Below are 118235 nucleotides of genomic sequence, written 5' to 3'. Positions count from 1 at the left end.
TAAGAGATCATGTTGGGTTCTCTGCTGTTAGCACAGAGCCCATTTCAGATCCTCTGTCCCCCTCTCTCTCTTCTTCTTCCCCACTTATGCTCTCACTCTCTCAAAAATAAATAAACTTAAAAAAAAAAAAAACAACAAAGTGGCTGTACCATTTTTCATTCCCACCAGCGATAGATGAGAGTTCCTGTTGTTCTACATCCTTGTTGGCATTTGGTATTGCCAGGGTTTTGTTTTTGTTTTTGTTTTTTGTCAGTTCTTTTATTTTAGCCAAGCTAATAGATGTGTACTAGTTATTTCATTGTTTTTTTGAATTTTTAATTCCCTAATTGAAGCATCTTTTCACATACTTACAGCTATCTGTATATCTTCTCTGGTGAAGTGTCTGTCATCATTTGTGCATTTTTAAATTGTGTTGCTTGTTTTCCTATTGTTGAATTTTGAGAGTTCTATGAAGAGTTTATATACATTGCATACAAGTCCTTACTATCAGATAACTTATTTGCAAATATTTTCTCTGAGTATGAGGCTTGTATTTTTAATCTTTTAACATTGACTTCTGGGGCGCCTGGGTGGCTCAGTTGGTTAAGCACCTGACTCTTAGTTTTGGCTCAGGTCATGACCTCACAATTCATGATGTTTAAGCCTCATATTGGGCTCTGTGCTGACAGCAGCACCTGCTTGAGATTCTCCGTCTCCCTCTCTCTCTGCCCATTCCCTGCTTGTGCTCTTTCTCCTAAAATAAGTAAATATTTAAAAAATGATAAAATTGTATTAAAAAACATTGACTTAGAGCAGCATTTTGAAAGTCTAGATTCTTTTTTTTTTTTTTGCATGTGGATATCTAGTGCTTACAACACCATTTGCTGAAAGGACTATTCTTTCTTTCTTCATTGAATTGTCTTTATCAGTTTATTGAAAAAATGACACAGGCATCTATCATAAAACCCAGCAATTGTCCTCCTAGGCATTATTTTAAGAAAAACAAAGATGGGGCGCCTGGGTGGCTCAGTCCGTTAAGTGTACAACTTTGGCTCAGTTCATGATTTTGTGGTTCATGGGTTTGAGCCCCATGTTGGGCTCTGTACTTACAGCTCAGAGTCTGGAGCCTGCCTCAGTTCTGTGTCTTCCTCTCTCTCTGGCTCTCCCCTATTTGTGCTCTCTCTCTTTATTAAAAATAAATAAACATTTAAAAAAAGAAAAAAGAAAAGCAAAGATATAGGTTTATACAAAAAATTTAGTAGTTTTAACATATAGTAATCAAAAATTGGAATCAGCTCTGATGTCCTTCAATAGGTGAATGATTATAAAAACTATGTAGCAAAACCACAAACTAGTATTTAGCAACAGAAATGAAATATTGATATATAAAACAACTTGAATTAGTCTCCAATTATCCTGAGTGAAGAAAGCCAATTCCAATAGGTTACATACTATATGATTCCATTTATTTTACATTCTTGCAATGACAAAATTGCAGAAAGGGAGAACAGATTAAAGAGATGATGGGGTGAATGGGAATTGTTGTGGCTATAAAAGAGCAACATGAGTCCACTTAATAACAGTAATATATACATTATTCTCAAGTGTATATGGAACATTCTCTGGGATAAACTATAACACAAGTTTCAATACATTTAAAGATAGAAATAATACAAAGTACTTTTTTGACCACAGTAGAATGAAATCACACCAATAACAGAAATAAAATTGGGAAATTCATAAATATGTGGAAATTAAGTCACACACTCTAAATGACTGATGAGTCAAAGAAGAAATCAAAAGAGAAAGAAAATAATTTGAGATAAATGAAAACAAGGACACAACATACTAAAACTCATAGGATGCAGCTAGGGCAGTACTTACAGGGAAATTTCATAGCTTTAATTTAATTACATAAACTGGAAAAGAATACACCAAACCTAAAACAAGCAGAAGGAAGGAAGTAATAAAGATCAGAGCACTAATTTATGAAAGAGAGAATATGAAAACCATAGAGAATGTAAAGGTAATCAAGAGCTGTTTCTTTGCAAAAGTTAAAAAATTTGATGAGCTCTAGCTATGTTGATCAAGGAAATAAGAGAGAAAATTAGATTATTAGAATCAGAAAAAAAGAGGGAAATTACCATCTTACAAAAATAAAAAAAATTATAAAGCAATACTATGAACAACTGTATGCCAATAAATGAGATAGCTTAGATAAAATGAACACATTTCTAGAAAGACAAACTATTGTAATCAACTCAGGTAGAAATAGACAATCCAAATAGACCTCTAACAAGTAAAAGATTGAATTAGTAATACAAAAAACCTATTTTCAAAAAAAGCACAGGCCCAGGTGGCTTTACTGCTTAAGTCTATGAAACACTAAAAAAATTAATATAAATTCTTCACAAATTCTCCAAAGAAATAGAACAGTAGGGAATACTTCACAACTTATTCACTCATTCTGTGATACCCTGTCTCTAAAACCATAAAGGACCTCACAAATAAACTTCAAACCAATATATCTTTTGAATATGGACACAAATACAGTGACATGTAAATAGAATTATATACCATCACCATGTGGGATTTATCTTAGGAATGCAAGGATGGTTCAATATACAAAAAAATCAATTATAATTAGATGAGAACTTCTTCAATCGGATCTTAAATCATCTTAAAAACCTACAATTAGTATATAATACTTAATGGTGAGAGACTTGGACACATTCACTCTAAGATCAGTAACAAGCAATGGTATCCACTCTTGCCACTTCTTTTTTAAAAAAATTTTTTTTTTCAACGTTTATTTATTTTTGGGACAGAGAGAGACAGAGCATGAATGGGGGAAGGGCAGAGAGAGAGGGAGACACAGAATGGGAAACAGGCTCCAGGCTCCGAGCCATCAGCCCAGAGCCTGACGCGGGGCTCGAACTCACGGACCGCGAGATCATGACCTGGCTGAAGTCAGTCGCTTAACCGACTGCGCCACCCAGGCGCCCCTACTCTTGCCACTTCTATTCAACCTTGTACCAGAGGTTCTGGTCAGAGCAACTAGGCAGGAAAAAGAAATAAAAGGCATTTAGATAGAAAAAGAAGTAAAACTATTTCTAATCACAGATGACATAATCTGGTACGTAGAAAATCTCCAGGAGTTCAGTAAAAAGTATTAAAACTAATAAAAGAGTTCAGCAAGGTTCCAGGATAAAAGATTAACAGGCAAAAATCAATTGTATTTCTATATGCTTGCAATGAACAATCTGGAAGAAAAATTTTAAAAATGTTTCCATTTATAGAGGTGCCTCAATTGGTTAAACGTTGGACTTCAGCTCGGATCATGATTTGCTGGTTCGTGGGTTCAAACCCCTCGTGGTGCTCTCTGCTGTCAGCACAGAGCCCGCTTCAGATCCTCTGTCCCTGCCACCCCCCGACTCTGTCCTTCCCCTGTTAACATGCTCTCTCTCTCTCAAAAACAAAAATAAAACCACTTCCATTTATAATAGCATCAAAAAGAATAACATAATTGGGAATAAATTTTATAAAAGAACTGAAAAGTTTATATACTGGAAGCAAAAAAATATTATTGAAAGAAATTAAGGGATACTTTCTCAACAAAGGGGGTTTAGAGGGAAAATACATCAACATTATAAAGGCCACTTATGAAAAGCCCACAGCTAACATCATCCTAAATAGTGAAAAAAATGAGAACTTTTCCTTTAAGATCAGTGACAAGGATGTCCACTTTCACACTTTTATTCAATATAGTATTAGATGTCCCAGCCACACCAATCAGACAAGAAAAAGAAATAAAAGGCATACATATCAGTAAGGAAGAAGTGAAACTGTCACTATGTTTGCAGATGACATGATACTATACATGTAAAACTCTAAAGACCCCACCAAAAAACTATTAGAATAAATGAGTTCAGTAAAGTTGTAGGATATAAAATTAATACACAGAAGTTGGTTATGTTTCTATACACTAATAATAAAGTAGCAGAGAGAGAAATTAAGAAAACAATTCCATTTACAATTGCACCAGAATAATAAAATACCTAGGGGGCACCTGGGTGGCTCAGTCAGTTAAACGTCTGACTTCGGCTCAGGTCATGATCTTGTGATTGGTGAGTTCAAGCCCTGCATCAGGCTCTCTCCTGTCAGCATGGAGCCCACTTTGGATCCTCTGTCTGCTCCCCTCTCTGCCCCTCTCCTGCTTGTGCACTCTCTCTCTCAAAAATAATTAACCATTAAAAAAAACCCTAAAAACAATCTTAAAAAAAAAAAAAGAATAAGATACCTAGGAATAAACTTAACCAAGGAGGTGAAAGACCTGTACTCTGAAAACTATAAAACACTGATGAAAGAAATTGAAGATGACACTAATGAAAAGATATTCTATGTTCATGGATTGGAAGAATTAATATTGGTAAAGTGTCCATAGTATCCAAAGAAATCTACAGATTCAACATAATCTGTATCTAAATACCCCAATGGCACTTCCCCCCAACCCCAAAACAGAACTAGAACCAATAATACTAAAATTTGAATGGAACTGCAAAAGACCCTGAATAGTCAGAGAAGTCTTGAGAAAGAACGAAGCTGGAGTTAGCACAATTCCAGACTTCAAGATATACTACAAAGCTGTAATAACCTAAACAGTATGGTATTGGCACAAAAATAGACACATAGATCAATAGAACAGAATAAAAAGCCCAGAAATAAACCCATGCTTTTATGGTCAATTAGTCTATGATAAAGGATATACAATGGGGAAAAGAATCTCTTCAATGAGTGGTGCTGGAAAAACTGGATAGCTACACGCAAAAGAATGAAACCAGACCACGTCTTAAATGTACACAAAGATAGGGGCTCCTGGCTGGCTCAGTCAGTGCAACATGCAACTCTTGATCTTGGGTTTGTGAGTTTGAGTCCCAAATTGGGTGTAGAGATTACTTAAAAACAGTATCTTAAAACATACACAAAAATAAACTCAAAAGGATTTAAAGATCCAAATGTGAGAACTGAAACCATAAAACTCCTGGAAGAAAACATAGGCAGTGTTTTCTGACATTGGCTATAGCAACATTTTTCTATCTATGTCTCCTCAGGCAAAGGAAACAAAAGCAAAAATCAACTATTGGGACTATACCAAAATAAAAAGTTTTGCACAGTTAAGAACACCATCAACAAAATGAGAAGGCAACCTACTGAATGGGAGAATATATTTGCAAATGATGCATCTGATAAGGGGTTAATATATAAAATATATAAAGAACTTGTATAACTCAACACCCGAAAAACAAATAATCCAATTAACAAATGGGCAGAGGACCTGAATAGACATTTTTCCAAATAAGGCATACTGATGGCCAACAGACACATGAAAAGATGTTCAACATAACTAATCACCAGGAAAATGCGAATCAAAATTGCAGTGAGGTATCACTTTACATCTGTCAGAATGGCTAAAATTTAAAAGCAAGAAATAACAAGTGTTGGTGAGGATGTGGAGAAAAAGGAACCTTTGTGCATTGTTGGTAGAGATGCAAATAGGTGCACCCACTGTGGAAAACAGTATGCAGGTTCCCACCCCCCCCCCCCAATTAAAAAACAGAACTACCATATGAAATAGTATTCCACTACTAGGTATTTACCCAAAGAAAATGAAAACACTAATTCAAAAAGATATATGTACCCCTATGTTTATGTTTATTGCAGCATTATTTATAATAGCCAAAATTTGTGAGCAAACTAGGTGCCCGCTGATATATGGATAAAGATGTGGCATGTGTGTGTGTGTGTGTGTGTGTAATAGAATATTACTCAGCTATAAAAAAAGGATGAGGTCTTGTGATCTGTGACAACAGAGATGGACCTACGAGTATCATGCTAAGAGAGAAAGACAAATACCGTATGATTTCATTTAATATGGAATCTAAAAAACAAAACAAATAAAAAGCAGGAACAGACCCATAAATACAGAGAACAAACTGATGTCTGGATTTCAAAACTTACTGTAAAGCAACATTAATCAAGACAGTGTAATATTGGTATAAAGAAATATAGATCAATGGAATGGAACTGAGAGTCTAGAAACAACTCATGTGTCTATGGCCAACTGATTTTCAACAAAAGGGCCAAGACCATTCAATGGGGGAGATAGTCTTTTCAATAAATGGTGCTGGGACATTGGAATGCCACATGCAAAACAGTGAAGCTGGATTCTTAACTCACACCATATATAAAAATTTACACCAAATGGATCAAAGTCCTAAATATAAGAGCCCAAACTATAAAATTCTTGGTAGAAAACACAGGGGTAAATTCGCATAACCTCAGATGTTAGCAATGGTTGCTTATATATGAGACTAGAAGCACAAATAACAAATGAAAAAACAATTAGATTTCATCGAAACTGAAAACTTCTATGTTTCAACACACTATCAAGAAAGTAAATGTACAACCTACAGAAGGGGAAGAAATATTTTTAAACCTTATATCTGATAAGGAACTTGTATTAGAATATATAAAAAACTCTTACAACTCAAAAATAAAGAAAAATAATTCAATTTAAAAATTGGCAAAATATCTGAATAGACATTTCTCCAAGTAAGATATTTAAATAACCAATAAGTACATTAAAAGATGCTCAATGTTTTTAGTCACTAGGGAAATGCAAATGAAAACCACAGTGAGATATCTTCACATTCACTTGGATGGTCAGGTAACAAGAATCGTTGGTGAGAATGTGGAGAAATCAGAACTCTCATATACTGATGGTATAAATGTAAAATGGTGCAGCCATTTGGAAGGCAGTCTTGTTCTTCAGTTAACTAGTCACCATATGACCTAGTAATTCTATTCCTATGTATATATTAATGAGAAATGAAAACATGTCCATACAGAAACTTGTAAACAATGTTGATAGCAGCATTACACATAATCGTCAGAAGGTGAAATCAACTCAAGTGTCCATCAGTGGATGGATAAGCCAAATATGGTACATCCAAACAACGGAATATTATTCGGCCATAAGGAGTGACGCACTAATACAGGCTACAACATGGTTGAATCTTGAAAACATGCTAAGTGAAAGAAGCCAGTTACAAAATACCACATATTCTGTGATTCCATTTATTATGAAATATCCAGAATAGGCAAATGATAGAGACAAAGAGTAGATTGATGGCTGCTTAGGGATTATGGGAATGGGGCATAATAAAGGGTATGGAGTTTCTTTTTGAGGTGATGAAAATGTTCTAATAGTGACTGCCGTGATGATTGCACTTATGTGTGATCACAGTGATGATTGCACATACGTGTGACTCTACTAAAAACCACTGAATTGTACACTTTAAATAGATGAACTGCATATTATGTGAATTATTTATCTCGGTAAAAATTTTTAAGGGGCAACATGAGGCATTCTGAGTTGATTAAAATGTTCTGTATCTTTAAAAACAAAACAAAAACCTAGTAATGGAATACGTGAGTTCTATGGTTAGTGTATGTTTTTAACTTTATAAGGAACTGTCAAACTTCAAAGTGACTACTTTGTCTTCCTGCTAGCAATGTACAAAAGTTCCAGTTGCTGCACGTTCTCATGAATACTCAGTATTGTAATTTTTAACAATTTAAGCCATTCTAATAGGTATATGTTGTTATATCATTGTGGTTTTATCATCTATCACTTACATTTTCTGAATGACTAATGATGTTGAGCATCTTTTCATGTACTTGTTTTAGTTGCCATCCATGTATCTTTAGTAAAGTGTCCTAAGTTTAAAATAATTAATTAAAGGGGCATCTGGGTGGCTCAGTTGGTTAAGCGTCCGACTCTCGATTTCGGCTCAGGTCATGATCTCACAGTTCATGAGTTTGAGCCCCACATGGGCTCCACACTGACAGAGCAGAGCCTGCTTGGGATTCTCTCTCCCTTTCTCTGTGTCCCTCCCCTGCTCATGTGCACGCTGTCTCAAAAACAAACTTTAAAAAATTACAGAAGTAATTAAGTTAAATTTAAGTTACAAAAGAATAGTAATTTTCACAAAAATTAGAAACTTAAAACCAAAACAGAAATAACATTTAAAGATGAAGAACGATGTGGAGAATAATATTTGCCATGTATGTGAAAGGACAGGGAGAGTAGATACCATATGTGAAGAGATGATGGACTTTGCTCTTTCTTTTGAGTGTATCTGCTGTGTGTATATATAACCTCTTACTGCACCAACCTAATTTGTAAAATGCTCTGACTCCTCCCATGTGATCTGGAGGCTAAAGTTGGGAGGTGCCCAATATGATCAGGTCAGAATTTTGAGAGGCAAGGAGTCCTAGGCTTGGACAATACAGGCCCACAGTGTTCTGCTTACAAACAAGGTCTGTGGGCAGAGGTAGTGGGAAGGTGTGGGGCATCAGTAGATGGAGTAGGGAGGTCATCAGGCATTAGGGGTAGGTGTGAGGAGAAAAGGGACAGTGGCACAGGGGTCACCAGGAAGAGTACAAAGGATAAGGATAGGGCAAATTTTTGGCCATTATTTCTCCAAATATTTTTTTCTGTCACTCACTTTTCTATCATGTACTTTGAGGACTTCAATTACTTGTATACTGAGCCACTTGATGCTGTCCCATGGCTTATTAATACTATTTTTTTCTTTCCTCTTACGGACTTTTTCTGTCTTGGAACATTTTTATTGCTATGGCTTTACATTCACAAATCTTTTGCGATGTCTAATCTATTTCATCTTTAGAAGCTTGTGACTTTCTTGTTATGTTTGCACTTAATTTTTTGATCATAATGGATAATGCTATAATTCATTTTGGATCGTGTCCCTGCTTCTTTGTGTGCCTGGTAGTCTTTGTTTGGATGCCAGACATTGTAAACTCTACTTTGTTGGATGTTGCATACTTTAGTATTGTTATAAATCCTCTTGAACTTTGCTTTGCAATGTAATTAATTAGCTGGACAATTTGATCCTTTTGGGTCTTGCTTTTTTCTTAGATGAATCCGGAGCACTGTTCTAATTATTCTTCAATATTGAGGCAATACTTCCTAAGTACTCTACCTCAACCAAGCCTGTGAGTTATGTTTTTCTAGTCTGGTTCGTAGGAACAAGTGCTGTTCTTAACCCTGAGTAAAACCTAGGCAATTTTCACTCTAATCTGTTCAGGTGGTTTTTTGCCTAGCCTTGGCTATTTCCTCATTTGCACACACTGATCAGTGCTCAGTTCAATATGCACGGATAGGGTAGGGCTTCCTCTGCTGAGTTCCAGGGTTCTCTCTCTACGGAGTTTTCTCCTTTCTGGTGTTATGTCCTGTGAACTCTAGCTGCCTTGGTCTCCCTGGGCTCTAGGCTTTATTTCTTCAACTCAGGTAGGTCTGCTGGTTTCCTCAGGTTACCCTACCTTTGCTGCAGACTGGAAACTCTCTCTCTGGGTAGTAAACTGGAGCAGTCATAGGGCTCAATTTGTTTGTTTTTCCTATTTCCCAGGATTACTGTCCCTTGCTTTCTGACATTCAGTGTCTTGAGATCATCGTTTCATGTATGTTGACTGGCTTTTTTGGTTGGTTCAGGCAGGACGGTCGATTTGGTTTCTGTTACTCCATCTTGGCTGGAAGTAGAAGTCTCTGACATCTTTCTGCTTAACTTCTCCTCTCCAAATAAGAGTGTTAAAACACTGATTGTCAAAATTTTCTTCAAGGAGGTATTTGTTAAGTGTCAGGACTTTAACTACGTGATCCCAGTTAGTCCTTACAACCATGCAGGTTTTCTTAACCTCATCACCATTTGACAGCTGAAAAGCAAGGCCCAGAGTTTTGCTGGTTTGGACTTCAGCAAGCCTGTCAGTCCTGAGGCCATGTGCATTCTGTGGCTCCAAAAATTTCTTAATGCTTTGCTGCAGAGTTGTCTGGGGAGTTGACTGACCCACATAGCATCTCTGGTTCCTCATTCCTTAAAGAAGGGCTCATACTTGTAGCCTGGCTTTTGGGGTATTCATACCCACATGCACTCTGTACGCTGGCTTGGTCAGGCATGCATGTATGCTGGTGTCTCATCCAGCCACTTGACATGAATGAGAAGGCAGTAAGATGGACACTAAGTAAGGAAGCATCCAGAGAGGGTTATCAGTGGCCAAAGTCACCCAGGCCTTCTAATTCCGAATCCAGGTCTCTGTTTCCAGACTTGAGATCCCACACAGCTGGCAGGGAGGCAACAGTGAGGTGCATAACACAGAGGTAAAGGTGCTCAGTCCTTACCACACTTGAGGTTTCCGTGATTCTAGCTATTTCCTCTCCTGTGGGTCAGCCTCTGGACCACTTTCTAAGAAAATCCCAGCTTTCAGGTAATTCTTCAGAAAACTCAAGCCTGTACTTACTGATTTCCTTCCATGAAATTGGCAAGTCAGCTGTAGCTCTTGGTTGCCAGTATGATCAGAGACCAAGGGGCCCCACCACCAGAAGAACTTTGAGGCATGGCTTGGGAAGAGACTTATGTGAGGTGGCCTATCGGTTACCCCCAGCTCAGCCTCAGATCCTTCAAAGAAGTGACCTCCACAGTGGGAAAGAATTTCTGCACAGAGAGGCTGGGGCCAATAGATGACATCAAAAATCCTTTCTGGTTCTGATGTTCCATTATTGCCCATTTCAGGGGAAGGTGGAAGTTAGAAGGAAAAGGCAGGGGAAGCCAGGATGATTTGGTATCCAATGCGTGTTCATTTATTTTACACTTACAAAAGAAATCGCCCACCCCTCTGCCCCGTTCCCCCAAAAAACAGTCTCTTTTTACAAACATTTAAAAATTAAAACCAAATGAAGATAGACAAGTTAATTTCAGTACAATTATTTTTCAATGTAGCTGTCATAATTAGAGTTTAAATTTCCTACAAGTGACCAATGTCCAAGTGACTTATAGGGAAATCCTGATTATTGGCCAAAAGGAAAATTCCATATTACAAGTTAGCAAATTCTAGTACAAAAATAGTCCGTGTTGGAATAGGCTTTCCTTTTACATAGGTCTCAGGGTCAGTCTACTGACCGCATAATACACTAACATTTCGGGGTTCTCTCTCTTTCACAAATGGCTCATTCGTCATAGCTGAAGCAGCACGGTGCCTGCAGTGGCAGGGACTAGCGTCCACCTTGGGACCGTGCTGGAGACGGCAGGCCTGGGAGTGCCTCACTGACCCCAGGGCAGCAGGGCAGGGCCCCAGCCCCAGCTCTGCACAGGGGTCCTGGAGGGAGGGATGAATGGCTGGCAGAGGTTCCCCCTTCTGAGGGAGCAACAGGCCCAGGAAATAGGGGAAGTCTGCCCAGGAAGCTGGGCTGGTGCTGGCACGGGACAGCCCACCTCTTGCCAGTGTCTCCTCGTCCTTCTGTAGCCTGACGAGGTGAGAGGTGGTCCTCTGTGTTGTCAGCGGCGAGAGTGTGGCCCTGCCCTTGCTGTAGCCAGGGGAGGCCTAGGCAGGCTACTTGTCCCTCAGGATATCGAGCTGCTCCTGACACTCGGTGAAGAGGCGCTGAAAGCGGAGATTCTGCCCAATGACTGGCAGTAGCTCCTTCAACAGCTCCCTCTTCCGGAGACCCTGTGGACACAAAGAGTGACAGTTAAATTCAAGTGTCAGTGAGGAGACCTGAAAGATGGGGGGGCTTCCCTGGCCTGGCAGAGAAATTTTGTCTGCCCATCTGACCCCCAGAGACCCCCTGGAGCAACTACAGATGGATGAGAGCAATTTCTCTACATGCTGGCAAGTCCTAGGCAAGCCAAAAGCGTGAGCTGGGGCATGTGGGATGGAGTGGCAGGGAGTAGGGAAAGGACATAGTGCAAGGATACAGCAAAGAAAACCAGGGTAGGTTCTGCTCCTCTGTGTCCCCTAAGTTTGCTGGCATAATCACCACTGGCCTTGAACTGTACTGATTAGTGGCCATGGTAGCTTGGCCTTCCAGACCAGGACAGAAGTAGGATATTAGGGTAGAGGGACAGGTGGATAGCCATCCAGGAATGGCTGTTCCCTCATGTGGATTTTCTCTAGGGGACTGAGGTCAAATTCAAGGGAGAAGAGGCACCTGGGAGGCAGTGGCTGGCCTTGGTTTTATAATCCTGGGGCCTCTGCCCTTGGGCTTTGCCAGGAATCTTTCATGCCTGGGTGCACTGGCACCATGGTCTGCCTGGGTTCTCCTGCAACATGTACTGTGAGGAGGGGTCTCCACTGCACAGAACCCTGAGGAGCACATCTGCTGCAAAGAAAAAAACCACCAACCAACAACACTGACCATTGGAAGTGAAGGAAGGCCCAAGATGTTAAGATAAGCATGGTAACAAGACAAGGAATTATAGAAAAGAACCAAGTGTAGATATTAAGTATGAGCAACATAGTCATTGAAGGAGATGGGATTTGCGGGAGAACAGACACTGCTGAAGACCAAGTCAGAGTAGAGTCAGATGGAAGACCACAGATCATGCTTGAGGAGAGAGGCAAGAGAGGGGAGGAGGAGAAATTGTATGGGAAAAGTAAAGGCAGAAGGAGGCAGCAAATGGGCGCAATATCTACATAATGGGTCCCAGAAGAGAGAAAGAAGAGAGTAGGAAATATTTAAGGAAATAATACAGGTGCATTTCATATAATAAAATCAAATGGCCTTAGGTTGAAAGCCTCCATGAATGCTGATCATGTAAGATATGGAAACATAATAAAGGTCATATATGAAAACCACACAACTAACATATTTCAGTGGTGAAAAACAGAGCTTTTCCTCTAAGATCAGTAATAAGACAAAGGTGTCCACTCTCTCTACTTTTATTCAACATAGTACTGTAAGTCCTAGCCACAGCAGTCAGATAAGAAAAAGAAATAGGCATCTAAATTGGTAAGAAGTAAAACTTTCACCATTTGCAGATTGCATGACACTATTATACTATACCATTATAATATATTACACTATTGTAATATATTATATTATATGTAGAAAACCCTAAAGACTCCACCAAAAAACTAAAACTGATAAATGAGTTTAGTAAAATCACAGCAAAAAGTTAATATATAGAAATCTTACATTTCTTCACACTAATAACGAAGTAGCAGAATAGAAAATAAGGAAACAATCCCCTTTACAACTGCACCAAGAACAATAAAATACCTAGGAAGACTTGTACTCCACAAAAACTGTAAAACATTGATAAAAGAAACTGAAGACACAAATAAATGGAAAGATATTTCATGTTCATAGATTGGAAGGACCAATATTGTAAAAATGTCCAGATCACCCAAAGCAATCTACAGATTTAATGCAATCCCTATTAAAATACCAACAACATTTTTCACAAAACTGGGGGAAAAAAAGATATGGAAAAGCTGGTATCTAGACATGTTAGGATAAAATATACAGAATTTGAGGATATCAAAGACAGAAACATTCTGAAAGTTTCTAAAAAACAAGAGCATATTACCTACAAAAGGAGAGATACCAAGATACACAATAAAGTAGTATTTATAATATACTGGGGAAAAACCTCATAACCTAAACTTTTTTACCCAAATAAGTATTCATATTAAAGGGTATAATGAAAAGTATTCTTAGGCTTATAAGACCTCAAAAGGTTTGCCACAAAAAAGACCCACTGTGAAAATGTTTTGGAGGAAATACTTGAAGTAAGAGAAGATAAATCCAGACAATGCTAAGAGACATGAAAAGAAATGTGATCAACTATGGCTAAAGTTTATATTAGCCTTAAGAAAACCAAGAAAACAAAAAATGTAAATGGTTTGAGCTTAGCAATGAGGGGAAAAAAAAAAAAAAAGCTTGTCAGATTAGATAAAATAAAAGCCAGCCATCCAATGTTAGTAAGAAACATATAAACATGGATGCAGAAGGGTTAAAAGTTGGAGAGAGATACGTTAGTAAAGAGTAAAAAGAGAGCCAGTATTTTACAATTACCAAAGAGGACTTCATGACAAAAAGTTGCTGAGGAAAGAGAAAGTCAAAGAGAGGGACAAAACCACTCTCAGGGAGATTTTAATACAAAACCAACTAGTGATGGGTCAGAAAGGGAAAAAGCTGCAGATTCAGGTAATCTGAACTGAACATTTAGTAAATAAGACTTAACGGACATATACAAAATGAAAATACATGTTCTTTGGCACACATAGAAATACAAAAAATTGCTCTAAAAGTAAACCTCAAAAAATAGGCATCATGTAGACTGCAGATTGGCATGGTCGAATACAGCCTACTATATGTTTTTGTAAATAATTTTATCAAAATGCAGCCACACCGTCCTTTTGTTTATATACCATGTTACAACAGCAGAGTCAAGCAGTTGTACAGAGACCGCATGAATTTGCAAACCCTGACATGTTTACTCTCTGGTCCCTGACAGAAGAAATTTGCCAACCCCTGATATAGCTCATGTTCTCTAACTAAGACACAAATAGAACTCATGAATCTAATTAATCAATTAAGTTAATTAATGAAATTGTTAATTGAAACTAAAAATGACTTACAAGTGAATGGCAATAAAAACACTATATACTGCGAAAATGGTGAAATGCAACAGAAGAGGGGCTCTTATAAGGATACTTAAAAACATAAAACATCTATCAGAGTACATACAAAAATGACAACCAATTACCCGAGTCCAACTTAGGTATCAGAAAAACAAAAACAACAAAAAAACAACACACACACACACACACACACTAAAATAAAATAAAATAAAATAAAATAAAATAAAATAAAATAAAATAAGAAAAGAAAGAAAAAAAGACATCAAAAAAACTTATTTATTTTATTTTGGAGAGAGACAGATAAGCAGAGAGAGAGGGGGATAGATGATCTGAAGTGGGTTCTGTGCTGACAGCACATAGCCTGATGTGGTGCTCAAATTTGCGAACTGTGAGATCATGACCTGATCCAAAGTTGGATGTTTAACCGACAGAGCGACCCAGGAACCCCAAGAAAAAACATTTTTAAAAATAAAATGAGATAATAAAGAATTGAAATCAATGAAATTAAAAACTTTTGATAGAAAAGATGAATAAAGACAAGTCATTTGTCTGATCATTTATTGATCAACAACTTTATGCCAACAAAACTGAACATTTAGAGAAAATGGACTAATTCCTAGGAAAATATAATTTATCTAAATCAATTCAAAAATAAATAGAAAATAGGAGTTAAATCTTACCACAAGGAAAATAACAGGTATACTAGTTTTGTAAACTGATGTTTAAGAAATTTCCAAGGAACCGATTTTTCCAAATTTATATAAACTCAAAGAACAAAAAAAGAGGAACTACCTCCAATACATTCTATGAGACAAAATAACCTTGATTCTAAAACCAGACAAAAATAAAATGAGAATGAAAGATCCCAGGCCAATTTCACCCATGAAATCAGGTGTACAAATCTCTAATAAATTATTAGCAATTAGTTCTAACAGTGAATGAAAAGATACTATGACCAAGTTATTGTTTATCCAAGAAATTGAGGATAATTTAATCTTAGAAAGCTTATTAATTTAATAGGTTTTAATATTACAGAAAAAAGGCACAAGAATTGGAAAACAGGAAATAAAACAACTATTTAAGATGATTTGGCTGCTTACTCTACACAGAAAACACAAAACTACTGATAAATTAATAATAATAATAATAATAATAATAAACATAACAAAAACGTGTAGAAAGATGTTTGGTGACTAAAATACCAAAACCAAATGCATTTATATATATATACAGCAGCAATGAATAATTAGAAAACATAAATAGGACAATATACTGTTTAGAATAGCCACAATTATAAAACATCTAAGAATAAATCTAACAAAAGACATGGATGGCCTATGTGCTGAAAGTTATAAAACTGTATTGAAAGCCATTAAAGAAAACCTAAATGAACAGAGAGTGCTGATGGGAACAACGGCATAGTTTAGATATCATGATGGAGGCTGCAAAAGGGCAGTGGTGGGCAAAGTGGTGACTGAGAGCTGTAGGGGAACTGTGGACCTGTGGATGCCTATGGGAAGGATACGATGAGTAGAATACAACAGAACATCTAAGGTTATGAAAAGAAGCAGGAGTGAGATTTCTAGGGAAAGTGAAACACTTAAAAGCAGCTACGTAAATGGGGAAATGGAAGAAAAGCACAAGCAAAGACCTGGGAAAAAGGCATCCCCAGAAAAGGCTGGAGGACCAAGAGCCTTCATGACCAGCTGAGTAGGGGAGCCAGTCTGCAAAGACTGGAAAGGTGGCCTTTTTTTTTCAAATGCCCAATATTCAGCAAATGATGACAGGGCATTCAAAGAAACAAAGAGGGGCGCCTGGGTGGCGCAGTCGGTTAAGCGTCCGACTTCAGCCAGGTCACGATCTCGTGGTCCGTGAGTTCGAGCCCCGCGTCAGGCTCTGGGCTGATGGCTCGGAGCCTGGAGCCTGTTTCCGATTCTGTGTCTCCCTCTCTCTCTGCCCCTCCCCCGTTCATGCTCTGTCTCTCTCTGTCCCAAAAATAAATAAATGTTGGAAAAAAAAAAAAAAAAAAATCAAAGAAACAAAGAAACATGGCCCATTCAAAATAACAAAATAAACCTCCAGAAACTGACCCTAAGGAAACACAGGCTTGGAACTTATGTGACAAAGACTTTAAAACTATTGTCTTAAATATTCTCAAAGAGAACATGAACAGACATATTAGGAAAATGATATGTGAACAGAATGAGAATATTAACAAAGAGACAGAAATTATAAAAAAGAACCAAACCAAATTCTGGAGCTTAAAAACATAGTAGCTAAATAGAAAAATTCACTAGAGGGGTTCAACAGTAGACTTGAATAGACAGAAGAAAGAATAAATAAACTTGAATTCAAGTTATTTAAAATTATTGAATCTGAACAGCAAAAAGAAAATAGAATGAAGAAAAGAGAAAACAGCATAAGAGACTTATAGGACACCATCAAGCAGACCAATACATGCATTATGTAAGTCCCAGAAGAATAACAGAGAGAGAAAGGGGAAGACAACTTATTTGGAGAAATAATGGCTGAAACGTTCCCAGGTTTGAAGAAAGACACGGATTTGCAAATCCAAGCTCAACAAATACTCCGTGTAGGAAAATCCCAAATGAACTCATACTGTGACACATTTTAATCAAATTATGTGAAGTCAAAGACAAAGAGATAATCTTGAAAGAAGAAAAGTGGCTCATTATGTAAAAAGCATCCTCAATAAGACAATCAGTGATTTCTCAGCAGGAACACTAAAGGCCAGAGAAAAACTGATATCTGAGAATACCATATCCAGCAAAACTATCCTTCAAAAACAAGAAAGAAATGAACACATTCCCAGATAAATAAACTGATGGATTCATTATGATTAGAACTACCCTATAAGAAATGCTAAAGGGAGTCCTTCAAGTTGAAATAAAAGGATGCTAGACAATAAAATATAAAGTTCTCTGGTAAAGGTGAAAACAAGGACAAATATAAAAACCCATATTGTGTACATTTGTTTGGTAATTCCATTTTTTATTCTTTTATAAGATTTAAAAGACAAAAGCATAAGAAATTATAAATCTATGTTAAAGGTTATAGAATATAAAAAGATATAATTTGTGCCTTCAATAACAAAGTGGATGGAGTGGAACTGTAAAGGAGTAGGCAATGTTTTTGTATACAAGTGAAATTAAACTGTTATTAGTTTAAAATAGACTGTTAGAACTTTAGAATGTTTTTGTTTTCCCTATGGTTATCAAAAAGAAAATATCTATAGAATATATACAAAATGAAAAGAGGAGAGAATCAAAACATGTCACTAAAAAAATTAACTAAATGCAAAGTAAAATAGTAAAGGAGGGAATGAGGGATAAAAAGCTATAAAACATACAGAAAATAAGTAACAAAATGACAATATTAAGTCTTTATCTGTCAGGAATTACTTTAAGTGTAAATGGATTAAACTCCCCAATTAAAAAAATGGGTAAGAAACCAGGATCCAACCATATGCTACCTACAAGGAACTCACTTTAGATCTAAGGGCACACATAGGTTGAATATGAAAGGACAGAGAAAGACAGTTCATGGAAATAGTAACCAAAATACAGAAGAGATGGCTATACTAGTTTCATGCAAAATAGATATTATTTCAAAAACTATTACAAGAGACAAAAGTATAATGTATGTATACGTGTCTCTCTGTCTCTCATAAAGTATACAAGAGCCATTGTATAATGATAAAAGGGTCAATTTCCCAAAGCAGATGTAACAATTATAAACATATGCACCAAACATCAGAGCTCCTAAATATATGAAGAAAACATCGAGTTGAAAGGAAAAATATATAGTTCTACAATAACTGTAGGACACTTGAATATCCCATTCTCAATAATGGACAGAACAACCAGAGAGAGGATCAATAAGGAATACAAAGACCTAAAAAACAATATAGACCAATTGTACCTTACATACATATATAGAACATCACACCCAACAACAGGATACATTTTTCTCAGGTGCACACTGAACATTCTCCAGGAAAGACCACATGTTAGGTCACAAACAAATATCAATAGGTTTAAAAAGACTGAAATCATAGAAGTATCTTTTCCAATTAATGGAATGAAACCAGAAATCAAAAGCTAATGGAAAACTGGACAATCTGCAAATATGAGACAACATATTGTTAACCAATGACTCAAAGAAGAAATCACAAGGGAAATTAGAGAATATCTGAGACAAATGAAAATGAAAACAATATACCAAGAATGACAGGATGCAGCAAAAGCAGTCATTAGCAGAAATTCATAGCTTTAAGAATATACAAAGACCTCAAATCAGTAACATAACCTTCCATCTTTGAAACTAGAAAAATAAAAGCAACCTAACCCAAATCAAGCAGAAGCAAGAAAATCACACAAGTGAAAATAAAATGGAGAATAGAAAAATAGAGAAAATGATGAAATCGAAACATATTATTTGAAAAGATCATCAAAATTGATAAACTTTTGCCTAGATGGATTAAGAAAAAAAAAAAGAGAGAAGACTTGAATCACAATCAGAAATGAAACAGGGGCATTACAACTGATGCAATAAAAGTAAACATTATAAATAAACAATTTTACACAAACAATTGTACACCAACAAACTGGACAACCTAGACAATATGGACAAATTCCTAGAAACACATAGCCTACCAAGACTGAATCATGAAGAAATAGAAAATCTGAACAGATCTATAACTAGCAAGGATATTGAATCAGTAATCACAAATCTCTCAACAAAAAAAGACCCAATGACTGCCCAAATGGCTTCGTTGGTGAATTTCACCAAACATTTAAAGAATTATTAACAATCTTCAATTGATGCAAAAATTTTTTTGACAAAGTTCAACACTCTCTCTTTGCAAAAACACTCCAAAGACTAGTAACAGAAGTAGTCCACCTCAGTATAATAAAGGCCATATAAGAAAACATCACACTCAATGTTAAAAGACTGAAAGCTTTTGCTCCAAAGTCAGGAACAAGGCAAGAATCCTAGCTTTTACCAGAGTACTGGAAGTTCTAACTAGAGCAATGAGGAGAGAAAATGAAATAAAAGGCATCCAAATTGGAAAGGAAGAAACGAATCTTTCTTGTTTGTAGACAACATCATCTTATATGTAGAAAACCCCAAGGCTCTATAAAAAAAACCTGTTAGAATAAGTGAATTCAGCAAATTTGCACAATAAGAAATTACACAAAAATCAGTTACATTTTTGTACACCAACAACAAACATTCTGAAAATGAAACTAAGAAAACAATTCCATTTACAATAGTCTCTGAGGAATAAAATACTTAGAAATAAACTTGACCAAAGAGGTAAAAGACTAGTACACTGAAAACTATAAAATATTGCTGAAAGAAATTAAAGGTAAACGGAAAGACATCCTCTGTTCATGGATTGGAAGATTTAATATTAAGATGTCAGTAACACCAAAAACAATCTATAGATTTAATGCACTCCGTATCAAAATCTTAATGGTGTTTTTCACAGAAATAGAATAATTCATCTTAAAATTCATATGGAATCTCAAGGGACCCTGAATAGCCGTAAGAATTTTGAAAAAGAAGACAAAAGGTAGAGAAGCCTTTAGTTTCTGACTTCAAGACTTATTTTTGCTCTTCCTAGAAGTGGTCTGGGGTGATCTCTGCAAATGGTCACTATTCACTTGACCCAGAAAGTCCTACAAAATCATGCAAATCAAGAGGTTCAAAGCTTTGTGTTCACTTTATGAATGCATGTGAACCTGCACAAGCATCAAGGGTATGCATATCTGAAAAGTCACCAAGTATCTGAAGACTGTCACTTTATAGAAGCAATGTGTGCCATTCTGTTACTACAATGGTGGAGTTGGTAGGTATGCCCAGGCCAAAGAGTGGGGCTGGACACAGAATCAGAGGCTCAAACAGAGCGCTCAATTTTTACTACACATGCTTAAAAATGCTAAGAGTAATGCTGAACTTAAGGGTTTGGATGTAGATTCTCTGGTCATTGAGCAGCACATTCAGGTGAACAAAACCCCAAGATACAGCACAGAACTTACAGAGGTCATGTTTGGACTGACCCATATATGAGCTCTTCCTGCCACACTGAGCCGATCTTTATTGAAAAGGAGATTGTTCCTAAACCAGAAGAGGAGGCTGCACGGAAGAAAAAGATACCCCAGAAGAAACTGAACAAAAATTTATGGCCTGGGAGTAAATTCCACATAAAATAAATGCAAGTACAAGTAGAACAAAAACCAAAAAACAACCCCACCAAAACAACAAAGCTTATTTCAAAACTATTGTACCTTTTAATTTTTGAACTATGTGACTATATTACCAGCCAAAATAAAATTTTAAACTAAAAACCTGAAAATTTTAATTAAAAAAAGATAAAAGGGGATGAAGTAAACTGCATAAACAAAGCAGAACGTACGGCCTGCCTGCGGCACCAGGGGCAAGCTGCAAGAGGATCTCCCCTCTGGCCTGAAGGCTTATGTCAATACCAACTGCCACCAAGTACCACCTCCCACTCTGGGCTCTCAGTATGTCTCTCTACTGTTAAAGGCAGCAGCGTGGGACACAGCTCATTACTACCTCTCTGGCCATTGTCACAGGTCCCACCACGAAGACTGGTCCAACCCTTCGACACTGAACAATGATCTTTGAGGGAAAGAGCCTGGACCTTTGGGGTCTCCGGAAGCAAACTGGTAGCTCATATCACAAAGAGTAATTTCCCAGTATATAAAGAGCTCCTACAAACCCAGTAAGAACACATGGCAACAAAGTATTTCAACAGATAGTTCAAAGAAAGGGAGTATAAGTGGCTCTTAAATATATTAAATGATGCTTTCTAATGAGCCTCTTGGGAGGGCTGGCTGCTGAGTCAGCACTGCTGGTTTTCAGTCCACCTTCCATCCACCGCTCCATTTTCCCAGCTACCTTGAGAACCAGTTCCATTTTAAGGATCAATTCTTACCATAAAAGTGCTCACAAAGAAACTCAACAAGAGTACAGTGTTCATATTCAAACCTGCCCTCAGTATCTCGATAAAGAGACTACAAAGCAGTTTTGTTTTTTTAAAAAGAATAAATTCAGCATAGTGCTGAGGTCAGGAGTTGGCTATTTCTATGCCTGCTTTAAGACCTCTTCTACATACTCGTTAATTGCTCACTTCCCTAGACTCCCTTGAAACGAGTGTGCTCAAGTGATTTGCTGGTTGCCTGTGAAGCATGGACTAACTTCTGGGTAGCTTTTCCTTTTCTTTCTTTCTTTCTTTCTTTCTTTCTTTCTTTCTTTCTTTCTTTCTTTCTTTCTTTTTCTTTCTTCCTTCCTTCCTTCCTTCCTTTTTCTTTCTTTCTTCCTTCCTTCCTTCCTTCCTTTCTTTCTTTCTTCCTTTCTTTCTTCCTTCCTTCCTTCTTTCCTTCTTTCTTTCTTTTTCTTTCTTCCTTCCTTCCTTCCTTCCTCCCTCCCTCCCTTTCTTTCTTTCTTTTTCTTTCTTTCTTTCCTTTCTTTTTCTTTCTTTCTTTCTTTCTTTCTTCCTTCCTTTCTTCCTTCTTTCTTTCCTTCTTTCTTTCTCTTTCTTTCTTTCTTTTCTTTCTTTCTTCCTTCCTTCCTTCCTCCCTCCCTCCCTCTTTCTTTTTCTTTCTTTCTTTCTTTTTCTTTCAATATATGAAATTTATTGTCAAATTGGTTTCCATACAACACCCAGTGCTCATCCCAAAAGGTGCCGTCCTCAATACCCACCCCCCCACCCTCCCCTCCCTCCCACCCCACATCAACCCTCAGTTTGTTCTCAGTTTTTAAGAGTCTCTTATGCTTTGGCTCTCTCCCACTCTAACCTCTTTTTTTTTTTTTCCTTCCCCTCCCCCATGGGTTTCTGTCAAGTTTCTCAGGATCCACTAAGAGTGAACACATATGGTATCTGTCTTTCTCTGTATGGCTTATTTCACTTAGCATCACACTCTCCAGTTCCATCCACGTTGCTACAAAGGGCCATATTTTGTTCTTTCTCATTGCCCTGTAGTACTCCATTGTGTATATAAACCACAATTTCTTTATCCATTCATCAGTTGATGGACATTTAGGCTCTTTCCACAATTTGGCTATTGTTGAGTGCTGCTATAAACATTGGGGTACAAGTGCCCCTGTGCATCAGTACTCCCGTATTCCTTGGGTAAATTCCTAGCAGTGCTATTGCTGGGTCATAGGGTAGGTCTATTTTTAATTTTCTGAGGAACCTCCACACTGTTTTCCAGAGTGGCTGCACCAGTTTGCATTCCCACCAACAGTGCAAGAGGGTTCCCGTTTCTCCACATCCTCGCCAGCATCTATAGTCTCCTGATTTGTTCATTTTGGCCACTCTGACTGGCGTGAGGTGATATCTGAGTGTGGTTTTGATTTGTATTTCCCTGATAAGGAGCGACGTTGAACATCTTTTCATGTGCCTGTTGGCCATCCGGATGTCTTCTTGAGAGAAGTGTCTATTCATGTTTTCTGCCCATTTCTTCACTGGGTTATTTGTTTTTCGGGTGTGGAGTTTGGTGAGCTCTTTATAGATTTTGGATACTAGCCCTTTGTCCGACATGTCATTTGCAAATATCTTTTCCCATTCCGTTGGTTGCCTTTTCGTTTTGTTGGTTGTTTCCTTTGCTGTGCAGAAGCTTTTTATCTTCATAAGGTCCCAGTAGTTCATTTTTGCTTTTAATTCCCTTGCCTTTGGGGATGTGTCGAGTAAGAGATTGCTACGGCTGAAGTCAGAGAGGTCTTTTCCTGCTTTCTCCTCTAGGGTTTGGATGGTTTCCTCTCTCACATTCAGGTCCTTTATCCATTTTGAGTTTATTTTTGTGAATGGTGTGAGAAAGTGGTCTAGTTTCAACCTTCTGCATGTTGCTGTCCAGTTCTCCCAGCACCATTTGTTAAAGAGGCTGTCTTTTTTCCATTGGATGTTCTTTCCTGCTTTGTCAAAGATTAGTTGGCCATACGTTTGTGGGTCTAGTTCTGGGGTTTCTATTCTATCCCATTGGTCTATGTGTCTGTTTTTGTGCCAGGTAGCTTTTCCTTTTCTGATGTTGCTAGTACTGGCTTCCTACTATCCTCTTTCCTTGAACTTGGGTATGAAAGCTACCTGTGACCATGAGGTAAAGGCCAGGAGAATCACAGAGATATAGGGGTACCACCTACCTCCAGATGACTTAGAGAGAGAGGAAAAAAAAAAAAGATTTCAGCACCATTAGAAGGAGTATCATTTACCTGCAGCTGAAAGCATTTGTTATGGATACCAGGGACCATGAGCAGACCAGCTATATTAGGTAATTTACAGAAGGTAAAAAGCAGGTAAGACTACACCTTCCCTCCTGTGAAGAGAGCTCAGGCTCTCCTAGACAAAGCTCCAATGAGGTATCCTGCTTGGAGCTGGCACGAACAAGCAGCAGGAAGGAGTGGGAGAAAAGAGCACATGGCTAATAATTGGTGGCCTGCTTGTGCCCCCTTCCATCTGCACCATATTGGCCTAGCATGCTCACCCTGAGGCTGAGACAGAAAACTGCTACATAGTAGAGCTCCAGCTGACATCCTAGGCTAAGGCTCCCAGAGTGGCTGCTGGATCACAGAGTGAACCTCTACAACTTGGCCCAGAGAAGGGTTGGTCAGACATGTGCCAGCCTATCTCTCACCTAAGAAGATGTCCTGTCAGGGTGCTCCGGAGGTGGTGAGTGGTAAAGAAACAGCTTTACTCTTACTGATAATTCAGAACCCGTCCCGTTGGGGACCTAGCTACACAAACAGAAACAGAATTCAGACAGCTAATGTGCTAGTGACAAAGGATTAAGCTGGCATGTGGAGAAGGTAGAAGGCCAGAGAATGACACCTTTGCCTTAGGAACATTTATTGATGAGAAAGAGGCTGAGCAAGCTTCTGCCAGACTTGAGGGCATAGGGGGATCAAAGCAGGGGCCAAAATGAAAAGTGGGAGTTCCTGGTAAGTCATCCCCCACCTTCTGCTGCCACCCCAAGGGGATGTACCCTAGAATAAGGGTAAACTGGAAGTAAACCAGACCCTGCACAAATGAGTATCTGGCTTTGAATTCCAAGACAGCCCAGAAACCCTAAATCCCTGAACTGGGTTGAGGGGACCCTGCAGTACTGATGCCTCAAGAACTGGCAGCAGCAAATAAAAGTACTCCATGAAATAAAGAAACATTACCTAAGTCCTCATATCATTCCTACAAATAATTTTTCAAATAACATGTCCAGCAGACAGTTAAAAATAATCAAATGTGTAAGGAAACAGGAATATAAATGAGAAAGCACAGACACATCTATAGACAAGAGAAACAGATCCACAAGGGTTCCTGATACCAGAATTATCAGACATACAACTTTAAAACAACTAAACTTACTATGCTCAAGCAGATAAAAGACTAAATTGAAAATCTGGGGAGAAAACTGAAACTACAAAAAAATTATACAGAAGATTTTAAAAAGAGAGGACATTACATCTCTCTGATGATGGGGAAAATGGAAAGGAAGATATAACTGAAGAAGAGAACCAAGAAAAATCCACAGTATGAATGAAAGAAACAGACTATGGGCTTTGTAAAACTTCAGAACAATAAGAGAGGATCCCAAAAGAACTTACAAAGCAATGGAAATCAGATTTTCAGCAGTGATTTTTAGCAACAACAGTGGATGTTAAAACTGTGGCACCATACCTTCAAAGGTGTAAGGGGAATTGGGACTTTGAAGGTAGGATTCTATTAACTGACCAAATTAAGATCTATTACAACAAAATAAAAATCAAATAAAACACACAGGCCAAGCACACACCATGGCCTATAGAACCTATGAGGTTTGACCCTCCAACCTTTCTGACTACAGCCCTTTTCACCCTCCCATTGCTATTCTGCTCAGCTATTCCTTCCACATTGCAAGCCCTGCCACCTCAGGGCCTCTGAACTTGCTGTTCCCTCTGCCTGGATGTTCTTCCTCCAGTTATCTGTGGGGCTCTGCCCCTCACCTTTTCTGGTCTCTCTGCTCAGTTAGTTAAGGCTTCCTTGATTACCCAATATAAAATAGCATCCTGAAAGTATCCCCTTGTCCTTTTTATGTTTGTCCATAGCACCACCCCCACCCATCACAATACATGTACTTGCTCAGTTGTTTAGAATCTGCTTCTCTGCACAAGAATGTAGACCTATGAAGGTGGGGCCTGTCAGCTTTGTTCACTGCTCACTGTCCCATGCCTGGCCACAGCGGGTGCTCCATCAGTATTTGCTCAGTGACTAAAGAAGAAGCTGGGGAGCTAACTTATATCTACAACTCCCATCCCTCACCAACCTGTTCCTTTCAATGAATTAGCAGCCGTGTGTGCAAGCCAAAAATTCTGGAGGCAACTGTATGCATACTCATTATTCTCTCTTAATCTATTCCATATCCACCCATCCACCCACCAAGTCTGGTTGGATCTGCCTCCAAAATACAACTTGAATCTTTCTCCTTTCCTCTCTCCATGGCCATTGTGCCAATCCAAGTCACCTTCACCTATTGCAAGACTGCTGCAAAAAACAAGCTCTTACTGCTTTGCTACATCAGTTCATATCACTCCTGCTGACTGATCTGGGTCACTTCATGTCACCGCTGCACAAACTCCTCCAACAGCTCCAGCTCCTCACAAGGTCTCAATGATCTCCTTCCTGTTCATCTGTCTCACCTAATCTCACACCACCCTCTCCTTTGGCTACTATACTCCAGTCACAGTGGCCCCCATGTACCACGCCCTCTTTGCATTCACTATCACTTTTACCAGGAGACTCCCAGGTCTCAGCAGAGCTGGCTCATTTTTATCCCTGGGTTTCATCCTAAAAGTCCCCTTCTGGGTCCTCCCTGGCTGCTCATTCCCAGGCACCTTCGGCTTATTGCTCTGCTTATTTCCTTCTTAGCATAATCCATGGTCTAAAACTATCTTGTTGATGGAATTGCTTACTTGCTTCTGTCTGCCTCGCTACCAGACTGGGAGCTCCAGGAAAGCAGGGAAAGATCTTTCATCTTCTCTACTGAACAAACCCACAGCCCCTGGCAGGCAGCTTTCCTCAGCACACGTGCACGCGTGGCCGAGCACTCTCTAGGCCCCTGATGCCAAAGACCCAGCTCCTGCCCACAAGTGCAGTACTGACATCTCAGCCTCTCACTGATGCTGGGGTCCAAGGCGGTGTGCTGAAGAAGTCTAATGGGGAAGAATTTCAAAGCACTTTGACTTATTTTTCATCTCTACCTTCACTTTTTAAGACAGAATTCTTGTGGCAAGAATGAAAGCAGCACCTACCACTACCGTTGACTCCCACTGGCTTCCAGTGGAGTAGTGAACCGGACCCAGTAAGTCCTTGCATATTTCTCGGAGTCGGTATTCAAACCCTAATTACGGGAAAAAACAAAACAAAAAAAAAACAACAAAACAAAACAGAAATAGGAACACATTACAAAAAGAAATAAAAAATCAAGAATATGCTAAGTTGTTGTGTATATCAAAATAGATTGAACAAATGTTTATTTTATTGGCTGCTTTGGGCAAAAAGCCTCCTGAACGACTCTCAGTTTGGGGCACTGACACCCATAATGACAGACTCACTCATGAACCCACTCCCTTGATAGCATATACAGCAGCCCCTCTATGTGCTGGGCCCATGGGAAAAATGAGATGTGGCCAGCTCTGGGACAAACTCCCCAGGGTGATGGGAAAATGTGGGAATTGTGGAAGGAGGGGAGTGGGCTGGTCAGATTTGTTTCAGACAAGACATGTTGACAGTGAGAGGAGATCAGCAGGGTCAGGAGGCACCTTAGGGAAGTAAGAGATAGCAAGGGTATGAATTTAGAGTGAGGTGGTGATGGAACAGAGGAGATAGGAGAAGCAGTCACCGGCCCATCAACTCACAGGTTATGGCACAGCCATGTGGAGTGCCACAAATGCTGGTGGCAGAATCTGGGGGCCTGTTAGCACTGGTGGCAGCTGAAGCCATAGGGTATGATGAAATTGCCCAAAGATAAGGGTGGAGAATAAGAGGGTGATGCTGGAATCTGAGGAATTTTAGAAGTGAAAGGGGTCTCCCTTTAAAATTTTAGTCCTTTTATAGTCAAGGAAGCAAGAAATAGAACAGAGGTGACTTGTGTTATTGGACGCAGGAACAGATGTGTGAAAGATGGAGAAAGAGAAGCAAGCAGAAGTGATCCCACAAGTAGGTGCAGGACCCAGAGGAGGCAGTGACTTTGTTCAGGGTGTCAGGATGAGTCCTGATCAACACCCAGGATGAAGTAAATTAGAGGAGCCAGAGGACAGGTCTCCCCAGGGGATTGGGGTATGAGGCTCAGATGTGACAGGAGCACCCCAGCAAAGGTGTGGGCTTGGGAAGATTCAGTATTTAGAAGACTCAGTGACCACACAGGCTGGGCAACCATGCAGACTGGGCGGGAAGAGGCAAATTAAACTCATCATTGGAGTCTGCTGGGAAGGACTTTGAGTTGGTCAGCCATATTTGTTGTCATCAGAGGTTTATATATACACACAATTATGTCATCAGAGGCAATGTGACATGTGAGCTCTGGAAGTGACACCTGTAGGGGTTCGGCACGTTTTTTTTTTTTTTCTCTTTTCTGTACTTTAAATTATAAACAAAATAGGGAGGGTGAGGTCAAAAGCAAACCAAAACCAAGAAGGCCAGGAGAGGTGTGGGGAAGGCAGTTCTGTGACCAGGCCTGGAGCTGTGTGGTCACGCAGGGAGTTTTGGGAGTGCTAGTTCCCAAGCCACAACCCTGGAGGACAAGCTCAAGTGGGAGGAAGGTGGTAAGAAACAACCCCACACTTGCCTAGCAGAGAGATGAAAGTCTATTTATTGCAGGGCGCCCTGACAACAGGATGTCCACCTCTTCCAACACACCGAGCTTTCTGCTGACCGAAAAGGGAAGAGGGGGTGGTGGGAGAGATCAGAAGTGCTGGCAGGGAAAGCTGGGCTAGAAGGCATGGAGAGGTGCTGGACATCAGGCAGGCCCTTCCAGGGTAGGAGGGGCTTGGAGGAAGAGAGATGCAGGCTCAATGGATACTGCCAGAAGAAGCCCCCCTCTGGGGTGACCAGCTACCACTGAAGCTCCAGGGTATGAGGGAAGGCAAGAGTCTGAGCCTTCTGCTCCTCTGGAGCATGTCTGTTCAAGCATACTGTGCCCCCACCCCCTCCTACTGCCAGTCCTCCTGGTCCTCAGGGCCTACCCAATTCAGGGTCTCAGAGTCTATAATAGGGTTGGATGCCTGCTGAGCTGCTTTGACTACAGCTCAGGCTAAGAGATGGGGGCTGAGGGCCATCTTGCTGATGGGGCAGTTGGAGTCCAGGGCCTCTGGGGGTAACCATAGGAGACTGGGAGGAAGGAGAGTGCAGACAGTCCTAGGCCACTGCATCTCTGCCTTGATTCATGGGCTTTCTGGAAGATCATGTTGGGATAGAAATTGAGCCAGACCCAGGAAGATGGAGGGACCACCAGAAACCTCACCTTCATTCACAAGGTACCGAGCGTAGAGGAGTAGCCAATGGCGGTACTCATGGCTGGACTGCAGGGTGAGTGCTGCTGCAACCTGATTCTCCAGGTAGGCCAGGGTGGTCTCCTGCTGCACTACATGAGGCACGGAGAAGAGTCGGGCTGCCTGTCTTCCTGAACTGTAGAGATTGGCAGAGCAAGCATCATGAGGCAGTGGGCACTGCATGGGGCAGGAGGCTGCCACCTTGTGTCCTTGGACACCAGTGAGGAGCCAGTAAAGAGGCAGGTGTCAGACTCCACACTGGCCAAAGCATCCCCAGGTTCCAGTCACAGGCCTCCCGGTCTGTCTAGCATCCTGGGTGTATCCCACCCTGTAACTCCTATCAAGGCCCCTGAGGTGACAGGCCAGCAGCCCATTCCCCCACTGCCCTTCAAAATACTGCCCATCATCATGTCCGTGACACATAGCAACTCAGACCACCATCTGTGCTCTGAAGTGACAGGGCTTGTGACCCAGCACTGTGTGTTATTACCTAATATGGGCCCACGATCCTTGGCACCTTCGAGCCTGCCTGTTTTAAGCAGTAGCCAGGCAAAGGAGATGGGCAGTCAGAGCGCAGGCCTGGGTGGGACTGTGCTTGTGTGACCCAGCCACCTCCCCCAGCAAATTGGGTCACCTACGTGGAGGCACGGCCCTGGACTATGGCTAAAGGTCCGGAGCACAACATGGCGTCCTGGGGAGGCAGGCTGCTCCTGAAGTCTGCACACTGGGCCAGGGAGTCCTGCTTGTCAGAAACCAGGTTCCTGGGGAGGCAACAGTAGGAGCAGAGGTCAGGAAAACCAAGAGGTCCACCAGAAAGGCTGGCAGTGAGGCCACCAAGGAGCAAGCACCACATGACCTGTGGTCAGAGCACCAGCAGAGGCTGAGTGTCACTGCATTCTCTCCATAGAGTACTCATGGACAGGTTTCATTATGAGGCAAAACTGATGATGGTGAAGGTCACCAACAGGGCTCTTGCTGGGACCACTTGAGCTCCATGGTCTCAGCACTTGAGGACAGAGGCCTGTGTGTGAAGTGTGCATCGGATGCCTGTCTGCCTGGGGCCCACCTGGCCTAGTCCTTGGAAGCTTCCAGGAATGCCAGGCCATAGCCTTCCTGAGCTTCTACAGCATCACAAGCAATCAGCTTCTCAGGACCTTTCACATTTTTGTTAAGAAAACATTCTACCCACACTTTTAAAATAGTTGGGTGCTGGGGCGCCTGGGTGGCTCAGTCAGTTAAGTGTCTGACTTCGGCTCAAATCATGATCTCAGAGTTCACGGGTTCGAGCCCCACATTGGGCTCTGTGGTGACAGCTCAGAGCCTGGAGCCTGCTTCGGATTCTGTGTCTCCCTCGCTCTCTGCCCCTCCCCCGCTCATACTCTGTCTCTGTTTCAAAAATAAACATTAAAAAAAAATTAAAAAAAGTTGGGTGCCTTTGTAAAAATGTTTCCAAAATACAGAGCCAACATTTCTCTTCTTAAAGAAACAGCCTATTTCCATAATTACAGTAATCACATATAATATACAAGGGTTTGTAACTTGGAAGAGCTATGAATGGGGAGGTTTTTTTTTTTAATATTTTATTTTTATTTATTTATCAAAAAATTTTTTTAAAATGTTTGTTTATTTTTGAGAGAGAGAGAGTGCGAGCCAAGGAGGGGCAGAGAGAGAGGGAAACACAAAATCTGAAGCAGGCTCCAGGCTCTGAGCTGTCAGCACAGAGCCCAAGAGGGCTCGAACCCACGAACTGTGAGATCATGACCTGAGCCGAAGTCGGATGCTCAACTGACTGAGCCACCCAGGTGCCCCCAAAAATATTTTATTAAGTAATCTCTATACCTAATGTGGGGCTCGAACTTACAACCTCAAGATCACATGCTCTACCAACTGAGCTAGCCAGGGACCTGGTTTTTTTTTTGTTTTTGTTTTTAACTCAAGAAAGAAATCTCAGTGGCAGGATAAACTTGTGCCTGGCAACTCTTGACAGACAAGGGCTGGAGGACAGATAGCTGGCTTGGGTATGAAGGACCAAAGGTGCAGGCAGAAGAAAAGAGTGGCTGGTACACAATGTATAGGCTTCACATGTCTCGATTAAGATCTTGGAGGAATACAGATTTGACAAATACAGAAAAGAGCTCTAAACTCCAAAATGGGCTGAGGAAAGACAGACCATGACACATGGCGAGTGATGGTGCAAACTTACTAATTCACAAAGTCAGCGGAAGCGCTACTTGGCTCTTGCTAAGCTACAAAAATTGATGAGTGGTGGCAATGTTGTTGTGAAGCCCACTCACCTATGCTGACAATGCTAAGGATGCCAGGCTGGACATGTGTATTGACAACCAATTTTCTTAATTTACAAAAATTTTTAATTTTCAAATGCCCATTCCAAAGTGACCTCAGAGAATAATGCAGAAGGAAAGCACCCCTGCCCAGGGACAGTGGGGCATTATTGGTGGGTTCAAGCTCTCTCTTTCCTTGTATAAAGCAGATAGAGCCCAGCAGGGCTGCCACTGTTGCCCGAACCACAGGGCTTTACTGTGAAGAGAAGCCAGGCCAGGAAGGCCTGACTGCCAGGACCAGAAGTCTGTTCCAGCTCAGACGGACACTCTCCCAGAAGGGCAGGGCTAGGGGCTGGCTTACTTACCATGTAGAAAGTGATGGATTAAAGCAGTATGCCTTCCCATCGGACAGGTTCATCACTGGGATTCCATGCTGTGTCAGCAAGATCTGTGACACTGTCATGTCACTTCCTAGGGAGACAGTACAAGAATGGGTTCTGGGTGTGCTCTGATCAGCAGGTGCCTGCATATGACCTAAGGAGAAACGTAAACCACGGCTCCCATTGTCCCAGCAACACGTGCCTTCACACTGACTCAGCAACTAGGCAGCTGCTGCTCTTCTGTGCATGTTGGTCTCACTGCCACCCACTAGGCTATTTGTCACCTCTCAGAGACCCATTCAAATGTGCCCTGGGAGAGAATGCATCTTCTCCAACACTGAATGCCTCAGGCTGGGCCCAGAGCCTGGTTCATGTCAGGAACTGAAGCTGCCTAACCCTGGCATCCCTCCCCACCCCCTCCCCACCCCCTGGGAACAAGGGGTGGTCCACCGCTGAAGTTACCTGCCAAGATGGAGTGTAGCGATTCTTCTTTCACCACAACTACCTGTCTGTGAACATCCCTAGGAGACAGACAGGGAACAGCTTACTCTCCAGTTGGAGTAAATACATCAGAGTGTGCCTTGGTGGTAAGACCCCACTCTACGGTTCCTGGTATAGAGCCAGCCCTTGCTTCCCCAGACAGGGGCTCTGTGCCACAAGTGGCTTCCACTCCCCATGTGTCACTACATTACCTCTGTACAAGTCTACAGATGAGGGCTTAGGCAACAGAGCTGTGGGGTCTGCCACCAACACCATGCCAACTCTGGGAGAAGCGTGGCCAGGCTCTGGCAGCTGAGATCCCATTTCTGGACCCTGGCACATGCAATCAGGCATATGATTTGTCATGAGGTTTGCTCCTTTAAGGATGGTGGCAGGGGTAGGCAGCCTGCCCCACGTCCTTGCACATCCTCCCTCCCCCAACAAGGGATGGCTATCACAAGCAGTGTATGACTGCTTAGGGCCCCTCAGGCGTTAAGACCCCCAGACCTACAGTGTCCAAGGACTGTTCTGAGTGGCCTCCTTTGCTTCCTTCTTTGTCCCTGCAGTGAGAGGGGATCTGCACAGCCCTATCCTGCTTGGAGCCCATCCCACCCTGGGCCTGCCTCTCACCAGACAGATAATGTGGCTGCAGCCGTGAGTGCCATGACGTAGGAACCCGTGCAGTGCAAAGTGGAGATTGGGGACGGCAGGAGGATGGGAGGGAGGAGACGGCGACCACAGGCGGAGAACACTGACAGCATCCTCTTTTCACAGGCGACACATACCACGTCACTGAAAAGGTAGAGAAGGGACAGGTGTCATGATGACAGGGAGCTGTGGCAGAGGCAGCAGCCTTGAAATGCAGAACGTTTCCTCTTTCTGTGCCCACCTATACTTGCTGTGACCTTCCTTTGAGCAGAAGCAGCAGAGGGAGAGGTGGAGCAAGGGCTTGCCACAAGGATCAGGGTAGCAGGGCTCATGGGAGCTTAGCCTAAATGAGACCTGATTAAAGAGAATGTGTTCTCTTTCCCTTCAGCGGCTACTTGAGCTTTTCTGAGCTCAGACTAATATTGATCCAGGGGGAGCCCACAGCAATATCTACCACACAGGCCTCTTAGTCATTCATGGGTGCCTGGGATTGAGAAGCTCAGTCTACTCATCTTGGCAGAGAATGAAAAGGAGGTACAGAATGATGGTTCCTTCTAGGTGCAACATTATGCACCCGCTCAGAGCCCATGGGAACCGTGACCTAAGATGGAAGGCCGAGTACTTGTAGGCACTATGAAAGCATTTTACATGCAGTCTCATGATAACTAATTAAGGATCTAGTTAAAATGACTGTATCTAAGCCAATTATCTTTGTAAAATCCTTATAATAGTACCAAATACATGGTCCTGACGGCAGATCCTATACTTCAACAGACACCTGAGGAAAACACTGGTCCTCTTTTCAGATCAAGCACATGTAAAAACAGCTCCAGGGGATTGTGTCCTGGAAGCCCACGGGAAGACACTGGATGACTAACCACTGAATTAAGCTCTCCCCTCATACAGAATATGGACAGGGCTGGGCTGGGGACTCACAGGACAATCAAAAATCCATCCTGTTCTCCCTGGATGAAAATCTGGGGTCCAGAGAAGGAACCATTCCACGTCAGAGACAGCCAGGCAGAGCTCAGCCTGGAACCTGACCAGATAAGGGAATCATAACATTTGGGTTGAAATCCTGCCTTGGGTGACCCTCTAAGACAGTTTCCCCACCTGTAACATGGTGATAATGATGCCGGCTTTATTAGGTCTTGTGGGGACTGAGATGACAGATACACGTCCTAAGCCCAGGGCAAGGCATGGTACAGGCCTCTGTGAGAGCTAGCACGTAGCGCAATGCACCATGCCTCAGACAGTAACCGTGCCACACAGCATAGCACGTGGTGCTTGGTTGACATTAAAGGCTGGGCTGGGCGAAGACCCTCACCCTTACCAACTGCCAGCAGCAGTGAGGATCCGGCTGGTGAGCACCGTCTCCCACTCCTTCCCTTCCCGGTTACACTTCAAACGACTTAGCTTCACGCCCCCCACAGCAGTCACTTCATTCTCCACTTCAATGTACATGGAGGGATCGGAGCTCACCTGGATGGAAGAAAACAAACAAAATGTCTTTTCAGGTGATGGTGGGCCCACTGAGACTTGGGTCATGTGACAGATGAGATGTTCAGAGACCCCGCAGCAGGAAAAAGACACAGAGAAGTAGACAGAGCTGGCTAGCCAACAGGACGGTGGTGGCATATGTAGTAATGGGGTGGGACAAGTAGGACGGAGGTCCAGATGTGTGGCCCCCAGAGAAGGGAGAGGGCTGGGAGCTGGCTCAGCCTCATCTCTCATGCCTAGGGAGCTGATGGACGGATAGCCCATATGGAAAACCAAGGGAGAACAGCTGAACAGTCTGCACTCATATGGCCAAACAAGTGGGTGAGGTGGGGCAGAGGGCTGGATGCTGCTGGGAGACGGGTCCCTTCATAGATCCCCAGAAACCAAGAACAGCCCTAAGCGGCACTCAGTGTTAAAGCCCCTGGGTTATGGGGTGGGGCAGCTAGAGTTTGGAAAAGGGTTTGTGTGCCCTGTCTCCGAGTACATCAACAACAAGAACAAACCACGTAGGTCCCTACCTTTAGGCCCAGAAAGCCTTGTGGTGGGAAGGGCTGACACCTCTGGTATCCCATGAGGACCAGCTTGGGTGGGGCAGTGTATGCTCAGTAGAAAGTGACCTGTATGCGGGGCCCTAGAAGGTTTCCCAAGGATGTGCATCTGAGCTGAGGAACAAGAGGCATAAACCTATGGCACATCCAAGGTCAGGTGCTAGACTGAGTGAATGGAAGAGCTCTGGGTATAAAGGATTCTTTGCTCTAGAGCTGTGCTTTGAACAAGCACATGGTCATAAGCTTCTACTCCAAGAGCTCAAACAGCTCGGATGATGACTCTGCTGGGTCCTGGGAAGAGGACAGGGCCAGTGAGCTGGTTGGGAGACAGGCCATTATGATGCAGTCCAACTATATCAAGTCTGAGGCTACCAAAAGGAACAACTGAGACAAGTCTTGAAGGAGCTGGCCATCCAGAAGATGGCAGCAGGACTGGAAGAGCGAAGCACAGAGAAGAGAAATGTGCATGTGTGTGGGCAGGCAGCAAGGGGGCCCTTGGGGAAGAGGCTAGTAATGGGCCCTGATCAGCTACAACTTCCCCCAGAAAGAGATGGAGAGCCCCTGGAACGCAGCGCTAAGTCAGTGACAATTGAGGGTTTACACAGGGGGAGAGTGGAGAGAATGTGCACACTTGTTGGGGGAGACAGGAAACCTACTCACCTGGAGGGTAAATGCTCTCTGGGGGCCTGGCATGGGCAGCTTCAGTGCAGGTGCTGGTACAGACAAACACACGGTGTCCTTCTCTGCGGTCAGGGCAGCTGGGGACTGCAAGAGCAGAAATGTCCCTGAGCCCTACCCCAGCACTGTAGGGCAATGTCAGGTAAAGGTGAGTCACCCACAGGTGACACTGGGCTGGTTCCCCAGGCATTTCCACCCACTCTGTGAGGGTGAAAGCACAGATGAATGCTCTAAAGACCCTCACTTTCCAGATGAATAGCTGACCTCAGGGCACTGCTCAAGGACTCTGAGTGGGTTGAGCGCCAGGTGTGGGGCAGCATGGCCTCCATACTACCTCTGGGGTTACGCATGTCTCGCCAACTATTCCCAACTGATAAGGCACACTGTGGCATGCACAGCCTCTCTTATCCCACTTGGGCACATGGGGACTCCAGCACTGAGGTTATGAGATAGGCTGGGGGAGGCAGCATGGGCCCGATGGCCTCACCTGGACAGACAGAGACACAGGCATGAGCCGAGACTCCTTCCGAGGTCGCCCTTTCTTCTTCTTCTCCACTGTTTCCACCTCAAGCTCCAGTTTTCGCTTGGACAGCGAGGAGGGCTTGGCCACAGGGACTTTTTCGTCGCTGTCACTGCTGCTCTCCAGGAGGTCCCGGGGCCTCAGGTCTTTCACAAGGTTCTGCTCTTTCAACCTGCGCAAACAGACATCCATGGCTTTCTCCATGTGTCTATTACATTTATAATGCTGAATAAAATCCATACTCATCGCCAAAAGTTAATAAATAAAAATTGTAAGAAAGGACTTCTGGTTTCTGCTCCAACATGCAAAGGGGTTGGAAGTTGTCTCTCTCATCTTCAAAGTAAGAGGAAAGCTGAAAAACTGAAAATCAACAACTCTTCTTAGATTCATCAGAGAAGTAAGGTCACAAGGCAAACTGCCACCCTGAAAACTGGAGACACCAGGTGAAGACATAAAGCTATAGCTCACCTGCAGCCAAAGCCCCTGGAGCCCTAACTGGTAGGAAGACTTAAAATAACTGGTACACTGCTAGAGGTTGAGTGTGGGCTGGCTTGTGAGTTAAAAGTCTTGGGGGGTCCAGTGGCAGAAGGGTACCCACACTTATGTTAACTTTACTTCCAGGAGCTCCAACAGGCTCTCATGGGTGAAGATCAGCGATGGAAAAATCCCCTGTGTGCTTTGGGCTGGCAGAGGGGGAAGAAAACCAGTTGAAACACACCCAGAGTTCCCTTCTCCTTAACAAAAGCCTACCTTTAAGAGGAACTACTTTACTAGAGTCCTATATAACTTGTGGGCAGGGCAATTAACCAACTACAGAGTAGCCTTACACACACACACACACACACACACACACACACACACACACACACAGGCTAAGGAACTCATCTGAAGGTCATAGCCCAGGGTCTCTGGTGCAAAAAACAAAAGATTTAATCACAAGATAAGAGAATGTGTCTCCTCCCCCAAATCTCACCACCAATTAGACAGGGCTCAGGTATAATAAGGGTAGAATAACTAATTTGAAACTAACAGAGGTTAGTTCATGAATTTAAGGAAAGGAGCTAGTTCCATAACTAAAAAGGCAAGGCAGAGCTTCAAGTGCTAATGTAGAATCTGCAGATAGTTATCCAGAAGATCTAGCTAAGATAATTAGCAAAGGCGGCTGCATCAAACAACAGATTTTCAATATACATGAAACAGCCTCGTATTGAAAGTAGATGCTATCTAGGACTTTTATACTTTTTTAAAGCTTATTTATTTTGAGAGAGGGAGAGAGAGAGCACGAGCAGGGGAGGGGCAGAGAGAGAGGGAGAGAGAGAGAACCCCAAGAAGGCTCTACACTATCAGCACACAGCTGGACATGGGACTTGAACTCACAAACTGTGAGATAACAATCTGAGCTGAAATCAAGAGTTGGATGCTTAACTGAGCCACCCAACCACCTCTAGGACTTAAAAAAATTTTTTTTTTATTTATCTTGAGAGAGAGGGTGAGACAGAGATGGATACAGAGAGAGAGAGAGAGAGAGAGAGAGAGAGAGAGAGAGAGAGAAGAGAAGAGAAGAGAAGAGAAGAGAAGAGAAGGGAGAGACTCCCAAGCTGGCTCTGTGCTTTCAGCCTGATGCAGGGCTCAATCCTCCCACAAACCATGAGATCATGACCTGAGCCAAAATCAAGAGACGAACATCCAACCCACTGAGCCACTCAGGCATCCCTATCTAGGACTTCCATAGCTAGACAGGAGAAGCCAATGCCTGGCTTCAAAGGACAGGCTGACTCTATTGTTAGGGGCCAATGCAGCTGGTGACTTTAAGTAGAAGTCAATCTTCACTTACCATTCAAAAAATCCTAGGGCCTTAAGAATTATGCTACATCTACTCTGCCTATATCCTATAAACAGAACAAAGTCTAGAGAGAGCATATCTGTTTACAACATGGCTTACTACATATTTTAAGCTTACTGTTGTGACCTACTGCTCAGATAGAAAGATTCCTTTAAAAATATTACTGGCTCACTGACAATACACCTAGTCACCCAGGAACTCTGATAGAGATATATGAAATTAATGTTGTTTTCATGCTTGCTAGCACATCTGTTCTGCAGGCCATAGATCAAAAGGTAGTTTTGACTTTCAAGTCTTAATTATTAAGGAAATACATTTTCTAAGGCTATAACTGCCACAGACAGTGATTCCTGTGATGGATATGGACAAGGTAAATGGAAAACCTTCATCATCTAGATGCCATTAAGAACATTCAAGATTCATGGGAAGAGGTCAAAATAGCAACATAAACAGGAGTTTGGAATAAGTAAATTCCAACTCTCATGGATAACTTTCAGGGGTTCAAGACTTTATTGGAAGAAGTAACTGCAGATGTGGTTGAAATGGCAAGATATCTAGAATGAGAAGTGGAGCCTGAAGATGTGACTGAGTTGCAACTATCTCAGGATCAAGCCTGAATGAATGAGCAGTTACTTCTCATGGTTTAGCAGAGAAAGTGATTTTTTTTATGTTTGTTTATTTTTGAGAGAGACAAAGAGAGCCCAAGTGGGGGAAGGACAGATAGAAGGGGAGAGAGGATCTGAAGTGAGTTCTGTGCTGACAGCAGCAAGCCTGATGTGGGGCTCAAACTCATGAGGCACGAGATCATGACCTGGGCCGATGTCAAATGCTCAACTGACTGAGCCACCCAGGCGCCCTGAGAAAGTGGTTTCTTGAGATGGAATCTAGAACTGAAGATGCTGTGAAGACTGTTGAAATGACAACAAAGGATTTAGAATATGACATAAACTCAGTTGATCAAACAGTAGCAGGCTTTGAGAAGATGGACTCCAATTTTGATAGAAGTTCTGCTGCGTGTAAAATGCTATCAAATAGCATCATATGCTAGAGAGATTGTTCATAAGAGGTAGAGATTGTTCATAAGAGTCAATCGATGTAGCAAATTTCATTGTCTTATTTAAAGAAATTTCCACAGCCACCTCAGCCTTCAGCAATCACCACCTTGATCAGTCAGTAGCCATTAACACTGAGGCAGACCCTCCCCCAGCAAAAAGATTATGACTTGCTGAAAGCCGAGATGATGGTTAGCATTTTTTAGCAATGAAGTATTTTTTCCCTTAAGGTATGTACATTGCTTTCTTAGATATAATGCTATTATTGAACACTTACTAGACTACCATAGAGTATAAACAACTTTTACATGTACTAGGAAACCAAAATATTCATTTAGCTTGCTTCACTACAATATTTGCTTTATTGTGGTGGTCTGGAACCTGCAACATCTCCAACATATACCTGTATGCCATTCTAACTCTACTTAAAATAAAACTGGAGTAGCTATATTAATTTCAGACAAAGTAGACACCAGACTAAGGAAAATTATTAAGGATAAAGAGGAGCATTACATAATGATAAAAGGGACCTAAATGTATACATGCCTAACAAGAGAGTGTCAAAATACATGTGGCAAAAACTGATAGAACTGCAAGAAGTAGACAAATCTACAATTACAAGTGGAGATTTCACTCTACCTCTATTAGTAATTCAAAGATCCAGGAGACAGAAAATCAATAAGGAAATAATTAAATGAAAAGTACTATCATTTGAATTTAGCTGATATTTATAAAATACTTCATTCAACAATAATATACACATTCTTCTCCAGATGACAAAGAATATTCAGTAAGGTAGACCACATTCTGGTTCATAAAACATACTTAGAAAATAATTTTTTTTAACACGTATTTATTTTTGAGAGACAGAGAGAGAGCGTGAGCAGAGGAGGGGCAGAGAGAGAGGGAGACACAGAATCTGAAAGCAGGCTCCAGGCTCTGAGCTGCCAGCACACAGCCTGATGGGGGGCTTGAACTCACAAACTGTGAGATCATGACCTGAGCCGAAGTCAGTTGCTCAACTGACTAAGCCACCCAAGGGCCTCAACAAATTTAAAAGAATAAAAATCATACGAAGTATGCTTCAGGTCCACAACAGAATTAACCTAGACAATAATAACAGAAAGCTACCAGAAAATCCCCAGAGATTAAACCACAGACTTCTAAACAATATATGGGTCAAAGTCTTGAGAGAAATGTAAAAACATTTAATTAAATGAAAAAGTGCAATTTATCAAAATTTGTGGAACACAGTCAAAGCAGTGCTTAGAAGGAAATTTGTAGCAGAGAATGCATATTTTAGAAAAGAAGAAAGACCTGATATAAAAAATCTAAACTTTACCTTTAGGAACTAGAAAAAGATGAACAAGCAGAAGCAAATAAATAATAAGTAGCAATATAATAATATATTAAGGCAATAATAAGCAAGATAATATAAAGCAAATAGAAAAAATAAATAATAAAAACTAGAAGAGAAACCCATGAAATTAAAGACAGGAAAACAACAGGAAAATCAATGAAATAAATAACTGATTCTTTGAAAAGAGCAATAAAATTAATAAACTTGTAGCTAGGCTAAGAAAAAAAGGGAAAAGACACAAATCACTAATGTCAGAAATGCAAAGGGGCCTTCACTACTGATCCCCTGGACAATAAAAGGAACATAAAGGAATATTATGAATATACCCACAGATTGGATAACTTGGATGAAATGGGCCAGTTTCTTGAAAAAAAAAAAAAAATCCACTAAAACTCACACAAGGAAAAAGAACTCATCTGAATAGGCCTATTAAAGAAATTGAATCAACAATTAGTAACTTTCCAAGAAAAAAAAGTACCAGGTCCACACAGTCTTATTGGTGAATTCTACCAAATATTTAAGGAAAAAATTATACCAATTCTCTACAATATATTCTAGAGAAGAGAAGAAGAGGAGGTAGATCCTAACACTCATGAGGCAAATATTACCCAAATAAAAAATCAGATACTGATATTACAAGAAAAAAACAACACTATAGGCCAGTATCGCTCATGAACATAGATGTAAAAATCTTCAACAAAATATTGGCATATTGAATCCAACAATGTATAAGAATTACATACAACGACCAAATGGAATTTACTGTAGAAATGCATACTAGCTTAACATTCAAAGTGATTAATGTAGCATTGGTGGTATAGTGGTGAGCATAGCTGACTTCCAAAGTGATTAATGTAATCCATCATGCCCAACAAAGCTGAAGAAAAATCTTATGATCATATCAATAGATGCAGAAAAGGCATTTGACAAAACCTAACATCCAGTCATGACAAAAAAAACCTCTTAGGGGCGCCTGGGTGGCTCAGTTGGTTACTTTGGCTTAGATCATGATCTTACAGTTCATGGGTTTGAGCCCTATGTTGGGCTCTGTGCTGACAGCTCAGAGCCTGGAGCCTACTTTGGATTCTGTGTCTCTGTTTCTCTCTGTCTCTCCCCAACTCGTGCTCTCTCTTTCTCTCTCAAAAATAAACATTAAAAAAAAAAACAAAAAAAACCCAACAACAACAAAAAAACAAACCCAACCAAATTCTTAGCAAACCAGGATTAGAGGACTTCCTCAATCTGATAAAGAATATCCACAAAAAAACTTACAGCTAACATCATACTTGATGGTGAGACACTAGATACTTTCTCATAAGACTGAGAAGGCAGTAAGGATGTCCCCTCTCATTAGTTCTAATATTGTAGTAAAAGTCCTAGCTAATGCAGTAAGGTAAGACAGAGAAATAAAAGGCATACAGATTGGGAAGGAGAAATAAAGCTGTCTTTATTTGCAGATGACATAATTGTCTTTGTAGAAAATCTCCAAGAATCAAAAACAACAAAAACAGAATAAGCAATTATAGCAAGGCTTCAGGATACAAAGTTAACATACAAAAGTCCATGGCAGTAATGAACAACTGGTATTTGAAATTGTAATTACAATACTATTTACATTAGCATCAAAAATGAAGTAATTAGATATAAATCTAACAAAATATATCTAAATTCTAAATGAGGAAAACTATAAAACTGATGAAAGAAATCAAAGAACTAAAAAATGGAGATATTCTATGTTCATGGACAAAGGACTCAATATTGTTAAGATGTCAATTGTTCATAACTTGATCTGGAGATTAAATGGAATCCTAATAAAAATCCCAGGAGGGGCGCCTGGGTGGCGCAGTCGGTTGAGCGTCCGACTTCAGCCAGGTCACGATCTCGCGGTCCGGGAGTTCGAGCCCCACGTCAGGCTCTGGGCTGATGGCTCAGAGCCTGGAGCCTGTTTCCGATTCTGTGTCTCCCTCTCTCTCTGCCCCTCCCCCGTTCGTGCTCGGTCTCTCTCTGTCCCAAAAATAAACGTTGAAAAAAAAAATTAAAAAAAAAAAAAAAAAAAAAAATCCCAGGAAATTATTTTGTATGTATTGACAAACTGGTTCTTTTAAAAAAAAAATTTTTTTTTCAACATTTATTTATTTTTGGGACAGAGAGAGACAGAGCATGAACGGGGGAGGGGCAGAGAGAGAGGGAGACACAGAATCGGAAACAGGCTCCAGGCTCTGAGCCATCAGCCCAGAGCCTGACGCGGGGCTCGAACTCACGGACCGCGAGATCGTGACCTGGCTGAAGTTGGACGCTTAACCGACTGCGCCACCCAGGCGCCCCGACAAACTGGTTCTAAAGTTTATATGGAAAGGCAAAAGACCTAGAAATAGATCCATACAAATATAGTCAACTCATCTTTGATTAAGGCAAAGGCATAGAAAAGATAGTCTTTTCAACAAATAATGCTGGAACAACTGGACAATCACATGCAAAAACTGAATCTAGACACACACCTTACATCTTCCACAAACATTAATTCAAAATGGATCATAGATCTATGTGGAAAATGCAAAACTATAAAATGAGAACTTAGAAAAAAACACAGTAGGAAGTCTAGATGAGCTTGGTTTTACATTACAAAGAGCTCACCAGGGTAAGTGTAGTTACCATCTGTCACCACACAAATTACTACAACACTATTGACTACAGTGGCAATGAGTTTTTGATACGATACTGAAAGCATGATCCATGACAGAAAAAATTTGGTTAGGTTGGACTTCTTTTTTTTTTTTTTTTTTTTTTTTTAAATTTTTTTTTCAACGTTTATTTATTTTTGGGACAGAGAGAGACAGAGCATGAACGGGGGAGGGGCAGAGAGAGAGGGAGACACAGAATCGGAAACAGGCTCCAGGCTCTGAGCCATCAGCCCAGAGCCTGACGCGGGGCTCGAACTCACGGACCGCGAGATCGTGACCTGGCTGAAGTCGGACGCCTAACCGACTGCGCCACCCAGGCGCCCCAGGTTGGACTTCTTTAACATTAGAAAATTATGCTCTGAGAAAGACATTGTTAAAAGAATGAAAGGATAAGCCACAGACTGGGAAAAAATATTTACAAATCACATTATCTGAGTAAGGACTTGTATCTAAAATATACAAAGAATTTGTAGAACAGTAAGAAAACAAGCAACCCAATTTAAAAAATAAACAAAAGATCTAAAGGGGCACCTCACCAAAGAAGATCCAGATGGCTAATAAGCATATGAAAAGATGGTCAACATTAGAAGTGAAAATCAGGGAATTGAAAATGAAAAAAATAAGAGATCACTCAATGATTATTAAAATGGTTAAAACCTAAAAAACTAATAACAAATGCTGAGCAAGGATGTGATCAAAAGAACTCAATCACTGTTGGTGGGAATGCAGTCATTGTGAAATATAGCCTGGGAGTTTCTTTAAAGCTAAACCTAGTTAGTCTTATGGCATGGCCCAGCAATGGCACTCCTAGGTATTTGCCCGAGTTGAAAACATTTATTCACACAAAAACCTCTACATGAATGTTCATAGCAGCCTTATATATTGTTTATACATAACTCCCCAAAATGGAAACTACCAAGATGTCCTTCAATGGGGGAATGGATAAACTGTGATATATACAAACTGTGGTACATCCATAAAATGGAATATTATTTGGTAAAAAAAAAAGAAATGAGCTATCAAACCATGAAAATGCATGTAAGAACATTAAATAGATATCGCTAAGTGAAAGATGCCCATTAGAAAAGGCTACATACAGTATGATTCCAATTATATGACGTTCTAGAAAAGGCAAAACTATGGAGACAGTAAAAAGGCCAGTGATTGTCAGGTGTTCAGGGAGGAGGAAGGGATCAATGAATAGCTACAGTACAAGGGATATTTAGGGAGAGGAAATTAGTGTGCATGATTATAATGCTGGATACATGACATTATGCATTTGTCAAAACACATACAACTATACAACACAAAGAGTGAACTCTAAACAATGGACAGTACTTCACAAAAAATTGTTAAAAAGCTTTAAAGTATAGGACTAAATACCCAGTGGAGTGTGATAATGGAATGTGATTATGTAGGACAGCATCCTTGTTTAGGAAGTGCCTCTCATAGGAAGAAGTGTCATGTGTTTATCATATGTGTTGTAGAGTAAAAGTAAAATCAAAACTGACAAACATGACAAAACCTGGTGAATCTAGGTGAAGGGTACAAAGATGTTCAATGGACTATTTTTCCATGTTGCTCAAGGTTTTAAAGTTTCAAAACAAAAGCCTATGAAAAAAAAGCCACTTCCAAGTCCTAGGTGCTGCTGACATAGAAAGTGTCTCATGCATTTTCTTGCACTTCTCCATTTTAATCTGTGTATATGTATGTGTGTAATGTGTTTATTTTGGGTGAATAGCTTTACTGAGATGTAACCCACATACCACACAATTGATGAACTTAAAATATACCATTCAACAGTTCTTGGTATCTTCACAAAGTTGTGCAACAGTCGCAATAGCAATTTCAGAGTATTTTCATCATCTCAAAAATAAACTCTGTATCTGTTACCACCCCCCAATTCTCCCATTCTAGTCCATTTTCTGTTTTCATAGATCTCCCCTGATGGGATGATCTAATCTATTTCCATTTCCAGAGATGTCCCCATTCTGGACATTTCCTATAAATGGAATCACAGAATATGTGACATCCAGCATTGGTTTCTTTCACTTCACATGTTTTCAAGGTTCATCCATGCTGTATAATGTATTGGTACTTGACTCCTTTTTTATGACTGAATAGTACTTCATTATATGGATAACCACACCTTGCTTCCGTTAATGAACATTTGGTTGGTTTAAAGTTTTTGGCTACTGTGTATAATGCTGATAGGAACATGCATAAAGACATTCAATAAACGTTATTTGCATAGGCATGTTTTCATTTTTCTTGGATATTTACTGAAGACTGAAATTCTTGTGTCGGGGCCCCTGGGTGGCTTGGTTGGTTAAACATCTGACTTCAGCTCAGCTCATGATCTCATGGTTCATGAGTACGAGTCCCGCATCAGGCTCTGTGCTGACAGCTAGGAGCCTGGAGCTTGCTTCAGATTCTGTCTCCTGCTCTCTCTGTCCCTCTTCCACTCATGCTCTCTCTCTCTCTCAAAACATTTAAAAAAAGTTCCTTTGTCAAATGGCTATTTGAACATTCATATTAACGTTCAAATAAATGTTATTTGCGTAGGCAGGTTTTCATTTTTCTTGGGTATTTACTGAGGACTGTCAAGTGTTATGCCTATGTTTAATTTTTTAAGGAACTGCCACACTGTTTTCCAAAGTGTCTACCATTCTATATACCCGACAGCAGTGTACAGAAGTCCCAATTTCTTCACATTGATGCCAATACTTATTATCTATCTTTTGATTTCCTAGTAGTGTGGAGTGGAATCTTGTGGTTCTACTTGTATTTCCCCAATGGCTAATAATGTTGAGTATTTTTTCACTTGCTTAATGGGTATTTGTATATCATATTTAAAAACAGCTATTTAAATCCTTGGCCCATTTAAAAATTGTGTCATTAATCTATTACTGAGTTGCATGAGTTGTAAGAATACTTGTATTCTAGAAATAAGTCCTTTATTAGAAATATGATTAGCAAATATTTTTCCCAGTTCTAGTTTTTTCCCCACCATCTTGATAGTGTCCTTTGAAGCACAAGTGGTAAATTTTAGTGAACTACAATTTACCTATTTCTTCTTTGCTTGTGATTTTGCTTTCATCTCCAAAAGTCCATTAGCAAATCCAAAGTCACAAGAGTTCTGTAGTTAGGCTATTACATTTATTTCTTTCATCTATTTTGAGTTAATTTTTGTATGCAATGTGAAGTAAGGACCCGACTTTATGTTTTTGCATGTGGATATCCTGCTGTCCCAGTAACATTTGTTGATAAGACTGTTCTTTCAGGAGCATCTGGGTGCCTCAGTTGGTTACGCATCTGACTCTTAAATTGGGTTCGGGTCCTAATCTCACAATTTGTGAATTTGAGCTCCACATCAGGCTCTGCACTGACAGTGCAGAGCCTGCTTGGGATTCTCTCTCTCTCCTTCTCTCCCCCACTTTTTCTCAAAATAAACAAACTTAAAAAAAAAAAAAAAAAGACTCCTCTTTCTCCATCCATTGAATGGTCTTGGTGCCCTTGTTAAAAATCAACTGATCACAGAAATGTGAGTTATTTCCAGGATCTCAGTTCTACTCTTTTGACCTATAAGGTTTGTCCTTGTGCTAGTACCACACTATCACGATTACTATTGCTCTGCATTAAGGTTTGAACTCAGGAAGTGTGAGTCCTCCAATTTTGCTTTTTTCCCCTCAGGACTGTTTGGGCTATTCTGGGGCCTTTGAGTTTCCACATGAACTTTGGGATCAGAGTGTTAATTTCTAAGCCAGCTAGAATTCTGAAAGGGATTGCATTGAATCTGTAGATCAATTTCGGTACTACTACCATGTTAACAATATTAAGACATCCAATGGAATGTCTTTCCATTTGTTTAGGTCTTTGGTACAACAATGAGTTGTAGCATCCAAAATATAAGATTTATACTGTATTTTTGTTAAATTTACTCATAAACATTTAATTCTTTTCTGTGCTATTGTAATTATTGTCTTAACTTCGTTTTTTGATTGTTCTTTACAAGTGTAGAGAAATACAACTGATTTTTATAGATTGATCCTGTACCTTCCAATCTTGAAGTCATTTAGCCTAGAAACTCTAGTACAATGTCTTGTTCCTGTTCATTTTCCTTAGGAAGAAAGCCTCCAGTCTTTTCCATTAAGTATGATGTTAGTTGAATGGGGTTTTCAAAGATGTCCTTTTATTATGTTGATGGAGTTAGTCTATTCCTAGCTTGCTGTTATTTGTTTAGGTCATGAATGGGTGTTAGATTTAATCATGTGGTGTCTGTTTTTATTCTATTGATATAGTATACTGTATCAATTGATTTTTATATGTTGAGCCAAATATATATATACATACATGCATACATACATATATATATATATATGTATGTATGCATGTATATACATATGGCTGTATTTTTGAGGATTTGTGTCCACAGTCGTAAGAAATATTGGTTTGTATTTTTCTTTTCTGTGATATCTTTGTCTGCTTTTGGTATCCTGATGATTGGCCTCCTAGCATAAGTTGGAAAATGTTCTCTCCTATTTTTTTAAAAAAGATTTTATTTTTAAGTAATCTCTATACTCAGTTTGGGCTCGAACCTACAATCCTAAGTCAAATGCTCCATTGGCTGAGCCAGCCAGGTATCCCTCTCCTATTTTTTGAGAGAGTTTATGAAGAATTTGGTATTAATTCTTTAATTGATTGGTAGAATAAAGAAGTAAAGCCATCGGGGTCTAGGCTTTTCTTTGTGGGTTGTTTACTAATTCAAACTCTTGTTATAGGTCTATTCAAATTGTCTATTTCTTCTTGTGTCAGCTTTGGTAGTTCATGTCTTTCTAGGAATTTTTCCATTTCATTTAAGTTATCTAATTTATTGGTATACAATTAAATTTAATACCTTCTTATTTATTTATTTTTGCAACAGCCTTCATTTCTTTTTTTTTTTTTTTTTAATATTTTTTTTTTTCAACGTTTATTTATCTTTGGGACAGAGAGAGACAGAGCATGAACGGGGGAGGGGCAGAGAGAGAGGGAGACACAGAATCGGAAACAGGCTCCAGGCTCTGAGCCATCAGCCCAGAGCCCGACGCAGGGCTCGAACTCACGGACCACGAGATCGTGACCTGGTTGAAGTCGGACGCTTAACCGACTGCACCACCCAGGCGCCCCCAGCCTTCATTTCTTTAAGTTTACCTATTTTGAGAGAGAGAGACAGACAGACTATCCCAAGCAGGATCCACACTATCAGCAGGGAGCCTGATGCAGGGCCCAAACCCATGAAATGTGAGATCATGATCTGAGTGAAGTCAGATGCTTAATGACTGAGCCACCCAGGTGTTCCAACAGCCTTCTAATTGTCTTTATACTTTAATACAACTTCATATCCTGCTTTTTCCAAATAATACTCCATGTGAACTATTTTTCTATAGTACTTCAGTCTTCATAGATATTAATTAGGGGCTACAAAATCAATAGCTTATTTCCTCAATACTTCTTTTTTGAGGCAGTTGGGTAAATGTGCTCTATTATAATGTTGCAATAGATATCTTTGGACATGACAGAATACCTGGGTCAGACACCATCACTGAACACCTTTCCTCAAGGAGTTCATGGTGAATTATATTCCAACCTAGTCTGAGAGCCCTCATACCTGCTTGCATTCATTCTGCTAACCAGAAAGTGTGACCATAGGCCCCAGGACTGTTAGCGCTTCCTTTGGGCACTACCTTCTGCTGTTCTTCCTCCTGGTAACCCCAGGTCATAGAAAGGCAGACAGGCACACCAGTGTGTACAAATCCTAAACTTTTTCCATCTGTACCCATGTATCAAACTAGGAAAACCCAGAACCTCCTAACTCTGCTCCATGAAAGCCTTTGCTTTCCTGCTCCCCATTCTAATGCTCTACAGCAGGACAAAACATCCACTTCTGGGTGTAGCTTGATGTTCTAGAAACCTTAAATCAGTGTTTCCCAAAATCCTTTCAAAATTTTTTAGACTTTGTGTAATTATAGCTTTATAAAATACAATAAGAATGTCACAGCAATGTCAAACTGCCACACAAGTTTCTAAATTGATCACTTTCTGAGCTCAATACCAGTACATGAACCTCACTTTGCTTAGCCTTATACCAGCTCAGGTGGTCCCACTCTCTATGGCTGAAACTTCTATGAGAGTCCTCGGTAGTCTCCCCACCTCCTGCCTCTGACACCCCATTCAGGGCCCCTGACCTCAGGGGCCTCCCAGCCTGTATGGGCCACTACCACTGGTCACCCAGTACCCCTAGGGATACCAGGTTATATAGATCTACAGCAGCTGTCCCCTAGATTAAGATACTTACTGAAGAAGAGCTGAAGAGCACAGTTGGCCAGAGTTGCCCCACTTACACATGGGCTCCATCATAGGTTCTACCTGCACACAGGCCAACTTGTACCCCTCTCTGTACCTTTGACTGATGAACAGACTTAAGGCAGGGTGAAGTAGAGGGCCCGCAGGTTCAACTAGGACTGCCACCCTGAACCTGGGAGGATAGCATTAGGCCCCAGGACTCACCTAACACTTTTGGCAAAGAAGTGCCAGGCAGGTTGCAGTGACCAACTGCCAAGCCACCATGAAGTATAATGAAGGAGTAACAGCAGGAGCTGATATGTGCTGCTCACTATGAGACCAAGATCAAGGCATGGTTTTACAGGCACTCCATCCCTCTTCAATTTTCAAGTTATATTTCCTATAGGTAGTGCTCCTCGGAGAGCCACTCTGCTTAGGAGGAGATAGGCTGAGAAAGCTTGTGTGTCTTGCTTAAGATCACCCCACCACAAGGTAGAGAGTTGGGACTTAACCTCACGGTATATAGCTCTGAGTGCTGCTCCTTACCATGCATGACACTGTGCCCCCAAGGAAGACCTATGCTGATGGGTAATTGAAAGGGTTCCCCTTGGCTTTTACTGAGAATCAATACAAGAAACAGCCGTATCAAGAAAGCTACATTTTCTGTAAAGCCTTTATTAAAGATAGTGTATTTTATTCTGTTTTCCTTATATAAGTATCCAATCATAACTCCTTAGGATTTAGCACCGAGCTCTTGGAGTCTCACCAGACATTCCCGTTGCCTTGGAGGCAGGAAACTCAGCCCTGAGTAAATGCTCACTCGCTGCCATTTTCAAGTGAGAAGCTGCGAATGACAAATTTGATGCTCCCTTACTCTATTCCATAGTTTTTCTTGGAGCTGGACGTATGGCTGCAAGGTCTTGTGAAACCTCAGGTACACAGCTGCTGAGGGACCAATCGTGGTGGCATCAGGGCCCAGATCATGCAGTCAAGACTTTGCTTTCTAGTAGCCTGTTTCAAGGGGTATTCTATATGCTTCCCCAATCAGGGTTTGTACTCTCTAAGAGATGGAAAAGAGTATGACAAAGATCATGGAAACCTGCAAGACAAATGTGGGGTGCCTTCCTCAATGAAAAGAAGAAATTCCTGTCTATGGTGCTCTTAGTTTCTCTAAGGCAGGGATTTAGTTTTACTTATTCTGTTCAGAACTCACTCTGTTTCCAAACTGAGGTTTCAACATTTGAGTTCAGCCTGTGAAATACCAGATACTCCCTCTTGACAAAACTGCCCCACAGCATGCCCCCTTTGGGGGAACTCTTGCTAGGGCACACTGTTCCTTCTGTCTGCCCTCCTATCTCTAGCCTCTCCTTCTTACATTCCACTTTCTCACCTCCACACCAGTCAGTTCCTAAGATGTAATGCTCTGTTCAGCTGGGTTTCATCTCCTGTTGGACATGCTTACCGTGGCTTTTCAATTGCAATGATTTTTATTTTTCTTTGCTAAAAGTAATTTCTGGCTTATTTCCAAGTCTATCTGGTCTTTTTTACGGTACATTATTTCTTTTGAGCCATAATTCACATACCACAAAATTCATCATTTTAAGATATAGATTCAGTAGTTTTTTTTTTTTTTTCCTTATCTAACACCAGAGTAATTTCATAATACAGAAACTCTGTACCCACCAGTGACATCCTAACCTCCTCTCTCCTCAGCCCCTGGCAACTACTAATACTTTCTGTCTCTGTAGATTTGCCTATTCTGGACATTTCATAGCAATGGAATTGGACAATATGTGGTCCTTTGTGACTGACTCCTTTTATTTAGCATGTTTTCAAGGTCTGTCTGTGTGGCATAACATTTAAGTACTCTATTCATTTTTACTGCCAAATTATTATTTGTATTACTATGCAAATAGCTATTTGTATTATTGTACAGATATACCACATTTTGTTTATTCATCAGTTTATAGACATTTGAGTTGTTTCCACTTTGTGGCTATTATGAGTAGCACTGATATGAACATTTGTGTACAAGATTTAAAATAAATATAGGTTTTCAGTTCTTTAGGTATATATGTAGGTGTGGAATTGCTGGGTTACATGGGGACTCTATGTTTAACCATTTCAGAAACCATCAGATTGTGTTCCAAAGGAGCTTTTATAATCCCACCCAGCAGCATTTTATAATCCCACCAGCAATTCATGAGAGTTCTGATTTCTTCCCATCCTCACCAACACTTTTCACTATGTGACTTTTTGATTATTGTCATCCTGGTGGTTATGAAGTGGTATCTCATTGTGGTTTTGATTTGCATTTCCCTGATGACTAATGATGTTGAGAGTCTTTTTATGTGTTTATGGGTCATTTATGTATCTTTGGAGAAATTTCTATTCAAATCCTTTATTTTTAAATTGGGTTATTAGTCTTTTTATTGTTGAGTTATAAGTTCTTCATACATTTTGGTCCTAGATCTTTATCAGATGTGACTTACAAATATTTCCTCCCATTCTGTAGACTGTCTTTTCACTACGCTGATTATGATCTTTGAATCACAAAAGTTTTAAATTTTGATGAAATCCAATCTATTTTTTCTTTAGTTGCTTGTGCTTTAAGTGTTACATCTAAGAAACAGTTGCCTAATCTAGTGTCATAAAGATTTACATCTGTATTCTAAGAGTTTTAAAGTTTTAGCTCTTACATTTAGTTCTTTGACCCATTTTAAGTTAATTTTTGTATGTGGGATGTTTACTAACCTTTCCTCACATTTTGTTTTATCTTTCATGTCTTTAAGTATACTTACTTTACAGTCTTTACCTGGCAATTCTCTCTTCTATGATCAAATTTATAAAAAAGTCTAAACCTGTTCATTATGTCTCCTGACATTTGTATGTAATACACTGTTTCTTCATGTGTTTTGTTACTTTGGATTTTGAGTCCTTCTTTGGCAGTGCTTTGTCAGTGGGAATGCTGTACTTGCTGGGGTGAGGGAAATGGCAGTGGGGATTTGCACTGGTTTTGCCAAGGGCCTCTGGGTGTTAATTAGTCAAAAATCTCCTTTTGTGTTCATTTCTTTGCTTGATGGTTTCGAGATGACGTGGTTATTGTTAAACATCCCCAATCCACAGGAGGGCAGGCCTGTGGCTATACAGTCTGTTTTCCTAACCCTGAGGACTGGCTGAGATATTTCAACTTCTTGGCCATGTTCTCATGCTGCCCTTCAGGCTTTTTCTGTCCTCTCTCTCACTAGAGGTATACTTTGTCAAGAAGTTTGACTTAATGTTAGTGTCTTAGTTCCAACCCACTACATGGCTCAGGCCCAAGGCCCTGTCTTGAATCTTTGTGGCCATTAAAACTCAAGGTTACCATGTAGGTAACCCCTCCCAGCCCAACACCCTGGTCATTTTGTTTACTCTTAGATTTTGGCTCCAGGGGATTTCCCTTACTTTATCATCAACTGGTTACATGTTTTAAGGATATGTATTGCAGTTCATCCACCATTTCAAAGTACTGAGCAGCAGGAAGGTTTTCAGATCCTCCATAGTACTAGACAGAGAAACTGCTAGATAAAGAGATCGTGTGGAATACCTGTATACTAAAACAGGCATGATCACACTATAGAGTAGAATACAAGGTCCTGCACCAAGGTCAAAGATGCAGTAGCTGACCTGAGAGTCCTCCCATGCTGGTCTCCAGAGGCTGTTCTCCAAGGAGAACAAATTCTGTTTAGACAAGCAGTTTTGAGATCATGAGTCAAGTCCTGGGGACAGCATATTACAGCTTTAGCTCCAAGACATAGTCTACTGCAAGGTCAGGTCTCATCACAAATGCTCCCTTTATTGAGTGCCTGTTGGTTGTATGGTAACTGCAAGAGTCTGTGACAAATGTCCTGCATTTAGCTGATAGTGGCAAAGGCTAGGTAGGGTGCTGCTGAGCCTGTCGTGTCAAGCTGGGGTGCAACCTCAAGAGGACATCACTTAAGGCCTTGGCACCTCTGTAGGAAGCTAGCCCAGCCCACCTCTAACTCCCCCAAACCCCTACCTCACTGGGCTATGCAGTGAACTCTGTGTCGTGGTGGACTCATGGTCATGGAGCTGGGGACACACTCCCCAGGAATCAGAAAAGCTCTGTGCCAACAAACCCACTTGCTCTAGCCACCTCAGGAGGACTGTAATTCCAAGAAATAGGCTACATCCCATGTGGCTTGGTTGCAGTGTGCTAAGGGAGATGCAGAGAATGGGGTGAGTAGCATAGAGCTTGTAAGAGCTCAGGAGCTTATATACTTGCATGAAGACCTCTTCTCTATCATTTTTATCTCTGCTCCCAAACACCTGGTCAGTGTCTGAGCAGGCCATTACTTCCATGATGCGGCAGTATCACAGCCTTCTATTTCCCCACCCAATCTCCCATTCCTCTTCTAGGCAAACTCGGCTCCATTCAAACAATGACCTTGAACTCCACAGAGCCTCTGCACTGACCAGCCCTTGTGGTGTTGTTGCCCTCGATGTTCTTTGTGTCTGTTCTGTACCCGCCATGGCTTCTTCCAATCATTTTCCCACTTGGAAAACCTGCTCCTTTCTCCTTGGACTCAGGGGCTCCTGAGTCCACAGGGACCAGAGTGTGCTCCTGCATGGGAAAGCAGGCTGCTTGGTGGGAAAGTGGCTGCTGCACTGCTAGCTGAGATTGTGTCCTACTTGGTCTCTTGGGGGCCCACACAGCCACCACCTACCTTTCCACAGTTGTTGGAGTCACACTGGTCAAGGCAGGAGCACCTGGCGTGGCTTTAGACCGCTCCGTGAATCGGGAGTCAAATGCTTTCATGGGTTCGATCTTGGACGGGGTTGTTAACACGGAGGGTGACGATGCAGCAGGAGTAGAGGTAGCATTCACACTGGGGGTGGGGAGTAAGAAGATGGGAGAGTACGTTAAGCACAATCCATCAAGCATTTGGGAGTCCTACATTTGTGTTATCGGGAGCCAAATAAAAGGGCCACAGATATCAAACTTCTATAAATACAATTTCAAGATGTAATCTACTATTCTTATTTCTTCAATATTTTCATCTGTAAAAATCAGGAAGTTTGGCTAGTGAGAAGGTCATGAGCAAATGCACTCACATTTGCCCCACTGTATTGTTGTGAGAGATTCTAGAGGTAGCATGAGGCCTAGAAAGTGGCTCTTACAACCTTTCTCACTATACAGCCCTACCTCCACAACTTGAATACAGCATTTCCATCCCAAATCACTCCAAACCAAAGCAGCTTTTCCTACTTTGACTAATGGTCTAACAAGAAAAGTCCTCACCCAGGGTCCTGAAGTCACTGTCTATTCCCAGCCTTCATGCTCAGCCAAACACACTGTGGCCTGGGAAGCCCCTCTCTCATCCCACCTTGGCAATATGCGATCTTCATACTCTCCTCCAAGTGTTCATCTCATAGCCCTTGTCTTCTCCACAGAGAATAGGCCTAGGCATGAGCCTGTAAGTTTCCCCCATGCCCAAGCACATCACACACGCTGAGTCCCAAAGCCACTGGGCCTCCTACTGACCACATCCACCCACCTGGACCCCACAACAGACACCTGGCAGGCATCCTGGAGTTCCTTCCTCCTCTCCCAGGACCTGCAAGGCCAACTGTTAAAATGTCTCACAGATCTGGAGCTGTCTATCCTTCCCCAGACACCCTTCCTGAGATGACTGGTGTGGCAATGATCTCCACCGTGCAGTGGGGGCCTAAGCCACTTCAAATGTAGAACTGCTGGAAAGTGGGGCTGACCCTGGGGCAGGCAATGCATCCCTGGGTGGTTTGCACCCTTAGGAGTGAGGAGTGCATCTTGGGACTGCATCTTGCCCCAGGAGGTGAAGTCCTCATGGCCCTGTGCATCAGAGACTCACCTGAACAAGGTCTCCCTCCCAAGCAGGACCTCATCAAAAATCAAGCACCTTTCTTTTTTTTATCGAAGGAGCCATGAAGTGTCAGCGGAACTGTGTCCAAATTTGAACTTTCCCCAGGGACAGGAGCAAGCCTTGGCATGCCCACTCACCTGTCCTTACTGACAGTATCACCAGCCGGCCTGGCACCAGCTGTCGCCACAGGCTCTGTGGAGGGCTTCGAGGCGCCAAAGGAGTTGGGGGTACTGGAGTCGAGTGGCAGTAGCTGTGGACTGCTATGAGAGGAGAGCATGGTGCCCGCCAGGGAGCCCGAGAGTGGGATGCTGTTAAAGAATGCCGTGGAGAAGTCCCTGTTGTCAAGAACAAAAATCAGCCTGGGAAATCAGACACATCAAGTACTTTCTATGTTTGAAGTGATTTTTTTCTGGGTCCAAAGGTGAAGTATTTTCATGGAAGAAAATGTGTCAAGTCACAGAAAAGTAAAAAGAAAACTAAAATTAATCGAACCTAAGATGAACTGATACTTCATGTGCCACTAAGAAAGAAGAGGTTATTACCAAATGTAACTGTCAGAAGCTCCTGATTATAAGATGTACCCTAATCTCAGAAATGTTAAAATATGCAGGCGTGTGTCTCAGAACTCATGAAATGCAGCACACAGAGCAGGACTCTCTTTCATTATGGGCTGTGTGGATATACGATAATTTACCTAACCAGCCTCTACTGCGGAATGCCAGCGCTGTCTCCCAGCTTTTTCTGTAACAGACACTGCTGTCACAGGTGGCAAGATACTGCAGTGTTAAGGCTAAGGGCCCCGGGCCAACCTGGCCAGGTTTTACTCCTTTGCCATGAACAAGCTCTGGGACCTTGGGCACTTCAACCACTCTGTGCTTCAGGTTTCTATCTGCAAAACAGAAATTCACAGAACCCTCCTGAGACTGGGACTAACGTGGTTAGTGTAGCACACACTTAGAACGCATAGTAGCTGCTCAAAGATGCACCCTGTCATAATCATCAGTACAACAGTTGTTTCACAGATTACATGACATAAATTCCTAGAAGTGGAATTTCAGCAGCAGATGGAACGTTCATTGATGAGTTTTGATAAATAGTTCTAAAGTGCCTTCCTTGGAGGTTTAAATTCCAGCTGTGTATCAGAGTGCTTGCTTCCCCAAACCGTCACCAACAGTTTTACCAAATTTTTTGATACTTGACAATTTGATGAAAAATGGTACCTTACTATAGTTTTAATAATTTGCAATTACTTTGATGCGAGGTTGAGATTTTTTCATGCGGAAGCATATGATTTCCTTTATCTGGTGAACTGTTTATATTCCTTATTTATTGTTCTATCTGGTTGTCTTTACTATTGATTCCAAGACCTATTTACATATCTAATAAATTCCTTACACGAGCAGGAAGTATTTTCCCCAGGATGCTGTTTTGTTTTTGTTTTTGTAAAGACTTTATTTTTAACTAATTTCTATACCCAACAGGAGGCTTGAACTTACAACCCCGAGATTAACAGTTGCATGTTCTTCCAACTGAGCCAGCCAGGTGTCCCCATGATGCTGTTTTGACTCTTTATAGTACAATTTTCCTTGCACCCAAAATGTTCTTTGTGTGGACTAAATTTTGTGCCATAGATCATAAAAATATTCTTTTAAAGAATCTTCTAAAATTTTAAACCAAAAAGTTAAAAAAAATCTGAGTTGCTTGGAATGTATCTAATTTTAAGTTGTGATGTAGGGATCTAACTTTGTTTCTATAGGTAAGTAGTCCTGACCCTCTCTCTCTCTCTTTCTTCCTCTCTCTCTCTCTCTCTCTCTCTGATGTAATGTAATTTATTACATTAGCTGATGTTTCATCACTGATGCAAAATGCCACATAAATTCCCATAAATATTTGGGCTTACTTTTGCATTTTCTACTGTATTCCACCACTCTATATATTCATGTCAGTACCCATTTTATTACAGTTTATAAGTTTTAATTTCTGGTGGGGCTAGTCTTCCCTGATTTTCTTTTTCAGAAATATTTCAGTTATTCCTGCTTATTTTTCCACACAAGTTTAGAATGAGCCTGTCTGATTCTGAAAACTCCTGTTGGTTATTTGTATGGGCTCATGTTGAGAGAGATTTATCATTTTTATAATGTCAAATCATCCTAGGGAAGAAATGGATGTACATTTCTAGTTATTTCTTTGAATTTTCTTTTAGGTCACTCAGTACGATTTTATAATTTTTCTTCATAAAGACCTTCTACATTTCTTGTTACGTTGTAGGCACTGCATTTGTGAAAGTGATCTTCTAAAGGTAGTTGCTGCCACTCGGATCTCATTGTGTTGATTGTATCCACTTTATTATCTTCTTTTATTATCTATGGCAGTTTTCCCAGTTGATTCTCTTGCAGATCACACCATCTTTTAAATAATGATACATCTTACCACCTCCTTTCCAATATATTCTTTCTCTTGACTAATTGTATGACCTAGGACTTCCAGAACAATGTTAAATTATAGTTACCAGACTAGATGCATGCTTAGTTTTTGAATTTACTTTAAAATAAGGTAGTTTTTATCAAGTTAAGGAAGTGCCCATCTGTTTAAATAAATTTTAAATCAGAACAATGTTGAATTTAATAAAAATGTCTCTTAGGCATCTATGGAGATGACCATATATTTCTTTTGATCTTTTGATATGCAGAAGCAAATTAAATTTCCCCGAATTTGAACCACCTTGCTTTCATGAAATAAACCTTACCTGGTCATAGCGTATTAACATTTTAACACACTGTAAGTTTCTGTTATTTTATTTAGCATTTTTGCATTGGCGTTCAGAAATGAGATCGATCAGGAATTTATTATGTTCTACCTTTGTCATGTTTTTGATGTAAATCTGTGTTCATTTCAAAAACGGTTTTGTAATGCACTAGAGTATTTTCAAGTATTTTGAATGGTATTAGAATGATCTGTTCCTCTAATTATTAGAATGAAACTTTCTTATAATTTCTCTGTGAAACCTTCTTAGTCTGGTGGCTTTTGGTAGGTTAGTTCTGGGACAGCGTCCTCTATTTCTTCTATAATAATTCATTTGTATAGATTTTCTTCAGTTTTCATATTTTCCTCAAAATCACCTACTTTCAAATTTATTTACACAGAATTCAGTAAAGAAGTCTTTTGTCCTTTTCATTTCTTCTTTATCTGTGATTACTTCTACTTAAAATATTTATGCTTTTTCTTTTCTTGCTTGATTAGTTAAACTAATCATTACCTATTCTGTTGCTACTTGTTTTAACACGGGAGTCAAGAGGGCAAAAAAGCCTTTAAGACCAAAAGAATCAAGTTCTGGTGCCAGAAATAGGTGTCCTGTGGCAGAAAGCTGGCTTAAGGCCAGGTGGAAAGCCACCTAACACCTCTATCTCCTCATCAGGTAGGGCCTGAAAGGATGCTTGGAAGAAAAATGTCACCATCACCACCACCTCCATTACCCTCACTTCCACAGCTTTTCAGTGTTCAAAGCACAGTCACATGTACCTGTCTCATTTGGTCCTAATAAAAAGTAAGCATGTAGCATTACCCCTGGTAGGTGAACAACGGAAAAAGGCTTGATCAAAGGAAAACCACTCTCTGGGAGGAGTCAGGAGACTTGGCTCCATCTGGTCAGGTCTCTGCCCTCCAGGGCCTCACAGCCCACACCCCCAACATGAGGAGGTCAGATCAGCACATCATATGACAGAAGGTCTCTTCAGACTTCAAAACAACTGCAAAGTGCAGAGGACTAGTGTGGGTAGCACCCTGAGAACATTGGTTGAATAAGTATAAAACCTGAAATCACTTTGACAGCGGGGGGACTATTTCTTTCACACAGGGCCTTACCATCCTTTGAATCAACATGCATTGTTTTGAGGAGAATGACTAATACAAAAGCAAGCCTGACTACAGACTCTGAGACAACAGCAAATGGTGACTGAGTCCACTTTTCCCCTACTTTTCCCCCTCAGGGAAATGTGCCTCAGAGCCCTACTCTCTGTCCAGTAATTCCACTTCTGGGAAGTATCCTGTGGTAACAGTCATGGGTGTGCTCAAAGATTAATTTACAATCACAAAACACTGGACACAAACTACAAGTCTACACTTAAGGGGCTGGTCAAGTAAATCATGGTGCATTCACAACCTGGGAACCTGGACAATCAGCAAGTCTTTGCTTCAGAGGACTATTTATTAAAATGGATGCAAGGTCAAGATACAGGAACAGGTGGGGAAAAAGACCGGAGATACAGATACCAAAATGTTAACAGCAATTATATCTGAGAGACTAGATTAAGGGTAATGTTTATATCCTTCTTTGGGTTTTTACTATTCAAAAATGTGTATAAAATGGCAAAATGAAACAAAAAAAAAATCAGTCCGACTTCTCTCCCTGGTTTCTTCAATGCCCCACCAACAATGAGGCAGAACTGGCCGTGTGGACACACAGGCCCTGTGAAGATGCCCTTGCCTTCCAGCCTGTCACAGGCTCCTCCCAGCCCACCTTCTGCATGAGTCAAATGTGCATAAGGGCTCTGCAGGAAGCACAGGGCTTTGAGGCTGGTGGGAAGCTGGGCTCTACTCCCCCATTTCCAGATTCTAGGGGTCGGATTGACCCAAGAGCCTGTGAAGACCCTGATTATGAAAGTGCTAACTGGTGAAAGGAGAGAGGAAGAACTCCCCAGATAAAGCCACAGAAAGCTCGGTGAGTGAATAAGTACCCGGTGTCCAGCTGTGCTATGCAGAGAGGTGTGATTCTTCTGCGACCATCTGCAGTCCGAGTCTCAACTTGTTTCTTCAAAAGATTCTGGCAAAATAGAGTGACATATATGAATGGAAAACTTTCTGCCAAGCACCTCCACATATAAAAAAATAAGGCTTCTAAGGAAATGAATTCTAACTTCCTTTTCTATGGCCTTCTGGGCCAACTAAACTCAGCCACTGAGCAAGCATTTTTGTCAGGGTGAGCATTCAACTTCCTGCACGGTAAAGCAGCAATGACAGAAAGCTCCCAGTTGAACTGGCTTCAGTACCTTGCTCTTATCACCTGCACTGCAGGCCTGGCCAGGTTTCCTAGGCAGTGAGCATATGCCAGTCTGGCCACTCTCAACCAGCAGCCAGGGGGCTCAATGAGGGAACAAACAAATGAAACCTGTATCCGTGAGCCACTCTTGTCTCTAAGTTGTGATTTGCAAATCTTCTTTCATCAGAGTCATTTCTTCTACTGAAGGCTCATAAAACCAAAGGTTCCCAGGCACACATTGTGTCCAAATTACAGATTTGTTGCCCTGTATAGGTCCTGGAGATCATTTAAGTTCCCCAGGTGATCCTGACGTTTCCTGCTCTGTTCCTGCCCCATCTCCACCCCCTCTCCCAGTGAGACATGGGCTTCCAGAGGAAGAAGGGGGAACCCATTGATATATCCTAAGGATAGAACCTGACACCCACTGTTCTCAGTATCTAAAATTTCCTAGAAAGGCTAGAAGTGAGGTTTGGAAGCTCCTATAAGAAATGATATCCTCTACAGAGGCCTTTGATAAAGTGCCTTAGGCCCCATTACTACCTCATGCAGCTGATGGCAATGGGGCCAAGTGGCCCCAAACTGGCTTACCCCTGGGTCCTGTTCTAGGCACAGCATACACCTGCTTACCGAATTGTGTCTGTGCTATGTTCAGACCGCTTGTTCCCCCTGCTCTGTCCCTGGGTGTGTACCCATGTCCTCAGGGCTATGGGAATGAGCCCTCACCTTCCTAATGTCTTCTAGACTCTCCCCATTGACAACGCCAGCAACTGAGGTAGCTGAACTTGTCTCTCTGGCCGAGGCACTCTTGTGGTCCAGCTGCTGTTGTTGCTGCCTGCGCTGGTATTTGAGCATCTCTGGGTTCTCGATGACAGCTGTGGACAGCTGGGCCTCAGTCATGATGGCCAAGCTCTTGCCATAGGTAGACTGGTGAATGCGGCTCTAGGGGAAGCAGAGAGAAGTGCAACAGAGCAGCTGTGAGCAGCAACGTGGTGGCTAGTGCCCACCAGTGGGTGAGTTGCGTGTTGACTCTCCTGGTTCTGAGAATGGAAAGGGTCTTGGGCAGTGGTCCCAGGTTCTTAAATCACCCCAAGTACCCCAAACACTTTTTGGGAATCAGACACTGAAGTTCAGAGCCTTCTCACACCATTCTTGTTTGCTGTCATCAGTTCCATGTGAATGGAAGTTACCATGGGGCTGCTAACAGTATCTAAGAGTAAGGGAATGTTGGCATAGCAAACCTGGGGAAATCTTTCTCTTCCTCTCCTGTCCCCCAACATGTCCTGACCCTTCTGAGCAGGGTCCCTCCCTTCACCTTCCTAGGTCTCATTAATTCAATGCCACAACAAGCTGGACAGGACCCCATGTTGGCAGGGATAGCATCCCCAGCACGTTAGAGTGACTGGTGTGATGAAGAGTAGACTCACAAGGAAGGCCTAATGACCAACACGGAGGCCAGCAGGACATATGCCTCACAGCAGAGGATGCTGGGCAGGGGGAGGTCACGCCTTGGGATTCGTTTCTGCAGGGCCTGGTGTGTTGTGTGTGGCTGGGAACTTCCCTCCTTTGCTACCTGTCCCTTCTGACCTCAATCCCTCCCCTGGAATCTGGAGGAGAATTCAGAATCTGGCAGATGTTTACCTGTGTGTCTCAAATATGGGGTCCCTGCCTGCCATTTGGGAAAAGGTAAACTAGATGGCATTATTTTGTAGCCCTCCCTGCCACTGCCCTCCACCAGACTCTCCAATGGGGAGGAGAATGCATAAGGGTCCCAGGTTACCTGATGACAGTGACAAGGCAGAAAGACCTGAAGCCACTGAGACACTCATCCCTTCATTGACAAGTGACTCTTGGGGTGCCAGGCCATTTTAGGTGCTGTCATCAAGGCAGACCCCTATGCCCAAGGGGTTTACTTCATAGCATGAAGTCCACACAGTAGCTTATGAGGGAGCCTCTACCAGTAATTGCAGCTCGAAGGGGAGAGCTGCCCACCTGCTCTGGGCTTTCACAAGGCTCCTTTCAGACAAATGAATACATCCCACTGAGTGGTGGCAAAGGCCCATCTGTAGAAATGTCTGCCTTCTAAGTCTATGGTCCATAAAGCAGGGCCTTTCCTAAAGTCCTTGAAGAAGGGCACATGGGTCACCCTGTCCTGGGCAGAGAGCACAGAGGGGAGGAAGCCTATGGGCCTGGCCCATGGTTCTGTTCTCATAATTAAGCGTTGTGTATGGTCTTGGCGAAGAGTCACACTATTTTCTGAGGCTTAGTTACCTTGTTGATAAAATGAATGAGACTTGCCTTGAAGGGTTTTATAGAATTCAAATGAAATAATACATGCAAAATACATGGCCCAGAGTCTGGCGTGCAGCAAGTGCTAAGAAACCATCAATGTTACTGCTCTATGGCAACTATGTTTGTATGACACAATGGGGAAAGGGACGTGAACAGGAACCCTTAGGAGTCACTCTTGCTATCTCCCACATGTGAAAACATCCCAGTGTGTGGCTAATTATCACCTCAAGAACAGATGCCCAAAGTTGTTTTATTCTTAGTTCCAGAACTGATTTCTGACATGAATGAGAGCCTCATCTTTATTTAATCTATTTTGTAAAAAAAAAAAAAAAAAAATTACCATCTGTACGAGACAAATACCCAAGAATACTTTAAGAAACAATGTGTCTGTGTATGTCCTAAGGAGAGGGTCCAATCGAAGGGGCTGTGGTGGCCATTTCTGTGGCCCAAGAGCAAGCACAGCACTCAGGCTACCAGCTGGAGGTGTACTGTTCTCCTACCTTCTCCTCCTCGCTCAGGGGGTCTCCAAGCTCATCCTGGGAGAAATCTAGAAACGCCACAGAGCCATCCATGGAGCACACCAAGATGCCCAGCCCATTCAGAGTCCTGAAAAAGATGGCTATCAGCAGTCTGGGAGCAAGTCCCTATGGGGCTTAACCACACCTCCAAGGCTGGACTGAGAGGGTAGCATGCAGGGTTCTTCTCAGATGCCAGAAACCCCTTGTTCCCTTCTATGGCATTCCTTGGTAGGGTGGGGGCAGGGGAGACAATCACACTGCAGAAGGTTCTGGTGCCCTTTAGTTCTTTGCACATGTACAAAGTATCTCTCACCATGTATTCTGTAAGAATTTCACTTTTATTTATTTTGAAACCATGTTTTAAAAAAACATGAGGGAATATACATCTAAATGAGGTCATTGAGAAGCAACAAGTGTGTCTTCATACCTATGCTAATCTGGTTCATGCAATGACAGAGTGAAGTAAAACCAGGATCACAGCACTTTTTCCCCAAATGTCAGTTTGCCTGAGGAAGTATTTTCCAGGGGCAAATGCCAACAAAGCAGGAAGCACAGCAGCTGACACTCTCCCAATGTCAGGCCCAAGCTGCCCTTTCTTGAATCATTTGCTCTGGCTACCACACCTGGGGAGGGGGGTGGCCCTGACTGCCTGACCCCAGACACATCTGGAAGGCCTCATGTTCCTGTGTGTAGCTTCTCTTTTCCTAGCCTGTGCACTGTAATAAGAATCCATCTTACCAGGAAATATCCATGATGGATTTGTCGAATAGTTCATGGATGACAACCAAAGGCCGTTTCAGACACGTGAGCTGGAAGGAAAGAAGCAGCAAAGGTTAATGTAATGAACAAAAACTGTTTTTCGTGCACTCAGTTCTCTTAATACCAACAGTCCTAGAAGCTTGGTCTGAGTTTTTGTTGACATACAAGGCATATTCAAATCTATTCAAATAGCAACCAGCAAGATCCAAACCTGTGCAAACCAAAACCTGACATTTTAGTGTGGTCTCTGTCTGAAGGGCTCGCTGTAGTCTGGCTGGGGAGATGGCTTCATAATGGACAATCTAGAAGGGAGAATGGGGTTCCAGAAAGGCCATGACCTGAGCAGAAGTTTACAAGCAAGGGATGGGATGCCAAGGCCTGGGCAGAAGATGAGGCAGCAAAAGTAGTGCCCAGGACAGGAAAACAGCCTCAGAGAAGCCAGCACATCTCCTCTTGGCCCAAGGAGTTCTGGTACATACATATGCAAAGCTGGGTATAACCGGTTACATACATCCCACGGGCTCATTCTACAAAGTATGTGCAGATAGTTCAGAAACACCAAAAACAGTTTAAGTTGCCCTGAATCCAGATCTAAAGTTAACCACTATTAACACTTGGATGAGTTATTTTCTTTCGGTCTTTCTTGTGCAAATATTTTATTCTTTGGCACATGATAACTTTTTTATTTAATACATTATGTCATTAAACACCCTGTAAAAACCTGTCTTTGATGACTGCACAAGATTCACCACATGCACACTTATATCTAGTCACTCAAAGTTTGGGCTATGTGCTGTTTCCCTGTTCCCACAGCTCATATACTAGTGTCTGGCCACCCTGCTGACAAGGTCCTGGGGCCACAGTGCGGTGGGTGGGAGGGAACACCTTTTGCATGGCTCCCATCAAGTGCTGCTTCTATAGGGGAAGAGTTGCTGTGGCCACCCTAGTCCCGAGGAAAGGGAGTCTGAACTACCTGGAATCCACAGAAGACTCTTGTCCTTACTCTAATTCCGCTTCCAGAAAAAAAATAGCACTGTCTCTCCTCCCAAAAATGTGCCTACAGACCACTCAGAAATCTGGAACCTTTATGAACATCTGACCTCAGCATTCTAAGAAAATGAATATATGATCAGTGATGTTTTGGGTAAAGCACCACAAATGAAACTCCAGGCCAGAAGGAGCCCAGGAAGAACACACCTGGAACTACCTATGGTAGGGTTCAGGTTCTGAAATGTCACATGAATACGGGCCTAAAAAAAAAAAAAAATCAGTGTACACACAGCAATCAATTTCTCTGTGACAAAGAACTGTAATAAATGCTGCCAGAGGATAACCTTCAAGTCTACAACTGTAAGTCCACTCTGCTTACAGGGAACTTGTAATTAGTTAGCAATAAACTAATGCCAAATTAGCTAAATGCTAATGCTAAATGCGACAACACACATGAATCTCAACAATATTATGCCAAGTGAAAGCAATGCAGGACATAAAAAGTAAACACTGCACAACTCATCAATGTGACAGACATTGTTGGAGTGGCTGCCTTGGCCAAGGGGTGTTGGGAAGTAGGTTCTTGACTGGGCAGGGATGAGGCGTTCTGGGGTGGTGGTTACACTGGTGTAAACATGTATGACAATGCATTGACCTGTATACTTCAGGTGAATACATTTGCTGTAGGTTATATAAGGACACAAAGTTTTTCTAAAAGGAAGCAAACATAGCATGCCAACTGAAGGTATTCCCTGAATCTGGACATAAGAGTTGCTCTGACTGGGGCTCAGGGTGGCCTCTCCTAGCTCGCCCCAAGCCTAGTCTTCAGCACTTCCTTCCTCCTGGGGTAATGAGAGGGCCTGACCCCAGATCTGGGGCAGAAACACACACTGAGCACCACTGAAAGTGGAGGGTAGGGGAGTCACTCCAAGCCTCTGGGCTCTGCCTCCTTCACTAGTTCCTTCTCCTTTGCCCTGCAGGAGCCACAAAAGGTCTTGGTGGGGGAGGTGGGGAGGGAAGGAGTGGGGGCTCACCCAGACAGAGAGAGAACGGTCCTTGCTGCCAACAGCACAGCAGCAATATGGGCAGCTGGGCTTTGCAGAACTCCCATTCTTCTGCTTCTTTTTGAAGATTTTTGGGTTGAATTTCTAAACCAAATAACAAATGTTAAAATAATTAATCAAGCATCAAGCACAAACCCTATGCCCAGTATCAGAAATACAGCACAATACCAGTCTGTTGGTGGGAAACCCACACTGACATTCTCCCAGCCCCAGGCACTCAGCATACTTTATTTCATCTTCAGAACTACCCAGGAGGCATTTTGCTGAGGATGAAATGGAGTCTCAGAGAGGCCAGGAAACATGGGCCAAGTCACCCAATGAGTAAGTGGTGAGACAAGGATTTGAGGCTGGCTCTACCAACTCTCCATTTCTGGGCTTGCAGCCAGGTTGATGGCATGGGAGCTACTGAAGCTTGCTCTCTGAATTCCTCCTGGCCTGGGCAAGGCCAGTTCCAGGATGTGGCTTTAGGGATAAGGTCCTGACAGAGGTCAATGGGACTGTCAGATGTCTACTCCATTAATCCCTTCCCCTTCACTGTAGTTGTTGCTCGGAGTCAAAACTAGCAGATGCTGATCAGCCCCGCATGACCTCACTTGGCCAGGACAATGGCTAAGTCACGCTAAAGTGCACTCTGGGGTTTATCCTCAGTGTAACCTGGGTGCTGCTTTTGGCAAGGCTGGAAGCACACAGAGAGCTCCCTGCCACATTCCTGAATTGAAAGGGGTGGGAACTCTAGAATCAGAGCTGGAATCCCCACGCCAGGACAACTGAGGAGGAAAGGTGGCTCCGGGGAGCCTGATGTCAGCTGGCCTGGCCCAGAGGGGTTCTAATCCCAGAGGCTAGGCAAGAATAGCCAGGTGCACAGAGACTAGAAACATAGAACCTGGAGGTGTGCATCCTGGGCTTGAGTCTTGGCTACCCTGGGTTGGCTGAGAGGCCTCAGTACCATGATCTCACAAAACTACTCTTAAACAGTGCCTGTGAGGACCACTTGACAGAGTCATGTGGAAGCACCATGCTAACCCGAAGCAGTGATTTTTCAAATATTTTAGTAACAAGGGCCTGGCTTTGAACAAAGTCCTACATGGGCTCTAATACAAAAAAAAATTAAGGAAGTAATATTTTATTTGTATAAAAGTTATAAATATTTTAAACTACAATATACAATATTTATCATGAATTTAAACAACGGTAAGGATGAGCCCATTTTAAGGAATACAAAAAAACTGAGATCAGAGTCCTGGATGATCCTTCACTTTTACCAACCTTTAGCCCACCAACTTATTTTCTTCGTTTTGGTTGCCCAGTGCTGAGAAAATCCTCGTTAATAGTAGCCCGCATCTGCTGGCTCCCATGTCGACTGGGCGGGGCAACTCCAGACTCAGGTGATCCACAGCACGGCCTCATAGCTATGACTGTCCAGTGCTGGGGTGCAGGAACATGTGCTCAACAGGCACATGGACTGCACCTGTGCTCCCGAGTCTGGCTCCTGGGGCACTTGTCAGGACCAGCATGCTTGAGCACCGTGACCTGACCCAAATGTGTAAAAAGGCTAGTGTGGAGCTACAGTGTTCCCAATCACAGATTGATTTTGGTGATACTCATTAAAACATGTGAATATATATTGTTCTGTAAAATCACTTCAAAAACTGTGAAACGTAAGTATTTAAAATGAAACAAGGATGTGGCATGTGCTGACTCTCAGAGCCCACCACCACAGTCCCACATTTGACCCAGCCTTGAGGCAAGGCACCTCCCAGGCTGAGGCTAAGCACACTCACAACAACAGTCACAGCTTTCCGGTGCCCGACAAAGTCCATGTTGGTCTTCCAGCCCTCCCGTTCAATGATCTGGGCAGTGGGGCCAGAGTTGTTCATGGCGTGGGCAGACACCAGGTAGTGCCCGTCAGGTGACCAGCTGAGCCGCAACACATGGGTTGTCCCTCCACACTGAAAGAAACATCTGCAATTGGAAGGAGCTCAAAGCCAATTGTGTGACCAACACTGTGGCCTCAAGAATAGAGGTGAATTCTGATTTATAAATGTAGGATAGCGGAGCATGTACCCAAGCTTCTGGCTACATGAATAGCTGTAACTCCAGTCTCTCCAGATGATGTAACAAAAAAGGTGCTGTTAGATGAGACTGGGAGCTGCAGCATCCTACACTCCCCTACGGGAGCTGAACACCACACAGTGGCATAGGCCTCAGGGGATCTGCAGGACAGCCACCTCTTTTAACTCTCAATTCTGCATGGGTCAAATCTATCTGGTCACCGACCTCTTTCTTCTGCCCAGCATGTTAACCCTACCACATGAGGTCTGCAGAACATTCACTTCTGTGGAAGAAGAGTCCTATGGACCCTCAGGAGCCAGTCTCTGTGAGGCAGCCAGTAACCATGAGCCACTATGTGCTCTCTCGAGCCTGCCTCCTCAACTGAAGCCTGGTGGTGTTACTAGCAAAGGAGAAGAGCTTCATAAAGTCCATATCAACTGTAAAACACATAGCAGAAAGGCACTGTTTACCTGACCTGGTCTAGGGCTGAAACAAGACATCTTTCCACATTATTATTACTGCAAAGTAAGATGATATGGGCCATAAAACCAGCCCCCTAAAGCTCAAGGTTGGCTTAGGGCAGTTTTAAAGACTTAAGAGTCAAGATCTTGGCCTCATAGCCCCAAAAGAGGGCAGGACAAGGTGGGGCCTGAATGCAGTGACACATCTGCCTCAACTTCCAGCTGGGTCACAGACCCAGGCAGGACAGGCTGACCCCAGAGGCTGAGGAGTCCTGTCTGCTCCCACTGGGACTCCAAACACCCCTGCCCATCTTCCATAACTGCCCACAGGAGCCTCGCTAGTGGGACCCCACTGACTAGTCACTGGAACCTTGAGGAGGAGCCCCAAAAGGCATGAAGGCCCATGTCCCCAGTTCCAGACTATAGCCAAGAAGGGCAAGATTAAGTAGGGTGAATAACAGTGCTAATGTGGTGCTGTTGGTTTGGGGAAAACGGAATACATGATTTCCACCTTCCTTCTACAGCCAGCCCTGAACCGTGGGGGAATGTCTATTCCTCCTGCAAAACTTTGCTCACAGCCCTACCTCTGAGAAGCCTTCCCTGATGCGATCACTGCTCCTGGGCTATTTCTGCACATTCTGAACAACTCCACCACCATGCTCACAACTGATGTGAAAGTCTATCTTTCCCACCAGGGTCTAAGCTTCAAGGGAGAGACTCCATCTTAGTCCACTTTCATTTCATTTGCCTAATACTGCCCTTCTCACAGTAGGCACTTAAGATCTGATTCCATATGAAATGAGAACCCAAATAAAGGAAGAGACAGTAAAATACTTTACAAGTCACTGCAGTTCAACCTCTAGACATTGTGCACACTGTACTCATAACGCTAGCCTAGAAAGATGTTGGATGGCCTGCAGAGTACAAGTCAGTGAGCAAAGCCACAGCACAGTTAGGAAAAATAAAAGAGAGGGTCTCCTCCACCTGTGTGGCACAATGGTGAGGGAGCATTGCTAAGGGGTTTTCTTCAGCTTTTTCTCACTTCAAAGTTGGACATTTAATACCATCTGAGAAATGAAAGATTTTCATCATCTGACTCTTTGGGGCAGAGGGCCTGCTCCAGAGAACGCTGACCAGTCTGCTCAGGCCCTGGAACTCCGCATTCACCCATGAGGTCTGGACCCCAGCCAGTTCCTCCTCTGTGCACTGAGGCCAGTGGGGGCTGATGGACCAAGCTCGCTGGGCTGGATCCTTACCTCATCAAAAGGCTTGGTGATGCTGGTCTCCAACTGCCAGTCCAGCGTTCTCCACACCTTCAGGCTGCGGTCGTCAGCTTGAGAGGCAATGTATTTACCAACAGGGTCCCAGGTCAACCCCTTTACCAACCCAGAATGGCCTCTCAGAGTAGCGAGAATTTCTGTGGAGAAAAAGAAGAGATTGGAAAGGTATTAGCTAGGGGAAAATGATGAGTCTGTCTAAACATGAGCTGCAATCCATGGGCTATGGAATGGTTAGCCAAGAGAAGGGACCTCAGGAGTCTACCTTCGTCAGCTCCCACCCCTGGGCACAAGCAGAAGAGCCCCCTAATCTGATCTCTATCAAGGCAAAGCAACTTGAAGGAAGGACTGCACCCAGGAGGCAGGCACGATGCATGAGCCCCCTAAAGGGCAGGCAAGCAGGGACACAGGCTTGGGCCAGAGGCAAATTCTGCCTCTTGGACTTGTCTGTAGTTGGTAGCTCTGCCAGTGGTTTCCCTTTCTGAACAGAAGGTCATGCCCACCTGAGCTCTGACATCAGCATTTCTGATGTGAACCTCCCTGGCAGCTCCCCCATAAGGAGCTGGCCTGACAGCTCAGGGGAAAGGGCACCGTGCTAAAAGTCCTTTGTAAGTCATCACTGAGACAAAGGTGTGTGGGACGGCACATCCTAGGGATCTATAATCTAAATACTACTCCAGCACTCCATGACCAGGATGAAAATGGACCTACACATCTTGGTGGCTTATAAAGAGAGAAAATGACTTGGATCAAGGTCACGGGGGATGCTTCTTAGCCCATGAAGAAAACATATTTCAGATACTAGCAGAAAGAGGATATGTATCTTACCAGTTTTAATCTGCAGTGATATGCCAGGTTATGCCATCTGTTGTGACTTTAAACACATTAATAAGAAAAACAATCTTTTGCAAAACTGGATTTGTTAGCCTGTATGTGCTCAAAGGCTTCAGAGAGTAGATGGCAACTGAGCGAAGGCCGGACCCCAGTGGCGGGAAGCCATACCCTCAAGGGCATATGTGTATGTGCGGGTGCCAGGTGCCCAAGTACATGCGATGCCATCCTATCAGCCTCATGATCTGCAGCACATCCATGCTAACACTCATTTATAATTTTCTTTAACATAAACCTCTTTTAAAACCTTAAACAAATGTCAATGATGCAGAACAAAAGAATGGAGTCTCTGACAAGACAATGTGAATCCTCATCCACTATGAGACACTTGTTGCCACCAGCCTAAGGAGACCAAGAGCCCATGCTGCTCCAGATGAGCGGCCCATTTCTGCCACCACCCAGTCAGAGGCCCAGACCTGGGAACTTCACAGCGTTCCAGATGACGACAGTGTTATCCACGCTGCACGAGGCCAGCCAGGCATCATGGGGAGACCATGCTACATCCATTACATCTGGAAGACAGAGGGCTGGTAGTGAGTCTCTTACCTGGTGCACAGACTTGGCTAGGGGGGTACTCAGCAACGCCTGTCTGCCAAGTGGGCCCGTACCCCTAGCATTCCATGTCTGAGGAAACTTGAGATCATAACTAGACTATTTCTTAAAAACCAATCTGCAAAACTTCCCCACTAATGTTTTTGAATTGGTCATGACATTTGAAGCATCCAAGTGACCTCAATCACCCCTTTGACAGATGAGGCAACTGAGGATCATAGCTGAGAGGTTGGGGCTACGTAGAACCCTGGCTCTGACACCTGCTGGGTCTGTGGCCTCAGGCTCACTAAGCTTGCTTCTCTGATCCCAATTGGGCCTGAGAGCCCTTTGAGCACTACAGGTACAGCACCTGGCAGAATGTCTGGCACACAGCGCTCAATAGGTACCAAATGAGTGGGACCATCTTCAGGCCCTTCGCACAAACCAGACCTCATCTCCAAGATCCTGCCAGAGCATCCCTCCCCTACAGAGCCCCCAAACAAAATTATTCATATTCACTTCTTTTGTGACTCAGTTTTCTCATGTGTAAAATGCAGATTAAAAAAAAAACAAAAAACTAAGCTCAGAGGGTTATTACAGGGATTAAATGTGAAAAAGTGCTGTAGCACGGTGCCAGGCACACACCAAGGCATTGATATAGATCAGCTGTGACAGTGACAATGACCAGGCCCATCTCGCCATCCAGGTGTGACTTTTTTCTAACCTCTGTGCCTGGTGCAGTGCTAGGTATGAGAATGGCTGATGAGAGATGAAGAAACAGAAACACGGCATCAAGTTAACAGCTTTCTAGTCCTCTCCTCACAGGACTTTTTTAAATGTGTAAGCAAAATATTCAAAAGTTCTATTTTGTTTTTTTCTATTTTTAAAAAAAATCTTCAGGGACAGCTTAATGCATTTTTTCCCACATGGTATTGTACTTGGTATTTCACACAGCATACACACTAGTGTGCTGCACTTAGTATTCTTTTTAATTAAAAAAATGTTTGAGAGAGGAAGAGAGTGTGCATGAGAATGGGGAGGGAGGGAGGGAGGGAGGGAGGGAGGGAGGGAGAAGGAATCCCAACCAAGCTCCACACTGTCACAGCAGAGCCCGATGAGGGGTTCAATCTCCTGAACTATGAGATCATTACCTGAGCTGAAATCAAGAGTCAGATGTTTAACTGACTGAGCCACCCAGCCACCCCATGCATTTAGTATTCTAATAGCCTATGTGATCCTGAGGGCTTCTCCTGTTTTGCTCTGCATCCTTTGTCTTTTTAAAATTTATTTAAAAAGAAAATTTTTTTTTTTAACATTTATTTATTTTTGAGACAGAGAGAGACAGAGCATGAACAGGGGAGGGTCAGAGAGACAGAGGGAGACACAGAATCTGAAACAGGCTCCAGGCTCTGAGCTGTCAGCACAGAGCCCGACGTGGGGCTTGAACTCACAGACCGTGAGATCATGACCTGAGCCGAAGTCAGACGCTTAACCGACTGAGCCACCCAAGCGCCCCTGCATCCTTTGTCTTTGAGAGCATTCACTACCATAAATAGACCTCATTTAACAATGAACTATAACTGGCTTCCATGTTTTCATGCTAATGAACACACAGCCATATGCCACTCTCTACACTCTGGTTTATTTCTTGTGACTGATGTGGCAAAGTGGGACTCTGGGTAGAAGGCCTAAAGGTTTTCCTAAGTCTAGACTCTCTTAACCCTGTAGACTGCATTCCAGAGACCTCTAGAACTTTACACTTTTATAAGCAGAATGTCCATTTCAAATTCTCTTATTAGCTTGAGGGTTATGATTTTTCCCTTCTAACTTATGAAGTACATTTTTATATTTTAACTTCACTTTGATTAGTAATGAAAGTGAAGATTTTTCACATATTTGTCTAACAAAGTTGTCTTCTTAGACTATTTTCTTCCTTTCTCGTCTGTTGGGAGGTTTTTTGTGCAGCAGGTCTGACAAACACAAATGTAGTGCCTATAAAAATGAGGAATAGGAACCTCCTCTAGGAGCTTCCAGGCCAGGAGGGGCAAATGTTTAAACATCAGAATTTCACTGTAGTACCTAAGTCTTAGAGCAGAGAAGTAGTCAGCTGAGAATTCCAGAAAGGAGATTTCATTTTCTTAGCAATTTTCATAGACTATTGATAATACAGGCATTAGCTGCAAATTCTATCAGTTTTAACTTCCTAACACCGCAGGCGATTTATGACGTAAAGTCTGTTATTCTCCTTAGTGATGTCTTTTATTGCCTGTTAACCTTCAAAAATACTCTCTCTGCTAGAGGTTTGATAAATATTCAATTCTTCTGCAACAATCCAATTGTTTTCTTCTGCTTTAATTATTTAGAATGTTTCTCTCTTTAATATCTGGAATTTATTTCAGTGCATGCTGTACTTAGTGAAGCTCTATATTACTCTCCCCTCATCCACAAACTGTATAATGGTTATTCTATCACTTGTGATAGAATGTCCATAATTGATAACTGATGCCTCCTTCACAATACGTCAAGTTGTTAGGTACATGTACCTGACTTCCATGTTGGTTAAGTTTTGGTCCCAAACCCATGACATTTTAAATCACTGAAGCTTTGAATGTTTTCTTCCACAACCTTCCTTATAATTCCGAATGCCCTTCAGAGTCACTGCTAAGTTATGCTGTAAATCCACATAAGTGACATAATTTTCTCCCTAAACCCCTGTTTTGGAGTTTTAGTCTTCAGACTATACCACTCCCTCTCCTTCCCATTGCACATCTACATATATCTGACACCCTCTTGCACTTAAAGAGTTATATTTCTGGTCACATGTCATTCCAGAAACTCTCATCATCATCCTTGCTGATTCTAGGAGGATAATCTTTTGTTTTGTTTTGACACAAGGCTCTTGGATCCTTAAACTTCACAGCCTCCTCCAGTGACCTTGGCTTCTACTACCTCAGGCACTCATTCCCAGTCATGCCCAGAGACCCTCCCTGACAGATCACTGCAACTCTTCCCTGGTCTCATTCCAACCCTCCCACACTCCTACCATCAACCCAGTGCTTCCAGCTCCCTCCCTCTCAACTCCAACAGGGCTTGCAGGTGCTATGGGCCTTCTGCTGTCTCCCTATTCGGATTAGAGTCCACCATAACCCTCTGCTCTTCTCCTGTGTTTTCACATGTGCCTGACAAAACCCAGCCTGGTTCAATCTAGCTATTTCCTCCCCTCCCCATCCCAGTCTTTCTTGAGCATCCTCCAATGAGTCTTCCACCCAACAACACCAAAACGAATAGCAGTAGCCAAGGCCATGGGCAGCCTCCATGCCATCAAGTCCAATGGTCAATATCCTCATCCTTACCTGACCCCCAGGCAACATGTGATGCACTGCTTAATCACTTTTCCTTCAAATGCTCTCTCCACTGTCTTAAACTGGCCTCCTCTCCGACTCAGCCTGTTTCACTTGTTCCTCATCACCCCAAACCCCAACCTCTACCCTTGGCCTCCAGTCCCACCTACGCTTCTCCCCTGTACTCAACTTTCACATATCAAAATGCCTATGCAGCAGGACACTTACACCCCTGCTAGACAATGCAAACCAAACATGCCCCAAAGCATTTCTAAACATTTCCCCCAGCAAACATTTCTGTCCCACCTACACACTTTCCATCAGGTGATGGCATATGCATCCTTACCACCTTCCAGGCCACAGTCAAGGAAGCCGTCCTGATTCCTTTGCTTATCTCACATACCCTACATCCCATCCACCAGGAACTCTGCCTCTGACTACTGCTCCTTGTGACTTCCACTGCCACAACCCAGGTCCACCGTCTCTCACCAAGATTATGTGAGCAGCCTCATCAGTGGTCTTTCTAGTGCCGTCCATAGTCCATGGAGCTGCCACAGGCCTTGCTTCTCTGCTCAAAGCCCTACTGAGCCTTCCCATCTCACTCAGAGAAGAGCCCCTCCTAGAGGCCTAGAAGGCCTGTCCCTGCTTCCCTCCCCTGTTCACTCCTTGTGTCCTAGTTCTCTGAATACACCAAGCACACATCCACACTCCAAGGCTGTTGCCCTGGCTATTCCTTTAGCTTGGTAAGTTCTTTGCATGTGCACACAGTTGTCCCTTAACCTCTACCTGGTCTCCCTTTGCATGTCACCTTCTCAGTGAGGCCTCCTCGAGAACTTCGCCTTATTTTGTTCCCCAGCACTTAACTTCTAGTTTCTGACATGAATAGTTTATTGTCTGTCTCTTTTAAAAGAATGTAAACTCTCTGAGGGTTGAACAGTACTCAGAACATACTGGGTGCTCAATAAATATTTGTTAAAAGAATTTAGGAAAAAATTGCGTCTTTATTTTATTCAGTTTTTCCATTTATCAAGTGGTCATTTTTATCTCTCTCAAAAAAGATTTGTAGTTGAAGTCTTACAGACCTCATATATTTCTTGGTAAGATTATTTCTGGGTATTTACAACTTTTGTTCCTGCTGTATAAGAGTTCTCTTTTTATAATTAGATATTCTAATTTGCTATTACTAATGAAAGATGAATAATTAACAATTTTCTTGGGGAGCCTGGATAGCTCAGTTGGTTAAGTGTCTGACTTCGGCTCAGGTCATGATCTCAGGGTTCGTGAGTTCGAGTCCCGTGTTGGGCTCTGTGCTGACAGCTCAGAGCCTGGAGCCTGCTTCGGATTCTGTGTCTCCCTCTTTCTCTGCCCCTCCCCTGCTCGTGCTCTGTCTCTCAAAAATAAATAAGCGTTAAAAAAAATTTTTAAAAAGTTTTTTCTTATAGAAGACCAATCCAATGACTCGTTTTTATTAGTCCTAAGTACTTTTCAATGTTTTTTAAGTTCTAACAACTGTGAGTTATAATATTTGCCATTGGTTTGAAAAAGACATAGGACACTTTCAGGTTAAGGAAATAACTTCCTATGGCCATTTTAAAAACATTTTTTAGAAATTGATGCTGAATTATCTGATATTCCTTTCAGAATACCTCCTAAGAAGACTGTCTTTTTAAAAGTAGGCTCCATGCTCAATGTGAGGCTTGAACTCATAACCTTGAGATTAAGAGTCGCATGCTCTACTGACTGAGCCAGCCAGGTTCCCCAACTATCTTTTCTTATTTAACCTCCTAGTATGTTGTTAAGAGTAATAGATTACTTTTACACAAAATTCTTCCAAAGTTACCAAATTCACCTGCATTATGTTTCTTATTTTTCTATCTTTTTTCATATTCATCTATGCTTTGTGTGTGTGTGTGTGTGTGTGTGTGTGTTCTTTTAAGTTTTAGAAACCCAGAGTTATAGCTTCTTTTGAAGAATAAATATTTCTACATTTTGGAATAATTTTTCTTAAAAGCTTGAAACAATGCATCAACAAGTCAACAAATAATTTAGTATTAGGAGTCATTTCTGATGACTCCAACTTCTTCATTGGTTAACTACTTTAAGAAGTTTCCCTTAACCTTATGGTATCAATTCTGAAAACTTGCATTTTCTAGATTATATTTTTTGGAATTTTATTTTATTTTTTTAGTTTAAAAAACATTATGCTGTACTCTGATGATTTTTTTCCCTCTAGGTTAAATGTTTTTCTAGGCCCTTTACTTCTAATTTCATCTAGGTCTTTTCTTCCTCTCCCGCTATTAAGTATGCCAAGTGTATGTTTTTCACGCTTTGCTTTTAAAACCCAGTGTTTTCTATTTATTTCTGCTTTCCCACTGATTTTTCTTCTTCCAACAGTTCTGCCCACCGCTGCTATCAGGACCACTGAATAAGCAGTGGGTAACCCTGCTGAAACTGGGCAACCCTACTTGCCTGGTAAAGAAGAGCCCTGGAGAGAAGTCGAGGTTATGGCTCAGCCCAAGTCTCAGGTTAGGAAACCCATCAAAGGTCTCATTGAGGCCTTACCCCACACTTGAACACCTACATGGACACTTTCTCCAAGTTCCAGAGGAGCCCAACTAGATAGACCTTGCTGTGAGCAACTGTGAATAAGTGAGGTTAAGTTACACGTTTTTATGGCTATCAACAATTACACAATGCTACTCTGTCAGTTTTCAAAAATGTAGAATTAATCTATGGTCACCTAGAGGTAAGTCTGTTCACCTTTAACATGTCTGTAGAGTATTTGCAGAGCATATCCTGTCAGCAGATTATAGCTGATGCCTTCCAAACCTCTCACTCTTGTCCCATCTTCTCCCAGGGCTCCAGGCTCAATTCCAATGGGTCTTGTGACATTCTTCCCCATCCCCGCTCCCCAAACTCAGCATATACCACACTGAACTGGTGTCCATCCCTGTAAGCCCACTATCATTATGGCCTGAGAGAGGACACCACTGGCAATGTAGGCACCAGCTAGGAATCTCCTTCGTCCCTCACTTGCTTTGTCTTAAGAATTTCCCAAGTCATTCTCCCTCTCTATCCCAATTATCCCAGGCCTGGTTCAGGCCCTTGCAGTTTTCATCTGAACCACTAAAACAGGCTCTTCTCTATACCTGTCAGAATGATCCCCCTCTTATACCTCAAAGCTTTTAATGGCTCCTGTCTCTTCCACGATAAAGGCCACCTTCATTAACAGGGAGCAAGAACCATCTGTGTCCTGGTCCTTGATACTCAGCCAGCCCCACTCTGTGCTGCTCCCTTGCCTTGTATGTAAAGATCTAGCAGTGGTGAAATGCTGCCAACCCACCATGCACGTCAGGCCTTTCTGGCTTCTGCTGTCACCCTGACTAGGAAAACACTTCAGGCCATTCTTGGGCAAGACCACAGGCTTCTATTCTGAGGTATAGTCCCTCTAGTATCCCTGGCATCTGAGTGTACAGCACATGGCTTATGACAGCTATTGACCGCCCTTCTTTCTCTTCAGTCCAAATCTGTCCCTTTCCATTCCAAATCTATTAAACATTTTGCGAAATTACTCAAGGTCAAGTGAAAAACTTTTCCTTGAGCCCCTTTTTATGTGTGCTCGTTTCTGTGGAATAAATAAAGTGTGCTTACAGACTCAGTGATCCACTGATGAAGGTAGTGATTCAGTTCACCAGGAAAAACAGCAGAACGTGGGGATTCTACATTGAAGATATAAACATATACCCCATGAGGGCAGGAGTGGGGGCACTGAATGCAGCTGGAGGCAGGCAGTGGGGATGGTAACTGCACAGACCTTGAGGGACAGGCTGGGTGTGACCGATGGTGATGGGGAGGGACGGCCCAGACGCAAGGCTGCTTTAAGGACCAAAACAGTCCACGGGGGCCGTGGAGGTGCTGCTGCTGATTTCAGACAGCTGCCAGGGCCGCCCACCCCAACAGGCAGCCCCACTCACCGCCTGAGTGACTCCGGAGGATAGAGACACATCGCCACTGCTCCACGTTGGCAAGCTTACCACTGGAGCCGAACACAGTGCTGGGGCCGATGTACCTGTGTGAAAGAGGAGTCAGAAAGGCACTCCAGGCATGCTCTAGGCACTGCACAGAGATGCTCACTGCAGCACAGCTTATCATGGCAGACAGAACAAAGCAAAACCAGACAATGGCTGGAAAGCATTGAATTGGTGAACAATAGAGGCTGATTAGGTAAGTTATGTTCCATGCACTTTATGAAATACCAAATAGCCATCACAAATCTTGTGGTAAAAGACTATCCACTGCATGGTGAAATGTTCACCATATATAATTAAGTGAAAGAAGCAGGCCACAGGACATCTTATACAATATACTAGATATCAGTATGTAAAGAAAAAGAATACATGTAACATGGGTATCATCTATGCGTGGAAAATGGTTAAGACACACAAAAAATACCAAAATATTAACTTTGGCTTTCTTCGGGTGGTGGGATGGTGATTTTCTTTTATATATTTTTTTCAGATTTCCAAATTATATACTAAATATGTTATTTATGTTGACTAAAGCAGCAAAACCAACAGTCTTTTTAAAGCCCTCTTGGAAAGCACTCATAGCTCCTGCCATGTGAGCAGTTGGGTGGGTCCCCATGAAGGTGGTGTTAACACCATTGATGCACAGAGCCTCTGTTAACATCCTTTGCTCCCATAGAACTCTTATAGACCCACAGAAAAAGTTCACCGAGTGGACCAAAGGAGACAGCATGCCTTTGCTCTCATGGCCATGTCCATGGGGCCACTTTGGCTAGGCAGTGGGCTAGGGTCTGGTTCCCTAGTCTGACTAGCCCCCAGAGTTACCTGGGGAGCTGGTTATGAAACAGAGTCCCAGGACCCACCCTGAGAGACTCAGTCTAGGTTTAAAGAAAATGTTTTCTAGGTGATGGTTAGTTCATTGTGGGTACAGAGCAGGACTTTGAAGGGGTACTCCTTACTATCCCAGGGTGAGGCTGACAGAGAATGAGGTGAATGGCAAAGAGGGTGGGCTCTGGGTCCCCTCCCCCAAATTCCATCAGAGCACCTTGATGTTTACCTATGTTGTATGTTGGAAAATTTCATTTGGAAAACAAAACAAACAAAACCACCAATATCAGCAATGGACAGGATGAGCTTTTCAGGTAGAAACTCTGCAGCCCTGTAAGGGGGTGACTGAGCAGGTCTCCAGGCAGGTAGGTGGCCTCCTGACACCCTGGTCAGGCTCCAGCTACTCCTGGCCTACGTGTCTTCCTGCTACTCAGGAAGTTGGAGCTCTATGGACTTCAGTGCCAGAGTGGGAAAAGGTGACTGTGATTAAGACCAGCCAAGAAGCTTCTAAAAATAAAATGTGAAGAAAGGAAAATGATGCTTACGTAGCCCGTTTCCACACCATAATCAGTTTGTCATCTCCCCCAGAAGCTAAATACATCCCACTGTTTGACCACCGCACACAGTTCACACATGCTGGGAAGAAAAAAAAATAGGGTGATGAAAATCCAATAGTCACGCCCATTTGCTTTATGCAGAGTCTGGCAAGATGCAAAGGGTTTATAAAACCTACTCTGTCTCAACTATTCAAGGCATCCACTGTGGGTAAGCCCCAGAAGAACAATCCAGTTCAAATACTATTCTACTTGTGTTGTAATAACAAATGACCAGGACAGAGTTTGGAGGGCGACACTCTGCACAACCTGAGAAGTGTTAGTGCTGGATCAAACAGTCAATAGGAGAAGGTAAGTTTCCATGAAAATTGATAACTAAATCTCATTATTTCAAAAGGGCTGTCTCATGATGAGATATGTTTCTTAGCAGGGAGAATTCTTAAAATGAGGGCAAGTACTAAAAAGGCTGAGATGCCCTTCCCAAAACTTTCAGGGGAGCAGCCTGTTAGAGCATAAATCTCTGACTTCATCCCATCTGTAGCCCTTTTAAATTTGGATTTTCCAAACTTGTCAGCACTGCAGGTTGACTGGTTCTGCACTTATAAATTAAGACCAGCAGAAATGCCTCCTTGGCCCCTGATGGGTTAGAGCAACTCACAGCTGGGCCTTTGGGAGCCCTGCAATACAAGGGACACTATCCAAGTTGTAGCCCACAAACGGCTTGCCTGTGACTTGTACTCCACGTCGGAGGGCACTGAGAGACAGATGGGAGAGCAAGAACACACAGAGTCAAGGAAGGGAGGACATAACTGTTAACGGAGCATCTCCGGGGAGGCAACTAGGTTGGAAACCAGAGCCAGATACAGTCACCCTGTTGCTCAGAGGCAGGAAACTAAGGTGCTAAATGTAGGAAAGGAAACCACAACACTGTCTGACCAACAAAAGGGTCCTGGCAGAGGGCCTCAGAGTGACACAGTGGCAATCTTGAGACATTTTGGTGAGTTGTCTTTAATACACCCTTCCCCAGAACCCTACTGCTTCCAGGTCGCTGGCCCCAAAGCCCCATGGTATCAGGCAGTAACGACTCATGAGCAGGAAATCACCAGAGGTACCTGCAGACTGTCCAAAGATGGTTCTGTGGGCGGGCCGAGTCTTCTGCCGAATAACTCACCCAGGTGTGCAGCCAACATCTGTGCCTTCAGACAGCAGGCCGAGGGGAGTTACCGCCGCACGGGGCCTTATCTTTCTAATTACAAACACATGTGCTAACCTTGGGCACTCTGCCAACACGCAAAGCCTGCAAAGGGCCACTCTGTAATACCTAAGTGATTGTCCATCTGGCAAAGCATCTTGGGAATATTTTCATCCTTCTCGTCATCCTCCTGGAGGACTGGAGACATATTCCAGATCACAACCTTCCCAGAATCCTGTCCTGGAATGAAGGAGCAAAAATAATTCAATGTGCAATAAGTAGAAATTTGATATTAACTCTGAGACACAGTCCTCATTTAGCTTTCATAAACCATAATGGACTAGATTGGAGGAGACTAAATTTGCATTACTAATATATGGAAAAGATGAAGAAAACAAGTGTTTATGGGGATCAAAACCGATGTGGATTTAGTAGTAGGCTGAGGCCAACCTGACTTTGAAAAGAACTCTGCACTAAAAAACAGGAGGGCACTGAGGTCTGGTCTGGCCTCTAACACAGATCTCTCCAGACTCCCAGAAGGTCCTCATCCAGGCCCAAGACCCAGATTCCTCATCTGTAAGATGAAGAGCTGGAAAAGTTGATGTCCCAGGACCCTTTCAGGACCCAAGGATAGCAGCACATCCCTGTTGGTACTTCGGTCCCTTTCCAGATGCTGCCTGGTTCCATGGCTGAATGAAATGTGCCCTGAACATAGGAAAAAAGGTTCATTACCTTATCTGCCCTTTGCTTTCACCTGCAGATGGGAGATCAACTGAAAGAGGGCATTTACTGTTCTAGTGTAATAAAGTGATACAGTATTCTGCTAAAAAATTTATGTGTGCATCTTGGCAATGATTTTTCTTTCTAAGCTTTCCATTACTGATACCTAATGAAAAGTCTAGCCCCTCACTGAACTAGTTTAGAGGAGTAAAAACCACTAAATGCCTACGAATGGACAGATAAGAATTACCATAAGGCATACCTGAAACTGCCTATTGGCCACTATGTAAAAATATTTCCTAAACAGCTCTTCTTGACCTTACTCTATTGAGAAGGGTGGGAAGGTATGCCTCTTCTTATGGATGAGGAAAAAACCCAGTCCCTCAGCTTAGTCCAGTGGCCGTAGGTGACATCATGGGCACCTTCTGGGTGCAGCCCACAGCATGCAGGAAGGAAATCAAGACCTCCCTGCATACCCCTGCAGCAGGAAGTCTATAGACAGCCCACTCTGCAGCACCCAGCCTGAGGACCTGGAACTCACAGAAGCACTCTTATCCAGGGAGTCGCTGGCCAGAGAAAGACACTGCTCTGGGGTGAAGCTACCAGGGACTGGGCTCTGGGAATGCTATTTTATGCCACCATATATATATCTTGGTGTAGTGGCCTGATAAATGACTGTCTTTCTAAGCAGGGCTATTATTGTGACACCGCAACACTGGATGTAGTACACTGACAACGCTATGGACCGTATTTTCAAATGGCATGGGCATTTTACTTGCCTACAGCATACTTGTTCTCTAACTCAGCCAAATTCCTCTGAACCCAGAAAATGGGCCTAATAACTACACGACTACCTCCATAGTTCAGTCACCTCCTCCTCCTTTTCAGATGAGCAAGTGTGGCCAGAACAAAGATGAGGAACCAACCTTAGCGTCTGGGACTGGGGCTCTACCCCCGGGACCACCTGCCACTCTCCGTGTTCAATAAGTTGGGGCTTGGGGACGCAAACTGATTTTAATATTAGCCCAATGAATAGGAATTAAAAAGATACACCCACTACCAAAGTATTTATACAGAGCAAGCACACTGGAGCCAAAAAAGAATTTTTATTTAACCTATTCAGATAATAGATTATAATTATACATTTTAAATGGAATCTTATCCATACTGAAAAACAGAAGTGTTCTATTTTCAGCTCAGTGGACAACCAGGAGAAGCAGAGTAAGGTGTCAGGGCTGAGTACTCCCTCTGTTACTCTGTGAACGTACCTTGTCCTCCAGTTGCGAACTTGGTCCCGTCAGGGTGAATATCAACTGAAAAAATTGGCTTGCCTAGAAACAAAGAAAAAAACACACACACACAACGTCTACCTTGGCTTGTATTCATTGGACAATATCAACAGAGTCAAAAATTTTGAAATGGTGGTTATCTGAGTAATATCTGTAATCACTGCTCCTAGGAAAAAATAATAGGCTGTTGATAAATTATCTGTAAGAGTGGAGTGATCTAACAGTTTCAGTTAAAGTATAAACTGCTGGAAGACTCTCCAAGTGACATTAAATAGCTTAGTCTAAAAGTGGCACAAAGCATTCTGTCACTAGAACAACTGAGTCCACAGATCACCTGGGCACTTGCACAAATGTCCAGCAGTCAAGAGCTGGCCACCTTCTGAGGACACACAGTTGTAAAGGCTATGAGCAGGTCACGACAACAGCTGAGTCACAACGGCTATACCTCCAGCCATCTCCCCATCCCATGGATCTGCACTTGGCTGACAGCCTGGACACATAAAGCACCCTGGCCTTTTTGCTTCACTGACAGCTGGGTAGGACCAGTAGCTGACTGCGATCACACGCATCACTTCCCTCATCATGCTTCTGATTCCAAAAGACCTCCTATACATTTGTGCTGCATCAAAGTCCGTGGAAAGTCAGTATTCTCAGCATCTCCTCTGGCTGAACTTCCTCTACAGGATGAGCCCTCATTCAACCATATATTCAGTCTGTCTAGGGGGAAGGACTATAGCTACTAGCTCCTAGAGTGCAGGGTGCAGACCCTACCAGGAGCCCATGAAGCTAGGTAGCTAGCTATAGCTTGGTGGACCAGACTGGCAAAGGCGTCGTGACAGCTTGAAACCCAGCAGACTACAAGTATTCCTGGGGCCTGGGGCCTGTGGGCATTTGTCTGGCTCCCTCATCTGCTTTCATGGTAAGAGTGGCATGTCAATTGTTGCCGTGTTCGTTACCACATTCTCAGCTTCTAGCATAGGTCTGATGAGTGGTGGCTCAGTAACATTTGGTTAGTGACAAATTAGATGCATGATGAATACCAGCAATCACTGATATAGTCAAGGTGCTATTGCTGAGGAGTATCTTAGTTGAGCATGCTTTGTCTCTGTTACCCAAGAGGAGTTGGCATGGACACCAGAACGAGGGTTACCAGCTCTAGAATCACATGGTGGCAAGTGCAGGCAGGGAGGGGCAGGGCAGAGGCAGGTGGTGGCTGCCTAAGAGCTCAAAATCCTGCTAGGGCTAGTGCCTAAGTGTAGAAAATAAAATATTGGTACTCAAAAAGGCAATGGCCAGCATGGGCCCCAAGAAACAGCCAGCTCACCTTACCTTCTTCTGGATAGCCATACCCCTACAGGCAAATTGAGCCTGAGCTTCCACAAAACAAAGGGAAATGTGCTCTCTTTCTTGTCATGTGGTAGTGGGGAAAACAGCTGTGCAAGGCCAGTATCAAGCAGGTGTGCCAAATGCAAGGGACCCATTTTGTCTCAGAGAACAAGGAGAAACCCTAGGAAAGTTGGAAATCACATTACATGTTATTTCGTCTCTACTACTTACTGAAATCCAAGACAACACAGCCTGCTACAAGCCCCTGACATCATACTGGCAGCTCCAGTCTCGGTCACCTCCAGGTACATACTCAAGAGTCGGAGCTCTACAGTGAAAGGTGAAACTTAGCCAAGTGGCTACCGATCGCCTTCCTAGAGCACATGCATACTCAAAGCTGTCCCAAACATACAGGAAATTCAGCCATGGTCTGATCTGGGCTTTTACTCCAAGGGTTCCCAAGACAAGCCCCAACACAGCTCGGTACTCTTATAGCTTTGAAGGAGCCAGAACCAGCAGTGGAGCACACTCCGGGGGCATGAGGAGAGAGAGTTATTGCAAGTTGTTCTTCCATAGTCTAGATGGCAGTCCCATCTTCATCTTCAAAAGAAGAATCCAGAAAACAATATACAGTAGGTAAAAGAAGGCAGGTGCTGAGAACACAGGTGAGAAGGACTGGGAATGCTCAAACTGGTACCCCTGTGCCTGTGCACTCACAACTACACTGGCACACCACACCCTTCCTGGGTCAGGTGGCTGCCAGGTGTGCTAAGCCAGAGAGCCTGAAATGCTGCTGCTGAGAATGTGCCACACTTTTCCACAGGCTGAGGACCTGGGAGGGAAGCAGTAGCAAGAAGGTGGATTTCTTGCCCATCTGGGCCATGACAAATGCCTGATAGGGAAGCCTCAAGAAACAAGAAAGGACAGTAGGGGCTCTGGGCCCAGGCTGTGCAGACCACGGCACTTACTGCTGAGACTAAGTGAGGTTCAGAGTACTGCCAGACACCAGAGGAAGGCAATGATTAGTACCACTAAGAGCCTCGTGAAATTCAGAAGAACAGATGTCTCCCAGTATGGTGAGGACAGTGGCGAGGAGTGTCAACCCCCTTAGCACCACCATCTCTACTCAGGACCTCCCAGGAAGCTGCAATGGGCCAGTCCTTGGAGGTACCAGCCAGCTACTCCTTCCAGGAGAGGCAGAGTCACACTGGGGTAAGCCCTGTGGACCTCTTCTTCCCAGTCCATGACATGCTCTAATGAGCATCTGATGTGCCACTCAAGCCCTGCAGGCAGCACAGCCCAGGATATTCTCTAAGTTTCACAGTGTCCTCTGAAGTAGATAGTTCTGACATCCTCATTTGACAGAGGGGGAAACTGAGGCACACAAGTTAGGAAAGTTGCCCAAGGCCACACAAGCTGCTTTTTCCAGAGCCTGAGATTCAAGTATGGAAATGTACTTATCCAGGGGGAAGCTAGGAGGGGATACTCCTGGAGATGCTGGAGGGCTAGGATGACACTGCCTGCAGGGAAGTGATTTAAAGCCTACAGATGAAAGGTGAAGTAGAGAGACAGAGCACCAGTGAGAGCTATGCATATGTGCACAACTAGTCCTGATGACCTGGGCTTGGCCTTGGACTTGCTATACTGAGCACTGATCACCCCAGACACCTCAGTCCCACAGGCCGGGGGAGGCAGCTATCTGATTAGGCTCCACTGAACCACATTTCCCCAGGACTCCTGCCCTTGTGTGTTTTCCTCTCCTTGAATTTGGGCTGGCTCTCTGACCTGTTTTAACAGAATGTGACTGAAGTGATGCTGTTCTAGTTCTGAGCTTAAGCCTCAAACAGGTCCAGTTCAACTTTTGACTTCTGGAGAAGCTGCCATGTGAGAAGTTAAAGTACCCTGAGACCACCATGTAGAGACCTCCAAGCTGGCCACATAAAAAGGGTCAAAGAACCCAGACAACAGTGAGAATCAAGGCCCTGGCACAGGACCCAGACTGACCTGTTCTGGCCCCAAGCTGCTCTAGCCACCCCAGCAGATTCTATGCAGAACTAAGTTGAGCTGTCCCTGCTGGGCCTGGCCAGGTTTCACAATCACAAATAAATAATAAAACAGCTATTGTTTTAAGCCAGCAGGTTTTGGGGGTAGTTTTTTATACAAGAGACTACTCAAAATGCTAATTCATTCACTTTTCTGCCTAAGGTAACTGGATCTGCATACTTGTCATTTTCACCAAAAAAGTTCTAGCTGACTCAGTGACAGTCTTGAGAAGGCCATCAGGGAGGAGTATCCACCTGACTATAGGAGTGCTTTTCAGTTCCTTAAGTATATGAGACATTGTATGTCCCCTCAAGAAGTACATCAAAATCACTTAAGTGTAAGCCAAAGACAAGCCTGACTCCCCAAGAACACTCAGAGTAGAGGCTACCTTAGCAGAGGGGCTCTGTTGCACAGGTACTCGTCATAGCACGAGTCTTGACCACTAACCCACTCATAGCATCAATAGGATGTTTTCTCATCCATCCACCTTGGTGGTTGTCTGCTATGAGCCTGCTACTGGACTAAGTCGAGGGAAAGTAAAGCTGTGAATGGCTCAGCTCTGCACTCAGAAAGCTCCTAGTGATGGATGTCTGCACAGGTGGAATGCTACCTAAGCTTGGCCTTCCTACAGAAATCACAATTGAAGTGAGTCCCAAAGGTTGAGGAGAAGTCAGCCAGAAGAGGAGGGAAGGGAATGTCAGGCAGAGGGGATATGGCATGAAATGCAGAATAAGCCTGACAAGCTGCTGCAGAGTGTGGGGAGAAAGGAGGCTTGGGAGAGGGGCAGGGCCCAGCAAGGCACCACTGTGGAAAGCAGACCATCTTCTATAGCTATCTCTGAGGCAAAGGAATGCCACGATCAGATTCACATTTCAGCTCCACAAAGCTGTATGGAATGGGCTTTTGTTAAGACTGGAGGGAACTGTTAAGCTGGAGGGGGCCTTAAGGCTCCAAGGGAAGACAGAACTGAGGGCTGGAAATAGGCCTGGGTTAGAGCAATGAATGCACCTTGGTGGAATTCTCAGCCCTATTGCTCATAAGTTATTTAATCAGAACAATGGGGAAGACACAGTCACCCTTACAAGCACCTTCTGAGAGAGATTAAGAGGCCATGTCACATTGCTTTGAAGACGTCACATTTCACACGTGAACATTTGTGAGATCAAGATGTGCTTTGGTGAAAGGTGTGACTGAGGTAATGGGCACCATGTTTGCTTTTGTAGAGATGTGCCACAAAGCAGAAGAAATACGGTAGTGCACCTACACAAAGCCACGAACATAGTGCTGGCTCCCTACCTCCTTTTAGCACTAGATTCTTCAGTCCAAGAAAAACAGTGGTTCACATTCCCTCAGTAGAAACAGACCTCCTTTTTTCTAAAGGGCTTTGAGGTACAGCTGAGGAAAAGGATCTATGGCCTGACTAGTTAGAAAACCCTTACTGTGGCATAGCACAATGATAAAGATGAATTCCCAACTGCCTCCTGCATTCCATCTTTCTTTGTACTGTGACAGAGACAAAAGAGAAAGTAATCCATTCCCTGGATCCTAGAGCTGCCAAGCAATGTCACATCCTCTGAATGACAATGGCCAGCATCCTCTCCCTGCACACCCACTAAAGTCCATTCTCCTTGGGGCTCTGCTTCCAGGTCCCCCCTCCTGGACACCTTCCTGCACCCCTCCTCAGACCACATACAATACCCCGTTGTCACTCTCTCCACGGAGCCATGACAGTTGGCCCCTGTCCCCTGCCTGGGGTTGCTGATCTGACGACTGCAGCACAGTCTGCATATAGCAGGAATATTATTCTGCATATAGCAGGAATAAAGAGTCAATCTCAGAAGCTGGATTCTGACCAGGTGTGGTAAGGTAGAATCCTCCTTCCTTACAACAGAGGAAAAGATTCCTGGAGGAGCCCACATGTGGAACTTAAAGTCCAAACAAAGAGCAATGGCCAGAGAGCACCAGGAAGGGCCCAAATGAGAGTAGCCGGCCCTCTCAGTGGCCTTCAGACCTTTGGTTTGGGCTCCTGTCTTCGAGCCTTTATGCTCTGACAGCTCACGAGGCAGATCCAATGATACATCTGTGATGTGAGCATGCCCTGCTGAAATGGAAGCTTGGGGGAATTTGAGGTTTTCACCCAATACACATTGTTCCTGGAATCACTTCTCTCCTGTATAGTCCATTAATACCTGGTTTTAACAAATTTTGGTAAATCTGTAACTAAAAATGAAACATGGGGAAATGTTTGAAACATTTATTAAGTGAAAAAAGTTATAAAACAATATTAAAATATAAGATGGGTGCAAAGGACATGATCTACTATATAGAAAACCTTGAAGATTCCACAGAATAGATGAATTTAGTAAAACTGAATGACACAAAATCAACAAACTTAGTTGCATTTCTATACATTTAACAGTGAAAAATACAAAACAGAACCAAGAAAACAATTCCATTTAAAACAGAATAAAAAAATACTTAGAAATCAACATAACCAAGGGGGCCAAAGAGCTGTACAGTGAAAACTAGAAAACAGCGCTGAAAGAAATTAAAGACAGAAATAAATGGAAAGACATATTGTGTTCATGAACTGAAAGACTTAATTCTGTTAAGATGTCAACAATACCCAAAATTCTACAGATTTAATTCAATCCCTAACAGAACTGCAAGGACAGGGGTGTCTGGCTGGCTCAGTTGGTCGAGTGTGCAACTCTTGATCTTGGGGTTATGAGTTTCAGCCCTGTATTTACTTGAAAAAAAAAAAACATGCACACACACACACAAAACAAAAAATTGCAATGACATTTTTGGAGAAATAGAAAAACCCATCCTATAATTCTTATGGAATGTCATGGGACACCAAATAGCCAAAAGAATCTTGGAAAAGAACAAAGCTGGAGTCTTAATGCTTCCTGATCTCAAAATGGACTACAAAGCTACAGTAATCAAAACAGTGTGTTACTGGCATGAAGACAGATAAATAGACCAGTGTGGCAGAATAGAGAGCCTAGAAATAAACACTTGCATATGTGGTCAAGTGATTTTCAACAAGGGTGCCAAGACCAGTCAATGGGAAAGGGACAGTTTTATCAACAAATGGTGCTGGAAAAAATGAACATCTGCCTGCAAAAGAATGAAGCTGGAACCTTACACCATATACATAAATTAACTCAAAATGGGTCAAGGACTCAAATATAAAACCTAACACTATAAGACTTTTAGAAGAAAACATGGGGGAAAGCTTCATGACACTAGATATGGCAATGTTTTCTTAGACATGATATCAAAGACACAGGAATTAAGAGGAAAAAAAATAGACAAACTGGACTTCTTGAAAATTAAAACCTTTTTGCCCACCAAAGGATACTATCAACAGAATAAAAAGGCAACCCACAAAATGGGAGAAAATATTTGTAAACCACATAATCTGATGAGGGATTAAATGTCCAGAAATATAGAGAAAGCTCAATGACAGAAAACAGAAAAACCCACTCAAAAATGGGCAAAGGACTTGAACAGATATTTCTCCAAAGATGATGTACAAATGGCCAATAAGCATATAAAAAGATGCTCAACATCATTTGCTACCACAAAAATGCAAATCAAAACCAGAATGACATTATCACATCTATTAGGTTGACTACTATTAACAAGAGACAGAGAAAGTAACAAGTGCTGGTAGAGATGTGTAGAAATTGGAATCCTGAGCATTGCTGGTGGGAGTGTAAAATGGGACATCTGCTTTTAAGACAGTATGGAGATTCCTTAAAAAATTAAAAATAGGATTACCCATGATCCAGCAATTCTACTTCTGGGTATTTATCCAAAAGAATTGAAAGCACGGTCTTGAGGAGATATTGTACACCCATGTTCATAATAGCAATATTCACAATAGCTAAGAAGTAGAAGCAGTATAAGTGTCCAGTGATGGGTGAATGGATAAGCAAACTGTGGTGTATATATACAATGGAATATTATTCAGCCTTAAGAGATTCTAACGCATTCTACAAAGTGGATGAACCTTGCAAATATTATGGTAATTAACATAAGCTAGTCACAGAAACACAAATAATGTATGATGCCCCTTATATGAGGTCTCTAAAGCAGTCAAATTTATAAAGACAGAAAGATGGTTGCCAGGGGCTGGGGGACGGAGAATGGGGAGTTGTTGCTTAATGGGTATATAGTTTTAGTTTGGCAAGATGAAAAAGTTCTGGAGCTTGGTTACTCAATACTGTGAACATACATAACAGTACTGAATTACACACTTGAAAGATGGTTAAGATGGTAAATTTGGTTATGTGTATTTTACCACAACTTAAAAAAATGCTAATTAAAACCAAACCAAACCAAATCAATCTATGTATCTAAATATCTGTATAACTCTACCCATCTACCTACCTACCTGTCTGTAATGTACGGGGGCATGGGAGGGTTATAACAAGTATTAATTAGAACTGCTCAGTATTGAGGGAGGGACAAACATGGCAGAGAAGTAGGGGGATCCAAACCTCCCACGTCTCTCAAAGAAGGGTTGAAGCCAAAGGACTTTGAACCCCAAGAGGCTGGGAGGAAAAGAGACTGAGTCACTACCAGGGATACACCAGGACAACCTGACAGGCCATAGGGCTACTCCAAGGAACAAATCAAAGCACACCTGGTGGAGGGTCCAAAACACCACTACAAGTAGGGAAATAAAATAACCAAAGTCACAACAACAGAGAGCAAGTAACACTCTCCAAAAAACACCTTCTGAAGGGCGAGGCCCTGGACAGTGTATGATCCCCCCTTTAATATAGCAGTGCTCGCAGGGGTAGAGCACATAACAAGCTTTTAAAACACGTAAGGGACAGAAAACTAGCCAAAATGACAAAATGGAAGAATTCTCCTCAAAAGAAATTCCAGGAAGAAATGACAGCTAATGAACTGATCAAAACAGATATAAGCAATATAACTGAACAAGAATTTAGAATAATGGTCATAAGATTAATTGCTGGGCTTGAAAAAAAGCATAGAACACAGCAGAGAATCTATTGCTGCAGAGATCAAGGAACTAAAAAATGGTAATGATGAAATAAAAAATGCTATAAATGAGGTGCAAAATAAAATGGAGGCGGCCACAGCATGGACTGAAGAGGCAGAGGGGAGAATAAGTGAATTAGAAGATAAAATTATGGAAAAAGAGGAAGCTGAAAAAAAGAGAGACAGGGATGCCTGGGTGGCTCAGTCGGCTGGGCAACCAACTTCACTCAGGTCATGATCTCACAGATTGTGAGTTCGAGCCCTGCATCGGGCTCTGTGCTGACAGCTCAGAGCATGGAGCCTGCTTCAGATTCTGTGTCTCCCTCTCTCTCTGCCCCTCCCCCACTCACGTTCTATCTCTCTCCTTCAAGAGTAAATAAACATTTAAAAAAAAAAAAAAAAGAGAGGGGTGCCTGGGTGGCTCAGTCGGTTGGGTGACCGACTTCGGCTCAGGTCATGATCAAACGGTTCATGAGTTCGAGCCCCGTGTCGGGCTCTGTGCTAACAGCTCAGAGCCTGGAGCCTGCTTCGGATTCTGTGTCTCCCTCTCTCTCTGCCCCTCCCCCGCTCATCCTCTGTCTCTCTCGGTCTCAGAAATAAGTAAACATAAAAATTAAAATAAAAAAAGAGAGAGAGACAAAAAAAATCCTGGATCACAAGAGGAGAATTAGAGAACTGACTCAATCAAACAGAACAATATCCGTATCATAGGAATTCCAGGAGAAGGAGAGAGAGAGAGAAAGGGGCTGAAGGTGTACTTTAACAAATCACAGCTGAGAACTTCCCCAATCTGGGGAAGGAAACAAATACTGAAATCCAAGAGGCACAGAGAGCTCCTCTCAGACGTAACTTGAATCAATCTTCTGCACAACACATCAGAGTGAAACTGGCAAAATACAAGGATAAAGAGAGAATTCTGAAAGCAGTTAGGGATAAATGGGGCTTACCATACAAAGGTAGACACATAAGGGTAGTAGCAGACCTATCTACTGAAACTTGGCAGGCCAGAAAAGAATGACAGGAAATCTTCAATGTGATGAACAAGAAAAATATGCAGCCAAGAATCCTTTATTCAGCAAGCCTATCATTCAGAATAGAAGGAGAGATAAAGGTTTTCCCAAACAAAAACTGAAGGAATTCATCACCACTAAACCTGCCCTACAAGAGATCCTAAGGGGGACTCTGTGAGTGAAATGTTTGGAAGGACCACAAATACCAGAGACATCAGTACAAGCATGAAACCTACAGATAACACAATGACTCTAAACCCCTATCTTTCAATAATAACACTTAATGTAAATGGACTAAATGCTCCAATCGAAAGACACAGTGTATCAGAATGGACCAAAAAAACCACAAGACCCATCTATTTGCTGTCTATAAGATACCATTTTAGACTCGAGGACACCTTCAGATTCAAAGTAAGGGGATGCAGAACTATTTATCATGCTACTGGAAGCCAAAACAAAGCTGGAGTAGCCATACTTATATCAGACAAACTAGACTTTAAATTAAAGGCTGTAACAAGAGATGAAGAAGGGCATTACATAATAATTATGAGGTCTATCCATCAGGAAGAGCTAACAATTATAAATGTCTCTGCACCAAATTCGGAAGCACCCAAATATATAAAACAATTAATCACAAACATAAGCAATCTTATTGTTAAGAATGTGGTAATTGCAGGGGACTTTAATACTCCACTTACAACAACGGACGGATCATCTAGACAGAAAATCAATAAAGAAACAACGGCCCTGAATGATACACTGGACCAGATGGACTTGACAGATATATTTAGAACTTTTCATCCTAAAGCAGCAAGAATATACTTTCTTCTCGAGTGCACCTGGAACATTCTCCAAGATATATCACATACTGGGTCACAAAACAGCCCTCAATAAATAGACAAGAATTGATATCATACTATGCACACTTTCAGATCACACTGCTATGAAACTTGAAATCAACCACAGGAAAAGGTTTGGAAAACCTCCAAATGCATGGAGGTTAAAGAACATCCTACTAAAGAACGAATGGGCCAATCAGGCAATTAAAGAAGAAATTAAAAAATATATGGAAACAAATGAAAATGAAAACACAACAATCCAAACCCTTTGGGATGCAGCAAAGGCAGTCCTAGGAGGAAAATACATTGCAATCTAGGCCTATCTCAAGAAACAAGAAAAACCCCAAATACAAAATCTAACAGCACACCTAAAGGAACAAGAAGAAGAACAGCAAAGAAACCCCAAACCCAGCAGAAGAAGAGAAATAATAAAGATCAGAGCAGAAATGAATATAGAATCCAAAAAAAAAAAAAACAAAAAACAAAAAACAGATCAACGAAACTAAGAGTTCGGGTTTTTTTGAAAAAACAAACAAAACTGATAAACCTCTAGCCAGGCTTCTCAAAAAGAGACAGGACCCAAACAGATAAAATCACGAATGAAAATGGATTTATTACAACCAATCCCTCAGAAATACAAGCAATTATCAGGGAATGCTATGAAAAATTATATGCCAACAAACTGGACAACCTGGAAGAAATGGACAAATTCCTAAACACCCACACATTACCAAAACTCAAACAGGAAGAAATAGAAAATTTGAACACACCCATAACTAGTGAAGAAAATAAATCAGTTATCAAAAATCTCCCAACAAATAAGAGTCCTGGACCAAATGGCTTTCCTGGGGAATAGAACTGCTCAGTGTCTACTATGGTAGTGGATACATGAACCCACATAGGTGAAAAACTGTATAGAACTAATGTGCCCCCCGCCCCCTGCTCCCAATGAATACAAGTAGAAAAGTCTGAATAAGAGATAGATTGTGTCAATATCAATGTCAATGTGATATTATACTGTTGTTTTACAAACTGTTACCAGTGGGAGAAACTGGGCAAAGTGTACAAAGAATCTCCTAGTATTATTTCATTTGTGTGAGAATCTACAACTATCTCAATAATAAATAAATACACACATATATATGGTCTGTTTTTAAATATGTGCGTGTATGTATGTAGTAATATAAAAGTAAAAGGAAAATATCAAAACATAAGTGGCTGTAAATAAAACTGATTCCTTCTGCAGGTGATAATATGCACTTTTACATCTACAACCAAATATCTCTCTGCACCTAAGCGCTCTAATGTGCAGCTAGCTCCTCTATCCAGCTGTCTACAGACATCTCATCTTCATCTTCTCTACAACAGAACTCCTGATCTCCCGGCTCAAACCTACTCTACCTGTCATCTACCCACTGGCTAAGACTATGCCTGGGACAGGGGAACCAACAGGCCCAGCACAACGGCCCCACCAGCCCCACGACTTTTCTGGCCTCATCTTTTGCCTCCTCACCAGTCACTGGCCCAGAGCCAAGGCCTCCCCTCTGTTCCTAGACTGTGAAGGTGCGCTTCCACTCAGCACCCTGCACTGGTTCCTTCCTCAGCTGGAAGCTCTTTTCCCAGACACACACACAATCCTTTCTCACCTTTTTTTAGTCTTTGCTCAATGTTGCCCTCTCACTGAGTCCTGCTCTAACCACCCTAGTTGAAAGTATTACTCCTCAACTTGGCACAACCACTCCCAATTCTCATCTATTTTTTTTCTTAACAACTTTTTATATACTGTATAATTTCCTTTATTGCATGTTTGTCCACCCCAACCACCAGAATGTAAACTCCAAGAGGTCAGCAATTTTTGTCTATTTCAGTCACAGAGTCACCATGGTACCTAGAGCTGTAGCTTGGCACACAGTAGGCACTCAATAAATACTTGTTAATGGCTGGAGGAAGCCTACAGCAGAGGCCCAAAATTCAAAAAACACTTTCAGTATCACTAGCATCCCAATCTGTGAAAAGCAGGCTCCTCATCTCCTGAAGTGGGGACTCAGATGTCACCAAACACCTGCAAGTGGAAGTACAGTCTTGGCTGGCTCACAAAGCCATCTGCTGCTGTTACCTCTACTGCTTTCAACCACAAAAACTTCTCCTCCAGTCTCCTTAAGTAAGCACTACCACAATGACATCTCATAGGTATCAGGTGGCTGAGAGATTCAAAACAGCACAGGAAGGAAGCTGTAGAAATCATGTAACCGTGTGTGTGTGTGTGTGTGTGTGTGTGTGTGTGTGTGTGTGTATTTGCCACAAACTAAAGAAGAAAGTGACAGGTATATCATTGACTTCTCCAGTACTGTTTGCCAATACATAATCAAGGAAGCTTTGGTAACAGTCATTATCTATTTCTTCATACTCTTTTCTCCTCTATTTTTGCAGAACAGATAAATTCCTTAAAAGTTATCTGCAAATGGATTTCTGTAAACATAATAATCTCTTCTATACAGTTCCATTAGAAAATTAAAAGCAATTAAAAACAATGTTCCCACAGGGAGGAAAACGTAGCTTTAACGATTAAGAAAATAACACTACAGTTGATAATACTGTATCCCATACTTGAAAGATTTACTATCTTAAAAGTTCTCTTTGCAAGACAAAAATTCTGTAATTACGTATGGTGATGGATGTTAACTAGACTTATTATGGTTGTCATTTTGCGATATATACAAACACGGAATCATTACATTGTACACCTGAAACATTAACGCCATGTTAATTATATCTCCATTTAAAAAAAAGTAAAATATAAATAACAAACCTACAATAATATTTAAGTAGAAAATGCAGAGCAACATTTTAATTACTCCAGTTATATGTGCAATGCAAGATCTGAAGGGAGGCTACACAATAAAAATACTGAATTTGCTATGGTATCAGGGATTTAGCTAAGATTTTAAAGAATGCAGACATTTTTGCAATGTGTTATGTACACTAAATAAAACGTGTGTGTTTTTTTAAAAAGCACCGAGCCACCCAGTTATTTTTTTCCAAATAGTCTCAAAGACCATTTAAAAAGCTTTAGCAATATGTTTGTTTTCCTTTTTGCATTTTCTATTTTTTCCTAAACTGAACAGATATTACTGTGATAAAAAAAATAATTTTACAAATTAAAAATACCCAATCACAAAATGCTTCATTATCTAGAAACACGTATACACCGTAAGATGTATCCTAGTATAATTATATATGGCAACTAGCCAAAATATTGTCCTATTCCTTAACAACAGCTCTAGAATGGAACTCTATAGTGTTTTCAAAAGGGAGAAGATAAAGAAGCTACTTAAATGGGCACCTGGGGAAGGCCCTGTGTGGTGGCCTCATTTGGTCTACCTCTTCTAATTGAATCCTGGCTCTTCCTCTCTGTTTGCCTTGTTCACAGTCTTACTGATCTCACTGGACAGCAACCCTGCCCTTCACCTGGGAGTCACTCCATTTCACATCCCACATTGTGCCCTGGTGACTATCTTCACAATACACCTGTAACTCAAACTTTCTAGGGGGGTGCAAATGTTCTGTATCTTGAGTTGGGAATGAGTTAGAGAGTGTATTTATTTGCTGAAATTCATCCAATTGTCTGTATACGAATTGTCTGTACATTTCACTATAATTTTATAAAATAATGTATGTAAATTATACCAAAAAACATATATACTCATATAGAATCTAGCTGTTTCTCACCAGCACTATTACCTCCATCATCACTCCTTTATCATCACCCTGGTCCAAACCACAGTCATCTCTTGCCTGGATCATTGCAACTGCCTTTTAATGGGTCTCTCAGCTTCCTCCCTTGCCCCAATACCCATCCTAGTCCCCGTGCAGCAATAGGGGGGATTTCTAAGACCCAAGTCAGACCATGTTACTCCTCTGCTCACAAGGCACTGTGAACTGAGGCCTAGCAGCCACCAGGCCCTCCCAGTCAGCCCATTGATCTCTCCGGCCTCATTCCTTGGTGCTCTTGTCCATGTGCAGCTCCAATCACAAGACATCCATACTATTCCTCAAACCTGCCAGGCAAGTACTCTCTGCCTGTAATGCTCGTCCCTCAGAGGAGCCTTCCTCACCTCCAACGGGCCTGTCACAGATGTAGTGGTACCTGGCTAGGCCCCCTCCCTCCAGGAATAAAGCACCTGCCCCCAGCTATGGGAATGTTGGCAGCCTGTGAAAGCTCCCACCTCAGACCTTCTCCATAGGGGACCTGACCTCAGTGGAAGAACTGCTTTGACCAAGGTCAGGTCCCCTCCTCAAGAGAGCCTGTGCCCAATGACTGTGGACATGGAAATGGAAAGACCTGGCCCTTCACCTCAACTCAGGACAATTCACAAGGACTAGCTGCAGAGCTAACAAGGTCAGCTGCAGCTTTTGTTGCACTTGCATCTCAACTCACCTTCTCCCTGTCCAGTCCTGCTTCCAGCACTCCCCTATAATTCTTTTTTTTTTAATTGTTTTTAACATTTGTTAATTTTTGAGAGACAGAGTGTGAGCAGAGAGAGAGACACAGAATCCGAACCAGGCTCCAGGCTCTGAGCCGTCAGCACAGAGCCTGATGCAGGGCCTGAACCCATGAACTGCAAGATCATGACCTGAGCCAAAATCAGATGCTTAACCGACTGAGTCACCCAGATGCCCCTCCGTTAATAATTCTGCATGCAAGGCCTCTCACTCTTAAGAGTCTGCTTCCTGCAACAGTCTGCTCACGTTACCTTTGCACTCAGTCTTTCCCAAAGCACCCTACTTAAAATTCTCCCACCCTTGGGGTGCCTGGTTAGCTCAGTTAAGCATCCCACTCTTGACTTTGGCTCAGGTCATGATCTCACAGCTCACGAGTTCGAGCTCTGAGTTCTCTACTGTCAGCGCAGTCTACTTAGGATTCTTTCTCTTTCTCCCTCTCTCTTCCCCTGTCCCCCTCCCTCTCTGCCCTCGCCCGCTGGTGCTGTCTCTCAAATTAAATAAGTGAACTTAAAAAAAAAAAATTCTCCCACCCTCCAACCCTACCACAGTGCTCCTCATCTGTCGGCTGTTTCTCCACACACTCACCCATCTAATGTTCTCTGCAACTGCTTGTTTATGATGTCTGCTGTCTCCCCCATGTGCTCCTCTCCTCCCTCTCCCTGTCTGCTTAGACAGGATGCTCCCAGCAGATAGCCCTTCTAGTCTCACTGGCTAAATGCATCACATGCTGCTCCTCAAAAGATCCTGCTATGCTGCTTGGTTCACTGTTACATTGTCAGCACTTAGCCCCTGGCACACAATCTGTACTCATTATTTGTTGAATGGATGAATTCACTGAGTGCCTCTCTTGTGCAGGACCTTCTGATGGATGATGCAGCAGACCTGGAGACCACTCCTATGAAGGTCTTTTCCTGGCCTTCAAATGGGGCTTGCTGCCTCTTGTTTGTCTCTCATTATAGTAGCTCTAGCCAGGGCAGCCTCCCTGTGATTTGGTCTATCCTAGGTTAGTTAATGCATCAAAACAGGTATGGCTTTCAAAAGCAGCAAGGTTTGACCCAAATGGGTTTTCTTTAAGCCAGAGGTGTTCTGAACCACTTGCTATCTGTTTGTTTCATCTACTCCCTTTCATAAAATGCTCTCAATCTTCCCCAGGCTTTTCCTTCTGACACTTCCACAGCAGCAGTGCCTTTTCCACCACCACAATCCAACCCCATCAAGGCTCACCCACAAACAAGGCCCCTGTCCCCAGCACTATTGTGGCTCACTCGTGTAGCTCCTGGTTTCCACCTGCATCGTAGAATGTAGTCTGTACGTCCTTCTCTCCCACCTACTACACAGCCTTCCATATATAGGGGTAGCCTTATTTACCTCTGATCACCATGGATCTTCTCTCCAGAATGGCTCAAAGTTTCATCCATAAATAAGTGAAAGATCCACATGTATATTATCTAAGTTAAAATCTCACCCAGTTTTCTTCTGAATCTTCTTCAAATGTATTCTGGTTCTTTTTTTAAATCAACCTACTGTCTTCAGGCATAACTCAATGAGTTATGGAGAGAGCTTGGGTTTCCTGAGCCTTGATAGGTAGCAGGTGAGACAGGTGTTATTGGCTTCATTTAACAAGTCAGGAAATGAAATTAAAAGAACCTCTGTAACACATATTTGGTGAGCAGCAGAGTACAGAGATTCAAGAACAAGACTATCTGACTCCAAAATAAAAGATAAAATTCTCGTCTTCACGAAACTTATAATCTAGTTGGAACCATGAGACAAATACATAAAAAGGCAAATAACAATAAAAATGTTCTATCTAGGGGTGCCTGGGTAACTCAGCTGGTTGAGTGACTAACTCCTGATTTTGGCTTAGGTCACGATCCCAGGGTCACGGGATCGAACACTGCATCAGGCTCTGTGCTGAGCATGGAGCCTGCTTAAGATTCTCTCTCTCTCCTCCCTTCTGCCCTTCTCCCCCACTTGCGTGCTCTCTCTCATATTTAAAAAAACAAAACAAAACAAAGTTCTTATGTAGAGCAGGGTTTCTCAATCTCAGCACCACTAACATTTTGGGCCAGATGGTTCTTTACTATGGGGGAATGTCCTGCATGCTGCAGGGTGTTCAGCAGCAGTCCCACCCTCTACCTACTAGATGCCAGTAGCACCCCCACTTCAGTTGTAAAAACCAAAAGTGTTTCCAGACATTGGCCTGTTTGAGAACCCCTGACATAAACAAACTGCAAAGCTTATCTTAACGACCACTGCAATCATAAAATATCACCATTAGGGTCCCTCCCAGGCTGTTCTCAGAGATAAGTCTGCAGTGCCCCTCTAGCAACCACGCAGGGCCTTTCCACACCCGCTGCTGACTTCATTACTGTACTATCCTGCTTGCATTTCTCCTTCAAGCTGACTTATTTATTTTCACCCAGATGCAGTATATGTCTCAGGAAGATGTCTTGAAATCCCTTCTGAAAGGACATAGGGTAGGGGGAAAAATAATCCAATTAAAGGGCAGAAGCAAAAACATACACCATAAAGCAATGTGATTAACTGACAAATTATCCCAGTGTTGAAAATTTGCCAAATGCCTTTTTACAACAATGCCATCAAAGTGTGAGCCAGAGGCCAAGGGAGGACAAGAGTTCTTTCAGTCCTGGCCCTTCTGGTTAGAATGGGCTTCCCTGAAGAGCTGTGCATGAACGCTATCTGCTCAGGGGTGAAAAATTCCAGAAACTCTCAGGAACAAAGGCCCAGGGATGGGAAGAACCATGAATTTCTTTTTTTTCTTTTTAAGCTTATTTATTTATTTTGAGAGAGAGAAAGCATGCACATGTGGAGGGAGGGGCAGAGAGAGAGGGAGAGAAAGAATCCCAAGCAGACTCCATGCTGTCTGTGCAGAGCCAGACCCAGGGCTCAATGCCACGAACCATGAGATCACGACCTGAGCCAAGATCAAAAGCGGATGCTTAACTGACTGAGCCCTCCAGGCACCCCAAGAACCATGAATTTCCATGAAATTTTCTAAAATACAAACTAACCTAACTTATAAATGAAACTTACTCTGGCCAAGCCTAAAATAAAATTAAATATATATGGAATACAATATCCAAGAACACAGAGTAAAACGGGTATAAACAGTGGCTGGTACGTAACTCCTATGTAAGTAATAAATATTATTAGCTTTTATTATATATCTTAATTTAAGACAGTCTTTCATATTTGAGTACAGGGTGAAATAACAGGAACAAACCTTTACATTTCCTCAACTTTACCAAGGCCTAGAAGTGGAGTCACAAGCCTAAGTATTTACAGGTAATAAATGATGGCATCTTGAATCCAGTCTGATTCCATGTTCAAGGCTCATTTCACTGTGATATGACACACCTCAAGATTTATTAAATCACTTTAAAGCAGTGATTCTCAACTGGGGGTGATTCTGGCCACCAGGGGATACCGGCAATGTCTGGAGACATTTTTGGTTGTCACAATTGAGTGTGTGCGTTTGGGGGTGGGGGGTGGTACTGGTATCCGATGGATTGAGGCCAGGGATGTTAACATCCTACAACACACAGTATGGTCCTCACAACAATTATGTGACCCAAAGTGTCAATAGTGCTGAGGTTGAGAAACCTAGCTTAGAGGAAAGGTCTTACCAATATTATTAACCAGGAAGATGGAGACCAAAAGAATGCTTATACGCCAACAGATATTTCTTCCTTTGCCTTTAACCTGCTCTATTCTAGCTGTCCTCTCCACCATGTGTGAATGGATTCTGCCCCCACAGGTAATATGCTGGGCTCTCTGCTCCTTCCCTCTTTGGACTCTCAGACACCAGAAAAAGTATGTTCAAGCCACAGAACGGGTCAGGAGACAGGAATGCAGCATCAGGAAGGCAGAAAGTGCAAGGATGCACTCTCCAAAGCACCATGGTCTTTTGGGTTTGTTAATCCAAAGTAAGTGTGATTTTACTGGCCACTAGCCACAACTCTGGCTTCTGGCTAAGCAGCCCCTGTTCCCTGCAGCAACTACTATTCACCAGTCTTTAAAAGACTGCTCAGTAGTGATCTAGATCACTATCATGTCCTTCAGATAGTGGTAATCTACCCTGACAGTCCTTCTGAACACTTGAAGAGACAGAGGTTGATTTCAGGATATTTTAAAAGAAAGTTATATCCTATCCCACCAGTCTTAATTTATTATTGTCTCTTAGATTTCGAAAGCACTTTATATTCTACCTTTTTTTGTGTCTACCTTTTGTGTCTACCTTTGCTACCAAAGATCACATTTGTACTGTGAAGAAAGCAGAGCAGATATCATCCTGTTCTATTCTAGGACCATGGAGAGAGAGAGACTATAGCAACAAGAGGCCAGAGCCCACTGCTCTGCCCACTCTGCCAGGCTGGGATGTTTGGCTGCTGGCCTGGTTGCAGACTCTCTCTCTCTCATTTGTACCTAATCGCTTAAGCATCTTGACATACTTATGCTTACATAGCATAAAACTTGTGTCTTACAAAGGAGTTTATCACAAAGTTAGAAATTATATGGCAAGAAGTAAAAGAGACTGAAGAGGGGTAGACCATACACAAAAATTGATCTAGACAAAGCGTTTTAAAATAAAAATTCCTTCAGATCTTCACTTACACAGCAAACTAGTTCATAACAAAACGTTTCCTTTCCTGACTCACAAGCACCATAATTTATAATTAACGAACATTTGCCCAATTCTCCAGGGAAAGATCTACATGCTACACATCAGGAAATGCTCTTGGAGATCAGCACAGGAGAAATGAAACTCAAGTTCACCACTTTTGCTTTCATGCACAGTAAACCTAATTGTGTCTTTGTAAATTATGGAAACCTCAGCATACCTCTTGTACCCAATATTTACCACATACCCTTTGTGTGGGAGGTACTGCTGAGTTTAGCAGGGAATATAGAATGAGGCCCTGCCCTGGGGCAGGGGCTGGGGCTGGGGCTGGAGGGTGAGTAATATGAAACGTAAACCCACAGGGACAGGGCACATCAAGTGGAATACAACAGGAGAAATGGGAACAACAACAAAAAAGGTGACCTCATCGGGACACTGAAAAATGAGAAAGATGTCACACAAGAAGATGGAGGAAAGAGCACTTCTGACTGTACGGACATACAGTTTCAGTTCAGTTCAGTTGCAATAGTAGAAAACATCCTGGGATTAAGTTCAAAACTAAAAAGCTACACATGTATAAAAAAGGGGCTTCTACTTGCTCTCAAAGAAAACACTAGCTCCCTCTAGTCGCATTGCAAAGTAGAAATGAGGAACAAGACAGAATCAGGGTGACCCTTTTCCTGTCAGCAGAGACAGCCTGGAATCAGGGCTTCAGGCCTTAGGCTGGAGAAGTGCTCCCTGGGCTTCAGTGCTATCAGCAGGGAGATTGGGGAGGGGGGGGTGGCTCTTTCTCCTCACCTCCCTGGGGAGCAAAGGCCAATTCCTGCAGTTGTGCCAATCAAGTACAACTATGACAAACTGTGCTACCAGTTTTGGGTGCTTATCTGTACACAACCAGAGGATTGAAAAGAGTCTGTTCCCCAAGGGTGTGCTCTGGAGCCACTGCCACAGGGCTAAGGAAAGCCCTCTCCTAGATCACCACTCGCCTTATGAGCTCCAACCCAAGTCACCCTGATGTCTCAGTACAGAACAAACGTGGTTCGTTCAGCTGTGGGACCTTGGGGCCCGAGCCACAGTCCCCCAAATGGGGGCACTGTCACCAGACCCTGGCAGTAACAGCCCCTTCACCAGGGCAGAGATACGCATATTTCAGGTGTTCACCCTGCCACTGAAAGGCCACAAGGGGGACTGGACCCCAGTTTCAGACACTGGACCATTTGAGCACATCCTGGCTGATGCAGACGAGTGGCAGGAGCTGGCTGGCGCCCAGGGCCGCTCCCCGGAGGCAGGCCGCGGCTCCTCCACGGACCACGGGTGGGCGACCGAGGGCTCAGTGTAAGTGCCAGGGGTGAAGGCGGATTCGCTGAGGGCAAGCGGAGCACGTGCCCGAGCTCGCCGGCTTCCCCGTGCCGAGGACAAAGTCCGCTCTCGCCAACCCCGCGGTTTGGGTACCGGGCACCGGGCTCGTCGGGGGGCGAGGCGGGCACGGCCTGTGCGCGGCTCTGACCCTACTCTAGACCCCGACCCCACTCCAGGCTCGGCCTTCCGCGACCACTGCGCGCACTCACCATTGTGGTTGACCCAGGTCGGCTTCAGGAGCTTCATTGTTCGGCCGCCGCCGCCGCCGCCGCCGCCGCCGCCGCCGGGCTGAGGCGAGGGCCGTGTCCCTCAGCGCGCCCGGGCCATGGAGCCACCGCTGCTGCTTCCTCCCGCGCCGCCCTCCGGCCGCCGCCCGCCCAGCGCCCTCAGCGCCGCCGCGCCATCGCCGGCCCGCGCCCCCCTCCGCCGCCACAGCCGCCCCCCGCGCTCGGCCGCCGCCGCCGCCGCCACAGCCGCATCCCCTGCGCCGCTCCTCCTCCGGCGGCTCCCGGGCAACGCCGGAAGTCACGGCGCGCACCTGCCAAATCGCCCCGGCGGGAAACCGCTCCTTGCGCAGACGGGGCCGCCAGGCTCCTTCTTGGGTAGGGGCAAAGCAGGCTGGCTGCGCTTGGGGCCCGCCCTGGCGCGGCTGCCGCCGAGGGGGTCGGCTGGGAGTGCGGCGGGCGAACAGGGCCTCGAGTTGCAGCCCGGGCCGCCGGAGTCGGGAGGGGTCAGGATGGCGTGAACGGCCTCTCTCCAGCTCTCTACCTCGCTGGTTCCGAGTCCGACTAATTAGCTAGCTTCCGTCATTCATCAACACGCGTTTATTGGGCATCTCGAAAGCGCCAGGCCACGTGCCAAAGCCGGGATGTTGTTGCCGGCAGGGGCCGCAGCCCCGGGCTCAGACGAAAACGGGGGAACGAACTAGTCCCGGGAAGGGTCAGGGGGATGCCGAGACGAACGCGTTTATGGAAGATCGGGGCCGTTTTCACAGACGGGGGCACTTGGACCCATAAGGACGCCCTCTCGGCCACTTCGGCTGTACTGTGGGGTCTTGGCCCTCACAGGGGCGCAGGCCGACTAATTAGGAGAACCACTGGCGGGGTCGTGCCCTCAGCCGGGGAAGGCTCTCAACCGCAAACATAGGCAGAAAGGAAGACGTCACGCAAGGCGCTAAGCTCTCAGAGCTTGCCCGCGCGCCGTCGGGACGTGCGGGGCGGGGCCACGTCGGGGGCGGGCCAGGTGCAATCCAGCCCTCCTCAGCCGGAACGCAGGAACGCGGAGCCACGGGAAGGCCGGACCTTTGCGCGGCGCACGGCGGGACGGACAGCCAAGGGTGTGCGCCCGGAAGCAGCCGGTCGGCTGCCAGAGGGGCCATGGCTGTCGCAGCGCTGAGAGTTTCCGCCCGCGCTCTGCGCTCGGGGAGCTGGTGAGTGCGGACCTCAGCAGTGTCTCGGGCGGGTGCCTCACCTGCGCTCCCTCCCTGACCACTCTTGACCAGTTTATCTTCGGGAGGAGCTAGCTGATGGCGCCTCTTCCTGTGGTTGGAAAACCAAGGACCCTGGCGAGCAGGGACCCTGCCCAAGTGCTCTCTAGTGTGAACGGGGGGGGGGGGGGGGGGGGGGGGGTTGAAGTCTCCCACATTGACCTCGTCGTCACATCCAATAGTTACAAGGGCCCCAGATTTTGAGTATCATAATTTTTTCCCTTTTTCCTGTTCAGTGGGGAGAATCAGACATTTATATATCTTATCTCTTTCAGGCTTCTGGGAACTTGGCAGACACAGATTAGAGACACCCACCAGCGAGCTTCATTATTTTCCTTCTGGGAATTCATTCCCATGAGGTAAACTACCGTGGGCCTGACCTCTTTGGGGGTGTCAGCGGGAGACTGATGTGCATATGAACAGAAGAAAGCAAGAGACCACTGGACATTGTTTGCAAAATTAATTTCCTGCAAATTTTCTCAGTAAAATTTTGGCAGATGCTTTTCTTTCAGCATTCTATATGTGGAACACTGCTGTCTGTAAACACAAAACAAAAATTTAACTTAAAAGTGGTTTAAATAAAAATTAGTTTTAGAGGGATTCTTGTATGTTTTAAAGGACACAGCATAGACTTGTTTCTCCATGGGCCTTCCATTTCTGGTTCCCTGGAGAGGTGGGGAGAGGCATGAGGACTAGATTTCCCACCTAGGAGTCCGGATACTTTCTAGGGACTTGATTCACAAAGCTCAGTCTTGATGCTAGAGAATTTAATTTTTAGTAGTATATTCTCACCAGAGGATATATGTTCTCAGGAGTACATCAGACTTTTGTCAATGCTCTAGGATGGGGAAATTTGTTAAGAAATCCTGAAAAGTAAATAGGGATACGCCAGTCACTTTTATTATACTGTCTTAGTCTTACTAAAATCACTTTTAATAAAAAATTACAAATCCATTTATAACGTAATGATTTTCTAATTCATCTGTTTAGTATTTTCAGTTTCCATTGCAACCCCAAGGCACACCTGAACCCAACACTAAAGATGAGTACTTTTAATTTATATCCTGATGCCATATGAAGTTTTTCTAGCCCTTCCTGGCTTAACAGTACCCACAGTTCTCACAAGGATCCTGGATTGGAGGCCATCTCCCTTACACACTCCACTGGTGAGGTTAGACCCCTGCATAGTTCCTTCCCCAGTGGAGAGCTCAGTATAAGTTCAGGGCACTTCACCTAGTGCCATGTCTCAGCATGTTCCTGAGCCTGAAGAGGAAAATGTCTAATGTTTGCTTTTCCACTAGAGCGGAACCTCTGAGAAAGAAGAAAAAGGTAGATCCTAAAAAAGACCAAGCAGCAAAGGACCGTTTGAAAAAGAGAATCAGACGACTGGAGAAAGCTAGCCAGGAGCTAATCCCCATTGAAGATTTTATAACACCTGTGAAGCTCTTGGATAAAGCAAGGTAAGGGTCCTCTAGAGTTGAGGTTCTCAGGACAAAAGAGTTCCATCATCTTTGGCTAGTTTTGTCTGCATTTCATGCCTGTGACAGGAAGGGGTGAGTGGGTGTGGGGTGACTAGGTCCTGGTCTGAGTCCTTTTCTCCTTGACTGTCTTGTGGGAGTTGGCAAAAGCATTCTTTTTTACTTTTTTAAATATTTCTTTTCTTTTTTTTTTTTCAACGTTTATTTATTTTTGGGACAGAGAGAGACAGAGCATGAACGGGGGAGGGGCAGAGAGAGGGAGACACAGAATCGGAAACAGGCTCCAGGCTCTGAGCCATCAGCCCAGAGCCCGATGCGGGGCTCGAACTCACGGACCGCGAGATCATGACCTGGCTGAAGTCGGACGCTTAACCGACTGCGCCACCCAGGCACCCCTAAATATTTATTTTCAAGAGAGCGAGCGAGCACAAAAGCCGGGGGGGGGGGGGAGACACACAGAGGATCCAAGCAGCTCTGTGCTGACAGGAGAGAGCCTGATGCAGGGCTTGAACTGGCGAACCACAAGATCGTGACCTGAGCTGAAGTCAGACACCCAGCCAACTAAGCCACGCAGGCACCTCAGTTGGCAAAAGCATTCTTTGGTGGTGCTCTTGAATGGCTGAAATGGGAAAGAAACTTGGAATAACTGTTTGATAAGCCAGTTCATATTGTTGCTTTCTTGCAAGAGGAGTTTTAGCTATATGACTGATGACTTGGGTCTTGGGTCTGCAGCCCTTGCCCCATCTTGATGGTAGAAAACACTTAGCCTCAAGCTTTATGATACAAATGCTCATAGTTGGCATGTGTTGTGTGTAGGCTTGTTGTGTGCTGCCTTGTAAAAAGTGTACCATTTATAAAGTAGCACTTTGCCATACCTACGGGACATGGCACGTGCTTTTTTGGTACTCTAGTGGGCTGATCTGGGCTCTTGACTCCCTGGGATTTGGGTGTCCATTTTCATAACACCACTTCACTGAAAAGTCACCTCTCCCCAAAGGTAGTCTCAGCCTGGGGCAGAGGAAGTGCTACCAATTTTCTTAGAGCATCGCTGTTTCTTGCGTCCACATAAAGCAAATAGCACTGGCTTCCAGCGTCAGTTAAAGCTGTTACACCAACATTCCATTCTTTATTTTGTCCCTAACTTCCATGTTTTTCTCAAAGTCTCATCTGTTTCTGGCAGTGGGGAGGGCTAGGTCATATGCAGTCACCCAGACTTCCTGGCCAGTGACACTGGTGATCCCCAACTTCACACCTTTGGATTTGTGTGTTCCCAGACAGCGGCCTCACATGGAGCTTCCTTTTGAGGAGAGTGAGCGGAGAGCTCTGCTTCTGAAGAAGTGGTCCCTGTATAAGCATCGAGAGCATGAGATGGAGAGAGATGCCATCAAGTCCATGCTTGAGGCCCAACAGGAAGCTCTGCAGGAGCTGCAACTCCTGTCCCCAGAGCTACATGTGGAGGCCACCAAGCGGGACCCCAATTTGTTCCCCTTTGAAAAAGAAGGGCCAGATTACACACCACCAGTCTCCAACTACCAGCCCCCTGAAGGCAGGTACCATGACATCACCAAGGTGTATACACAGGTGGAGTTTAAGAGGTAGAGCTGCAGGCTGCCTTTAGAGCCAGAACAGGACTCAAGCACGTTGTGAATAAATGTTTAATCAAGTGTCTGTTTTATGTTAGAGTCAAAATTAATTCACCTGAGAATGGATGGGGGTGAGAGATGCTACCCTTCCTTGTCTGGTATTGGGGAATGAATGGCCAAGACTTTGAGTAAAAAGATTCCAATCCTGTGGGGCAGACACCACCAGCAAGAGGCACAAAGCACCTCAAGGAGAAATGAAGGATATGCAGGTTTTGTACTGTGTATCGCACGCCTGTGCAGACAGGCAGAACCTTCTCATTGGGGCAGATGGAGCACTTGGGTTTCCTCGTATCTTTGGCAGGGCCAGCTTTGGGTTTTAGGCTGGGAAGGGAGGCTGAAGAGACTGGAGCAAGCCTGGGACACACTAAAGTTGCTGTGTCCCCTAGGAGCACATGGCACCCCTCTTATTCAAGTGCTGTTAGTCTAGAACAGTGAACATATTAATGTGCTGGGGCTGCCAGAACAAAGTACCCTAAACCAAGAGGCTTGAACAACAGTTGTTCTGGAGGCCAGAACTCTCAAGATCAAAGGGGTTGGCAGCATTGGTTTCTCCTGAAACCTCTCTCCTTTAGTTTGCAGAGCTGCCTTCTCAGTGTCCTCACAGGGTCATCATCCTTCTGTGCCTCTCTTAATAAGGATACCAGTCAAATTGGATTACAGCCTACTTTAATGATCGCATTTTAAGTTAATTACCTCTTTCAGCATCTTATCTATAAAGTCCCATTCAGACATACTTGGAGTTAAAGCTTAAACGTAGGAATGGGGCGGGGGGCACAATTCAGGCCATAAATAGTGAAGGTCAAGTGAACAAATAGAGCCTGCTAGCCACCTCAGAAAAGCTTTGGGTTCTTCACCACCTTAGTGCTCATAAACTGGGGAAACAATTGAGTAAGACTTCAGGTTTTCCTAGTGTGTGGTTCACTTCTGGTTTACTTAGATAAATGTTTTTACCGGAGAAAAACCTGCCTAAGGATTCTAAGTTCTTTGGCTCTACCTATGAGCCAGTCACCGAATCCAGCCACTTTTCACCTCATTGCTACCTCTGAGGTCCATCCACGTCATTGCCAACTTTTGCCTGTTCCACTGCAGCAGCCAACTCATCTCTCCATGTGGGCATTCCCCTTGCCCCTGCCAAGCTCCTCTGCAAGGCAACCAGAGGGCTCTGTGAAGCACAAGCCAGGTCAGGCATTTGGCTCCTGACCACCCTGATTACACCTTACAGCCCCCCATCCACCTTCCCCTGGTCTGCACATGGCACTTACTTATTCCTTGTGGCCTGTGTGCCCCTTTCTCTACAAGGCTCAAGCCTCTTAATCCAAGTCTGGGCTCCGATGTTGCCTTCCCCACCTCCAGGCCCACTGCAGGTGCTTTGCAGTAGTGCTTTTCGAACAGTTTTCATCCATTAGGTTATATAATCAATTCATGGGGTCATGGCCAGCAGTTTTAACTTTTTATTTTGAAGTAGTTACAGATTCACAGGAGGTTGGAAATAAGGATGCAGGGAGGGGCTGTGTGTGGTTCTCCCAGTCTCAAGTGTCAACATCTTAAACACCAAGTAGTGTCAGTACCCAGAGACTGACATAGGTACAGCCTAGAGTGTATTTAGGTTTCCCACTATGTCTGCAATCATCTGTGTGTATGCCTAGCACTACAAAATGTCATCACACATTCAGCTCTGTATATGTGAAGGTTCCGTTACCACAGAATGCCCTTGTGTGCCCCTTAATAGCCACATCCACATCCCTCTTCCCATCCCTAACCCTTGGCAGCAGTAACCATTCTCCATCTATAATTACATCATCTCACCAGTGTTACATAAATGGAACTATCATATGTATCCATTTAACTCCGCATGGTTTCCTTGAGTTTCACCCAAGTTGCCACATGTGCAGCAGTTTATTTTCAGTGGCACAGAACTGAAAATGTCAGTGTACCACACACTATACAAGGATTGTTTTGTGAAACTTGTTTCAACCATATATGCTGTATACAAAGTATGTACAGATCATAAAACCCTTGTTATTACGGGTTTCATGCAAGAAATTTAAGAGATCCTGCTCTATTTTCTTCACAGCACTTAACATTACTTTAGACTTATTTAATGATGTTTAAATGTTTTGTCTGTCTCCTAAACTCAACTAAAACTCTTTGAAGTAACTTGCCCATTTCAAGACTGCAACCTAGAGCCTGAGCCCTCCTGGCATGTAGCAGGTGCTCAGATGTTGTGAAGGGTGAACACAGGAGCAGGTGTAGGAACATTCTGTGCAATGATGATTATTTGTCAACGTGGAACTCATTGAGTAGCAGAGAAGGAATAAGACTTCTTAACAGAGCAGTCAGTGGCAGGCAGCCCCCGGCCCTAAAGAAGCACGTAGAGTGTGGACCCCTTGAGGTGAGCCCTTCAGGACTGCTGGCTGCTATTGCAGCCCTGCCCCAGGAAGCCCAAGGGATCATATGCAGATTGGAAAATTCAAATATCCCTTATGTTTCCGAGTGAAGAGGATGCCCGTAGATCGCCAGCAGCCTTCCCTCTCCTTCTTGGCCTAAAATGCTCCAGAAAGTAGCCACACCACAAAAGAGATACCCTGGTTGACTCAGATGTGAAGGCACCCCACCCTGGGATGGGCTCTTTATACTCACCTCTGTTCCTGGGCTCCTATGTGCATACCCACACCACTCTCAGGGACACACACACAGGGAGGAACCATAGGGAACCTGTGTACACACATCCCCACCACTCAACAGGTACATACACACACAGGAAGGGGTTATTGGGGTCCTAGGTGCACACCACTCCCCCCCCTCACCTCACAGGTACAAACATACAGGGGGAGGCTACTGGAACCTATGTGCACACCCCTCACTACTCCCAGGTATACAGTCACAAGGAAGGACCACTGGGGACCTGTGTGCACATTCTCCCCTCGCCCCCCACTCACAAGTACATACACACTCAGGAAAGGCTACTGAGGACCTACGCGTAGATCCCCTAACATTTACAGGTACATGCAGTCACAGGGACTCAGCATAGCAAAGGAGAAAATGCACATGAAAAGGCAAAGTTTTCTTTAATGTATGCCTTTCTGAAGTGATGGGATTATTTTGCCCCGAAGAGTGTGTTAAAAGATGGTGGAGTTAAAACATGTCCTTTCTGGCCAGGTTGGGGTCCAGTCATGAAGAAGTACTAAAATGCGGTGGGCCCGGGGCACCTGGGTGGCTCAGTTGGTTAAATGTCTGACTTCAGCTCAGGTCATGATCTCACAGTTCGTGGGTTGGAGCCCCGCATCGGATTCTGTGCTGACAGCTCAGAGCCTGGAACCTGCTTCGGATTCTATGTTTCCCTCTCTCTCTGCTCCTCTCCTGCTCACACTCTGTCTCTCTCTCTCAAAAATAAAATAAGCATTAATAAATAAATAAATAAAATGCGGTGGGCCTCACTGGCCAGGAAGGAGCAGGGAGGGTGCTGGGCACACAGCCAGCCTCACCCTCAGCACCATACAATGGGGCCTGCTATGCAGCCACAAGATGCAAAGTTATTAGTAATAAAAAGACCTCTTCAAGAACTAGAGTTCTTGTTGGTTCATATGCATATATTTTTAAAACATCTACAAGAGTATAAGCACACAAAATCCCAAAACTCTCCCAGTACAACAATGTCAGGTGCTAAATCTAACAATCTCAACTATTAAATTGTGGATTTAATGGTCAGCTTTTGTTTGGAATATGTGAAATGGCTTTTGATATAATCTACATTTTCTAAAAATGACCAAGGGATACTCTGAAGGAAAGAGACTAAAATTCCATTGTGTCTCGGGCTTGGCTTTCTTAAGCCAAGAGTCTATGAACCCTTTTAACGCAAGCTTGTGTATTCTGTACCTGTGTGCATTTCTTAAAAACCAGAGTCTTCAAGAGGCCTATCTCGTAGGAGAAGAAACACCCCACCTGTGTCCGCAGAGGAACTGAGTGGGCTGTAGCTCTGTGTAAGCACCAGGGGCTGGCAATGCAGTTTCACCAAATCCAGGACCAGGAAAGGCATTCACTACAACACAACCATTTAGCTACCTCATTCTGATCCCCCTACATGACCACTTGGGTCAGGGCTGCCACTCAAGAATTTACCTGAGAATGCTGCTGTCCCCAAGAGGGGAACACGAACCAGCCTGACCTGGCTGCTCACTGGGATCTGCAGTGGTGTCTGGCATCCTGGAAGCTGTGCAGTGGGTGAAATTGTCTTTCAGAGCATTGCAGCAGCAGGTGCAGTTCAGGTTCAGTTCACTCTGAATGCAGGTGAAGGGTGCGCAAGTAGGGCTGGAGACCTCAGGCTCTGTGTTTTAGGCGGTAGAAGCTCTCAGGGACCGACTAGACTCTTTTGGCCAGTCACTGTTCTTAGGGTCCTGCGATAGCCCCACTTAGATCAGGGGAAGCCATTCAGGAGTGCTCGTCACTGGTCTTTCTCCTCCTGTGGCAGAGGGAGGTGCCAGTCTGCAGGAGGGCTCTGCCTCAGGGCCCACACGAGGGTGTGTTTCCGTGCAGCCTGGACTCTCGCACGCTCACTCTCACAGAGGGACTGCTGTGCAAAGGAGACCCCAATCACTTCTGGCTCACATGGCCCTTGAACCTCCCTCCTCCATAGCACCCTCCCAAACACAAGTCAGACAAACTTGGCTGCTTCCACCTAATAAACCTTGGCGATTGTTCCGTATTAGAACACACACATATAGATCATACTTTCTCCCAAGCTACTGTGAAAAACTATTGTGCAGTTCACCATAATTTGAGTAAATTTTAAAATGTCTTCTCCTGGGTCTCAGGGCTTGATGCTTTCGGTCGACCTAATCAGGTTTACCTCCTGAGACCAGGATGGGGCTGAGAAGAGAAACAAGAGTCTGAAAGAGTGGCTAGAGTGGGGAGGGTAAGGCAAGAGACACATGAGCAGGGAGCCCCAGACAGGCAAGGAGGAATCTAGATGAAAGACAATAGGTGACACTCAACCAGCAGGCTTTTCTCTGCCATTCCCGCACCTCCCCCCATCTGCTCCCTGCCAAATAAACACAGGGCAGTACCTTACCACCATGAAAGGTGCACTTGGTAGGCACCAGGTGTTCTACTAGCCTTTTTTACACATATAATTTCACCTTCTCTAATTGTCTTTGCTAGAGCTCAACTGTCTCAATGTTTTTGTTCTTGTTTAAAAAGCAATCAGCAGGGGCGCCTGGGTGGCGCAGTCGGTTAAGCGTCCGACTTCAGCCAGGTCACGATCTCGCGGTCCGGGAGTTCGAGCCCCGCGTCAGGCTCTGGGCTGATGGCTCGGAGCCTGGAGCCTGTTTCCGATTCTGTGTCTCCCTCTCTCTCTGCCCCTCCCCCGTTCATGCTCTGTCTCTCTCTGTCCCAAAAATAAATAAACGTTGAAAAAAAAAATTTTTTAAAAAGCAATCAGCAATGCAAAGAACATGAAAAACTCCCAGACTTCTGGAACTGAGGTGAAATTCACAGCTTCCTCAACACAATTTTAGAACTAAATTTTAATGCTACATATTTCCCTGATGATGGAATAATCTACTGGCTATTGTACTTCCTCAGTTTTTCACTAAACCATATACTACAGGTTCCTTTCCCTGCCCAGGTAGATTCGCTATTTATTCTTTTTAATGGCTATGTAATACCCCACTGTTTGGAGGAAGTTATTTGGTTAAATGTCTATTAGTGGCATTTAGGATGCTTTCAGGTTTTGTGCTATCACAAATAGTGATGCAAGGGATATTTTAAACTTTTAACTGTGCACTGTTACCCAATTACTTCCCTAGGATGGACTTTCAGAAGTAAAACTAGGGGGTCAAAAAGTATTCGTTTGGATAATCAGATGGAATTGTTGGATAATCAGAACACGTAACACTCCACAAACACTTGCACACGTACCCCTGCTTCTCCACATCCTTACAGACACTTCTGATGTGTCACTGGGCAGAAACCACTGGTCATCTGACCTTGTATCCCAGGCCATTTGATTTTTTTGAATGAATTCCTTCTTCCTGCCCTTTGCCAAACTTTTCTATTCTGAAATAATCCCCATTTAATCTTTTTTTTTAATGTTTGTTTAATTAGAGAGAGAGAGAGAGAGAGAGAGAGATGGAGAGCAAGCAGGGGAGGGGTAGATAGAGGGGGTAAGAGAGTATCCAAAACAGGCTCCACACCATCAGCACAGAATATGACTTGGGGCTCAAACCCACACCATGAGATTATGACCTGAGCCTAAACCAGGAGTCTGACACTTAACTGACTGAGCCACCCACACACTCCCCATTTTTCTTACTGATATATGAGCTCTCTCTTAAAAAAAAAAAAAAAAAAAAAGAAAAGAAAAAAAAAGTCATTAACCTCTTCCTGTATAGGCTATAAGCTATTGTTTAAAATTTTCTGATTTCCACTTATGGATTTGTCATCACTTTCTTTTATACAGGAGCTTGGTTTCCATATCTGTTTGTCTGTTTCAATAATCACATACATTTAACCATGCTGAAGCAGTCCCCAGTCCTGCTGGGCCCTCACCCCTTTCCCATGAGCACTGCACCTTCAAGCTTCTCTCCATCTCCCCAACCAAAAACAGCTCTAAGGCACGGAAGGTGCCAGAAGGGCAGGGGCTCGGTTTTCATCACTCCTGTATCTCTAAGAGCTCCCATCATGATAAGTATCTGCTGAATGAATGGAAAACTAGAACTATCTCCTCATTGGTCTCTTTGCCCCTCCATAATACATTCTCCCACCATGGCAGTCAGACTGACCTTTTAAAGATACAAATCAAGTCATACTTCCCAGCACACGTTTACACTTGAATCTAAACCCTTTTTTAAGGCCCACCAGATACCACCTGGTACCTTTCCAGCCTCACCCCCTACCTCTCTACAGCCCACCCTCCTTCTGCTCCAAACACCTGGACCTTCTTTCTGTTCTTCAGATGTGCCCGCCTGGGTCTGGGTGAAGGTTCTTAAGGCTGGTTTCTGGTTTTTCAGGCCTCCCCAATATCCCCTTCTCTGCAGGCCTGCTAAGAACACTAACACTCTCTCCCTCCAAACTCTAAACTTTCCTCCTTTGTCTTCAATGTATGAAAGCCCCGATGATATGCTAGTTTTTCGTATTTCTTAAAAGAAAGGAAGCACAAAAAGAGGAGGGACCCAGTGAGTACTCCTCTCCGGCGTCTCAGGACTTGGAACGTGGGAAGGGCGTGATCCGTGCACTCGGACGCTTCAGCAATACACCCCCCCTCGGCCCAGCGCCACCCCTGGCTCCCTGGCACACCTGGGCCTCCGCGCTCCGGCGCTCCTCCCACTCTCGGCAGTTGGCCAGGTCGCGCCGCCACTGCTCACAGGCTGGCCGCTCGCCGTGGACGTAGTAGTGGTGCAGGAAGTGCCGCGCGCTGCTGCAGAGCTTCCATTCAGCGCTGTAGGTCTCGCAGGGGCGCGGCGGCTGCAGTGAGAAGCTCGCCTGAGCCGGAGGCCTCTGCGCTGCCCGCCCAGATGCCCATCCCGCCTCCTCCTTGGAAGAAGGCGCGGATAATCCGGTCACAAGGTCCGAGGAGGTTCCCCCCACTTCCCGGGCGCCCCCAGCACTTACCCGCCAGCCGCCACCATCCGCCATTACCGGGCGACTGCCGAATCCCCCCTCTGAACTCGCTAGCCAATGAAAATTGAAAAAAGCACGCACCGTATGATTGACGGATTGACGAACCAATGAACTCAGAGATATGCCGATAACTCCTCACCCACCTCCTAGTCACGAGCTAATAAACAAGACATCAGGGCAGAACAGCCAATAACACCCGGGGACGGTGGCACGTGGAAAGGCGGGGCCCATGAGGCCCAAGGGAAGGGGGGGGGGGGCGTGTCCCGAGGGTAAGAAAGTCTGTAGTCCATCCTGGAGGCCAAAGGAATGACAGCTGCCTGGTGCCTGGCGGGCGGCCCAGGTAGCACTTCGTTACCTATTTCTGAAACCACGGGGTCCAGGCCGGTTTCATTTTCATAAACCTCAAAAGATAGGGCTCATTTTCATAAGCACATACTGAGCATCAACTCCATGTGACGAAGCTGCCATGTCTGCGGCTACAGTAGTTTCACTTGAGTGTCCACTCGAGGGTGAGGGTGAACTCACAAAATAACCTGTATTGGCTGGGCGGGGGTCTAGGGAGCCCAATGATGTCCTGAAGGAACCCAGGCTAGTAGTGGAGGCTAGCGAAGGTTGTTTCCAACACAGTGGCAGGCTGGTCCAAGGCATGGAGGCTGCGTGTGACAAGGGGCAGAGTAGAAGCCTTAATAAGTAAGTATGGGGCAGCTTGTATGTCTGATTAGGAATGAAGGCTTTACTCTGAGACATGGGAAGACATGGAAAGTTTGTAAACAAAAGAGGTGCACAAGAGGAAATAAAAGCAAAGAAGCTAGTGAATCTGAGTAGTCCTGCAATACCTATGCAGTGGGTCTCCAACTTGGGAAAACTTAGTCATCCGCTAGGGAGCCTCTTACAATGCAGTTGCTGGACCCACCCCAGGAATGCGACAGGGTCAGACTCTCAAGGTGGGCCAGAATGCTGCAATTTTACCAGGAGTTCTGCCAAGCTGGCTCATAGACCAAGCTTGAAGACAGAGAGGGCTGCAGACCAGGGGGCAGCAGTAATGACAAGGTGACCCCTCCCCTCTATATCACCAGAAGGCCCACCAAAAGAGTCCACCTGCAGCCCAGGCAAAAAGAAGTGTGGCTCCAGCAAAGCACCAGGAGTGGTTTTATTGCATACACTGTAGATGTTGCTTAGGAAAGACAAAAACCCAAGGCCAGTGCCTTACTTTAATATTCATTATGCATCAAATGATACATTAGCCAGTGTGATCCTGCAAATGGAGGCTGCCTACCCACCAAGGAGGGCTTCTATTTCAGCTAGTGAAAGAGAGATCCCCTTAAGTGGAGGGTCAGGGAAGTCACAGCAGTGCTTCATGCCTCTTAATACCTTGTCCATCATCAGTGGTGACAGTCTGGGCAATAGTCCAGCTCTTGTCTTCATGACAATCATCTATTCTCTTGACTTGATGACATGTGGGTGGACCCTGGAGCAACCATCCTGAAGGGGGCATCCTTTCTTGAGTGTTCAAGGAGCTCTGTCCAGAGATGGAACCCTCTGTTTTCAAGCAGGAGTCCTGGTACAAGAGGAGACCCTGCTCGGGCTGACAATCCCAACACAGGGTTCAGAGAACCTCACTTCTCCCTACATTCTCCAGAAGTCCTACGCAGAAGCTCTTTTCTAATGGCAGGATGGAACAAGGGACACCTGCAAGCAAGTCTTCCTCCAACTTCTGGTTGGAGGCCCGGTTGGGGCAACCCATGTTGGTACCTAATCAAACATTTGGAAGCAATCCAGGTTTTAGTCATTGCCCATTTTTATTTGAAATTCTTGATGTAAAATTATTTTCAAGGAACAAAAGAGATTGAATTAGATTAACATGTCAAAAGATCTCACATTATAGAAAGTGATCTGAGACCAAATTAATATTAATAAAAAAGATAGGCCAGCAGAACCTTGGATAATTTAATACATTAAAACTGGGAGTGGGAGGTAGGGAAGGAGAAAGAGGAATGTACCTTTAGCACTTATTTATTCTAATTCGTATTTGTGCTTCATCATGAAGTTGTTTTACTGTAGAACAGATTCATTTAGGTTTATTCACTCATATTTCCATATGAAATCAAAATACAAGTGGAAATGTATTCAGATCAGGAATCCACCTTCTGATGGTTCTTTTGAAAAAAAAAATCAATATGTAAAATAAAAATAGAAACAC

General features: G+C 43.4%; 3 protein-coding genes and 1 pseudogene across 8 annotated transcripts; 2 read left to right on the top strand and 2 right to left on the bottom strand.

Moving 5' to 3' along the window:
* Positions 1–10719: 10719 nt before the first annotated feature.
* On the bottom strand, positions 10720–104207 carry LOC125149073 (protein HIRA). Of its 5 annotated transcripts, XM_047827666.1 has the most exons (25): positions 104021–104207; positions 83044–83106; positions 81185–81295; positions 79855–79945; positions 78431–78525; positions 71001–71096; positions 69673–69833; positions 67685–67852; positions 65874–65987; positions 63829–63899; positions 63073–63178; positions 61007–61222; positions 59982–60067; positions 55386–55583; positions 54073–54234; positions 36053–36257; positions 35548–35652; positions 34173–34321; positions 32822–32983; positions 32174–32232; positions 31697–31802; positions 29688–29810; positions 29022–29185; positions 26812–26900; positions 11305–11565 (listed from the first exon to the last, which is right to left on the bottom strand). In XM_047827666.1, the coding sequence occupies exons 1-25, from the start codon at positions 104055–104057 to the stop codon at positions 11449–11451; spliced, it is 3054 nt and encodes a 1017-aa protein (XP_047683622.1). In that variant the 5' UTR covers positions 104058–104207; the 3' UTR covers positions 11305–11448. The 5 variants fall into 5 exon arrangements, with proteins under 5 accessions (XP_047683619.1, XP_047683620.1, XP_047683621.1 ...); XM_047827663.1 differs by lacking the exon at positions 26812–26900 and having other exon boundaries at positions 10720–11565; XM_047827664.1 differs by lacking the exons at positions 26812–26900; positions 83044–83106 and having other exon boundaries at positions 10720–11565.
* Positions 20257–20908, top strand: LOC125149079 (60S ribosomal protein L17-like; annotated as a pseudogene).
* A 221-nt stretch (positions 104208–104428) lies between the features above and the next one.
* Positions 104429–108443, top strand: MRPL40 (mitochondrial ribosomal protein L40). The gene is made up of 4 exons (XM_047827671.1): positions 104429–105240; positions 105573–105656; positions 106599–106757; positions 108050–108443. Exons 1-4 carry the CDS (start codon positions 105188–105190, stop codon positions 108372–108374), a joined length of 621 nt encoding a protein of 206 aa, XP_047683627.1. The 5' UTR covers positions 104429–105187; the 3' UTR covers positions 108375–108443.
* A 3544-nt stretch (positions 108444–111987) lies between these two features.
* On the bottom strand, positions 111988–116069 carry CD3H22orf39 (chromosome D3 C22orf39 homolog). Of its 2 annotated transcripts, none has more exons than XM_047827672.1 (3): positions 116027–116069; positions 115712–115879; positions 111988–112988 (listed from the first exon to the last, which is right to left on the bottom strand). In XM_047827672.1, exons 1-3 carry the CDS (start codon positions 116048–116050, stop codon positions 112860–112862), a joined length of 321 nt encoding a protein of 106 aa, XP_047683628.1. In that variant the 5' UTR covers positions 116051–116069; the 3' UTR covers positions 111988–112859. The 2 variants fall into 2 exon arrangements, with proteins under 2 accessions (XP_047683628.1, XP_047683629.1); XM_047827673.1 differs by having other exon boundaries at positions 111988–112985.
* Between the last annotated feature and the right edge of the window lie 2166 nt (positions 116070–118235).

Source organism: Prionailurus viverrinus, chromosome D3 (genome assembly GCF_022837055.1).
Source record: "Prionailurus viverrinus isolate Anna chromosome D3, UM_Priviv_1.0, whole genome shotgun sequence".
Taxonomy (NCBI): domain Eukaryota; kingdom Metazoa; phylum Chordata; class Mammalia; order Carnivora; family Felidae; genus Prionailurus; species Prionailurus viverrinus.
Note: the sequence above shows the minus strand (reverse complement) of the source record. Positions and strands in the feature narration are given on the sequence as shown.

Coding starts and splice junctions, on each gene's coding strand:
- LOC125149073 (XM_047827663.1), bottom strand. CDS start 104,057: ATGAAGCTCCTGAAGCCGACCTGGGTCAACCACAATG. Junction 71,097..78,430: donor CCTCCGGAGTCACTCAGGCG/GTGAGTGGGGCT, acceptor TCTGTCTTCCAG/ATGTAATGGATGTAGCATGG. Junction 31,803..32,173: donor GCTACACTCCATCTTGGCAG/GTAACTTCAGCG, acceptor CTGTCTCCCTAG/GAAGTGACATGACAGTGTCA.
- CD3H22orf39 (XM_047827672.1), bottom strand. CDS start 116,050: ATGGCGGATGGTGGCGGCTGGCGG. Junction 115,880..116,026: donor CGGATGGTGGCGGCTGGCGG/GTAAGTGCTGGG, acceptor TTCTCACTGCAG/CCGCCGCGCCCCTGCGAGAC. Junction 112,989..115,711: donor GCCGGAGCGCGGAGGCCCAG/GTGTGCCAGGGA, acceptor TCCTTTGCACAG/CAGTCCCTCTGTGAGAGTGA.
- MRPL40 (XM_047827671.1), top strand. CDS start 105,188: ATGGCTGTCGCAGCGCTGAGAGTTTCCGCCCGCGCTCTGCGCTCGGGG. Junction 105,241..105,572: donor GCTCTGCGCTCGGGGAGCTG/GTGAGTGCGGAC, acceptor TATCTCTTTCAG/GCTTCTGGGAACTTGGCAGA. Junction 106,758..108,049: donor AAGCTCTTGGATAAAGCAAG/GTAAGGGTCCTC, acceptor GTGTGTTCCCAG/ACAGCGGCCTCACATGGAGC.